The 114,801-nt window shown below is 37.5% G+C and overlaps 2 protein-coding genes across 3 annotated transcripts in view; one reads left to right on the top strand and one right to left on the bottom strand.

Moving 5' to 3' along the window:
* The window catches only part of LOC120516330 (zinc finger CCCH domain-containing protein 6), a 59,619-nt gene extending 48,873 nt beyond the window's left edge, over positions 1-10,746 (bottom strand). The window contains exons 1-3 of one of the 2 annotated variants that reach the window (XM_039737927.1): positions 10,209-10,746; positions 5,512-5,689; positions 152-268 (exon numbers count right to left, since the gene is read on the bottom strand). In XM_039737927.1, the coding sequence (XP_039593861.1) occupies positions 152-268; positions 5,512-5,689; positions 10,209-10,330 (417 nt within the window). In that variant the 5' untranslated portion in view covers positions 10,331-10,746. The remainder of the gene's footprint in view (positions 1-151; positions 269-5,511; positions 5,690-10,208) is intronic. The other variant, XM_039737928.1, reaches the window with a different exon arrangement.
* A 36,017-nt stretch (positions 10,747-46,763) lies between these two features.
* On the top strand, positions 46,764-91,411 carry LOC120516844 (fibulin-7). The gene is made up of 8 exons (XM_039738802.1): positions 46,764-47,079; positions 51,573-51,735; positions 53,743-53,916; positions 66,568-66,693; positions 78,082-78,219; positions 81,471-81,608; positions 83,412-83,550; positions 89,985-91,411. The coding sequence occupies exons 1-8, from the start codon at positions 47,005-47,007 to the stop codon at positions 90,355-90,357; spliced, it is 1,326 nt and encodes a 441-aa protein (XP_039594736.1). The 5' UTR covers positions 46,764-47,004; the 3' UTR covers positions 90,358-91,411.
* The last annotated feature ends 23,390 nt before the right edge of the window (positions 91,412-114,801 follow it).

Here is a 114,801-nt window from a genome sequence, read left to right as displayed (position 1 = left end):
AACACATAATTAAGTATTAGGATTTAAATATCTATTTTATTGATAGTTTTGTAGTGAACTATTTTTTTTAATTGTTAAATACTATAAGCCATCAACATGCCTTACAAATATTCTACACATTGCATTGAAAGTGTAAGGAAACATCATTTACTTGAGGGAATGCAGTGTTAAAATCTCTAAACGATGGTTTTTTATGTGTATGTTCTGAGCTTTCAAAGTCAGACTCAAAGCTGTAGTCAGAATTGTCATCACTTGAAGGAGAGTGATGCTAAAAAAAAGGAAGAAAAAAAGATGTTATTTTAATATCACATTAAATAACTTTTATAAAACTTTAAACACCAAGTTTACAGTTTTTAGGACTTAATTGTTTTATTTTGTACAGTGTTATCAGAAATAGAACAGGGACCTCAGCATAAAACAAATATAAATCACATTATCATGGTGTATGGTAACCCTTAACAGAATTTGTAAAAGTCATATCTAAACCTCTTGATTAGAAAACATTGAAGTGACTCTGGAAATAAACTTTGTATCATAACATTCTTGAACCTGCTTAACCCAATTCAAGGTAGTGGGTTCCAGAGCCTATCCTGGTATCACTAGTTGCAAGGAAAGCCACATCTCCGGAGAGGGTGCCTGCTTATTTTTAAACATGGCCAACATAAGAATTATTAACTGACCTAATACATGACTTTAAAGAAGTAGGAAGACCAGAGTACCCAAAGAATAATATGTGCGAATAAGGAGGAACGGTTAAAACCCTACATGATCAACAACTGGGCACGGTAAACTCAAAATACTAGATAGATACAATTGAAGAACTAATCACTATACTGTCATGCGGACAATGGCATTTACAGGTTTATTTAGCATAAAATATACAGTATATTAATGATGGTGTTGTATGTGTAAAATTACATTAGGCTGGTGTAGACAGCTATGATCAACAAAGATATTACATTCTGTGGTGTCACTTTTAAAGATCAGATAAACAACTGCTTGGTAAACCACTTGGAAATAATAATTTTATCTACATAATAAAAAAAAATCATGCATTACATTGATAAAGCAAATTAGCAGATGTCTTCTTGCTTAATTTTCTTTTCTTCACTTTTAAAAGCATTACATTATTAAACTGCTTTTTTGTGTTTCTTAAGTCAAAAATGATCTCTTTCTAATTACAATATATTTAATCATTGATTAGTCTTACTGTCTTAGGGCATATGAAAGTTTTTTCTTGAGGAAGGCCTACAGCTAAAACGGCTGGATGGAAAAATACCAGACTCGAAACTTAAGTCTCTTATGAGATTACGATGTGCTGATTACAGTGTTCTCCCTAGCGTCTTTTAGACGGACGGCTAATTTAGGTGAGCGCCCGGCTGTCATCTCGCATGACATTGTGAGATAACAGCCGCAAATCTACAGGCACAGGCAGATCTAATGATCTGCAGAGATGGCAAGGGACGAGCAGGCAGGTTGGCAAATATTTTAGAAGCAGGATTGTAAGTGGCGAGGTGTGGGACGGGATGTTGCCGATCACTCAATGCTACAGCTAATAGTGGGGAATGAGCGGAGTTCACAAGCAAAGAGTATGGGGAGGTGGGCTTCGAGAGGGGGGTGTACATGGTAATAGCGGGGAAGGAGCAGCTTAATACAGCAGCAAGGAGTATGGAGAGGTGGGCAGGTGAGAGGGGGCTGTTCATGCTAATAGCGGGAGCGGAGCGGCAGTTCACAAAGTGGCAAAGAAGATGTAGAGATGGGCGGGCGAGAGGAGGACTGATAAAATAAAAAAAGACTGGTGGAACCTGCCTGTCAGATATCAGAAAAAGGGCTTCAGGAAGTGGCGTCTCTGTTCTCTGTGTCAGTCTGTGTAGTGCTGCTAAGTACACAGCTGCTCTCTTCTTGTTCAGTACATAGCAAATCAATATATATGCAGTTGTTTAAGCATTAGGTGTGTTCTGTGTGCAAAATCCTTGCAGCACACACTGTGGTTCCTGTTAAAGTGACCCCATCTTCCGTTTTTATATTTGCTCATATTTGGACCTGTGTCCATATTGCACAAACCTTTGCAGCACACACTATGTCCTGAGCAAAAGTTTTATCACTGAATTGCTGAGGGTTTTGTTAAAGTGACCAATCTGCCATTCCTTTTTTGTTCATATCTTGCTCTGCCATAGTGCAAGTGTGCATTGTATATCCAAAAGACTCTCACTTTCCCACTCAAAAGTCTTACTCATAGGTACTTTTAATTTTTTCCAAACGTTTTACCAATATGAGCAAAAAAAGTGTTCAGAAAACAACACTCCTCGGTTATTTTAGAAAAGAGACGCCACAAACTAATGAAGGTGTGGCGTCAACTCCTGATGTGGCAATTTCAGACAAAGACACTGCAGAGGCTGGTCCATCAGGGGAATTCTCTTCAGCACACACTCTCCCAATTGATAAATCTAAGAACCGCTTATCCGGCATAAACAAAAAATGTTTTAAAGACTTTGATTGGCTAATGGTCAAAGAAAATGGTATGTGTTGCTCATTGTGCATGAAATACTCTAACAAACGCCCCCCCCAGGAGAGAGTTACCTTGGGTAAACGTGCCATGCACAAGAATTCAAAAAGAAAGCTTGCTGGACCACGAATAAAGTAAAACGCACATTGAATCTTCTGCTGACCTTTTAGAAAAGTGTGTACTAGGGCAAACCGCAATTGGTGAAATTGAAAGATCTGTATCTGTGTTAAATAACTTATAGAGAGATGCCTGTGTGGGGGCTTTAAGATCCATGCATTGGTTGGCAAAAAATGAGTTGCCACATACAACGTTGTTTGAAAAGCTGTTGGAACACTGTAAAGAAATTGGTTGTTCCTTTTTACAACATCTCAATGTTGGTAAAAATGCACATTACACCTCTGAAAGAATAATGTGAGAGCTGCTGGATGTCTTAGCATCAGAAATAAAGCCTAACATACTGAAAAATATACACGCTGAAATTTTTTTTAGTATTCAGTGTGATGAAACCACAGACATCTCAGTTGTAAAACAATTATTTACATTAAATGTTTGCCAGGTCACTAAAGAGGTCAGAACTAGTTTTGTATCAACCCACAATATGATTGATGGCAAAGCGCAGACTATAACCAATACACTGAGTGAGACTATGGACAATCTAGACTTGAAAATAGATAATCTGGATGGACTAGGGTCAAATGGAGCAGCTGTTATAATTGGGAAACAGAAAGGTGTGGCAAAACTGCTTAAAGATCAAACATCTGAACCCTTGGTCAACTGCCACTGTGTAAACCACCGACTGGCCCTTGCAAGTGCCCAAGTAGCAGCTGCTGTACCTTATTTAACAAAACTGAACAACATCTTAAGGCAGCTTTTCTATTTCTACCAAAATTCTTCAGATAGAATGGCTGGATTAACGGAAATCCAAAATGTTCAGAACATTCTCCAGATTAAGCTGAAAATGGCCAGTGACACTAGATGGCTGTCTCATGACTCTGCAGTACAGTCACTACGACAGTGTATGATGAGTGTCATAGCTGCGCTGGAAAGAGAGGACACTGAGTGAAATGACATCACAGCTGAAGGATTAAGCAGATGTATTAACACGTACAATTATGTTTCCGCTCTGATGATGCTTTCAGACGTATTACCTTTGTTGTCCAACTTATCTGAGGCTTGGCAAAAGCAAGATGTCAATCTTACCGAAATTGAGCCAATTTTGCTCACCACAAAATTGTCCATCATGGAGTTGAAAGACACTCCTGGGAGATATTTTCAAAGCCTTCATCATTGTCTAGCATAAGAATGGTCAGATCTCCGCACTGTTTATACACAGAGTGATGTAATGTCATTCAAAACTGCAATATATGATAAATGCCTAGAGACAGTTGTCAAGTATCTAAATGCAAGATTCCCTGACATGCCAATTATTTCCAGCTTTTCAAAAGTTTTCAATGCAGAAACTCACGATTCAAGTGAGTCTGCTGAAATTCTTTTTGATCACTACTCCAAAAATGGTAGCCCTTCAATTTTAAAATATGAAAGTAGCAGGCAAGAATGGACAGTTGAGTCAAAAATGATCAGAAGTCAATCATAAAAAGACTTCAGTCCAAAACAGATTTTACTTAAAATGGCAACAACAGAGCTCAAAGAGTCGTTTCTGAATTTCGCCAAACTAGCTCATATTGGGCTAGTGATCCCAGTGAGCACAGCTGAATGTGAAAGGGGGTTTTCTGCCCTTAAAAGGATCAAGACATGTTTGAGAAATCGCATGAATCAAATCACGCTAAATAATCTCATGCTGATCTCCTTGGAGGGCACAGATCCTGGGGACTTTGATTATGGGAAAGCTGCAGAAAACTGAGCCTCTAGGAAGAAAAGAAGAATACATACTTAACTGAAGACATCTTCTGCATATGCAAACTGGCTTTAAGGAATATTTTTAAATTTTTCTTCATTAGGTTTCCAATACATTTTTTCCTTGTTTTCACTTTTTTTCATGACAGTGACAATACTTGTGCCTCTTGGTTTATGTCATAACAATTGTTATTTAAAATTTTTGTGTCAAACCTTAAAAAAGGAAGTCACACTGAACATTGGAAAATAATTATCTTATAAAAATAGTGCACAATTAATTTTCCCCAGCACCAAATTTTCCCCACCCCGCCCCACCTGGCTACATTTTCATGCCGCCCGGCTAGAAAACATTTCTAGGGAGAACACTGTGATTAGTTTTTGAGCCAAATCATGCAAGGAAAAAGAGGCACTTTAGAATAACCCTTAAATAAAGTAATTCTGCAATTAATTATGCATTTTCTTGTCAATTGCTATCATAATGACATATTTTATGATCAGAAAGAAGAGCATCAGAGCGGTAAATATTTAAGCAAATGTTATAGTTCGGGTAACTTGGTTCCTAGGGTGCAAGCTCACATCCAAATTTTCTTCCCCTTTATTTCATTTCACTTACTTTTTAAGATTATTTTCTTCCATTTTGATGTAACCATCTCACAAATAACAATGAGCTGTAAATACCAAGGTAGTGAACAGTGGAGCAGCTAAATCTGATAACATGTGCACCGGCATCTGCTCATCATAAAATAACTTGAAATGCAAAATTTTGAAAAAAATGAGAAAATAATGTTGAAGTTTAAAGTGTAAAAAACACTATCTTCCACTTAACCTTCGATTGATATTTATGAAATGTGAATCTCATACAGCCTAACCAGGAGGAAAAAAAAAAAAAGATTAATAAACCATTTATAAAATGGCTGTTGTGGCACATTTAATCACAAAAACGTCAGAAGAAAAAACTGTACAGAAAGCACGCAGCCATGGCAGCCCTGAAAGCTGGAATAGCAAGTAACTTAATATAATAGAATGTGGTCAGCCAACAATTTCACTTGCTGAGTTCAGCTAATTAAGATTTTCAGTTTCAGAATACCTGAAAATAAAAGGGATAGTCTTTTTGAAACAGTAAACCATCATATAATAAAAGAATCACTCACTTTATGTCTATCCTTCCTCCTTTTTTTAGCTTTTTTTTTCTCTCGTTCCTTACGATGTTTTTTTTTTGAATGTCTGCGAGTTTTTTCTTCTTTAGTTTCTTCTTTGGATTCTTTTCCTTCATCTTCAATGCCAATACCTTCATCATCAATCTCTCCATCTTCAAGTTCTCCATCCTCTCTGTTAAGGAAAGAACTTTCTAAATTTCTATGCAAATCATTTACAAAAAGCAAACCTTAAGCAGTAACAGATAGCTAAGTCAAAAATATAACAATAGGACAAAACAAAATCAAAAAAGATATAAAGGTAATATCCAGAATGTCTTGCTCATTTAGGCACCGTTTACAGTGACATTTCAGACTAGATGTGGTAAAATGTAATCTTTGGTATAACAAGAAGGCAGTGAACATTACTTGTGGCATTGCTAGCAGTGTGCAAAAATGCTTTAATCAGACCGTTTTAACATTATTGAGAGAAAACGTTATTACCTCAAGCTATAGTGGCTTCACCATGTGGCACCATACTTCTTTGTTATTAAATTTTTATCAAGTATTGGTTACATGTCTTTTTGTTTATTTCAATTGGAGCCCAGGCAGGTGAACTGGCTTGCACGTACTCAGGGTTTGAAGTCCAAAACCTTAACCACTACACCACACTGATTGAATTATCATAGCAGTGTATTCATTTTTTTTTAACATTAGCAGCTAAACACCAATGTATAGTATATCCAATAATTTAAGAGGGCACATTAGCCTCCCACCAAGGACACGCTCTCACTACTTACTAATCCTCTATCAATGCCAATTTATAAGTTCAGCTGAACAAGTGCCATTAGAGTCATAGAAGGGAATTCAAATGTTTATTAATGGCTGCTGAACTCATGCTCTGTTATTGCCAGCTGACTGCATACTGTACTTCTACTGGCTCAACTGCAGAAAATCAGGTCTGCTCATTTCAGTCTGCCTTGACATAGGCAACAAAACTATTGTTTTAAAATCCACATGAAATGCTCTAATCATTTGCCCATTTCAAGGCATGCAATGTGATCTCTCAACAAAGATACAAGTACGAAAAACACAAATATATTATAATGACTGTCTCCTAAAATGAAAACTTGAAACATTGTGGACACATACTAAGTGAAAGGGTATTTACTCACAAGTCAAATCATTGCTGGATTAAAAAATATATATAATTGTTTAGGAATATTTTTTTTCTGACATAAGGAGAAATCAATTTAGGAAAAAATTCCTTTGTAATTATTCTGACATTTTTAATGTTTATGTTCAATATACCTGATAACGCTGCTTTTCTTAAGAGATTTTCATTAAAAGACCCCAATTTATTCCCTTTTGAACATATAATAGCAGACGTTGCTAGTCACTGAAAACAATACACAATTATTGGTTGTTATTGAAGATAATTATAATTTTCAAAAGGTAACTAACTAATCCTGGCTCCTTCATTCAAAACATGGATATTTATAATGTAAAAGGGATTACCTAATAATCTGCAAAGTAAATCTTGAAAGGAATGACAAAGCGCATAAATGCACAGCAATTACATACTGCTTTCAATTAAATCCAGAAAAGTAAAACTAACCCAATGGTGACATTAAGATTGTCATTTACTGTTTCTAGTATTTTAGAGTTGAGCATACCAACTATTTTATTTGTCCTTTTCGCGCTAAACTATTATTAAAAAATAATACAGTAATGCTTAATTAGAACATTTTGGTTAAAGTAGTCCTAGAATAATAATTTAAAATGTAAATTGTAAAAGAATTGTAAAGTGTTTAAAAAATCCAGATCAAAAAATGTTTTCTCAAATATACTATGGACACACGTGCTATAGAAAATCATTTGTCTCAAAATTACAACATAAATGGATTTTCCCACAGACTCCCAGTGCGTACTTGTTTTTCCACTTTGTTAAAAAGGAAAAAAAGTATATACAGTATATTTGTCCACATAGAAATGAGCCTTAAAAATGTGCCATTATAAAAATGTGTGCAAAGTTCTATGTACTAACAAATACATTTTTTTTTAAACAGAATATGTCATAATAAAATGTGTGTGTGTGTATATATATATATATATATATATATATATATATATATATATATATATATGGTGGTCCAGATATAATTATGCAATTTTCATTATGCTATAACTTATTAAGTTTATTACATAGAAAATCATCCGAAAAATCCTGGACCATCGAGAAGTGTGATAACTGACGACATGTAGAATCGTCTTTGCACCGAACTGGAATCGTCCCCACATAAATGAAAGCCATCCAGATGATCTGGACCTGCATAATTAGATCTGGACCACCCTGTGTGTGTATATATATAAAACCTAGTGATTAACCATAGTTTCGAGTGTTTGAAAAGAATTAAGGTAAACTCTTGCCAAATTTACCAAATTCAGGTTCTTCATAGTCTTCTCAATTTATTTTATTTCAACCAGAGTTTGACTACTATAACAGATGTGATGTAAACAACTGTGATTAACAAAGTGCAATGGTGATAAATTGAGCTAGTAAGCACATACAACTTGCTGGAACCCTGGAATACTGTATTACGATGATGCGGTTATATTTGTTTCTGGAAGAAAACAACCTGCCACAGATCTTATTTAACATACTAAAAATTTTCAGTCAATTTCTAATAAAACTAAATTAATGCAGGAACTTTCTCCTTTTGCACAAACTAAATTTAAAAGCTATAGTGTATCAATTAAACTATAATATCAAATATACTGAAGCAATAGCACAAGGGGAACAACAATCTATTGCATTCCTAATAATGGGTAATGACTGACTAGAGCAGGTCAAAACTCTTCCACTGCTCTTTTGCGTTGCAAACATAGTCAAATTACACTTTCTTAGAGCAACTGATGATTAACATAGGACGTAATTAATAACTTCTGTCCTTTTTATAAACTTTCTCATGGCTACATTTTTAGCTTCTCAAAGGATTTCTTCATATGTTCTCTACAAAGGACACATTTGTTTGATCAATCTTTGTCACATACAATCTGTGTGACTATGACCAAGTCACTTAAAAGAAAAAGAATCCCATTTAAAAAAAAAAAGACAAATATCTATGTCTTATAATAAGTGATGATAATTAGAGGTTTCATGGAGGACAACAAATGTGTGATTGTTTATATAAGTGAATGTGTATGTGTCAACTGAAGAATTTGTATTTTACATATTAATTTGATGAAGTACCTGATTTTCAACACTTTTTAACATATCCAAAACTTCACATATGCGAGTCTGAAAAATCCCAATTTTGTAGTCAATGAGGAAGGAAATTAATGCATCACAAAGAGTACAGAGGTTTAAAGTTTTCTGCTGTGTTTTGTATCCTTAATCATGACCGAACTTGATTTTTAAGGTATGCTGCCTGTTCTGTCAAAATATACTACTTACAGCATTTAACTGATGTAGATTTTTTCAATGTATAATGCTGCAATATGCATCTTATTCCCAATGTTACTGTAGAATTTTTTTTAACTTTATATTTGTATTAAGATGTCGAAACAATTTTAAAGAGTTACAAGGAGTTTCTCTTTCATTAGGCTCATAGACACCCAACGTATTATACTTGCTTCTGAATGTGGAAGCTTTATTCACCCTCTTAGAATTTTAACGTTTTTACACATTTCAATAATTAATATTACTGCCTGAAACAAAAAATGATGAAACCTCAGATCTTGACAGGGGGTTTGGATTTTTTAACATTTTGATAATTACATGTTTAATACATTTTTGAAATTGAAAGCAGTGTGTGAAAGGGTACAAACACTTCAATAATATTTTTCTTTTTGTAAATGAAACAAACCTTTTGTACTGGAGCTAAAAGTTTGCAAAAATAAAATGCCTACTTGAAATATTTTATTTGGGAATGAACAAAGACAAAGGTATATAAAAGGGTAGAACTAAAATCATCAGAAATAAGCAAAACTCAAAAGTTTTAAAACTTGGTTGATAGTTTTGGAAAAACGTATATAACACAAATTTTTTAAACACTGGTAAAAACTACCATTACTCTGTCAGATAGGAACTAAAAAATAACACAGTTACAAATCCGGTAAAATTTAGAGATACCCATTTCTTAATTCTTTCCAGGTTGCCGTTAAATCTTTACTACTGTTGTCTCCCTGGTTAACTGATAAGAAAATAAAACGGAAAAAAATACTTTTAGAACAAGGGCTGCTGGAAATTGGACTCTTGATCCAAGGCTAGACCAGACGTGACCACGCGTCCTGTCTATTAGTCAGGAGGGTGTCTGACATTCAACTCTGGGACAGGAAAGTAGACGTTTGTGCGCATGAATATTGAGGGCGGCGAACAGACGTCAGGACGTCATCTACACCAAAAATTCTGGCAACAAGAAGGCCAATACATCCAAGAAACAATACGGTTACCATTTAATTCTGGGGAGCTGTTTTAACTGAAGTAAGAAAGGGGCACCTCCAAAATCCAGTATTCGCGTAATCAGAAGTGAAATGACACATAAACAGACCATGACAAGTTACACTACAATAAACGATTTTTTTTTAAATGAAATACATGCAAAATCTGATCTACAAGAACAGTAAGGCCTAAAAAATAACATTAATAGAAACGGACTTAAAAAAAACCAAAAACAAGCATTTAATGTATAACACGAAATTACACTTCTTACAGCAATGTTTTAGATAGAGAAGAATATTTACTCGACCTTTCGTCCCCTGCAAGTTCAGAGTCTGTCATGGTTTTGTCAAGAACGGGGGTTGGGGGGCTGGAGAAAAGGCTTGCAAAAGCCATGATGGTTGGTAAACGAAATTGCACTGTTCCCGAAAACAAGAGTGAGTTGAATTCAGTCACTCAATAGAAAAAAAAGGAAAAAATAAAATAAAAGGAGGCGTTGGACTGTGAGAGATGATGAAGGAGTACAGTATTAGTTTTGAAAAAACTCACGGTTACTTTAGTGAAAGACAGTAAACACTTTCCAGTCTAACAATCACTGAGGTTGTTGTTTTAAAACTGGAAAACAGTTTGACCACCCCCGCTTTGTTTGTGTCCCGCCGGCTGACAGTTTTCTTGGAGGAATTTTGGAGAAGGAGGGTAGAGTAACAAAAAGAAACTTAATTATATTCGGTGAATTCTACTCCTTCATACAAACATGGCGCCCGCAAAACGTTTATAAAATGGCGCTGGCGAACCCCACGACCGCATAACATATCCTTCCACCAATCTCGCCGGCTCCTTCTAACGTCATTGGGCAAGCACCGCCTTTATCAAAACACTATTGGACAGATCTTGACGGAATGAGGCGGGTTGTTCAACGTTCCTTACGTCAAATTGTCTTGTACGCCGTCAGTCAAATTAGGAAGGCGGAGCACGTTCGTCGATCATGCGTCGTGGAGCGCCCAAGACAGTCCCTCCAGTGTCGTGTATATGCGTCATTGGTGGCGGATTGATTTGCTGAAGATACAGGAGAAGGAAACGAACACGGTCAAAATTATGCTAAATAGTTTAATTTATTTGATTACTCGGCTGTTTGGACTATCATAGATATATTTTACTGAGTTGGGTCAACTCTGGAGTGGGTTATATGATTTTCTTGCAATCAACAGCATTCGTGTTTCAACCGTAAACGAATGGGCACACGATGTTAAAACATTTTTAAAGTCTGGTATAAATATGAGAACAATCAGTCTACCTGGCAAGCATTTAAATGTTCAATAAATAAATAAGAACACACTGTACTGTACTTCTTTTGTAAATTCAAGCTAGAATTGTACTATTTGGTGCTGTCACTTGATGGCAGCACATGTTAACTTCGAAGCTGATGCTTCTGCGATCTATATGCACTATTAATCTGATTTGTTTATCTTACTGGTAGTAGTTTTTTGGACGGCCTATTTCATTTTCTGTTAAATTTCTTTAAAAGGTGTTCCAATCACGATGGAATAAAAAAAACCTTTGTAACCAATTTTATCTGTCAAATCGTCTTTAAAGTGTTATCTGCGATAGAAAGGTGATCGACGTATAATTTAACCAGTTCTAATTTTGTCTCCAATCTTAATGCACCATTTTAATGAATGGTTTCTACACGGGGATATATCCTGACTGCCAATGTCCCTTAATAGGACAAATACTGCACATAAAATAGATGGAAGAGGTGTATGGAAAATTGATCATAACGCATAAAAGCATTTGTTTTTCTTATAATATGTGAAATTATTATCAGTTCAATGTTATGCACAATAAAATACAAATGCCAGTAATGGTAAACTGAAATTATTATGAATAATGCTATGAAATTAGATTAGATAAACTTTATTAATCCCAAGGGTGAATTTTATTTCCTAAATTTCCCGTTGGGATTAATAGGGTCTTGTACCATTATGAATGAGCACCTGGATTTGGGCAGTTTATCCCATTTTTCCTGGCAGATTGTCTCAAACGTCTGTTCGATTAGAAGGGAAGTGTCTGTAAATTGCCATCTTCAGGTCTCCCCACAGACGTTCTACGAGTTTAAAATTTGGACTTTGACTGGGCCACTCAAGGAAACTCAGATACTTGTCCCAGTTCCATTCCAGTGTTGTCTTGGCTGTATGTTTCAGGCCATTGTCGTGCCAGCTTCTCCAGGTAGTCATGTCCTTCTCAGACAGGTCTTGATCACCTGCGGAGCTTGTCTCTCTCAGGTTCAGATCCAAGTGCACTAGACTATTATTTCCATGGCACAGCTAGGTAACTCTCATGCCACGCCACAGTGTTGCGGCACACTGGTTGAAAAACACTGTTCTAGAGACATCTCAGGGAGATTTAAAGCAAACAGGATGCCCTCCAGAAGAGCCCTCCAATTAGCTTAGGGAGTCCAAATCAGGAGTGGAGCCACACAACACTCCAGTGAGGGAAGAGGAGGAAGGATGGAAGGAGTAAAGGGAGTGACCGATGGGATTATCTGTGTCTGTGTTGTGTAAGAGACACTATGACACTGAGGGAAGGAAGCCTGTACAAAGTAAATACACATAGAAGACAACCCCAGTGCTCATCAAAGGGTAATTCCACCCTGAATCAATGGCTAGTACTGTGTTTTTATGCCTCTGCTGTTCCTCCATCTACAGGCCAGAAGATTGATGACCCAAAGACAACATTCAGCTTCTGGTCACCTGAGCTCACCTGTTCCTGCCTCCTTGCTTTATAACTACCACCGCTGCCAATTTGCTTTAGTCCAGTTTTGGATTTGCATCTGAAAAGATGTTATTGTGATTGCTGTTAATTCATGTTTGTTATTTTGCCAACAATTACATGGGTTTCTCCATCTGGTACCCCAACTCTTTATAATCTTTGATGTCTTTTTGTTACAATAAATTGTATGCATGTGTATATCTCCGTATTATATAAAAAAAATCCTGGGATGTGTACATATATATAAAACCAAAGGGGGAAAACAAAATGCAACGCTGCACTGACTGAAATTGCAAATGTCTTTGCTGAAACAACAATTGATGAATGCAAATAACTATAACACAACAGGAAATAACAACCAGAAAATGAACAACAGTAGTCTTAAAGTTCTTCAGTCTCTTGTGTGACTGCCACTTGCACCTGAACTACTTGACACCTCTGGCACATAAGCTCAAATGAACCTCTGAATGCGTAGCTGTGGGATGTTATCCCATTCCTGCAGAAAAGCCTGATGAAGCTGCTAGCAGGCAGATGGTCATGTCTCCAGATGATGTAATCCAGTGCATCCTAAAGGTCCTCTATGGGGCCAAGGTCAAAAAAGAAGGCAGGTCAAGGCAACACCTGCACACCAGCAATCATTCCTCAGGACAGCTGTGACCACAGGAATGTAAAGAACACCTTTGAATAGGTAAGTGTTTTGTGAAATCTTGAGAGCTTTAGAAAATACCAGGAGATGGACAGATACAAAGGAAGCAGACAGAACTGCAATCAAAGAAGTTGCCTACATGAAATTACCCAAAGCAAGTCATCTCACCTGAACTAAAACACCAAATCAAAAAGTCAAATAAGCAGTGCAAAAACAGGTTACTTACTCAGTAAAAATATCTCTAACACTAAAAATTAAGGTTTGTTTTGAGAAAGATCCAACACTAGGATATCTGAATCAGTTTGTTGCCATGTTTTATAGCCCACCTAAACGACAACAGATATAGCAAACAAATAGGACCTCAGTTAAGTAAAACGGTCACAAAATGACTGTGATTATGCAAAAGCAGTATACAAAATAGTGTCAAGGTGATGTCACTTCCATAATGGTAAAATGGATAAATTATAAGAAATACATGTGTAAAATTCTAAAAATATAATATAAAGACTCCAGGGAAGCTGCAAAACAGATTTATGACAAGGAGATGTGTGTGGCCTAGCATTGTCCTGCTAAAGTGTCAAGCTTATGTAGAACATGACAGGTCACCTTCTTCTCAAGCCAGCAGCACTGAGCCCACCCTTCTGATGTGGGCATTGTTTCTATCAGGGGTTTCAACAGAATTACTGGTTGCTAAATTAATGAACCAGACTAATATGTTCATCCTGCTGTAGTGTGGTCACTCAAGAACAACCCTCTATCCTGTTGGTCTACTGAAACCTTCTGTGCATTTGAGACATTGTGGAGCGTGCCAGTGGTCTGCGTCATTACTGTTGATGATGTTTAGACTCATTATGGAGTGCACAAAGCACTGACTAAGTGTGGCCTTTGCTTTGTTGTGACTTTAGCTTTGAAGTGAAGTCTTTAAAAGGTAACCAGATGAAGGCTTGAATTCTACCTGGGCCTCACTGAGTAAAATCAAATCTAACTAGCTATTGTGTGTTTGGCACTTTGAAGTGCCTCACTGTACAGTCCACATTGCTTTTAGAGGGGCTAAAACAATTTTTTATGAAAGTACACAAACTACAATTCTTTTTATCATTGTCAAAAATTTTCTGTTCTTTATTTTCTTCAAATTACATAGTGTATGTAAAGATTTATTTTTTAAAATCAATTTTAAACTGCACTAGGTTAGCTGCATTTTAAAAAGTATTGTTCTATAGGCAAATGACTACAATTTCATTTGGATAGAAGATGTCTTGTTAATAATAATGTACTTCAGTGCAGAAAAAATGCCATCTCAGACACAAAGAAGAGAAAGAGAATGGAAAATATTTAGCAATGGAGGATCCAAAGAATTATTATTTTATGCAGATGTTGTCTTATACAGCTTTTCAATTATTACAATTAATTGCTTTAACGACAAATCTCGGTAGAGAATGCTATACTAAAATAATGAGTCTTCATCCTTGATTTTAATGCTGATGTCAGTGGAACTTCTCTGATTTTGGGTGGTAGATATTTCCAGAGTTTAGATACTTAGTAAAGGTTTATTTCTCCAGGGATGCTACTGACTGGAGTTTTTGTGTTCCTCTCCTTGTGTGTCAACTGGCCATAGCTTAATGATAATGTTAATGGACAGAAATTGTTAAGATACATTTATGTTAATCAGTTTGGAATTGCTTTTTTTACTGTGTGTTTAACCTCCTTGACATTAACCCTGAGCAAGACCTGGGTTTAGAATTCTTTATAATTACATTTAAGTCAGAGTTAGACTTTCACTTTACAGTGTAAAGTCTGAATAACTTTTAGGACAGTATTTTGCTGCCATCAAAAGGATAAAGTATCATTATGCTGCTAAAAAATCATGAATATTTCTCTTTATTTTGCCACTCCAAGATAACTCTTCAGTATTTGTGAGTGGGGCATGTCATGAAAAAACCTTCCTCTTTCTTCAAAGAAGGTAGTCATGGAGCCCAGATTAAAAATGTTCTACAAAATGTTCTACATTTCTTTACATGCACAGAGTTATGCATAAATGTCTCAGTCTGTGAAGTGAGCCATTAGTTAAACAATTCATCTTCTTTTGTACTTTTTTATTACCATTACCTCATCTATTACATCATGTAATCTGGTGAACTTTATTACCTTATCCAATCAACAGATGCCACAAGTAATTTCGGACTCATGTTGACTCTGTCATTGATCTGAACACCACTTTGTTAAGAGAGGTGTTTGGGCTTTTCCACCAGTTTATCCTCACTATCTGGAGAGGGGTTTCTTAATTATTTACCTCACTGTAACAATATATATATATTGTGATAGACGGCCAGAAACCCTGCACCGCCGGGACGCCTGGAGGAAGAAGTGACCAGGAGAGCGGCACTTCTCTTCCCTGGGTACCTGGATGGTCCTTGATCCCTGGGGGGCAGTGCTTCAGGGACGCCAGGAAGTGCTGACAAACCAGGGATGGTTTATGCCCGGAGTGCTTCCGGGTACACGGGCAGCACTTCCGCCACACTCCATTCAGGTGCTGCAGTCGGGAGGAAGAGGAAAGAGCTCGGGGGAGAGGAGTGGAGGCAGTGAAGGACCTTTTGAAGGATAGAGGAAAAAGGATGATTGGTGCAGGGGCACCGTGTGCTGTGGACTGTACTGTAAAAAAATGTTTACTTTTGTAAACATGGAGGTGTCTGTCTGTCTGTGTCCAGGGCTGGCTTCCACAATATATACATAGTGAAATGAATAGCCTTGACACATGAAAAAGGTTTGGGCCAACCACCCGTGTACTTATATCCAGGCTGCAAAAAGGAAAGTAATAAGTACAGATGGGTACAGAGTTTAATCCAGAACAGAACTGAGTAAAAGCAGGATATAGTCTGGCTTTTATGGCTGGTTGGAGGAAGTGACGGTATTGAGGCTGGAACCAGAAGTGACATCATCAGGGCTGGAACCAGGCAGAATTTCCTGTGTTTGGTCAGTGAGGTTTAGCGCACCCCGCCACTCTCTGGCCTGGTGTGGAATTATCTTCTATTGGTCCTTTTAGTTGTCTCCCATGCACACATGTGTGACTATATACTGTATATATAATCTACAGAGTTTTTTTGCAGCCTTTGCTGATTTTTGCATAGTATTCAACTCAGTTGATCAAGCTGCCCTGTAGGACATCCTGAGACTTCACAGGATCCCCCTGAAGTTGCTGGATATTGTGGCCGACCTGTACACTGGTACTGTGAGTGCTGTGCAAAGTAAAGGCAGAACCTCTGCATTTTTTCCGGTTGAGTTGTGTTTTAGCTCCAACTCTCTTCAATGCTTCCATGGACTCGGTGTTGGGCAGGGTTGTGGGGTCCAGTGGCTGAGGTGCATCTGTTGCTGAAGAAAGATTCACTGAAGCTGACTTTTCTGACGATGCTACGATCTTTGCAGAGTCAATGGAGGCTCTGATCAGGGCTCTCGAGAGACTGAGTGAGGAGTCTGAGTGTCTTGGCTTGCGAGTGTCCTGGATAAAAACAAGATCCAAGCCTTTAATGACATCTTGGGCACATCTGAATGTTTATTTGAATGTTTGTTACACATAATATTTTTCTTGTTGAAAAAAATGTTTTTGAAGTCTATGGAGACAACAGAAATCTATATCTTAATGTGTGTGCATTATGCAATTAGTAATTAGTAAAGCTTCTAATTACGTCTTACCTGTGAACTTGTTGCAAGGCTCTGAGTCTGTACTAATACAAAAACTAAATTTAATATAAGATTCTGCAGTGAAAGGCATTTAATTTGGCCTCCGAAACTAATTACATGCTAAAAGAGTCACCCTATGATTAATTCAAGGACTTGTGTTTTAAGTTGATAATTTGCTTTGATTAGTGCATAAGTAATATTGCTAGAGCAAAATATATCACTTGCTCTTAATTAAAGGCACTAAATCTTTATCTTTGTCTTTCTCAAAGGTATAGTCGCCTTACAGCAGTATGTGGAATGTTGGGGTTCAGTGTGATTCCTTTGACAGGACAAAGGCTTTTCATTATGTGATTTATTACATATTTCTAAATGTGACTTGCATCTGATTGTTTATATGAGAGACAACACTTTGTAAATATTTTGTACTATTTTGTACTTTTGACTGCCATTGCTGAAATGTATATTTGAATAACTATAGTAGTATATTATAAGTGGGATCTAGGTGGCACATTCTAAAGATGTGGGTATTAGGCTAACTACTGGCTGTAAATTGATGTGGAGGTGGGAGGAGACCCCAGGGAAGACTCAGGGCGTTAGCTGGGAGGATTATATCTCCCAGATGGCCTGGGAACGCCTGGGGATCCCACAGTATGAGTTGGCAAGTGTGGCTGGGGAAAAGAACATTGGGGCCTCACTGACTATTGCCCCCACTACAAGGCCTCGGATAAGCAGTGGAAAATGAATGAATGAATGAAGGTATTTAATTGATTATGCTCTTATATTGAAGGGGAGACCAAAATAAGGTTGGTACCAGTTTTGCACCCTAAGCTGCAGAAATAAGGTCCAATTCCTGATTTGATTAAACTGATATGAAATTATTAGTTACTTCTGTTTGTATGATAATCTACTTTCTCATGGTCTATGCAGGTTTACAATAATTTCTTCAGTGAAAAATCAGGCATTGCTGTTAATAAAATATGATTTGTTTAATTGCCCTTTTTTACTTTCTTGTCCAGAATTTTAGATGTCAAGAGCACTATAGGATTTACTTCTATGGGTATTTCAAAAGTAGTATTTATTTAAGTTATAGACCACCAGAATTAATGTATTTCTCTGCATTCCATATTAGCCTTATTTAGTTCAATTTTATTAGGAATTGTTTGGTTGAAATGTTATTCCCAAAGGCAAAGCTGGTATGGGGGTGACCCTGGAAAAGGTTAGGGGTAAGAAAATCTGCATGCCCTCATCGTACCAGAAGGGCTGTTATAAGGCTAGCAGAATTCCACTGAGCCTGTATGAAACAGTAGTGATATCTGCCTGAACTGATAGACCCTGCTAGCCAATGGGAAGAAAAAGACCTAACAGCCAGTCAGAGCTCTGGAGTGTAATGGTATGTTAGGAACTACCAAAGAGCTCTCCCCAGTTGCTACCACAGTGATCTGGGAACCTTAAGTCTTCACAGACCTGCTCATCCCCTAAAGTGAGTCTGCAAGATGGCATTGTTATAAATTCCTGATTGAGTGTAAAGACTTCTTCACAAAAGTGCATCAAAGAGCTTTAAAGATGAGTCATAATGAAGGTTACATGGCAAGTAGACTAGAAGGAAAGGTTTTTGATGTTATGGCTATCCCACTTAATAGACATAGCAAATACTTGTATAGTAAGGCCAGTCAGGCAACAGGATTGCAATGCCATTCCATTGTTTGTATTTTTAAATGTTGTGTTCTTACTTTAAGTATAATTCCATGTGTAGGTCTTTAGATAGGTCTATGACTTTTTGTAACATCTTTGCCTCTATGGCACGTTTATTTTGGACTGGCACAACCACGAGGCACCTCCGTGTTGCACCTATCTTTTGAAATTATAATGTTTTAATTGTTTCTTTTTTAGCTATTTGATAATGAAGGACAAAGATAGCTCACAGTGGCTCATCTAATTGGGTGAATTTTACATGTGTTCATCATAAAATAGCTGGTTAGGAAAAACAGAAAGAAATGTGAGTGTCTCAGGAGTACATATAGACTTATGAATAGAAGGAGTTAGTTTTGACACCTCCAGTGCCACTTTAATAGCCATTGTAAGAGCCAATCTTAGAAACTTAAAGTTTAATGGTAAATTCATACAAGTTTTTGCATAACTTCTATAGTACATCAGTTTCTTACAGCTTACCTATGCTATAGTCTTTTACCCCCTGCAGGTTAACATAACATAGAATTTCCTTGGCTATATCTGTGGAAGACAGTGTTAATTAACCCAGCGAGGAAACATTCCTACTGTTATCATGGATGGTTAGATATGATTTCAAATAGAACAGAAGTTTTCTGACTGTGTTTAACGTGTCTAATGTGTTAAAATTGCTTAATGTGCCTCAAGCATGACTGTATGACCAAACTTAAACAGTCAAACAAAATATATCAGCCTTAAACAGAACTTTTTTTTTAATACAAATTTTTTCTCTATTTTTGCGTGTACTGTTTTGCCTTGAAATTTTACTAAAACATTTAAAACTAAGATTTTTGGTCTGTGGAATCATTTGAACATACGTCACACTGTGGCTTGAATCATCCTATGAAGCAAACTAATAGCTGCAGAACTTTGGTAAACCTGGAAAAACGCAGCTGCAGTCATCATTACTAGGCATTATTATTTTGCTCATTTCAATATTTCAGAATGGGGATACTAAATGTATTTGTAAAATACTGGTTATTTGCAGTAAATGTACCTCAAAGCGAATTTTTGAGCAGAACCTTTTAAGATTCCAGTGCAGCAGAAAGCATGAGAGAACATGCTACTCAAAATTTGGTTGGAATGAAAAGTCACTCAGTAGCTACAATGATTCTCTAGCCCTCAATCCACAAACTGACAATATGACATTTTGGCCTTTATGGTCATTTGTTTTTATTATAGTTTTTTTTAAAACAACGTTAATGTAGTGTAGTGTGCTGGGCTGGTAACTTTACTTCAAAAGAGGTCCACCAAATTAACAAGCTAAATAAAAAGGAAGGCTCAGTTATGACAGACACTGTTGACCTGCTGGACAAAGTAGCGGAGGATAGAATGAAGGCAAAACTGGTGACTATGATGAACAATGCTGCACATCCTCTCAGTAACACACTAACACTGGGGACTTTGTGCCTAGAAATTCTTCTCTATTACATAAGCCTAAGGGGTACTCAAACGGCGGACCGCGGTCCACAATCCGGACCGCCAAGACGTTTTTGGTGGACCGCGACTGTCTTCTGCGTAAGTCAAAAGTCCGAATATAAAAGCACCAAAATTATTGTTGTTTTATTATTTACTCTGTAGCAGGGTTGCCAACTGTCATTTTTTATGCCAAATAACTGAAATCTGGAATTTTTGAAAGCTGTTTGGCATATAAAATTTGTGTTTGGTCTACTGGCATTTTTTTGGTCTTTTGTACAAGCCGTTTGGTCTATAAAATTGCCAGGAAACGGTAAGCATGGTTAAAAGCGGCAATGTAAAACGACAAGTACTACATTGCGAATTATCCACCAAAGTCAGAGCTCCGTTCACATAAGATCGACACCCTTAAGTCGTCGTTGGTAGCGAGTTCATCGCTGATGACGAAAAGCGACCACCACACAATCAAATGTTACAGAAGCTTCGCTACGCATTGTTTGGGTTCTTGGCAGACATAAGAAAGCATTTACTGATGCAGAGGTTGTTAAAGAATGCATGATGTCTGCTTCTTCGGTTCTGTTTAGCAACAAAAAGTGTGTTGAACAGATTCTGCAGATACCATTATCAGACAGTACTGCCAGTCATCGTGCAGATGTCGGTGGTCAGTTAATATCGGATCTTAAACAGGCTGAATTGTTTGCTCTTGCATGCGTTGAATCCACTGATAAAAACTGACATGTCTCAACTCTGTGTGTCCACAAGATTTTTTGATGGCCATAATTTTGTTGAAGAGTTTCTGACATTACTACCCTTAGTAAAACAGACCCGCGGTGAGGACGTGTTTTCAGCATTATCGCAGTTTATGCACGCAGCTGGATTGGATGTAACAAAAATGGTTTCCCTTACAACAGACGGGGCACCAGCAATGACTGGTAAAGATAAAGGACTTGTCACTCGTATGAAGCCACTTCAGCCCAACCTTGTTGCTTATCACTGCATCATTCATCAGTCGGCCCTCTGTTCAAAACTTTGTGACGAACTGGCGGAAGTGATGCCTACTCTTGTGAGTTTAGTGAATTTTTTACGATGTAATTCCTCTCTGCAGCATCATCTGTTTCGTTCTTTTCTTGAAGAGATGTCTGCAGAATTTGGAGATTTGCTACTTCACAATGACGTCAGATGGTTAAGCAAGGGCCGTGTGTTGGAAAGGTTCTGGAATCTCCGTGAAGATGTAGCTGACTTCCTGCAGTCCTTGAATACAAAGAAAGCTGCAGAATTTTTTACCTTTATTCAAGACAGTGACAAGGTCGCACTGCTGGCATTTCTTGTTGATATTTTAGCGACCTGGGGTCGAGTCTTGAAGTTTTTAAAGCCGATCGCCGCCGTGCACCTTTCCCAAGCTGTCGGCTAGCAGATTGCCAGCGTTAAACACGCAGCTGTACCCAGCTCTTTAAGTAACGAGGACTCGTGTCCCATACACCGCACGACTATGAGTGTCTCGGCAGCATGCAGCTGTACCCAGCTTCTCAAGTAACGAGCACTCGTGTCCCATACACCGCACAACTCCGAGTGTCTCGGCATTAATTGCTTAGATAAAATCTTAGCAATGAATAACAACTCTGTCCTGTTGTATCTCTTTATTCACAGATAGCCAGTAAACAAAGCTCGACATTATTGCACTGCCATGGTCAAGGTCATGCACGAAGACACATTTCACATAACCGGTACTTTTTACAAAATAAATAACCCCGGACGGCGATGACCCAAACCCACCCAACTAATTGAACACAAACACAACAATTATTTACAAGTTAAGACATTAATAAATACAACAGGAAAAACATTATAAAAAGCAGTGAACGTACAACCTTCCCATAATGCATCACTCCGACAGCGCTGACTGCCGGGTCGCTACAATATTATGGGACATATAAATACACTGAATTTGTCACTTCAGGGTGCAGACAAAACCGTTGTCGAATTGCAAGAAAAATGTTTTGCCTTTGAAACAAAACTGAGCATTTTAATCAATGACTTGGAAGGTGGCAAGATGCTGCATTTCCCAAACCTGAAAAGCTGCATGACAGCTGATCAGCAGGCATGTTTTCAGTTGATTTCCACATTTCTACATCATTTGAAAGTTAAGTTTAATGAATATTTTAAGGATTTCAGAAAACTGAAGCCTGTGTTTTTGTTTGTTGCTGATCATTTCATTGTCCAGCCTGACAGTGAATGGACATCTGTGGCTGCCTCAATTTTTCCGAACTCAAACCCGTCACTTTTGCAAATGGAAGCAGCTGATTTGCAAGCTTCTCATGTTTTGAAAGCAAAATTGAACGAAGTCGGCATAACAATTTTTTGGTCAAAGTTTGTTCCAGATTCTCAGTATCCTGCTGCAAAGAAACTGGCGATTTCCGTGCTCACTATGTTTGGCTCAACATATTCTTATGAGTGTGCGTTCTCCTCTATGAACACTATCAAGACGAAACATCGAAGTGTAATTACCGACCAGAACCTCAGGAATGCAATGAGAATTGCACTGACTGGTTACTCACCGAACTATGCTGCCATTATGAAATCGAAACAACGGTTTCACACTTCACACTGAGTGACAATCATTTACGTACCAACTGTTGTAATTGGTGTGTTAATTGCAAGAAGTCATGTGACTTTTTAAAATTGTTTTCCATGTTTTGTGCATGTCTTGGTCTTCTGTAAAAATGTTATCATTTGCATTGAATCTATTACTAGCATCCTACAGACCTACACCTACAGTCCTACAGACCTACATGGTAAACCTGGCTATAGCGGACCCCGATGGTTGGTAGCGAACTGAATGTGGACTGGCATTCAAAAACTTTGAGTACCCCAGCCATAAGGAATACTCTTGCATAATGTGTCACTGGAACAGTGACTGCTCTTTTTATCTTTAGTTAAGTCAGAAGTTTTCTTTCTTTTTAATCATTTCTTGTGTGTATTTGTTTGTTATAATATTTATGTATTGTGGCAGACAGCCTTGACACTTACCTGGACAGAATGACCGTGAGCTGGAATGACCAGGGGATATATATACAGGACAGTATCTCCCCCAGGCCACTTGATGGCAGTTTGTTGCGGCAGCACCACGGTTTCCCACAGGGCTTTGTGGAAATTGGAGTTCTGTGACTTAGCCCAGTTGGCTACCTAATGGGACTCCATCTTTACCCGGAAGTGCTCCTGGGCGAAGCCTTCAGGACGTCAGGAGTCCATCCGGAGGAGCCATCTGCCTTCATTCTGACAGCCAGAGTTGGGAAGAAAGGAGACAAAGCTTACTGGGAGGAGTGGGGGCAGAAGGAGAGATATAAGAAGAAAATAAAGAAGAAAAGTGTGCTTTTATGCTGTTTATTGTGCTTTTGATCTGTGCTGAGCAGGTGGGAAATGAAAAGGAAAGAGTTTCCCACTGGAAAATAAAAAACGTGTGATGCTGAACTTGTATCCTGCGTCCGTCTGTGTCGGGATTGGGGAGTTGAGTGCCCCCTGCAGGCCACAGTATTTATTTATTTACCTTTTTATTGAACTACTGTAAAAAGCCAAACGTACCCCTGACAAATACATTTATATCTAAACAATGTATGTCTAAAAGTATCTTACTTGCTATAAATAATAATTAATTGATAAATCAAAATATTGTAGCACTAACAAACATATCCATCTATTGTGGATCAGGATTACAAGCAATTTAAGGCAATATATTGTGGACTTGGCCCGGACACAGACAGGTGGACATGTTGTTACTCAACCACCACACGTTTATTTACAATATTTACACGGTCACACAGACACAAATAATGGTCACTAAGACCCAAGTTAGTGCACAATACACCCCAATACTCTCAGCCCTGGCCACAATGCCTCTCTTCGGGCCGCCTCCACACCTCCTCTGTGCTTCGTCCTGCCTCCTCCTGACTCCAGCGCTGAATGAATGGAGACGGCCCCTTTTATGCAGTCCCTGGATGAGCCCCTGGTGTTCCCGGCATTGCTCCCTTGGGCACGCCCCAGCGTGGCGGAAGTGCCGGCTGTCCTCTCGGCAGCTCTCCGGGTGCCGTCCTAAATCTTCCTCCCAGCACTTCCTGGTGTGGCGAAAGTGCTGGGGTAACAGGTCCCCAAGGCATTGTGGTGCCTCCTGGTGGTGACCACGGGCCCCTACAGGGAGGAGCTTCCATGCCCTGTACCCGTGGCCCCCAGAGCAACCAGGAAGGCGGCCCCCACGTGATCCAGGGTGGGCTTTGACCCTCTTCCCGTCCCTCACGGCGTCCCAGCCGGGTCGTTGCCCCTGGCATCCCTGACAATATACAGAGGCAGGACACCAAAATGATTCAACAGTAGTTTCAATGACACAAGAAAAAGGAATCATTTAGGGGATTTGCTTGTAGGCAGGATGTTCCCTACTCAGACAGATGGTAAACAGGAAAGTCCAAGACATCGTAAGTGTCCAAAAGCTGTGCGCTATGATGGGCAGTCTACTTCGGGATTGCAGTACAAGGTCCTTTCAAGTGTGTGCAGGGACACTTAGGAATCCTAGGTGAAGTTTAAGAAGGGCTTACCAAGGAGTTCCAGAAGTCATTACTAACCTAGGAAATAGCTGCCAGGCTGTCCTGGTGGGACTTAAAAGGAAGTCTGAGCTGAATTTGGAATCCTGATTTGAGCAGGACAAGGCTTCAACTCAGGGGCAGAGGTAGAGAAAAGAGGTGTGAAGAGCACAAAGTTGTATTTTTAGATAAGTAAATAAATATGGCATCCTATCAAGTTACATCCACACTACAAAAATGATCTCTGTCCTCACTGAAGTTTTTGTACCATTTAAAAAAGGATTCCTGTCCATGCTGAAATGCCCGAAAACACATATAACGTATACCTTTGCCTACACTGTGCATGCGTGTCATGGAAAATCCTTGAAGGGACTGTGTAGTGAAAAATTCAAAGCCCCATGAAAATCAAATTTCCTTGTGCTTTATGAATTTTGAAAACTAAAATATCAGCAAGCGCAAGACTCTGAAAGTACATTCACTGCGTAGAAAAAGAAAAAAAAAATCTTTAAGGAGCCGGAGCAAATTGCCTCCAAGTCAATTTAATGTGCTGATTACAGTTGAAAGTAACAGTCTTCAGAACTGACAGCTTGTCATAGTGTGGCTGAGGATTCAGACTGTCAGGGGTGCAAAACATGTCTCAGTTAGAAGCCAGGATTTTATCCATCTATCCATCCATTATCCAACCCGCTATATCCTAACTATAGGGTCACGGGGGTCTGCTGGAGCCAATCCCAGCCAACACAGGGCATAAGGCAGGAAACAAACCCCGGGCACGGCGCCAGCCCATCGCAGTAGGATTTTATCTATTTATTTATTACATGAAAAACAAAATGTGAATTTAGCCTACATAAAAATACAGTTATGCAGGTGGAATATGTTAGAAGGATTTAGCACACTCCAGCAATTTGAACTGTAAAACTGCCAAACACTAGTCAGGTCCAGGTCACTGGACCATATAGAAGAAACAGCATTATATACTTTGGTAAACCAGAACTCCCAGCTGAATGTAAATGGGCAATGAGATCACTTGTAGAGTTCTTTTCAAATGTAATAGTACTAATGTAAAAGCTTAATAAATACTAATGAGTTATGACATGCAAGAGCTCCACAGGCAAATCCACAGAGACTTTTTCAACTGTGCTGTTATGTCAACCATTATTTTTGTGGAAAGAATGAGATCATCTTAAGTTTTTCCAGTTCAATAAATACCTTCTTCAATGAGTGTGCAAAGCATCGTAGTAATGTTATTTTTTACCAAGAGTGAAATGGTATTTATTTATGAAAGAAAAGAAAAAAAAAATGAATGGAAACTAATTCCAGTGTGTGATTATTAATTTTTACCATTTTCTTTCCTTTTACTTTTGGTGTGCACACAGCTCTTGTCTAGTTCATGTATTAACTTTCTTATGTGTTTTCACTTCCAAATTAAATATATGATTGTTCATTACATTTTATCACATACAGTAGCTTAACAATATTAGAACCTTGAGGTTACTGGTAATTATGTATCTGAATTACAACAAGTATCCCTTTAGAGTAATAACTGATGAGGTGACAATATGTATAGTTGTGTAGTACACACAAACATATTGAACAGCAGGGCAACTAAGAGCAGGTTCCTTTACGTTAAAAACTTGTTATTTTAAATGGACTGACCAGTGAATGGTGTGGATCTGCTCTTGCAAGGTTTGCAGATGTTTTGGTTTATAGTTTCAGAGGCATTAAAAATTAAAAGCATTAAACATTGGCCTTTAAAGCAGACTTTAGGTTATAAGGTATTAAATCTGATTACCAGAAGCATTGTCTCTTTTATATTTCTGAATATTAAATGTAAACATTTTGAAGTCCACATTAATTTAAGCAATTTGGTTGCTTTCTATTTTTGTGTTTGGTTTCTCTTTTATTAAGCTCTGACCTTTTCATTTTGCTTAATTTAGCTACTTTTTCTGTCCCCAGTTCTGCCAAACATAACTACAGATGCCGGGTTTACTTTATTGTTTCTCGGGCTGTGATGTGAGGTTCAAGGAGTACAAAATTTCTTTTCTACTAAATTTTCAATTTAATTTCTTCAACACAATGTGTCACTGACTCTTCTGTGACAGAGCAAACAAAGCATTCATTTATGATCAGGACATGGAATACTATTACAAAATTAGTTAAAATTAACTCCAACAGTTGCCATCTTTCCTATGAACTAGATACACCCGATGAGCTATATTTTATAAAACATATTGTAAGGGGAAATTTGCAAAGACGAATCTACCAGACTCAGTCAGGTAACTTTCAACTACAATATTCAAAGCTGCTGCCACTCTTGTCACATCATTTTCGGCAATTCAACCTCTGGCCTTCTAAATGTCTCTGCAACAGCAGCCACTACCCATGTTGAGCAGGTTATCCACCTCAGGCAATATGGTGCCTGGCAGACTAAAACCTGAGGAACACCTGATATAGTTTGTGTCCATACCGATTTAAAACAGTGTGACTAATCAAAGGATTCATCAGAAATCAATGTAAAATATAATTTAAATTAAGTGTGACTTTTTAATGTTTAAAATCATTTTGGTTTAGTGTAGCAAGTCTTTAAAAAAGTGTGATTAGTTTACACTTTCTTCTTTGAATTTTACACATTGATATTTTTTTATTCACATCAATATTACATTAATAGGTTCTTTATAGTCAAAATGGGCTTGTAAAATAATGTAAAAATGTTTTGTTAATATACACAGTAACCATATGATATAAATAAGCACAATGTATGGCACAGACATTCTGTGATTAACAATAAACAAATCAAGTACAATTAAACAATTCATGTTAAACAGCAATATAGCAACAGAATCACCTCAGGTGTACAAAGTGAAATCAATACCAGCAAAACCATCTGATTACAAATTTAAAGCTATAGATACAGAACATGAAAAAAAATTCAGTAGGCTGAGCCAGCTCCCATTCAATTAGTGGAAATCAAGCAAAAAAAAAAATATTGTGGGGACAGATGGGCTGGCCAATAGCATGATCTCTTACCAAGTTCAAAGGTACCAAGGGATGGAGGAGCAGAAGCCAGAGGCCACGAGTAGATCCATTCCCCATACGTTAAGTGGCAGTGGTCTGCTGGAAGCATCCCAGTTTGGACATCTGCAGGGGTTCATGGGAACTACAGTCTAGAAGTGCAACTCTGTTAGTGTCCCTGTATACTACAAGGAGTTGGGCAAGGCAAAACAAGAAAAAGACTTAATTATTCCCTAAGAGTAATAGGAATAACAGGTGAAAAGAATGAAAGGACAAAAACAAAAAAGTAGTCAAATAACTGAAAAGGTTCTGTGAACAGAAAGAAAAAAGGTACAAGGATCCAAAGAAAAATGCCAATCAAAAGCTATAATCAAAATATAACAAGGCAAGAATAGAAAAAAACTTGATTTGAAAACGTTCTCAAAGCTAGGATCTCATGCAGAATTTCATGGATCTACAGTAGTTACTGTTCAAAGGCTTGGAACCATGCTGCCACATTTCATACTCACCCAAAAACCCTTTCTCTCAATCATTCTTTTGTTCAGTCCCTTTTTTTTCTAAATGTTTGGTCTGGTCTTGACAGGTATTTTTGACTTTGATTTTTAACTTGTGAATTGGATTTGGTAATGGAGTGACTGTACTGCCATGCTTTCGATCCTTTTTGGATTTTACTACGTCTTTTCTTCCCCTTGCTTTTCAAATAGCTCTTGCTAGTTTCACTAGCAGAACAATAACATAACCAGAAAAAAGATAAAAAAGAAGCAATCAGAATAAATATTAACAATGCATCAATGCAAAAAAACAAATGTCAAAATGTAATCAATGTTGCATTCCTGCCAAAGTCTCTATAATTGTTTTGAATACTGATCCAAGCATGGAATATGGAGACTTGCTCTTGGAGTCCTCAACTAGAGGATACTGTGATTCTGTTAACGAATACATTTTTTGAGTGTTGAGGTCCTGCCCATTGAGTGGCTTGGCACTGTGGAGCATTGCTACAATGTAGGGCATCCCTTACTGCAAATGAGAATGAATAACAATGACCAGGAGAGGAAATGATAAACAAACCAGAAAGTCAAAGCCTAATGTCAATCCTGTTGTTCTTCTAATCTAAATTGTAAGCCAAGGAGTTGTAAAAAGTACACGGAAATCAAAATTCAGCAACTAGGAAATCTTAAAAACACTACTACATATGTGCACAAACAGTTTTTGATTAGAATATATAAAAACCTGCATGCTGGCATGCCAAACTCACTGATGCTCACAGTCATGTTTGAGAATGTCAGTTGTGGGATTGTGCTCCATTGCAAAGGTTGTCGGTGGCACTGTAGGGAAAACAAAATAGCAACGAGAATAATACAAAATACTTTTTACTAACTGAACACAACGTACATACTGTATCTCTCTATTATATAAAAAAAATCTTGGGACGAGACGAGACCTGTTCAGAGAGACGAGACGTGATTTTCTCAGAAAGACACTTTCACGTTCTGCGAGACTAGACTTTATGCCAAGAGATTTAACCATGCCCGGGGCTGGAAAAAGACAAAGAGTAGATGGCAAAGTAGAACATCATAAAGAATTCAAAAACATTGGCGCGATACACATGCAGAGCAGATTAGAGATAATGGAAGTAGGAAAAATCAAAAGTCTCAAAAAAATTATAGTAAAGAAGGCATTAGCGCAAACAAACAGAAATAACAATACTCAGTGAAATAAATGAACAGTGAAAAGAGATGAAATAGTGTTTCTTCCCAATGAAGAGGCGTATCCGCGAGACTTAAAAGATTTGTTGTTTGGTGAAAGTGAAATCCACATACGCTGTCACACTTGGGTCATGGAGACAAAACATTGAGACACAAGGACAGCTGCTGTACAGGCTTTTGAACATTTGAAGCTCCACAGAAGATCCAGATCACGCGGCACGGCAGCAGCAGCAAGCCAGCAGCTGATCGAGCAAAGAAGAGATAAAAAAAAAACTACACTTGTTTCCCATTGTATTAACGTTTAAGTGGGGGTTTCAGTGGAGTGTCCGCGTCTCCTTAGTATCCATTCATCCCCCCTTTTCACAACGATGCTAAGCGCATCCTGGGGGTGGAATTTGGTAAGAAAAGCAAGTAGGGGGAGTTATAAATAAATTAAAAAATATACACCTCTGCCACCAAAAAAACATAATATGTATTCAAAATTACAAAGAATCAGTATAGCTTTTAATAAAGACTGTTAATAAAGAATAGGGGTGTTTGTAATGGAGATCTGAAGTACGGCATAGAGTGTCATTAATATAAAGGATATAAAAAATTAATCTTTCAAGTAAACTTATGAGTAAACAGGACGAGTAAAGTCTAAGCTCCATAATTTCTTAAACAGATCAGATTTCTTTCCAAGTTTCTAGAGTCTTTTCTTTTTATTAATAGCCCAGAGCAGAGATATATTTCTCTTCCATCCTTACATGACACCAGTGGACACATCAATTTCTGATGCATACACAACAACTTCTGAATATCGCAGAACACCCACGTCCAAGCAAATATTAATTAAATCCACATTTTCTTAAGAAATAATAATCATAAAATATATAAACCTTGTCAGGTGCTGTTTAATTTTCAGCTGACAACATGGTACAAGGCTTTTCCTTTGGAAAATGTAGCAAATAGGTTTTACTTTATGACATGTTTTACTAACTCCACAGCTGTTTCCTGAAGAATAAAATTTAGCTGAACTGATTTGTCCTCTACTTGTATTAACATTGAGTTTTTTATTTTTATTGGCAGACAAAAAAAGACTATGATTTTTGGTTCATTTTTGGATTTTGAAAAGTGCAATGACAAACGTCTGATGAAGATAGTTTTACTTTTGTTGTCAATGTTAGCAGTAATTTATTTAACATGAATCTTTAATGGAACTGAAAGGAATGGAACTTTTATCCATCCCATTGGTTGTTTGAAAACAGTGAAACAAGGACAAAAATAGGTATAAACACCAGGAGCATCAATACAAACACCTATGATTTGAAAATAAGGTTGATAATTCAATGCTGAGAACTTCCAGATCTACTGCTTAAAACAGCTGTTTATGTTTCACTCATAAATCTTGGTTATTTACGACTCCCACAGCAGTCTTGTTAACTACTCATACTCATCCAGCTGAGAGTTTGAATGTGCAATTTATTTATTAGGTGCCTTTTAAGAGCTCAAACAGAGCATGGGTTGGAAACTCAAGATCTCAGAGGGAGTGCCTTAAAGCTTGTGCCAAAAAATTATACCATTCTTTACAGCTAGTTACCAGTGTATTTGAGGCATTACAACAGTTGTCAGGGTTATCCACATTCAGCCAAAATAATGATATGCATTTACAAATCTATGACACAATCCCTTGCTTCACTCCAAATGTCTAACTCTTTTAAAAGGGTAATTTTTTTCTTTTACAGAAAAATTATATTCCTGAGTAGTGAGGTTAAACATTCTTTATAAAGGCACAACCATTACAATTTACTTTCCTAGCCAGCAACACTAAAATATCAACACATAAGGGCAACTACTATCCGACTATGAAGAACAAAAGTGTAAATTGTTTATTTTTAAAAATAAACTATATGTACTAAGGTAATGCATTATGGAAACCAATGGCAAATGTTTACCTTATCCAAGAGATCTATGAAATATTTTTAGTTATTTTTATATGTGTCCATCTGATGAATGACACAAATAGATTAAATCAACAATGAATACATATGAATATAAGACTTAAATAAAGAATATAAAGATATTAAAAGTATTTCATTTAAATTTTGACAAGTGTATGTAAAACAGTTGTAGTATATTGTAATTTATTTTTAATAAAAATAATTGTAAATTATTTTACCTGAAATATTTTACTGCCCATAGCATTTCTGAAAAGGTCAAAACTATTAACAATGATCTACCTATTTTTTTAATAGCCTTTGATTTTTTTATTATTCCATTCATCCATTGCAAGCAGGAACAAATTACAGGAGAATCTGGTTTAAGGTAGGTCCAATAATGGCAGGGCTGGATTAACTATTAAGCAAAATAAGCACATGCTAAGGGCATCAAGGGAAGGTGGACACCACAGAAATTTTCCATTGCCAGATTTATCATGGACCATTCAGTGCAAAACTGTAAATGGTGCAGCTAAACCAGATTATACAAAAAGGGGCTCCCACATTAAATGAAAAAATTACATTCATCTATATACAATAATAAAAATAATAATAATTTATTAATAACAGAGGTTTGTGATATATATTCATCTTGGAAATAAAACAAATTAGAATCTGGTAACTGCCACATGGACTATGGTGATCGTTCTTGTCTTGGTCGTGTTGTCTGTCCTGTTCAGTCATCCACTGAGAGCGAGTGCAGCTCATATACACGAGGACACCAAATCTTTTAAGCACTTAGGGTCTCTAAGGGTCTTAATTTGGCCCTGAACCCTGGACAGAGAGATTTTCCATTGCAAGTCATACTCATTAACAAATGTTCATAGTGGGCCAATTGAAAATCACCTGTCAACACGACATGCATGTCTTTGAGACGAAGAAAAGAAACCACAATGTCCCGAGAAAATTCAGACAGAACATGCAGTCTCCACACAGAGACCAAGTTAATTGTTATCATTTATCAATAAAATGAACTTGGAGATGGGCAGTATGAATATTTTATAGCTCCAGGAAAATAATATTGGTTTCTAGACAGATCATTGTCTGAATAAAGTTGATTTTTATCTAGACAAACTGCTTTCACTGCACACTCCAAACACATACATGTCAAGTTAAAGAGCATTTCTGCATTGTGCACATGCTAATACAGTATGCATGCGAATGCCCTATGATTGGCTGATGTCCAACGTAAGGTTTGTTTCCTGCCTTGTAACAAATGCTGCTCAGAACAAGCTTTGTGTTTAAGATACTCAACACATAATAGACAGTGCAGACTGGAAATATGGATGTTTGGGTGGAACCTTTTGCATTCATGGTTTAAATTGTCTTTTTTCATTCTTAACGTGTTGGCTCTGTACCTTGATAGTGTGAGAAAGGGCAACAAAAGAGGTATAACCAAGGTGAAGATCTTAGAAGAGCTTATTTTGAAAAAAAAAAAAGCTCCTGATTTTTGAATTTTAAAAAACCTTGCACAAATTAATGTGGGTACACAGATTTTTCTGGGTGATAAATGTTTTTTGTAACATCTAAAGCCTTAAATGGCCAAGGTCCGGCTTGCTTATCTGAACTTATTACTTACAAACCAGAACGCACATTAAGATCTTGGGATGGCGGTCTGCTTATGATTCCAAGGATTACTAAAATAGGAGTGGAAGGCTGATCTTTTAGTTACAGGGTCCCAAAGCTGTGGAATGGTCTGCCTTCTACTATAAGATATGTCCTTTACTCTCATTTTTTACATCTCAGCAGAAGACTCAGTTCAGTTACTTTAGTTTAGTATACCCTGACTTGAGCTGCTGATTAACCGCGCATGGTGCATCTTGGTTGCCAGTCATTAGCACTAAAACATAAAAAATGTGATAGTTTTAATTTGTTACTAACCCTCACTTATTCTGTTTCTTTTCTTGGAACTCATATGTGGAACTTGGTGTCACTGCACTAATGCCAAGTTATTTGCCTGCCTAAGCCTGAAATCATTGGGTCCTTTCATCAGACTGGCTGGCCAAGCATTGACTCTGTTTGGGAATGGTCAGTAGTGGGGAAGCAGCTTGATGGCCGAGGTCTCCAGGACTCTGAATATATCGGAATCCTATTATGTGATATCATCTACTCTTGTATTTTGTTCTGTTCTTGTACTATTACAATTGTACTGTTGTATTGTATTGCATTGAGGATTATTAGTGTTCTTTTCTGTGTATTGTATTGACCCCATTTTTTGACACCCACTGCATACCCAGCCTACCTGGAAAGGGGTTTCTCTATGAATCGCCTTTCCCCTTCTTCCATTTTTTCCCTACAAGATTTTTTTTGGGGAGTTTTTTCTTGTCTTCTTGGAGAATCAAGGCTGGGGGGCTGTCAAAAAATAAGGCCTGCCAATGTCCATTGTGGCACTCCTTGTGTGATTTTGGGCTATACAAAAATAAATTGTATTGTATTGTACTGTAAACTTAAAAGTGACTCTAAATGGGATTCATATAAAGTTAAGTCAATCAAAAAGGGAGTGGATGGACTGAAAGGTCTCAAGCTAAAGTATGTCTACTGACTGGATTATACCAGGAACTTTCCTTGTTGTGAAAAGAGACAAGCACTACAACAACACAAGCCCTTTTACTGCAATACATGATGTGGAAATTAAGTCCAAATGAGATGTCCCTTGAATCTTTCCAGATATTGGAAGTAATCTTGTGGACAGCCCCTGTAAAAACCTGGGGTGAAGTTTGAATTGGTATGTCCTGATAAGAAGGATAAAAGCACAAATGGCAGGAACATGATGCGGTGAGAATATTTACACTGACAAAATGGAAATGGAAGGTAAGTGTGAAATAGTTTGTTGTAGAATCTAAAGGAGGATTATGTTTCTAATTTGTTACTTTGGTTATTCCATTTAATCATTCTGCCTTTTGTTTTTTTATTCAATGGAAGCTTTTCTTTCTTTTAAGTTTCATGGATTTAACTAATAACTATGGGTCTCTGTAACTCAGAGCTTTAGTAAAGATCTGTATATGGCAAAAGCTGCTAGAATCTGTTAAGTCTTCATTAGTGTATGCAGTATTGCCAATTAAAGTATAGCTTTTGCAAGGTTTTACATAAATTGTAAGTGAAACATTACCAATGGGCTGAAAAATATAATTAACTAAGTATTCCCCATGCAGTATACATTGAAACATTAACAACAGCCAAATCCCAATCATTCAAATTATTCAAAACATATTACACTGGAACAACATGAGCTCACTCATTTTTATATAGTTGCAATCATTGTTATATAGGTTAATCTTAAACCGTATAAAACTGCCCTTGCATATCTGAATACTAAAAATGTAATGAAAGGTGACATGCAATAAAAATCTAATCCTAGTAACACATAGTACATTATTATTATAAATTATTTTTAAAATATCACACAAAACCAGGATAAGATGATTAACCTGGTTAAGTTAGACATCTGGTTTCTTAAAAACCAGTGCTAACATGTGTGAGTCTACCTATGGTGTTACCCTTTGGCAAAATGCTTATTACTTACAAAAAAAAAAATAAATATGTTATATAGTTACTAATTACAAGACATATTGTGTTAAAAACAGTACATTACTTTTGCATTACTTTTTATTCTTTCGTATGAAACATTGCACATTTGATTGACCAGCATTTGTTACTAAATCTTAAGCCTATACAGTATATGAACCATCATGAAGCGGACCAGAAGCAGAACCAAACATGGTAATTTCTCATTTTTTACGAGGGATGTTCGAAAAATTTCCTCACTTTTTTTTAACTCAATTTATTAAGAATTTCAAAAACAAATGACATCACTTTTCCACATAGTCTCCTTCGTTTGCGATTCAATTTTCCCAACATCATACCAACTTTTTAATGCCCAATTACTACTCCTCCAGCCTTCACCACAAAGTGCGGAGACTTTCTGAACGTCCCTCATATAAATATGTATAGTCCTGCACATGCTGTGAAGTAAATAATATCCATCTTTTTATGTCATCAAACCAAATCTCAGAAGATTTGTGGTATGAACACAAGACACTGCGCCACCCAATCACACTGTTTCAACATACTGTATCTATAGCAAACAACTGGATGAAAACTAAACAGACACTTTATTAACATGTCTCCATTGTCAGATTGTATGCAGCACATTCTTCCATTACCTTGTTACCCCAACTAAATATACCAATATATATATATACACAGGGGACCCTCGGGTTACAACACAGTTCCTTTCCTACAACAGTAATGTAACCCGAATTTTGGTGTAAGTCGAAACACACCCTAGCCTAAGTCACTTACCTATCCTAACACATTTACAAAATCATAATCTATAACATAAAAACACAACTAAGCCACAGAAAAAGAAAAAGGACATAAATATACTGTACTGTACACTGTACTATGGTAACAGAAAAAATGAGTGTAAAAAAAATCCTTACCTTTATTCCTTCTCACGTCTCAATTTTTTAAAGTTTTTTAAAGTTCTTATGGGAGTGAGCGTTGTTATATATATATATATATATATATATATATATATATATATATATATATATATATATATATATATATATATATATATATAACTTGTTTCTTTGGCATTAAAATGATTGCCCTCCCTCCAGGAAGTGGGTATGAGACTTTTAAGTTAGCTAGACATCTATTGTAAAAATGGATATAATTATGAGTTCTCAATGTTTAAAAGTATTTCAATTAAAACTAAGGCAAAAGATGTATGTTTTATAAGCTGCAATAATTGGATACTAATTAAGAAGTAGTTGAAACAAAAATGTGCAGCCACTGCAGCCCTTCGGAATCTGAGCTTGACAACCTCGCTGTAGAGAAACAGTAATGTAGAGTACTAGGATTACATAGTTAATATGTTTCTGTCTGGCAGCATGAATCAATTTCTAGATCAATAAAGCACAATAAATACTTAGAGCTAAGACTAGGCAAAACAAACAGCACACTTTCTACAGTAATTGGACCAAAATGTTTCCAAACTTAACTCTACTGTATGCATAAAAAAACACAATGATAAAACTGTAAGCTAATTTATGACAAGTACAGTGAGGCTTTGAAATGTTTACAATTCAAGTCAGGGAACGTGTGAAGAAAAAACTGCACATTATTGATATAAGGCACAGGAAAAAGCATGTTCAAAAATAAAGAATCGATCTGAAAACTGTATGGTGTAATGCTTAAATGATATACAGTACATATTAGAATAAGTATTATGGTGAAACACACATATGGAGACTCTAATAAAATATTGATTAATTGCTATATAGACTTTATTTTTCTTTGTTAAAATTGAAATCAATAAAATATGCCCTTTCTCCAATGCATTGATTCATAGCAATCAAAGTCTTCTGATAAAACCAATTACTGATTGCTTTATTATTTCACTATGCATTGCTAAACAAACAAACAACTGACTAGAATTATCTACCTATGATATGAGAGAGAAAATGCATGTTACATAAGTCATTTATACATATTTTGAAGAAAAAAGAAAACATTTTTAGGTAAAAATAGTATCTTCCATTGCTTTCTGTATAATGACCTGATTAAATCTGGGCAAATGGAGAAAACTCTCACTTCAATTAAATGAATAAAGACAGCAGCTTTAATGATTCAAATTATAACCTCAAACATACCAGAAAGTAGTTATTAAAGTAAATGATTTTATATTTATAGCAAATATGTATGCACAAGCATCAGATTTAAATTTAGTAGAATTTGGCAGAAACTTTTATTTTGGGTGAAGGGAAGAAAAAAGGATGGAATCTGATGTCTTTAACTAACAACCAAGGGAGAGGCTGCTACAGAATTTGTTAAGGAATTAAAAATGGATGTGTATAAAAAAAAAGAAAATGATGCGAGAGAAGAAGTTTAACTTGACTTAAACCGCTGGAATCTAATTGAAAAATTTATTAAAATAGTTCTGCATTCCTCTTAGACATTCTTTAAAAAAGGAAAAATCCTAGTATCCTTAAGCTAGAATTTGTAATAAAAGACTAAAAATACATCTTTTATTTTGTACCAGTAGGGGGCATTGCTTACACTAGGTTTTGCTAGCTTGACATTTTAATGTAAAGACTAAGCAGGAATCTCTTCATTCAGCAACACAGTACTGTAATGGTAAAAGAGACTGTACTTCAGTAATATATCAGTCATGCCACATAAAGTTTTTTGTAATGTGTACATAGTAGAAAGAAAAGTATAGCTGCATATCTCCTCAAAATAATTCACAAAATCCACCCATTATCCAATCCGCTATATCCTAACTACAGGGTCACGGGAGACAATCCCAGGCAACACAGAGCGCAAGGTAGGAAACAAACCCCAGGCAGGGCGCCAGCCCACCGCAGGGCACACACACACACACCCGGGACAATTTAGGATCACCAATGCACCTAACCTGTATGTCTTTGGCCTGTGGGAGGAAACTGGAGCACCCAGAGGAAACCCACGCAGACATGGGGAGAACATGCAAACTCCACACAGGGATGATGTGGGAAGTGAACCCAGGTCTCCTAACTGCGAGGCAGCAGCGCTGCCACTGCACCTCCGTGCCGCCCTAATATATATACACTCACACGCACAGATATACACACAAAATGGGTGATGTACCGTTTCCTGTGTAGGATGGCAGAGGTTTACTTCTCTTAGCCTTTCTAGGGTCATGAGTGTTGAACAGAAGGCAGCTAGGTGCAGCCTTATATAGTTAACTAGTGTAGTGTGAATGATATGCAGACATATACAGATATGGACCTTTAAAATATTGTTATTATGGAGGAAGTATTCACTAACAGTGAAAAAAGCAACTCCTCCTCATTACTACATAGGTAAGGTGTACAAATGAATAGGCTTCATTAATTCAGCTAAGATTTTCCATTACTAGGGCCACAAATATAATGTATGCAGGTATAATAAGTAACCAGAGTGTAATAATTTGCACTTAACCAAATGATGCTCTACGCTTGAGATGCTTGCATAGGTTATACACGTTTTCCAAGTTTATCTGAGTCATAATGACAACGAGCCATATCCTATTGTAACAACTGCCAACTCTGTTCGCCTGTCTGGAAATTGTTAGAGATAGTAACCACAATATTCTTTGGTGTTTATTAACTCAGTGCAACTTGAACTTCTGTAGCCATCTAATAAAGTACCATTGCTCCTTCTATCCACTGTGGCTTACATTTCCTGGACAAAGGAATTTTGATGACACATGAATGCAAGTGTATATCCTATACCACTAGACATCTCATCGCCACCCCAGGTATGAACAATTTCCATTTTTAGCAAGCATTTTTAGCTCAAGCACTGGTTACCAAAGATGGCTTATTCATATTCTGAACTTACCTTAGCTTGTCATTAGTTTGGTGGTTCACTTCCTTGACTGCAATATCTTTTTGCCCACTAAAACATGTTATGATAGGACTATTATCTCATATAAACTATGAAACTGCCCCCATCATGGTGTATTTATCAAACATATAAATCATTAGGCGAGGAGGGTTGCACAGATGTCCACTCTTTCTGAACTACACGTACACACATTCTTTGAAAGTCTGTGAAGGAAATTGGGAGCAATTAAGAGGTAATCTGCTACACACAATTTATTGCTAAACACACCAATATGAAACATTTTAGTATATAAAACACAAAAACATGTTTTCTTATATTAACATAAATTACTGACATCTTATTAGTATACCAGTTAATCTCTTACAATAATGATGTCAATGATAAATCACTGATTTTTTAAAATATTTTATATAGTATATTAATGGAATTTAAGTATATACAGTACTTATCTACACAGTGAAGTCTCTACAGTCCATACATTTATTATTCTCCCCTCTTACTCCAATTTATTGTTACACAGGTCTATTCCAGCAGCATGGCAGAAACCAGCACCAGTGGATGTCAGTCCATTGTAGTTAGAATTATTATGTCTCTAATTTGAAAAGAAGAAATAGTAATGCTGAAAGTACAATCTGGCATAAAAAGCCATGCTATATATCTAATATATCATAGCACAAAATGTTAGAGAAGGCAGATTTCAAGATGATAGGCAGAGTTGCATCTTAATTTATAGAATGTAGGATCTTTAAGAGAAGAAACCTCCAAAAAACTAAAGTCCTGCTTGGGACCAGAAGTGCAGTTATAAATAGCTGGTGTCATATGCAGAAAATAACCCAGCCACAGGGGATGCACATACCAGTGTGTTTCTTCGTGCCTGTACCAAGCCCGGCTAAATGGGGAGGGTTACATTAGTAAAATTTTGCCAAATCAATATGCAGACAACAATACAATTTCCAGTATGCAGAGATTATAAATAATAATTTGTACATCACTGTGACTTGTTTGAAATGGTTATGTAGACATATACAATGGCATGAAAAGTATTCAATCCCCTTGAAAAACATCATAATTTTCTGCAAGTCAAAAGCTTTGTTCACATATATATATATCCACTCAGTATTTTGATTGTGGACTCTTGTGCAAGTCAAAAAAAAACATTTTCTGTAGCTATTTAACTGAAGAAGAAAAACTCAAAAGTTAGTGTTTGCGTAAGTATTTAAAGCTCTGTGCTTTGGGAGCTCTAGGTTTACATAAATGTCAAATGAAGCACAAACAACACAAAGGTGACAGTCATAATTAAATATACTGTATTGAGGTACTACCAATGAGTCCTTTAAATCTATCTGGATATAAAAACGCCCCCTTTGTAAGGGCCATAGTCTTTGTTGGACAATCACTACAAAACCAAAGACAAAGGAGCATTCTGCTGATGTGAGAAGCAAAGTCACTGACATGCACATGACAGGAAATGGCTACAAAAAATATCTAAAAGTTTGAATGTCCTGTTAAGCATGGTTGGATCCTTCATCAGAACTTGGAGGGTTCATCACAGCACCTAGACTCTGACTAGAACAGGCCGTCCCTCAAAACTAAATATCAGAGCAAAATATCGACTGGAGAGAGGCAACTAAAAATCCAACCGTCAATCTCAGAAGTCTGCAATGCTCTTTGGCTGAAACTGGAGTGAAGATGCAGAGGTCCACAGTTTCAAGAGCTCCCCATAAAACAGGCCTCTGTGGGAGGGTAGCCAGAAAGAAGCCATTCTTTAAGAAGTTCCACATAAAATCATGTATTGTATTTGCTAGAAAGCATGAGAAAGACCCAATTAAGATGTGGTAAAAGGTTTTTTGGTCAGATGAGACCAAAATAGAACTTTTTGGTTAGACTTCAAACAGGAATGTGGAGCATAAAACTTACACTTCCCATGCCTCAAGAAACACCATACCTACAGTGAAATATGGTGGCAACAGCATCATGCTATGGGGATGTTTTTTATGTGCTGGGACTGGGTATCTTGGCAGAGGTGAAGGGACAATGGATGGACACAAATACCACACAATATTGCAGGAGCACTTGTTAGAGTCTGCTATAAACCTATGGCTCGGGAGAAGATTCATCTTTCAACATGACAATGACCCTAAGCATAAGGCCAAAGCAACACTTGAAGGTCTCAAAAACAGAACGGTGAATATTTTGGAATGGCCAAGTTAAAGCCCTGATCTTAATCCTATTGAGAATCTGTGGCCCTATTTGAAAACTGCTGTCCAGAAGCACCATCACACAAACCTAGAGGATCTGTATCAGTTCTGCCAAGAAGAATGGAGAAGAATCACTCCTGAAAAATGTGCAGAACTGGGAGACACTTACCCCAAAAGAATTAAGACTGTTATACTGAACAGATAAATATGTATATAAATCTTTGGCCATAGAGAAAATTATGATAACTTTCAAGAGGATTTAATACTTTTGCACACCACAGAGTTTTTGATATTTTTCCATATGTATAAATAAAAACATCCAGAGGTAAACTAAAAAAAAAAAACTTTTCATATTACCAAGAACTTTTTAGAATATTCTGGTTACAGAAAGACAAAGAGAAAAGTAAAAGGGCATACATTAAATTATATAATGTATTGGGTTTTCTCTGTAAATAACATTCAAATAAGATGGTAAGAAAGCTTGCAGCTTCCTGCCCATTGGCTCCCAGACTGCCTGTCCATTGCAGTGTTGTAGCATTTGAGTGCTGACTTGTTAGAAGACATCAAGCCACCTAGCCTTTGGTCATTTTTTTCTAAACTAAACTAACTGAACACAGATGGAGAGAAAAGGTCCTGGGCACAGGCAAGAAACTTGACCATGATTGTATTGTACCAGAGACTCTTGCCTTCACAGCTATTTATTTCAAGAAATGTATTCACTTTAAACTATTTTTCTCTAAAGTTCAAGTGTTTTTGATTTGATTTGATATATTTTTTTAATTCCCGGGGGGAAATTGTCTTTATGCAAGGTGTGTGTGTTTTTGGATTACCATTATGGTGAAAGATAAAATAATTTATTTTTATGGTAACATGTGCCTTCTGAAAATCTAGTTAATAAAGCAGCTTTTCAGATGGCTTTGAACTGGTTAAGTTTTAGTTCATCTGTGAATGTCAGTACGCAAATAAAAAAACTGTTGCATCTTTCACTGTTAGTCAATACTCTCTCCATAATAATGATATCTTAAATGAGCATATACTGTATGTCTACATAGCCATTCAGAACATAAGTCACAGTGACATACTAATGTCCAGCAGCAATACCACATGCACTTCAGAACAGGCCATCCACCTTAAGCTGAGCGTATTTGGGCCTGGCCAGTACTTGGATGGGCAACCAACCAGGAAAAGGTTTGGGTTGCTGCTGGAAGAGGTGTTGGCAAGGCCATCAAGGACCGCTTATCCTGTAGTCTGAAGATGGATCTCAGTGCTCCAGTGCAGTGACGGGGACACTGTGCTGTAAAAATGGTGATGTCCTTCGGATGAGACATAAGATCAAGGTCCTGACTCTCTGTGGTAATAAAAGATCCCTGGGCATCCTTTGTAAAGAGTGGGGTGTTTTCCGATGTCCTAGCTAAAATACCCACCACGGCCTAGTCATTCTGGGCCCCTAATCATCCCTTGTCTCTAATTGGATATCTCTCTTTCACCACTTCCCCATATAACAGCTAACGTGTGTTGAGCTTACTGCTGCAAAATGGCTGCAGGTGGATGCTACACATTGGTGGTGGTTGAAGTGGCTCCTCACTCACTATAGCTACATAAATATAAATAATTATTATGTGAAACTGACACAAAAATTTGTTCTGCAGGAACTTTCACAATTGCAAAATGTAAAACTAAGTAAAAAGATATCTGGGAGATTTTAAAGTTTTTTGGGGGGTTGAAAACAAAGATAAATACTCCCACTTCTTTGTTTACCTGTGCTGTGCAATGCATGCTGTCTGTTGCACTCCTGTCAAATCAATACTACTTATGCCTCTTGTGGCAAGTGGCTGGGGCTGTTACCCAGCCGGGACGCCCAAGAGGACCGGAGGAGGGCTTGCACCTCCTCCAGACCACGAGGGGGCGACCGCCCTGGTGGTTTGGGGACTCTCAACCTTATAGGGGCTCGTGGTCACTGCAAGGAGCTCTGGCCCTCAGCACTTCCGCCACACCCGGAAGTGCTGGGGGGAAGAAGACCAAGGAGAACCCAGAGTGCTTCCGGGTGCACAGCCAGTACTTCCACCACATTGGGGAGTGTCGGCGGAAACTAATTGGGAGGCACCTGGAGCACGTCCGGGTGGAGATAAAAGGGGCCACCTTTCTTTATTCAATGGCTGGAGTCGGGAATGTAGATGGACAGTGCTCAGGAAGAGAGGAACAGAGGTGGCCTGAAGAAGAAAAAAGCATTGTGAGGCCTGGACTTTGGGGGAGTTTTGGGGGTTTGTGTGCACATCTGTATATAGTTGACTTTAAATAAATATGTGGTGGTGCTTAAAACGATGTCTGCCTATCTGTGTCTGGGCTGTCTTCCACACTCTCAATCGCATCACTGCAGAGATGCAGTGCATTTTTTTCAGCGCAACATGCTACATCTTTTCCACATGAACATTAAAACACCCCACTGTGCACATTGTTGTTTCTTATTCACGGTACTTAGGAATCCCAAACTTCCCCTCCACCTGTTGTTGCCTAGCAACAGTCACTTCCCTGTACTTGATTCCTGCACAAGAGGTTGATGATACTGTGCACGATGATACCTGCACTGTGGAGCTTTGAGTTTCTTTTCAGTCTCTGATGCAAAGTGGGCATTGTACTACTAGAACACATCTGGCAATTCAACATAATGTCTACATATGACAAAAATGAGTCCTTTGATTTTTTTTTACTACAGATCTTCATTTAAATACTAAATGACAGATGTATAAGAAATTGATGCATGTAAAGGCTTTCAGTGAGTAACTAAAAGCCTTTCTATACTTGTGTCAATGGCATAGATTTCCCTGGGAGCGAAACACGATTTAGATTGTGAATTTTTCTGGGGAAACAAAACACCAGATTTTGCTGTGAATTTAGCTTTGTGCAAATCGTTTCGTCCATTACTACTGACACACATCCATAACAACACACAATCACAGCCTAAAGGCTAATGAAAAACAGAGTTTTTAATAGTAAAGAAAACTATGTATCACCTTGCCTTCAAAGCCATAACAGAACTATTGAACACTTTTTGTGGTTTAAAGAAGAAACTGCACATAAAGGAAAACAAATCAAATTTACAAAGTGAAATTTAGCTTTGGTACTGCAAGGGGGAAATGCAGCTCAATATGTTTTTATAATACAAGCAGACATATTTTTAAAATCTAAAATATATTATTTGGGTGAAGACATAAAAATTTGGCTATGGTATTTCACTGTTTCACTGATTAATAATGTCTATTGCCACCGAGGCTGTAAAATTATTTCAGATATGAACATAAAATACCTCTGTTAAAAAGGAAACTAATATTACATCAACTTCAAAGGCTAAAGTAAATCCTTGAGTACTACAGTACACTTTATATTCCATCGCTCAATGTAATGACTTATCACCCATGGCACATATCTGTCATTACCTCCTTTTAGATGCCTGATGCACTGTGGAATCTAGTCTTTCAAAGCTTTGAGTGATGATTATTACTGAATCCTTGATATTTCAGAAGACATTCATGTTTGAAAGAGGTGTTACAACTTCAGAAAATAAAATAAAAACTAAATTAACTAGAAAACTACTTAATCCAATTTGGGGTCACAGGGGTCTGAGCCTATCCTTGTGGCATTAGGCACAAACCAGAAATCAAGCCTGGACAGGTAGGAGGTCAGTACATTGTAGGGTACACTCGCTTACACACACATATGCACTATCATGCTAGGATCAATATAGTGTCACCAGTTAACTTAATATGTACATCTTTTGGGATATGGGAGAAAAACGTATTAACACACCAGAAGAACATGCAAACTCTAAATGAACAACAACCAATTACAGGATTCAGATCTATCTGTAAAGCAGCAGCACTAACCACTGTGCTACCCTAAAAGCTAAAAAAAATAATAGTCCAATACAGTATGAGACTGCATGGTGGTAGAGTATTTATTTTCTGAAGTGCTTTCTATAAAGATACTGCATGGTCTTTCTCTTGACATAAGTGATTCTTGCCTTTTTTGAATATTTCAAAGAATTGTTTGCAAGGCTTTTTTTCCAGAGCTGTTTTAAGTGTGGCTCTCAATGTTGCTAAAACAGGTTTTGGATTTCTACTGACTTAAACTGAAATAAGAAGATTTGGATGAATGGATGCTGCTCTCTGTTAATGAAAGAAAAGAAAATTGCCATTTCCTTTTAAAAATTGATATCTATTATGTATATAGTACCGGCACCTCATAGCATTTTAAGCCTGGTTCAATTTTTGGCTAGGATTGCTTCCGTATGGACCTTTCATGGTTTTTTTTTTGTGTTTTTATTGGTTTTCTACAGGGAATCTGGTTTCCTGCCACAGTCCAAACACATGCTGTTAGACTGATTGCAAATTGTAAATTAACCCGCCATGAGTGAATACACTTTGTGATGGACCGGTATCTCATTTGGGATCAGCTCTTTTCTTGTAAACCATTGTTGCTAAGAAATATTTTAGCTCTCCAAGACTAGGAAATAGACAAAGGAGGGTAAAGAAAATGGAAAGTGGGTGGATGGTAAAATGTTTAAAATGAATCCAAACCACATGATTGTGATTGATTTGGATGGGAAGATGATTGCTTTTTCTGGAGATGCCAAGTGGGCATTTGTTTCCTTTTTTGGTTTATGTGGACCTTATACAGTATAATCTAAGACTGAATGTTGGCATTCATGTGTAGCAAAAATGGATTCACATTTTTGAGTTGTTTTAAAGAATATTGACCAGATATTAACGTTTATTAATTAACATGTTGTATATACTTCAGGTTTCACATTTTGCTGGAGAACATCTACAAAATATTTTGCTGTTAATGGTTGTCAGGTGTTTATGTACTGTTTTATTAAGTATCAGACACAAAAAACCTTCCTCATATTGTTTTGTATACGACTGTGTTTGACATAATTAGCTTACATTTTTGATAACAGTAATTGGCATTTTATTGCTTGCATTATAAAGTAAAACACACCGCTTAATCCAGGGGTTCTTAACCTGAGGTCCGTGAACCCATGAAGGGTTTCAAGGGTTCCGTGAGGGTTAGATAAAAATTAACATTTACATTCACTATACAGCCCGGTACTGTTCATTTACCGTAGATATAGTAGTATTAGTAATGATTGCAGAAAACATAGTAGTAGTAGATCTGTTTTCCTTTCCACAAGAGGATTGTATTTCATAATTAGAATGAGTGTCCGTTATTTTTTGTTGCATAAAAAGGAGTGCTTTTAGATTGTTTACTTTAAAGTTTTATAATACTTGGTGTATGTCATATATGTATGAGACAATCAAATCTCCATAAAGTACATTATATTCATTGCATGAAAAGTCAAGTAGGTTTATGTAAATATTTCTGGGGAAGGGGTCCATAGCTTTCATCAGATTCTTAAAGGGGTCCGTGACTCGAAAAAGGTTAATCCAATTCTGTGTCGCTGAGCACTTAACATTTTTGTTATCGATAACCGTAGATATTCAGAAATACTTACAATTTACGACATAGATTTTTTTTTTAACTTTAACTTCTACACTGCAAAGCCGAAGTTTGATCCTTTCATCTATACACCACTAAATGAAAATGTGGTTGTAACTAAATATCAGGACGAGATTTTTCACACATCGCAAATCGAGCCGCCCGGCCAGCGCACGCTGTCACCGTGCAATTGAGTTACACAGACAGAGAAAACTATTCGGAATTGACCACTACACTCACTAATATTCTGTGGGAGGGACTACACCACTCGTTCTCCCAGTTCCCCAAAGTTTTCGGTAACAATTCAGAAGACGGCGGAGCTAAGCGAGAGCGGAGTGGGACGAAGTAGAAGTCGACGAGCATCGCGATTTTGATGTACCGCGTTTGAGAGCCGCCGTGACCAAGCGCGCACTGCGCGGCCGACAGACACGCATCGGGCACGTTGACTGAACATTGGCGCTCGTTTCATCCAGGTCCTCTATCATCGATTCGCGTGGTTTACAAACATGACCGCAGGATTTCATCGCCTCTACCTACCGCTGGTACTGTGTGTGCTGGTCATCCACGTTGGCGGAACGCAGGTACGTGTATTCCTTGTCCTCTTACCTGCAGTTTATTGTATTCTCTCCACGAACAAGTGCCACACCGGACTGCGAAGCCTTTCACTTGACCGTCAAAGGTAGCCGGATAATAGCTGAACACGGCAGAGGGTCCAATTTGAAAGCCAGATTTGCCAAATATCCAGTCTGCTGCTAATTTTATCTTCTTTAATACGTTTACACAAAGGATCTGGCGGTACGTGCACACCAGTAGTAACCGCCAGGTTTGTTGTAACTCATTATGTGCGGAAAACAGTAGAGCGCATTCTGAGCTGCTGAACAACACTGGCGACGTATTGTAAGTACTGATGAAGTTGAATATTACTAGGGCTGGATACACGCATCAGATGTCAACACGCAACCGTAGATTCAAGTATATCTTGGTTTCGTTAAGACTTCTTTTACGTTTTGCAACACTGTTCTAATCGATTTATCGTCATTTGGCTCAACCAACACTCATGTCACGTTTCATATAAAAAGATGGATCAGCAAATGCGTGGAAAGATGCTATAAAATACTGACTCACCAGTAATGCACAGTCAGGTGTAAAGTATATGTTAAACTGTACTTGGAATACAAACAATAATGCCAAGTCCTGAAATATGCTAACAATGGTACTTGGTATAGCCGTTTCAATGGCATCTAGTGTATCTTAAAATCATGTAGATAGATAGATAGATAGATAGATACTAGGTTATGCTGTTAAGGTTTCTTTAAGTTCAGGCAGTTTTTCTTCACTGTGTTTTAATCGATTTATCAACATTTGGCTTAACCAACACTCGTGTCACGTTTCATATTAAAAAGCTGGATCAGAAAATGCGTCTAAAGATACTATAAAATACTGATTCGCCAATGATGCACACTCAATTGTAAAGTGTATGTTAAACTGTACTTGGAATACTTAAAATAATGCCAAGTCCTGAAATATGATAGCAATGGTGCTTGGTATAGCCATTCATGGATTCTCTACCCACCTTGTCCAGTTAATGGTTGCAGAGAATCAGAGCCTAGCGGGTGCAGCAGGACGCGGACCGTTGCAGGGCACACATTCGCCCACACTCACACACTCATTCTGGGGCAGTTAGCCTGGCATGCGCTTCCTTGGGATGGCAGCAGAAAAAAGCTTCACACAGACAGCTCTCAGGCATAGGAATATCTGAGGTAATATTTTTTGTATTGTTTTTAAAGTTGTAATTTGTTTCTAAAGTTTGCATACAAGTCGCTTGTTTAACTGAATAGATCTGTTTTTGGAGAAGACAATTTTAAGTTATTTAACTCTTAAGTAACAAAAAGTGATTTTATTTGGTAAAAATTAGTCTCTCATTGCAGTAAATAAGAGGAAGCAGAAAATAATAATCATGCTTGCTGGCTGTGTAAGGGTAATGGAAGGTACTGCTGGCAACAATAGTAAAAATGTAATTGTTCATGTGTCAGGCATATGCAATCCAAAGTTAGTTCCTAAAACTCATTGATTTTAGCAGTCAGAAAAAATAAACTACGGTTAAAGTTAAATCATAACATCCACAAATCATCTTTAGATTCAGGATCACTAGCTTTAACATATGCCAAAAGTACTGGCCATAAAGCAGCAGCAAATCATGTGGGGAACATTCGACTATTGTAGGGCACACACACGGATACACCCAAACCCATACTCACATGGGACCAGCTGTGGAGCTGCCAATTAATCCAGTAAATATATCTTTGGAATGTTGGTACAAATCTAAAGTATCCAGAGAAACTCCTTCCAAACAGATTGTGATCAGCCATTGAATACATAGTATTGCTGGATATATAAGGCAGCAGTGCTAACTCATGTGCCACTATGTCACTGAGGCAGTTGAGTAAATGAATCGGGTTCTTTTTTCTCTTTTTGTAGGTACTTTTCCAGTTCCAGTGCAATAGAGCACTGTGCAGGAAACAGTCTTGCACTGTTTGTACAAGTGGTGTATATTTTCAGTCTGATAGTTTTTGAATGAACATTGTAGAAATATGCATTAATAACAATTTTGATGTACAATGTTAGCTATACTTTATTTCCTATGTAAGTTGACTTTGCATGTGACCAGGAAGAAATTAGTTCTCAATTTATCATTGTGCTTATTCTTTGTTTTAACTTTCAAAAGAATGTATTACTTTAGATGAATAATGCCTGATTAAAATATACTATTAAAATAAATATTTACTGTTTCATAATGATGTTGTCAGAGTTGTGGGTGTTCAAATGAAGTGATTGTAAGAGCCTTATTCATTTGTAAATTATGTTGAAGTACTAAAGCTTAGATATTAATCTCTTATTAATGAACATATCTACTTTACAGATAAACCCTAACATCTGGTAAAACATATAATCAGGTTTATTATACTCTAAGGCAGCTAAAATACCTGCTTTTAATATTTATTGTGAAATCACTGAGATCTTGTAAATTAAGAGTACACCAAAGGCAGGTATTTACTGTAGGGTTTTCTTCTAGGCTAGCTGTATAACGTTAATTGGTGTTCTTGTAACCTTGGTAAGAACAATTCAGGCTGATTCTCCAGGTGAACAGATGAAATTGCTGGTGAATAGGTAAAAGCATACATTAAAAAAAAAACTTTTTTATTACAGTAAATTGAAAATTCATGACTAAGCCTCAAATATCATTAAGATGTTTTAGGATATTGTACTTTTTCTTTTGGAATCTTAATTTATTAAGTAACAGACCTTAGGTGTATTTGTTATTCAATTTTGAATAGACTTTAGTTTGAGTGAAATAATTCTTTTGAGTGAAATAATTCTTTGTTTATTTAATAATTCCCTTATGTAGTTTTCATTCATATTCTAAGTATTTATAAGGTATAAAAACACTTTACATTGTGTGTGTACCATTTACATATTTTTTGCACATTTTTTTTAAAGACTTTACAAAATTTGTTTAGAATTTAAGAATGAAAAGATGTTTTTTACTGCTTATGTAGACAATTTACATGTATGGCTAATGATATATATCGATAAAACTAAAGGACATTAATGTTTCAGTAAGTGACTTGTGCTGGGTCCCAGACTGAACCAGGGATGCTATTTCAATCTGCGACTATAGTTTTAATTTAACTCCCTTCGACATATTCAACAACAATATAGTGATTACAAAGAAAGTTCAAAGCAATTTGCTCTTGTATTTGGTAAAACAAATTCCTATGACAAATATACAATGGATTAAAATGTAAGCAAAACCATTTTTTGTTTTTGTGGATGCACTGTTTCCATTTACTTGATAGTATTCATTATTAATATTAATATCATTCACCCAACCAATTTATAAACCTACTTAATACAGCTCCTATGTCGGGGATACCAAGATCTATTGTTGCATTCTAGGTGCAAGATATTGACTTACCCTGTACCAAGGGCAAAACATAAGACTTACACAGTCTATGTCATTTACACTGGACTAAGACAGCAGTTAACCTGCCCTACAAGTGTTTGGAATGCTGTTGGGCAATTGGAGTGATGCTAGTATTTAGAAAGATATAATTACTTTCTTAAAGCAAAGAGTATCATCATACACTTAAAAGTAGTTCTAGTCATTATAAAAGCTATTTATTTTATTTAATAATGCATATTCCCCTTTCTTTAATATTGAAGCCATTATTAAATAATGTAATTACCGATAATGTTTTGGCAAATTTTTCCTTTTGACAGTAACTTTATTATTAAGTAGTGTTAGCTACTAACAGGCAATTTCAGTGACTAGTGGTTTTATAAAACATGATCCTTTTTATAACAACATATATAGCAGCAGCTTTTGATTTCAGAGTTTATTTAAGGATTTAGAACATGAATAATACATTAGATGCATGGCATTCGTAGCTTCATATTATCATCAATGGTTGACAGATGTTCAGTCTATAAGCTTTGAAAATGTAGTTTTAAACAGTTTGATGCTGTCATTTTTATGCACAGTAACACAATATATTTGTAGGGGTATACTTCATCCAACACTTTTATTATTACAATATCTCAGCTAAGTAAAAAGGATGCTTTAAAGATAACTTTTAATGGGGATTCTGCACTGGTGCCTTCCAATATATACAAAATGCCTTTGGATGGTTATCTGGTAGCATCTGTTTAACAGCTTTACAGCAGCTGCAGTATGCAGTCTCTTTTATTATATCCCACAAGCTCATTTGTATTCCATCAAGGATGGCTTGGAGGAAGACAATTGAATATTTTTATAGTTGTTGTAGCAGTTTGTGGAAGTTTGAGACAGTTTAGAAAGAGTTTGCAGCACCACTAAGTAATAGATACGACCATTATCAATACAATTATTCTATGTAGATAATTAGCTGAGAAAAGATTTTCAGAAGAAGAAGTAGATAGGATTTCGAAGATTCCATAAAGATTCCATAAAACGAGCAAACCATCCAAAGAGCTGTTTTGGCTGAAAGGGCTAAAGAAAAACTGTAATAAAATCCCCAATGTTGTTTTTGGACAGAGTTGCTTGGACAGACAACATATTATGACTGTGCTCCGCCAAATGGAAAAACTGTTGAAAGGGCAGGAAACTAGATTTACAGAGGGACTTCGTATTATGAAATCCAAGCTGACAGCCCTTCAGAATTCAGTGTCCAAATCATCATCTGGAGATGTAAATACAGGTGAGAGATTTTATATATGTAATCTATACAAAATATATATATATATATATGCTAATGTGTATGGGTCAAAGGTCTATAATAAAATTCGTCACAAAGTTTTAAAATCACAGCTTTTCAAAAGTAAACCTTACATTTTTACATGTGTAATTTAACATCAATTTTAGATACACCTATTAACCAGAGATTGACATGTCTTTTTAAAGTTTTCATAATCAGTTGAATATCTTGTGGAAAGCTGTAAATTGAGAAGAAAGGTAAACTAAGTGTGACGTGAGCTATTTTATAAGCCCCACTAAATGAATGCTCAAAGAAGGTGTCAACATTCATTAAAGGTGAATGCTATCCTAAAAATGCTCATTTGCTGTTTATACAAATGCAGTGTCATTAACATGATAATGTCTGTAGCAAAGATATATTTTTTAATTGTTTACTAAGTTAACAGATTAGGTTTTCTGTTAAACATATTCCTACATACATAAATCCATCCATTTTCTAAACCTGTGTATTACAATACTGGGTCCCAGAATGTTGGAAACTTTCTCAGCTATGTTAAAGATCACTAATTATTTAGTTTAGGTACTGCAAAAATGCATATATTAGTCATATACTGTTATGTAGCAAAGCCCTTAAAAAGGCTGCTTTTGGTCTTAATAATATTTTGAAAGCATCAATGAAGTGGTCATTTGTTTCCTGCCTATTTCACACTATTTTATATTCATATTCACATTCATTGCATGGATGTTATAAAAACCGATTGATTGAAAACATCCATTACAGGTGTATAGTTTTATACTGCCCTAATTTAAGATTGCTTGTGGAAGAACAGACAGGATCAAATCATCATTGCATAACAGGAATGTCTAATATAGCCACAATTACAAGTTAATTAAAACTGTGGAGATGAAAAAAGGTAATATATGTAGTCTTTCAATGGTAATGGAGACATTGAAGTTGAAAATGCACACAGGTGAACTAACACTTATTTGAAATGCACTGATCATGAATATCAACAGGTTTGAAGGCTAATCTTAGAAAGACTGTGCTTGGTTTTTGCTTCTTGCACTTGTTGAATACATTTAGGCTGCTTATGAAACAAAACAACAAAAAAAAAATACATTGAGCACAACTATATTAAGTATGCATGCTCATATTTCATAATGACCACTAAATGGAACAATCCTTAAAGGTCTGTCTAGATCCAAAATATTCAAAGTCACAAAGGAATATTTGTTAGATAAAAAATGTCTGTTGACAACAAATGGGAAACATGCAGTGTACATTTTATTTATTGTTCAGTTTGAAAACATGCCAGTCCTTCTTGAATTTCCATCTAATCCTGTGCTATGTCTAAGGAGCAGTTCAAAGTAGCATATAGTAAATTATGGGCGGCACGGTGGTGCAGTTAGGAGACCTGGGTTTGCTTCCCAGGTCCTCCCTGCATGGAGTTTGTCTGTGTGTGTTTCCTCCGGGTGCTCCGGTTTCCTCCCACAGTCCAAAGACATGCAGGTTAGGTGCATTGGCGATCCTAAAATTGTCCGTAGTGTGTGCTTGGTGTGTGGGTGTTTGTGTGTGTGTGTGCCCTGCGGTGGGCTGGCGCCCTGCCCAGGGTTTGTTTCCTGCCTGGCGCCCTATGTTGGCTGGGATTGGCTCCAGCAGACCCCCGTGACCCTGTAGTTAGGATATAGCAGGTTGGAGAATGGATGGATGGATATAGTAAATTATTTTATGTAATTTTTTTTTGCAATCAGAAAGTTAATATTTATACATCATTTTCCTCCACTGCATTCTGTTTTCCTAAATGGTTCAAATATATAAATTCAATACATGCTACAAATATATATTCCTTTAGTACAAACAGTGAACATCCTATTGTGGTCATTTTACTGTCATCTAGATGTGATACATGTCTTCTTGAATGAACTCTTTTGGGTAGAACTATTCTCTAAAGTGTAGTGAATGCAACTTCTATACACATTTTGATATTCTCTCTGTATTTTCTGTTTACAGTAGTTACATGCCCCTCACTGGAAGCTCCACAGAATGGAGTGAAATATGGGTCAAAGAACTTTGTTGACCATGAAATACACTTTTTCTGCAATCAAGGTTACAAGTTAATTGGCCCAAGTACCAGAGTATGTCAAGAAAATGGCAGCTGGACTGGAGTTAATCCAATATGCAAAGGTACCCAACACACATGTATGATAACAAACCTGTTAGCATTACTGCCTCATGTCTTTATAATACACAGTTTGAATCCTGAATCACATGCAGTCTGTGTCAATTTTGTACATGATTCCTAAGTCTACATGTGGTTTTCTCCAGGTGTGCTCTTTTTACTTTTACAATCTTCCAATGCAGCCCTCAGTTGGGTTAAAGAGGTTTAATAAAGAATGACGTGGCAGAAGGATGTCAGGTATAGCCTGCATTCCCAGGAAATAAGCATGGCAACATTAAACTAAGACCTCTGTCAAATCAGTATGAATCTAAAGATTAAATCTAAAGGTAAGTTTTTGCAAATATAGTATATGACAAAGTTGCTACTTAGATTAATACCAAAAAACACAAATATTAAAAAATATTAAAGATATTGAGAACAGTAAAGTGTGTAATGAGTGAGGCAGCAATCCATCTGATGAGGAATTATCACTCACTCTGAATACATTTATTACATTTTTTGCCATGTAGAATTTAAAAAAATTACAGTTTATTTGCTTCTGGTTTTGAATCCCATACCTGTCAGTTATTATGGATTTCCTCTGACATCCCATAAACCAGGGGTCTCCATCTCCAATCCTGGAGTGCCATTGTGGCTGCATGTTTTTAATCTAACCCTTTGAGTTAGAGTGACCAGTTTTTGTTACAATTTAACTTCTTTTGCCTTAAATTTAATTGGCATTCTATTTATGACTCAGCTCCCTTAATTATTTCCCTTGTTCTTAATTATTGAACTAAACAATAACAAGATCAAAAACAAGATGACACATGACCATCATTCAATATCTAAAAATAAAGAATAGCGAAGTTCTCAGTAATGTTCATCTGCTCAGGTCCACAAAACATTTGACGGTGTTCTTAGAAAAAAGAAAATCAACAGTTATGGAAATATCTGCTGTCACAGAATGATAGCACAAGTAAGTCTTGGAATTAAAAAGTTAATTAACAAAAAGATTTGGCTTCTAATTAAGAATTTGGTTGGAGTGAAATTGGTTGGAGTTTGAGGTGCCGACTTACCTGGTCATCTGTTCACTTGCTTCATATTTCTTTTCTGTTGGGGTGCCGTTTAATGAAGAAGTGAAGTCATTCAGAAGTCTGAATCTTAAAATACAAGTCAATTAAAATGAATGGAAAAAAGTTGATCAGCAGCAAAAACTGATCAATAATTAAGAAAAGGGTTAAAATAAAAACAAGCAGCCACTGTATTGCTCCAGGACCAGAGCTGGAAACTGTAAGCACATCTTAATAAAACCATTTCAGTAGACTGCCAAAAACATTCACTTCTTAAGGAGTATACCCTGCTTATTACAGAAAAATAATTGCCTATTTCTGTGTAATGTTGTTATGTCTTATTATTTAATTGTTAAAGTCCTCATGTAAAGGTCCAGTTTTATACATTAAGTGTTTTTTTTCTATAAAACTTGATAAGAAATTGTTTTGATCTGATTAAAAGTACAACTGTAGGGAGTTCTACTTGTCAAGAAAACTGTTTTACCATTAATTAAAAAGCATTCAAACAGCACCATGATTCTTAAAAATTGTTTTACATTGGTTAACTTTTTGTCATCTTCTAATAGTATTGTGATTAGATGACGATGTTAGCCTTTCCAGTATGTACAGTGTGGCTCCAAGTTAAATATTATTTTTCAAACCTAATGGAAATACATTTTTTATAAACAGTGTCATTTGACAGAAATTTAGTAGACAGTGTATAAAAAATGGGAATAGCATGTACCTTTAATAAAAAAAATGACTGCAGGAAAGGAAGAACACAGAGATGAAGACAAAGTATAGAATAAAGAAGATGTAATCTATCAGCTGCCCCACTGGGTTAAACATATAGGTCTTGCATGTTGTGTGCCTGGTGGGGTGGCTCACAACTTTATCAACATAATAACAAATGTAGCACTCTCTTTAACTATCATCCCTGTCTTTCACCTTCTAGACCCTGGCCTGTCTGCCAATTGAGTGTTAATCTCTCTTTCCTCCTTATTTTTATTCAGTTATCCTCTTACATAGAGAAGCAGCTTTAAGCCCCCTCATGGGGTCACTTTAGCCAAGATTTGACCTTCCATTTACTCCTGGGGCACCAAGATAGAACTCTCTGTTGCACCTTCAAGTATCTCTGTACTTGTGGAAGTTCAGTTGCCCTATTGGGGAGTGTTCTTATCAATTAATCTTTATGTACAATTTTGCTGCTTCTGTATGACTTAGTCTTTACTAACAGATGCATTTTTCTTTTTAATGTGTCCGACATTAAACCTTTGAACAAACAAGCATTTTTATCAAAATGTGAACAATCCGTAACAAAAATGTAGAATGCATGATAATATTCCCTTAAGATTTTCCTATACTTTACAGAATACTGTCCAGCATATTACAAAAGGAAGAACAATTCTTATTTAAAAAAGTATTAAAAACCCAGTAAACCTGGCCCTTTTGGTTAGTTTGATTTGCTATATCAGCTTTTATAAAATAAAAAGTGAAATAAAAGGTTTTGCGCAAAAATTTTTGTTTCATTTAAGATTCAAGAATGAGCAGTGAGTTTGTAAAAACAGATGGAGAGAAATATGATTTAAATGAAAATCTTTTACAGGATCCTGAAAAGCATCCATGGAGCTTGACCTGTCAAATATTTCGGATTATCCAACACGCATAGACAAGATTTGAAACTAAGAAATTTGTTAAAAATGGAAACAAAAAGCTATTGGTTATTAAAAGTAAAGGAGCAAGTAGTGAGATGTATCATTCCATTCCTAATGCTCAGAAAGTGAGTGACTGCTAAGACCAAACATCAGTTAATTTAATAAATATTTAAAATGTATTGAGCTATACAGTAATATGCTCACATGATTCAATTTTAGAATTCAGTTTCGCATCTAAAATATGGTGGGAACCAATTGTATATTAAAGTAAACTGCCACCCATATTCACATATATTTTCACTGACATCAGACCAGTTTAGGACCACTTGAAAAAAAAAAACATAATGAAACAGAAAAATGGTATATCCCCCATACAGAAAGTTTGGGGTTTTGTACCTAGCCTGCATGAGCTGTGAGGCAGTAGCACTAAGTCTAGTGTCTGAAGTCTTACCTTTATCACATTTTATCAGTTTAATATTAAAAAAAATGTAATCTTTGTATTGAACAATCCTTTCCATCTATTGTACTGTTAGACAGTCTTGGCCCAGTTTTCTATGAATATTATACGCAGTTCACCATGAGTCTCACTGTACTTCTAATAAATATTTTGGGCATTACTGGAGTAATTCTTTATAACCTCACAGGCCAAACCCTTTTTTAGAGAGGCCACCTCATTAAAAAACTTAATGTTCTTTTATTGATAAAAATAATGTACAACTGTTAGTACAGTTTTCTTTTTTTCTGGAAAACCCTGGATATATGCTCAACGCAATGGTATGGTCACTGCATTCCATTTACCATTTTTACTAAACTGTGTAATAACTTCCTTTATTATTTCCAGAACTAAACAGATTGCATCTACCGTTAAATATAGCAATCACATTTTCTCCACACTGTGCAGAGAGTCTTAATTTCAGCTCCTTCTTCTCGCCCTAGCAGGTGCTTGACAGTTTTTTCCTGAGTTAATACCTAAGCTAATTTTAAAATTAAAAGACTACTTGCTTCCTTCACCCTGCATCTATTATTTTATTCAAGTCATCATCTTGCCCTTGTGTTTTGTTTTTGGCCAAATTGTTCTATGCCACCATTCAGTTTTAGTCCCCTGTGACTTAAAAAGTACAGTTACTCCACTCATCAGTGAATATTTTTTTACTTAGTTTGAGCTGAATTCTTTGATTTATAATCAATGTGAATTGATATAAATTGAATTTATAAATATAATGTAAAAGCATTTTTTATACAGGTGATTATGTAAATTACTTGTACAACTGGAGAAGGGAGACAAAGTGAATTGAGGTAGTTACAGGCCAATAAGCATTACTTCTGTGCAATGCAAAATTATGGAAACTTTAATAAGAAATAAATTAGAAAAATACTTATATGTAAATAACATACAAAGAAACAGCCAGCATGGATTTTTTGAGAGGAAGCTCTTGCCAAACCAATCGTTTTGATTTTTTTTAATAGGCAACTGCACTAGTTGACAAAAGCAAAGCATACAACATAATTTACTTAACTTTCAAAAAGACTTTGACACAGTCTCACGCTGAAGATTCGTTTTAGAACTAGAAGCTGTAAACATCAGCAGTAACCTACAAAACAGGATCTCCATAACCGGCAAGGAACAAAGATACAGATTAGAGGAGAATGGAGTGAAGTCATCAGTGGAGTCCCTCAGGGGTCTGTCTATTGATCATTATTTTTTCTGATTTATATTAATAACATTGCTTTCATTATATTAAGTAAAAATGTGAATTTGCAGATGATACTAAAATAGGAGAAATGGCATAAACCAAGGAAGCAGCAAAAGCAATTCAAAAAGACTTTGACAAGCTTCAGAAGTAGGCAAACACTTGGGAAGTGTAGTTTGATATACAAAAGTGCAAAGTGTTACACATATGAAAAAGTAATGTCAGTTGTATATACAAGAAGGGAGACACTATCCTACAGGAACAACCTCTGAAAAGATTTAGGAGTTAATGTTGTTACAATATTTTCATCAATGTACAGAAGAAGCTTTGCTGAGGAAAGCAACCAAGTGCATCCCAGGACTTAAAGACACATACTCTGAGAGATGTGTAAAATTAAATGAGTTTAGTCTTGAGCAGAACAGACTGTGTGAGGACAAAATCCAAGTTGACAGAATTCTGAAAGGCATTGATAAAGTAGATACAGCAGAATTCTTTCAGCTTACTGGTGAATCACATATTCAAGGACACCAGTGGAAATTAAGGGGAAGTGCATTTAGCACTCAAGCCAGAAAGCACTTCTTTATACAAAGAGCTATAAGAATCTGAAATTTTGAGATATGTATTTGAAAAAGAAACCTTGACAATCATTAAGAAGTATATGGTTGAGATATTGGGACAGCATAGCTATTAGCTAAACAAACAAACTTGATGGACTTTGTCAAATTTATGTTCTTACGTACAACTAACGTTATTGTAGTACACTCAAAGTTGCTTGTTGTTATGCAAAGTGTTATTGCTATATGATGATTGACCTGAAAACTTTTACATAAGTAAATAAATAAGTTTAAAACATATTAGTGATATATTTCAGCCTACTGTGATGGAATATTTTACCAACACTCAAAGGAAGATTTTAACAATATTCCCAAAAATATAAGGAATAACTACTCATTCCCAGACATGTGCTGTTACTGGTTTCTAGAATTCTAATGGCAGTCAGAATTCAGGTTGCCTTCCATATTAACATAACAAAAAGTAATGCTCAACAAATCATTGTAGTATTTTTTAAATACAGTATAGATAAATTAGAAAATTTAGAGCATAGCAAGCTACTGCATTCTAAATGGAGCCTGTTATTTTCTCTAGTTTACGCAATCAATCTGATTAAAGACATGTACAAGAGATGATCACTTCTCCTTTCAAACACAGGGAAAAAACACTCAGGCTACTTAAAAGTAATGATTTGGCCTAAGCTATAACCAAGTTTTTCCAAGAAAAACTCCCAAATTATATTGAAACCAGAAAAACAAATTTTAAAAAACTTAGAGGAATTATTAAGAAATAAACTAATGTATTCTAACAGTAATTATGTCTGCCTATAAGCAGCAGGAATATTAGTAATACGTTTTTTTTTTCTTTTTTATCTTACGAGTGTTCAATATTATAAATACTGTATACAGTAGTTTTTTTATTGTAATGAAATTGTGCCTCAGTTTGTACAGAATTTTATTGTAATGCAATTCTGTTTAAATAGCTGAGTAATTAACATATCTTTCCTTTGTTTTAAACAATTTTAGTATGGCATATCATGCACTTAATTTAACTGAACAGTGTTATTCTCAAAGGGAAAAGCTAATTTTTCTTTTTCTGTCAGGAACTCAAAAATGTTGCAGTGAAAGATTAATTTAGTTATCTTGTTTATGAGAACCTGTGTTAAGCTTTTTATAACACATTTTGATACAGAAAAAAATGTTTCTAACTTTTTATATATTGTTGTTTATCTAAAAGCTGCAATTTATGCCCACATGTTTCCTAGCTCATAGTACAAGATGCCTACAACAAGTTTATGGATGTATGGGTTAATTCCAGGAACTAAATTTCATTAAATAGGTTCATGGTCTAATAATCTTAAAATATGCAAAGCATGCTATTGATGGCTTCTGTGTCTACATTTCTGGAAAAAGCTAAGAAATTCCAAGGGATATGCTGCTCAATGGATAACATTCCTGTTCGAAAAGGGGGAGACTATTCTACTTAGAAGAGAATGCAGCATTCTGTCTATGATGTTTAAGATCAGAGCATAAAACAAGTGCATTCAGAGAGCTGCTCAAAGGACCCATTGATGTAAGCTCACTGTTTCAAATGTAAAAGTAAACTTAAAAATATGTTTCTGTAGATTAAACACACTTTGAATGTGCTGTTTTTTAAGTGATGCAGATTTTTCATACAATTATAACAGTATTTTACTGCTTACTTCTGCAAGTCTATTTTATGAAAAAAAAAAAACCTGTATATCAATCGTCATGAAATCAAATTGGTCCAATATGACTGTTTTGGTATGTGTTATGTTTATGAGCAATCTAATAATGTAGGAGCACTTTACGGTAGAATAAGTAACATGAATAAATTACCAACATCTCTTTACATATATGCATTGTGCACTCATCCATTAATTTTTCTTAAACGTGAGTGAAAGATCAAATAATCATTGAGAATACTTACACAAACGTGGGTGGAATATACAAGCATAGACAATATCTGATTACTTAAGATCTATATTTATGAACATTTTAAATCGTGACAAAAATAATGAAAAGTTTAAACACCATAGGCCTAGTAATTTCTTTCCCACTGAAGAAACCCATATTCCTCATTGAAACTGAACTAGTAAAGCCCTTAAAGAGCTACAAAAAATTCAAACATGTGTTTCCTGATGAAAAAGATTAATTACACTTCATAGTTTTCAGAGTATGCTTTAATGAAACCTGGCTTGAATAATTTTGTTCTAAAATGGTCTGTGAACATTAATGAAGTTGTTTTTTAATCTTTAAATTGGAAACTGAGATGAGTCATAATTGTATTTGGCATGCAGAACTTGGCTTTGGTGTATATAAACATAGCTTTTTTGTAATGGCAGCATTCCTGGCAACAGCTTATTTCATGTGAATTTTAAATCTCATGTTTTCTCAGTGAAGGGTGGCATGGTGATGCAGGGGTTAGCGCTGCAGTCTCATGGAGCAAACACCATGGCTTTGAATTCCATTCCTAGTCTGTGTGGAGTTGGCGTTTCTCCTGTGTATTCTGGTATTGTTTCCATATCCTCTGAGATGTGTAGGCTAGGTTTATGGGTGATTTTACATTTTCCACTGTGTGTGCAAGTTTGTATGTGTTTGTGTGTTTGTGTGTGTACGCATATGGGCTCTGCATTGGACTGCCACCCAGTTCGGGACTGTTTCGTGCCTTGTACCCAGTGCTGTGGGGATAGGCGGTGGCCTCCCACAAACGTGAATTAAATGTTGTTTTTTTTCAATGAGGCATCTTGGTTAACAAGAAGTTGAAGGTGGAATACGAACAACGGTGTCAGGTTTCAGAAAAGCAGTTTTTTTTGTTTTGGTGTACAACATTTTTGTATTTTCCTTTGTAAGGAATGGTTTTCATGATTTAATGTGTACAGTATTCTGCAAAATAAAAATGTTAATGCCACTGTAAAACACTGTTTAACTGTTTTTCCATTTATAGATGCAGCATAAATGTAAGGGCAAATTGAGGTTTATTATTTTCATATGTCACAGCTTTAGCCATATAGGTATGCAAGTAGCAATGTTTAATAACTTTAACCTGAGTGCATATGTTATTTTCACAAAATATGTAGCTTACTTTTTGCAGAAGATGTTAAACCATGTGCTTCCGTTTATAAAACAATTATACTGTATACTCAAAGTTGTTCAAGCACAGAATGTATGATTAATTATGTACACATTTTCAAGGTTATCAGTATTTGTGTAATTGTAATTGTGTGGTAAAACTAAATAATAATAATAATTAACCCTCTTTTAATTTACCTTTTTACTAACCTTGTCACTAAACTTGGGCTCTGCTACCAATCTATAATCCTGTAGCACCAGTGGTTAGCTATAAAAATATAATACATAAAATGAAGACATAACATGCATGTTTTTTTGCAATTGATGAACCATATAGGATGCCAAATGTGAAGTCTGAAAATTAACTGACTACTTATTTGTTATTTAAACCTGTTTTCTCTCCATGTTGACCATGATGATACTGTACAGACGGGAAAAAACACGTTCTGTACGTCAGGGTTCAAGAAATGATTTTATATTTTGTGTTATTTTTTATTTTACCATTTATTTTACCATTTTACCATGTAATTAGTTACACCTCGATCACTGCTACTCTGTTGGGGTTATGACACTAAATGCTGATAGGCACATTAACCACTTGCTGTATGATATCCCACATCATGAGTGGCCAGCTATTAAAGATCAGGCCATATCTTTATTGTTGTCCAAACACTGTGAAAATAAAGAAAAGTGTTAGGATTTCAATAGTGTCTAGCCCAATCTTCATATTCTTTGGTATTTGTTTTTTTTTTTTTGTTTTTCCCCAGTTCCTCCCTTTGTTTAATTCCCTAATTTTGGTCATGTTTATAAGGAGCAGGCTATATATTATACTGGTACTTTCAGGTGCTTTGTTGATTAATGTCTCCATGATATAATAGAGAGAATATAATTAACAAGTTAAAGAAACATGTTGGAAAAGCAACCAAAAAAAAGAAGAAAAATAAGGTTTATAGTGGAATTCCAGCTGAATCATGTCAGTTGTTGGGTTTCAAGATTAACCATGTAGATGTTTTCATGTTTGATTTTTTAGTTTTTGATAGTTATTCAGTCATTATCTAACAGACTTAGTCCTGAACAGGGTTGTGGGGGGCACCGGGAGCCCTCCCAGCTAGCACAGGGCACAAGGCAGGAACAAACCCTGGACAGGGCACCAGTCCATCACAGGGCGAACACACACACACACCAAATCCTCACACTATAGCCAGTTTAGCTACTGTTTGAGAGAAAACCCATGCAGACATAAGAAAACATGGAAACTCTACATACGGAGAACTCAGGATGCTAACCCTAGTCTCCTCACTGCAAGGCAGCAGCACTACCACTGCACCACTCGTTTTTGATAGTATAATTAAAAAAATAAAAGCTTGACTTTCAGGGTAGTTATTTAGATAATTAGCATTTCTTACCAATGCAATGTGCAGTATTGTGTTAATGTGCAATTCTGATTACTTGCTCTTGCTAATATACAATATGTACAATACAGAAGTGTTAAAACCCTTTATTGTTCTTTGTTTTGAATATACCTCTGAGAAGGATTGTATTTTTTTTGTCTTCTTTTTTATTTTAATGCCAGTTATATAAATTATGTTTCAAAATAAGAATCTATATATATAATTCACTAAGGCAAGACACCCATGGAAAGCACGCCGGAAGGGACGTGGATTCACTAAGCCACCGACAAGTAAGATACCTATGGCACACACAGGGAAGAGCCACGCCCACCAACTCCAAGACCATTGGATACGACGACAACTCGCAGAGCCACGCCCACCAACTCGGGTGCGACAACACAGAAAGAACAGCGCCATTTATATTCGTCTGTCGTAGAGGCCTCATGTACCTCCGAGCCACCTTGACTGTTATTAGAGGCATGTTTCTCGCGGAGGTGAGTCGCCATATGCAGCGTGTAAAACAGTTTGTGAGGGGTATCCCATGGGATCCTTAAAACAATCCTTTACAACTGAGGTTAAAACACAATGAAGTAAGCAGTCTTTAAAATACGAGTTTACGGTTACGACGCACGACCGCGTGCACCATAGCAAACTGTTTTACACACTACATACAGCAATTCGCATCCGCGACAAACATGCGTCTTCTTAACTCACGGACAATTATATGTTGCTCTCTCCAGAGTTCCATCTTTTCATTCACTTTCTGTTGTATCCTCAAACCCTCCCTTTTTAGACAACTGTGTCTTTCCAGAAGTGTTCAACCATCAATAAATAATTATGCAGCGTTTGTTATGCCGCGGGTTCACTATTGTGTTGTATTTTGCTCTCTCCAGAGTTCCATCTTTTCATTCACTTACCGTGTCTTTCCAGAAGTGTTTTGCATTTAATAAATAATTATGCATGAGACTGAGCGTGTGTCCACCCGGATCAGAGAGGTGTGGGTAAGCCGTTGAACCCCATTCGGGCTGCAAACCGTGGAATTCCCACTAAGTGCGACTCATACGCTCCCACTGGTTGCGTCCCTACCCTTTGTGCACACCCCCCTCCCACCTCGCTACTACTGTGGTTGGGTGTCTTGGTGGATTATATATAGAAAAGCAGCCAACGACTCAAGTGACGAGTTGGAGGTGGGCACATGAGCGGGCAGTACATACTGAACGAGAATTCAGCAGACTAGCATGACGGAGGGAGCTGAATGGACGTCCTTCTCCTCTCCTCCCGTTCCACACTCCGCGCCGTGTACCCCCATCCCTCCGTCTGGCAAGAGAAGGCGCGATTGCGGTCCGCCAGTTTTCAGTCACGGACGATTGTGTGTTGGTTCATTCCGTGCATTGTTACAATGTTGCTTTTCTTGGTGATTTATTACATTACTGATTTTTCAAATGTTAATTTTCTCCCTGTGCATAAAAATCATTAAAAAACCGGCCTGATTATGCAGCGTATGGTACGGCGCGGGTTGGCTAGTTACAGTATAATTGATAAAGTGTATCAATTTATTGTGATTATTTATTCAAGCTAACACACTTTTATCTGTTGTAACAGGTGCAGGAATGACAGATTATGGAAAAGATGAATAGTTGGGACACCAACTGGTTTGTCCCATTTCACTGAATGAAGTCTAACAAAAACACGCCTCTTGGCATCTGTACTAACAGCCCCTTGGGCAAATAATAACAAAAGTATTTGGGTCTTTGCCATACAATTGGGTGCAATTAACTGGAGCTCTGTCTGTCGGGACACTGTTTGCAACAGAGGCCCTCTCCTTGGCAGCCAGGCTTCTTATATTTCACAAACTGGAAGGGGCAGGGCTAAGTGCCCTCATTGGGCAGTTTCGGGGAGGTGTTTGGAGAGAAGGAGAAGAGAATGTCAGCAACAGCGCCCCTTCTTGCTTCAACAAGTTATCACATACCTCATCGAGCCCCTGAGGAGATCATCAGACGTGCATGCGTGACACTGTGTATTACAACATTCCACAAACACATGAATATTATCATTTGAAATTTACAAGTAAAGAAACTTGAATTACAAAATTACACTGCTCTGGTCAGTTTACAAAATGCTCTTTAGATTTGTTGTTCAAGTAGCTATCACTGTTGTGTTACAAAGTTAAGCTATTCAAACTAGAAGCATTCTTTTGGTTAATGTTCACTCCTGGAATAATGCAATAAGGGAGGGATACAGAGGGAGAGCACAAAATGTAAGACAGAAACAAAAGGTTTTGCTGTATTGCTGGACTTTCCATAACAGGTAGTTGTTCTGTTTGTTGGGTGTAATGGCCTACTCACTTGCCCACATCCTATGTGCCACCAAAGCTCTCCTTTCTCACCTGCTGTTTTACTCCCTGCCTCTCATGATCTCAATCCCGTCTGCCGTTCAGCCTCATTCCATACACTCTACTCCCTAGTGCAAATTCAATTGACCCTCTGGCCCCTACTGGGGTCACTTCTGGCTAAGCCCTGGAATTACTGCCATTATTAGAAGATATCTCTGTATGGATACAGGGACACCAGGGTATTATTTCCTCTTTTGACTCCTGAGGTATTTGAATGCCTTAGACCTTAAATTTAAAAGCCTTCGAGGCACCTACAAAGTATTTTTCAGGATTGGGAGTTTCTCACACACATTTTAGGATTAGAATATTGGTCTCATACCAGTCCATACCATTTCTATCTTAAATGGGCAGCTTGACCCCACATTATACAGTTATGGGCTTCATATTATCATCTTGGCTATCATTTTCCTTTCACTGTTATTAGCATTGATACTCTTGCCCATTTCATTTCCAGGCCACTAAAACTCACTTGTCAACCAGGCACTCCTGTATAGGCTATAAAAGATCATTATTTAAAGTAAAGGAAAATGTGAAGTGAATATTAGTAGAGTTTCTAGGTTAAATCTGTTTGTGGGATTTGGCATGAGTTTTGTCTTGGAAACCATAAAGTATATGTAGCTTTTACTTGCATTCTTTCCCATGTTTCACAATATTCATCACACTGTATCGTTTGTGTTTTCTAATTTTTATAAGAAAGTTATTGTGCCTTACTTACCTTATGTATAATTACACCTTCCCATTTAATTTAGTTTATTACATTGATCTTTGTCCTCCATTAATATATATATATAATTTGTACTTTGCAAAACTGGCTTGTTTTTTTTAAAAGTATCTTCATTTTTCTGATTTTTGCAGATATCAGTGCTTGTTCCAGTAATCCATGCCAAAACGGTGGAACATGTGTTGAAGGTTTTAGCTACTACAAATGTATGTGTTTACAAAACTGGAGTGGAACTAACTGTGAGCAGCAGACCCAGACAGGTCTGTAACCTTCATTTTTTTCATTTTGTTCACAAAGTATTTCATGGTAAATGTACTGTAAACAGTGTACTCCAAATGCTCTGTAAAGTAATTGTGTTTATTTGTAATTAACTATATTACATAAAAGCCTGATGGAGAAAATAATTTGTATTGGCAATAAGTGGGTATAACACTTTAGTTTAGGTACTGAAAAATGCATCTGTTACTCATTTACTCTTATGCAACCTTAACAAAGACTTCTTTGAATTTTTAAAACACCTATAATACATCAGTAGATCGGTTATTCATCTCTCTTGACATGACGGTAAAAGGACTTTTTAATATGCAGGATTCACAGATCAAGAGAAATGAGTCTCAATTAAGCCACCTCAGACCACTTTAAAGTGACATTTTATTAGTAGGTCACATTACAGAGATGAATAAACACTTAACTGATGCTTTGTAAATGTTACAAATAAGTGATTGTTAAGGCTTTGTTACATAACAGTAAATGAGTAATAGTTGCATTCTTGCAGTAGATAGATAGATAGATAGATAGATAGATAGATAGATAGATAGATAGATAGATAGATAGATAGATAGATAGATAGATAGATAGATACTTTATTACCTAAACTAAAGTGTTACCAATAATTGAGTTATAAAATGGAAGGATTGAAAGATGTATTGAGGGATTGATTGATATCTCTCTATTCAGTTTTATAAATAAATATACTGAATCTGATCTTACTAGCAACAAAAACAAGAAAGGAAGTTAGCCAGAAAATGGACACACTTGAATTACAGGATGCATGCAAATAGTGACACGTCCACAATTATGGAGATTTAATGTTGCCAATCAACAGCTTACATGTACATTTTAAAAAAGAATTCAGCTTCTCTAAAAATAAAACTCTGTAATCACAATCTACTTTTCTGGACTTACATTTGCTCACCATATGAAGTTTTGTTAATTTTTTACTCCCAATTTTGAATTTTGATTTTTTTTTATCTTTGCTTGTTGTCTTCAGCATGCCATTATTTTGAGCTTGTTTTCCATTACTGCGGCCATATTGTTACTATTCACATAGCCACTTATAAGAAGTACCAATCCAATGACCTTTTGTATAACATACTTCCTTGCTTTACAAGCAATTAGAGAAAGTTAAGACTTTCCTAACACTAAAGTCCACCAAAAAGACTTTAGTGTTATGATTTTGTTTTCTTTCTTCTGACTTTGTCTGTGCTTTGTGTATAAGATTTTGGTAATTGGTTTCTTAGTCTGGGATGGTGCAGTGGTAGTTCTGCAGCTTTACACTAAAGGAGACCAGGATTCATAGCCTGGGTCTTCCCTGTGTAGACTTTGCATGTTTTCCCATTGGGTGCTCCAATTTCCTCCTACAGTACAAAGACACATGGATTCAGCCCTTGTGTGTGTGTTCACCCATGTGGTGGACTGGCTCCATGTTTAGGGAAAGTTCCTGCTTTGCGCCCTATGCTTATGGGGATTGACTCCAGGTTCCCCATGATTCGGCTCAGCATGAAGGGGGTTTGGGAATTGGATGAATGGGTTTTTTATTCTGTTTCTTCATGTTGGAACGCACACAGGGATGGTGAGGATTGGAGTCCAGAAGTGCAGCCCTGTCAGAGTCCCTGGGTTAAAGGGCACAGTTGGGGGAGGACCTCCCTACTTTCTTTATGGTCCGGAAGTGCTTCCCATAAGACATGGTGTGGTATCGGAAGCATTCTTGAGCCCGACGTAAAAGGTGTTGCTCAGCAGAGGAGAGAAGGAAGAAGAATTGTATTATTTATTGTATTTTGTGGGTTATATCTGGCGAGTTCATCACTGGAAAGTTCTTTGTTGAATAAAACCTCTAAAACCCATTTTTTTTATTAGTTTAACATATGATGCTTTACTGATTCCCTGGATTGGGTTTTCTATGGCACCCCCTGGTGGTCACAGGAAGTAGCCGTAAAGTTGCAACAAATTAAAAAAGGAGGGTGAGATTTCGAGCTATAAAGTATCAGGAGTGAGTGACAGTTGGCTATTTGAGTTAATTTGATTTTTCTATTAAATATTACTCTTCAGTAATTCTTATTATCCAGCTAATGTTTGTGTGTCTGTAAATGTGTGTAAGACATTTGTGTATATGTATGTGTGTATGAAGGGGAGTCTTTGTTACGGCAGAGTTGTGTAAATATTTGGCCCCAGGTCAAATCTGTTGCTGTTGTGTATACCATCTATATATATAATTCACTAAGGGCACGCAAGACAGAGAGCCATGCCCGCCAAACCGCAGAGCCCCGCCCACCAACTCTATGACCATGGGATATGCACGACAAAGCCCCACCCGCCAACTTTAACCCTCCTCCCTCATCATGGAATACGCACGACAGAGCCCCACCTGCCAACTCTAACTCTTCTGCTGCGTCCATTCTTGCTCTTGAGGCATGCGTACTGCCTGCTCATGTGCCCGCACGCAACACCTCAACAAACACAGCCTCAGTCGCTTTCGTCTCTGCTACAGTCCATATGAACCTCAGAGCCAGGTTGACTTCTCATTGTTCTTTTTAATACCGGCTGCTTTTCTATATCAACCAAGTCGCCCGATCATGGGGTACGCACAACAGAGCTCTGCCCGCCCACTCTAACCCTCCTCTCGCGTCATGGGGAACGCACGACAGAGCCACGCAAGCCATCTCTAATCCTCCTTCCACGTCCACCGTCGCTCTCGAGGCTAAAGAGAAGGCTAAATCAAACAGCAATAATTAGCAAACAAACAAAGATAACTGGCAGTAACAGTGCAAAATTCGCAATTGGTATGCCAGTTTGAAAAGATAAGTTTTGAGGACAGTTTTAAAATGTGTTATTGAATCGAGCTGATGTATATGAGAGAGAAGAGAATTCCCGAGTTGTGGAGCACTATGAGAGACGCTCAAGCTCCCATAGCACAGAGTTTGATGTGTGGTACAGAAAGTACAGCTACAGATGAGAATCTGAGTAAGAGAGAGGAGTGTCATTCTGTAGGAGATCAGTGAGGTTGTGGAGAGCTTTAAATGTTAAGAGCGGTATTTTGTATTGTATTCTGTAGTTAACAGGGAGCCAGTGAAGTTGACAGAGAATAGGTGTAGTATGTTTAGTGGATTTAGAACAGCAGGTTATTATCCTGGCAGCAGAATTTTGAATAAATTGTGTTTATGGATACGTTTTTGTAGGATGACAGATAGAATAGCATTACAGTAATTTATACATGAGGTGACTCGGGCATTAACCAATATTTTAGTACTGTGTTGCGTAAGAACAGGACGAAGTCTAGAAATGTTTCGGAGATGGAAGAAAGCAGTCTGAGAAATGTTACTTATACAGGAGGAATTATTTAATAATAATAATAATTATTTAATAATTGCCATTATTAGTGTATAAATGGATATAAATAATTGCATGTAAACGATTTGCCAAAATCTGTTGTATGTAAACGATACTGTTTAAAACGTTATTGTTTTTTCATCAGAAAACCCAGTTTCCACGTTTACCTGTATTAGTTTAAATGGCACTTTTACCACTCGCAATAGTGCGGACGCGCTGACTTATCGTGTCGACTGGGCAACAAAGTGAATCCGGCATCTATCTATATATGTCTATGTTTTCCGTAGCCTGCTACAGGAAGGTACTCTCTCGACCATTGGCACTGGTTTCGCTCCTTGCTATTTTCGTTATACTGCAACAGTGGTTTCCTAAGCCTTTGTTATACTGAATTCCTTTCTTACTGTTTTCCGTTCTTATTCTTACACCGCCGTATGCTACGGTGGGCTTCGGCTAGTACTACTTAAATGACTGGGTGAAGCTAAGTTGCAAACATATTACATTCAATGTGTTCGTTCCCAGTAACAACATCAGAAACATTAACAAAAAATATGTTGCTAAAGAAAGGATATATGTCACTTCATTTTAAAATGCAGGCTTAACTTCCACGTACAAACAGCTGAAGGAAGCCCACCAAACAGTGCAGTTGTGTTATAATTCTTCACATGGGACTTTCAATGATCACATTTCTAATTTCTTAGGCACAGGCAGAAAGGGGTAGTATCTTCTGTATGTCCGTTTACCTAGGCTCAGCCTCATTAAGCTGTGGCAGTCATTTAAACCTTATGAAAGCTCCTTTGTTCTGTGGTCTCATCAGAACACAGAATCTTTTTTTCGTTTGATCCCAGAGGGCCCATCATGCCTTCTTCTTACCTTTAGCTGAAATGTAATATTAGACTTTTTCAACGGTTACTTTCTCTTTAGCATTCTTCCATGAAGCTGTGACTGGTGAGGCACCCAGGCAAAAGCTGTTGTATACACAGTTTCTGCCATTTTAGCCACATAAACGTGTAACTCCTTCAGAGCTGTTGTACATCTCATAGTGGCCTCTCTTACTAGCACCCTCTTCAAATGCTTTCTCGGTTTTTAAAGATGGCCTGCTCTAGGCAGACTTAGAGCTGTGCCATATTATTTGCAGTTTTAAATAACTGACTTGCAATTTTTTTTTTTTTGCATTCATGCCCAGGCTGGGACTTTTCAGTAACTTTTAATGGAGTTGTTGGGGGTGTTTCTTAATCATTCTGCTCTAGTTTTTGCCTGCAAACCAACTCACTAGAAGTTGGCACTCCCAGATAAAACTGGCTTTATACTACAACCACTTGGAACACCTTGACTGCAAACAGGTGGTCTCAATTTGCTGTAACCATTTGCTTCACCAGTGATTATTTCTGAGTGTCACAGTTAAGGAGTGAATACTAAGGCAATCAATGATTTTGTGCTTAATAATTGTAGTGAATTTATATCGGTTTGTGGATATTTGTTTTCACTTTGACATTGGCGTTTTTTTCTGATTATCAATATCAAAAACAACTAATTAAATACACTGTGATTCAGTTTTATAAAATAAAAGTCCAAGAGTAGTGAATACTTTTTATATGGTCTGTGAGTGTAAGCCAGGTGTATTAAAAGCAACCTAGCACACAAAGCACAGTGTGTCATTCCCAATTAGTTGTTTTCTAACTCTGTCTACATTAAGACAATGGCTTAACTTTTTGGCTGTGGTAATCAGTTTAATAAATAGGGCAGAATACTTGCTATTATCTTGACATTAATGAAATGAACCATAGTAGAAAGTACAAAATTAAAAACCTTCACTCCTGTTTGCTGCAGATTCCGTGTCATCTAAACTAATTTAGCAGTTTAACTCTAAATTATGACAAGTTAAATTACTTACTGTGTTTCTGCCTCTGGGTTTCTAGTGATTTACCCAAAGGTCTGCTATATTTAATTAGAAGCTTTAATTAACTGTACACCAGACATCTAGCACTTTTCAAGCAAATAATATGAATTATTATCAATGATCAAATATAAGAATCTACATTACATAATATATCCATATAATCCAGCCAAAATAATTTTACTAGTTGATATGAGAGTTGATATGATCAAAAGTTTTACTTGCTTAAAAGAAGAAACCTGAACTGTAAGGATTCTTGAGTATTCCAGGTTTTGATTAAACACGGTGAGCATTCAAATCATCTCTTCAATCCTCTCTTCCTTGCTGATGTGTGTACTTTGCCTTGAGTATGTTAGTATGTTTTTCTACATTCTTTCTTTAATTGTTTGGAATCCTGTAGCATGTAAACAATTAAGTGACCAATTTTATTTTTGCTGTAGGTGTTGCATGCAGAGTTTAGTCTCCCATTATAAAAAAGCCCAATCTAATGCAAATTCACAGCTCTGGGCTCTCACATCCTTTGGCTGAATGTATATAAAGCCGCAAGAACACTTGGACAAACTTTTGATCTCCTATACCAAGCGAATTATGTATTTTACCCTATAGAGTCACTATTTATTGCTTCTTTACTATATCAGGCATACTGTACACAGTAATAAAGCAAATTAGCTTGTCTCATGCACTATCAAATGATGTTCTACTTACAGTATACTATTAATGACAATCATACTATATCAATAAAATACAATGTTTTATTAAAATATATAACATTTCAGGAGTGACCTTACATTAAATGCACACACTGATTTGGCGTTACTGAAAGAAGTGTGTAAAAGTAGGACTTGGTCACATTTGAATATCTTTGTTCATAAACTCAACTTTGAGTTCATTTTAAGTACAGAAACTTTTCTTAGCAAAGTTACATTCATAATGATTACCTTATGATCGCACTGTGTATTGTGGTTTTCCAGTCATTGTTAAATTAGGACATTTGAAAGGATAAAACAGTTCAAAGATGTTTTCTTTTGTGTTGAAAGATCTAACCCAAGTGACTATCTTAAATGAAATTTAGGATGCAGAGGAAATGTGTTAAATTACAACCAGACCTTAAGGCGAATGCAATAGGAAACTGAGTAGAATTTTACAATGAAGTATGTGAAACAGATACCAATGTCCAGAAGGTAAAAGTGCAAAATATGACCACCTGTTACCAACTAGTTTACAGACTAGTTTAAATTATTTATTTATTTATCATAACAGAGTAGAGGAATCCATCGGATTACAAGGTATGACTGCAGGTAAGGATGAAAATGTAAACTGTTAAATCATCTACAAACCTAGCTGCCACATCACCCCCACAGTAAGGTATAGCATCCATAAATATTACTCCTGCTGCACTGATTAATTGGTTAAATTTACATTCATCTTTAACCCAACTCTTGAACAACGCCTTGAAGTACTTGATGCACTTGGCGCACCTGCCCACCCCTTAAAGGGAACAATCCACAATTTTGTGGTGAATGACCATGACCTCATTGCAACTGCATCACTGTTACAGCATGCATCCAAGATCACAATCCAATAAGGCCAAGAGGAAAACATCATCTGCATAGAGCAGAGATATCACCTTTGGGTTGTCATACTAGATACCCTTGTAGCAGAAACAGGCTTTACTGTTAGTTAAGGTGAGAGAATGCCAAGCCTCTTTGTTAAAAATAAGAAAAAGAGCCACAGGGGAAATCAAACACTATGAATTTGTAAATCCCATTTCAAGAATGTCTTGCAATGCTTTTTATAACAAGTTGGTTGTCAATGTCAATTTATTTATATAGCACATTTAAAACAACATAGTAATGCTGCGGCCAAAGTGCTTTACAATAATAATTCACAACATGACCTGCACATAGACTCTTGAGAAAGAACGGCGATATTACAATTTGATCCTTTTTTAAAACATGCCCCATATTTGTAAGGGGTGAGTTTGTCTACAAGCTTACAGGGTGTGTATTTGAAAAAGGCAGTTAAATAATTTGATCAGTAAAACCTGATAATATAAAAATTTGACCAAAGAAAAAATACACACTGTAAAATATTTTTACCTTGTGCAAAGCCTAAAGGTTCAATAAAGTATGACATATTTACTTCACACCCTCCAAACCTTGGCAAAATTGTGACTAGGAGAAGAGATAAAATGTGTGCTTCGCAGTGTGCAATGCTCATTGATTCTTCTGAACACTCTGCCACTGCTCTCCCATGCCACTGATGTGCTTTTTAATAATCACAGTGACCTCAATCACGGAGATGGACACTGCTCCAACCAATGCTTCTTGTGTTGTCTTCTGTGAGGAGGGCATGTTTACCGTGTTTTGGAATTTCTCAAAGTTTCTATCTCTTAATGATATCCCCAGTTAAGATCGATTCACTCTTCTGAGAACAACCTGGGTAATGTCCTGCCTTCCCTTTTTGACTCATTGAATGGTGTGTCAGAACCTCTTTGAGACTGCATTCTCCATTGAGTCCCCACCCTTCACCCACACAAAGGGCTTTGTTACAGCTGCAATATATTTGTTCTGCTAGTACTTCTCAGCCATATTACTAGACCCTTTACTTAACATTTCACAGAAGTCATCTTCCTTAAAAGTAACAATTTTGGGTCCTAAGTTAGCCACAGTAATTGGCACCAACAACCTTTCAATCACAGTTCCTTGTAAGCGACTTCATTATTTAGATCTTGAACCATATAAATTAGACATTATTTTAGAGTATTTTCATTGTGGAAAATGTATATTTGGGGATTTCTAATAAGATTTATTTGTAGCTGTTATTTTGTTTATGTGTCAAGTGACTGTAAATGTCATATGTTAAATAAGCAGAAGTTATAAATATGGCAGCAGGTCCAGGGTGAGTTATCCCTCAGCTAGATAAACTTCAAAAGACTTTACTGTAGCTAGCTTTCTTTCAAGCAGGTCAAGTGCTAGGTTTTGCTCCAGCTTTGATCTCTTTTCTGCTCTTGAAATCTGAATCTGGTTTGCCCCTTCAGTTTGTTTTGTCTGAGTACCTCTTTTGAAATTTTAATTTGGCCTGGCCTGGCCCTCACTACAGTTTGTGTCTCATGTTGTTATCTCCTGGCCTGATTTTTATCTCACAGTAATCCCAGAAAACCTAGTTTCATTACATGAACAAATGCTTGTGTCCCTGACCTCTCCCAATAGATACAGAAGAAGTTCATCTGGAGGTGGAAGTTAAAGTCATTCTGAAAAGAGGCTTCTGCTAGTACACTCTCACTACCTGTTCGGGGGTTTTGCAGGTTTGTCCATCAGGTGTTCTATCCATCTGATCCAGTTTACCATGAAAGTTTGATCAGCTGACAGCTTAACGCCTGTTTTTCCTAATGTCCAGTTAATGTGACTTCAGAAAAGATCATACTATTACAAAGTCCATTATTGACCTTTGACCCAAGGCACTTTGGTACTTTATACATTTATGAGCAACCTTGTATTCAAATGTAGTGTTCATGATGGACATTTTATGACTAGTATAGAAATCCAGTTACATTTTACCTCTAGAATCGGGTAGGGTAGACCATTCTTCCCTATCATGTTCCACCAGGTATCTCTATTCTTCACCATGTAAACAATGAAATATACTAGTATGGCTAAGAGTCAGGCAATGGTGAATTTTTAAGTCTGTAAAAAAGAACAAATACTCTGAAAAGCTGTTCAGTGCATACATATTAAAAAAATAAAACAATGACTATTTTCCCCTTAGCAAGTTGAAGATGTTTTGAAGTGACCCTTAAATTCTTCAGCCCAAATTCCAAATGTACAGCACCCAGCAGGGAGCTCTGAGTATTCCTACACCTGTTCAGGGTTTCTTCCATGTAGCAACACCAGAGTAGGAGTGATACCACCACTGATCAAGAAGTGGTATGATCTGAGACTGACTATATCTTATCTTGTATTTTTCAACCTGCTTCATGCATTCCAGTTTCTTACATAACGGAGAAGTTGCATTCCACGTGCTAAGAGTCTGGTAGCTAGTATGCCATGGTGCATCCTACTACTTCCTGTCACCCAAATGACATTGCACCTAATCACACCCTTCCACCACTAGTGGTGAATCCATATGGTGGCTTGTCACAGCTAGTCACCAGCTCCCAATTTATTTTGCTTATCTTTCTCTGTAATTGGGGATTCTCAACTTTTAGTTTTTATCAAGATAACTGAAATAAATTTGCTGTAGTGCAGAGTAATGCAATTTATTGATATACAGAAAGAATATAGAAAAAAGGAAAACTGTTTACATATGACAATATAAAAGATGGGATGCAAGCCAAAAAAACATAGCATAGAAGATAATGCTCTTTGTTTGTTTAGAGTTTTGTGGAGTCTCTTGATTTTGGTAGCTTTTTTTGTTAGGTGTTTCACTTTTGGAACGTTTGCCTGATGTCACAGTTGGTTTGCTGATGCTATAATGTGCAGCTGTCAGTAAAAGACAGCTAAACTATTAGGTAGTAACTTGAGACTGTTTTGTTTCCAAAATTAGTCAAAAGCTTGCACATGGTAGAAGTTTACATAACTAAGTTAATATAGTGATTGTTACACCGTTACTATTAGAAATAAAAAAGCAGCTCTTCAGCTGGCTGTTTACTAGCTACTTAGAGTTCTAATTTATCTTGGCACAGGTATAGCAGTTTTATGATGTCAAGTCTTTAAGGATGTTGTCCTTCATCCGTGTGATGGCATAGTCTCTGTCAGCTCAGATTGGATTATAGACCCTTTGCCATGTATTCTGCAGTTTCATAGGGAAAAGTGTACCTCGTTTTGGCTAAAGAATTTAGTCTCTGTGATTCCCTTATTGAAGTAATGCTTCTTCTACCAGACTGGGCACAGTCATCGGCAAAATTCTTGGCTTGGGAGAGTCATGGCATCTCACAAAGTGAGTAAATGGAGGTACCAGTGCCATATGGGGTTCTGAAATTCAGGGCTGTTACATCTTTATAATACTTCATAATAATTTTATGACTCAGAGAAAAGGATTTATTCTTTATCTCCACTGTCAGTTTCAGATTATTATCAGTTGCATCAAAATGTAAAATGAATGAAAGAGGTCTATTATATTTCTAATATTTACTTTAAAACCAGTTGCACAAACTCCAGAACATGTTTTTTTCACACATTTGTAGATTTCATCCAAAAAATAAAAAACAAAACTAATTTAAAAATGTCATTAATTTAATCTGTCTATGTATTTCCACTAAACAATGAATTGCATGGGTTGCTTTCAGTATCATATAAAGAATAACAGATAGCAGGAGAGGAAAATTAATTAAATGTTATACTGTAATCCATAATCCAAATTAATTTGGTTTTTTTAATTTCAAGTTTGGTTAGAACAAACATCAACAGCTACTGCAACTATTACCTAGCAGAGGTAACACTTCTGATGCAGTATAAATAATAAAGTTTCCCCTAAACATAAGAACATAAGAAATTTGACAAAAGAGAGAAAACCATTCAGTCATCAGCAAAGAGCTAAACTACCCCAATATCTCATACATATTATTCTTAAAAGTTTTTGAGGTTTCTACTTCAACTACATGTCTCGGTAATTTGCTCAGATTCCCACAACTCTTTGCGTATAGAAGTGCTTCCTTGCTTCAGTTTTAAATGCACTTCCCTTTAATTTCATTGATGTCCTTGAGTAAGTACACTTTAGCCATGGTAAGGTTACAGCAGTTTGAAATACTTTGTGTAGATATGTGATGTAACAGGCCTTCCTGGTAACTCAAAAATTGAACTAAATTTCACTCTTGCCTAATAAATTTGGGGAATTTACTTAGATGATGTCTTAAAATCCCCTTTGCATAGATCCACATAGTCAAACTATTAAATTATTTACTTGTCACTAATTAAAAGTTATGTGCAGCTCTAATCCATTGTTACTTTTTCAATACCAATTTTTTTTTAGAGTTGTAGTTGAAGTGAAGCTTTCATATAGCTCCATCCAAATCAAAACATTTTGTTGATACATTTTCAGCAAGAGAACAAGATGAAAGTCATGTATGGTATTACATAATAAATTGACTTTTTGCTGTATAATTCCAAATTGTATGGATGAGGAAATCTTTTTGTCTTTTTTTTTAAAGCACCCACAGAATGGAGCATCATGAATGATCCTGCCTTTAGTCGAAAGCCTCGTTGTGCTAAGATTGCTCGAACTCAGCACTGCAGCTGTGATGTTGGTTTCCACATGAGCGGTACCTCAGATAACAGTGTCTGTCAAGGTAAAAAACTTCCTAAACTGGATACAAAAGTCAATGAAAAATAATCTATATTCAAAGCAAAGGCAATACTTTTCAAAAATAGGTTACTTAACTCAACAATGAATACTGTCTCCATTGAAATTGCAAGCTCAAAAATGGTTAGTTATGTGCTGTGTATGAATAAGTCCATGACAAAGCTTCTGAGTTTATATTTTTCCCATAGCTTCATCATATATACTCACCTAAAGGATTATTAGGAACACCTGTTCAATTTCTCATTAATGCAATTATCTAATCAACCAATCACATGGCAGTTGCTTCAATGCATTTAGGGGTGTGGTCCTGGTCAAGACAATCTCCTGAACTCCAAACTGAATGTCAGAATGGGAAAGAAAGGTGATTTAAGCAATTTTGACCGTGGCATGGTTGTTGGTGCCAGACGGGCCGGTCTGAGTATTTCACAATCTGCTCAGTTACTGGGATTTTCACGCACAACCATTTCTAGGGTTTACAAAGAATGGTGTGAAAAGGGAAAAACATCCAGCATGCGGCAGTCCTGTGGGCGAAAATGCCTTGTTGATGCTAGAGGTCAGAGGAGAATGGGCCAACTGATTCAAGCTGATAGAAGAGCAACTTTGACTGAAATAACCACTCATTACAACCGAGGTATGCAGCAAAGCATTTGTGAAGCCACAACACGCACAACCTTGAGGCGGATGGGCTACAACAGCAGAAGACCCCACCGGGTACCACTCATCCTTACTACAAATAGGAAAAAGAGGCTACAATTTGCACAAGCTCACCAAAATTGACAGTTGAAGACTGGAAAAATGTTGCCTGGTCTGATGAGTTTCGATTTCTGTTGAGACATTCAAATGGTAGAGTCAGAATTTGGCGTAAACAGAATGAGAACATGGATCCATCATGCCTTGTTACCACTGTGCAGGCTGCTGGTGGTGGTGTAATGGTGTGGGGGATGTTTTCTTGGCACACTTTAGGCCCCTTAGTGCCAATTGGGCATCGTTTAAATGCCACGGGCTACCTGAGCATTGTTTCTGACCATGTCCATCCCTTCATGACCACCATGTACCCATCCCCTGATGGCTACTTCCAGCAGGATAATGCACCATGTCACAAAGCTCGAATCATTTCAAATTGGTTTCTTGAACATGACAATGAGTTCACTGTACTAAAATGGCCCCCACAGTCACCAGATCTCAACCCAATAGAGCATCTTTGGGATGTGGCAGAACGGGAGCTTCGTGCCCCTGGATGTGCATCCCACAAATCTCCATCAACTGCAAGATGCTATCCTATCAGTATGGGCCATCATTTCTAAAGAGGTTTCAGCACCTTGTTGAATCAATGCCACGTAGAATTAAGGCAGTTCTGAAGGCGAAAGGGTGTCAATTAGTATGGTGTTCCTAATAATCCTTTAGGTGAGTGTATACTTACATTTTACTGAGATCAAGCAAAATATGTATCTTAATTATATGTAATAACATTCATTATCAAATATCAAAATTAGTATCTTTTGAAGTTTAATGTTAATGAATGTCTATTATTATTCTTATATGAAGGAATTGCAAGGCAAGTCAGTTTAACAAAATAATTGGATTTTAAAACTTTTATCATTTCGTAACTTGGCACATACTAATAGGCAAAGTTTCCACACAACTAAGCTGTTAAATGAAACATTACTTTCTTTTAATTCGATGTGACTTTATGGGCAAAGAACATGTAGTTAATAAAAAGTTAAACTGGAATTAACAGCAAGATTGATGTTAACTTTATCATGCACCCAATATTTATATTATTTTATGAATGGTACTAAAATATTTTATTGTTATTTCTGAGAACATTTTCACACAAATCTAATTCACGCCCTAATTATTTAACAGTAAATATTTATTTTGGACAGAATTGAGGAAATTGTGAAAAAGATTTGTTATTGTTGTAAACAAACACTGAAACAAATTGTTAATAACGCTATACTAATACTGGGTAGGGTCTCCTTCTGCTATCAAAACGGCCTCAGTTCTTCATGGCATGAATTCCACAAGATAGTGGAAACATTCCTTTGAGATTCTGCTCCATGTTGACATGATTGAACCACACAGTTTCTGTAGATTTGTCAGCTGCACATTTACGCTGTGAATCTTCTGTTTTATCACTCCCCAAAGATATTGTACTGGATTCAGATCTGGTGACTGGGAAGGCCGCTGAAGAATGCTGAACTCATTGTTGTGTTCATGAAACCGGTTTGAGATGATTTATGCTGTGTGACATGGTTCATTATCATGCTGGAGGCAGCCATTAAAAGATGAGTAAATTGTGGCCACAAAGGGATGCACATGGTCAGCAACAATAATCAAATGGGCTGTAGCATTCAAGTGATGATTAACTGGTTTTAACAGGCCCAAAGTGTGCCAAGAAAGTTTTCCTCGGACCATTACACCACCAGCACCTGCCTGGACTGTTGACACAGGGAAGGTTTGGTGCATGGCTTCATGTTATTAGCATCAAATTTTCACCTTACCATTTGTGTGCTTCAACAGAAATTGAGATTCATCAGACCAGGCTACATTTCCCAGTCTTCAGCTGTCCAGGTTTGGTGAGCCTGTGCCCACTGCAGCCTCAGTTTTCTGTTCTTGGCTGACAGGAGTAGAACCTGACATGATGTTCTGCTGTTGTATTCCATCCACCTCAAATTTCAACGTGTTGTGCATTCTGAGATGCTTTTCTGCTCACCTCAGTTGTACAGAGTGGTTATCTGAGTTACTGTATCTTGGTGTTTGGCTTGTTAACTGAAGCTCCTGACCTGCATCTACATAATTTTTGTATTGTGCTGCTGCCATAAGATTGTCTTACTAGATAATTACATGGATAAGCAGGTGTACAGCTGTTCCTAATAATTTGTTCACTAAATGTATGTTCCTCAGTAATCATTGAGAAAAGGAATGAATACAACATGTATTTAGATAGAACAGTTAGGTACTAAGTAAGAAGTAAATGCAAGAATGTGTGTAAACTACACAGAACAAAGGACAGAAGTAATAAAAAAAAAACTGTTAGCAACTTTTAATGAGAACGTATGTTCACCAAGTCCAGTAAACTGTTTTAGGTGCAGCTTCAGTGACCACAGGCTTGAATGCAGACAAAAAGTCAAGTTTTGCTTGCAAGGAAGCCATTTTTCTTTGTCTGATTTCTTGTCCTGAGTTTATTATTTGAGAAGGGTAGCATACAATAAAACTTTGCTGGTTTATATGCAGATGTGAACGAATGTGAGGTGTACAGGTTGAATGGAGCTCCACGACTCTGTATGCACTCCTGCATCAATATTCCTGGATCATACCGCTGTTCCTGCCCTTCAGGTTACAAACTCCTTGGAGACGGTAGAAGTTGTGAGGGTAAGTTTTATATATGCCAAGACTTTATTCAGGATTCTTCAATGATTTAAAAAAAGCCTTACTCACGGCTTAATGCATTTTAGTATGGGTAGCTGACAATTTATTTACAATAGTTCTAGCAAGGCCGTCCAAGTTATTGCTCCAAGTGTAAAGAAGGATTAGGAAACAGAAGCTGAGTGTCTCTGCTTAGCCAGAGTAAAGAGACAGCTGTGTTAGAAATGAAAACTGGCAGATATACTTAGAGTGAGAATTAAGTATTTATTATTTCATGTGTAAAGTTTTGTTACTCTTTTGTTTCTCTTTTCACATACTTCCAGGCTCAGAGCTTTGAAAAACTAATAACACATCTGCCAGAAATCTGCCAAAGAATTGTACATAGCAGTTTCATTCCTTTTGGGTGACAATTGTTTTATTTGTCTTTTCATTCTTCCTAATTTTTCCTTTTAATTAAATTTTTAAACAAAGGCCTAGCAAATTTTATTTCAAATAATATGTACTTTTCTGCTGGGTGTTTTGAGTTATCATTTAATTGAAATCCACATGTCACACTCATTATAGTACATCGGAAACGCTTAATGTGTTTTCTCAGATCATTGCAGACAAACAGGTTTGTTTTTATGCTTACTGGAGTTAAATATTTCATTGTCATAATTTTTGATCTATTTTGCTGGTGAAGGTCGCAGTAGCAATAAAAAGAGCTTGCCTGGCAAGTCCTCTGTAATCCTGAAACTTTCTACAGCCCTTCGACCCTAAATGGTTCCAGGACAGTCAAAAAATGTAATCCTTACAGTATATGCTGGGTTTGTCCCTTGATCTTCTTCTACAGGGTTGTGCCTTGTAAGCTATCAGAGGTGTTCAGAGGTCAAGTTAATTATATGTCTAAATAACCTTAACTGTCTCCTGTTGAAGAGAAAAAAAGTGAGGTCTGAGGTCTTCTAATACTGCCAAACCACTCATCCAGACCTAACGCACTGACCCTGCCTTTCACACAACTCTGAAGAGTCATGTAAGCCAAAACTCCCCCACAGTATCCAGGGTTTTTGACCTGGATTCAGATCTCATCCATCTCTGTGACCTTGGTACTGTAGCACTGTACCCATAGCTATCCAGTCCTCCTGGCACTGCTGTCACTGAGGAGGGCATTTCCACTGGATTTAGGAGGGCCTCCAAATGCCCTTTCCACCTCTCAGCAATCGTTAGTTTGGTTCCGTAGCCAATACTGTGCATAGAGGTGAGTCCGACTATGTCTATCCAGTATTTTTCAGACAAATACACCAGTTTTAGCTTTTCCCCTGCCTGAATAGTTACACTTTAAACTACAGAGCCAGTTTGCATTGCCAAGATCTATCATGTTTATGATTGTCCTTGTCTGGTGTGTTACCCAACTTGCATTGCACCAGATCCTCATTCTTTACTTTGTGTTGGGTAAGCTTTTTCTGTCAGATCCTAACTGGGTTACGTGGGTCACTGGGCCACCAGGAACTTTCTTGCTAACACCATTCTCAGGCATTTCTCCAGAAATTATAAATATGAAATTCTTCTTTTGCTAGCACTATTGGTGTATATTCTAAAATTAAACTGAAACATACACTATTATTTGAAATGTGGTGGCGCAGTACATAAATGCAGCCATTTATTTGGAATGACACGTAGATTGTCAAATTTAGATTTTTCTAAAAACTTGTTATGTAAGTTTTATTAAATGTTAATGCCACTCACATTGCTTTTCTTGTGTCAACAGACTGGAATGCTATTCGTTTCTGCTTTTTCCTATTAATTTAATCATTTTGACTTATTTTTCAGATATAGACGAATGCCTTCTACAGCAGCATAACTGCACAAGAGGAACCACCTGCATTAATACTTTCGGGAGTTTTCAGTGTGTGAACCCAGAGTGTCCAAAAGCTGATGAGAATATTAGTTATGTGAAAACATCATCATTGTAAGAATATTCTCTTTACTTCATTGAATGCTACAATTGTTCTTTTAGAAGTGTATTTAAAATTAATTTTGAAGAACAGCCAGTTCATGAGGACAAAGACTTACATTGAAGTAGAGTTTTCAGTTTATTTCCTGGTTACATAAACTTCAGTGATAGTGTTTTGGTTTAGTTAAATGTTGTTTTTCAAATTTACAGTGTTTGCATTGGTGTCTTCCTTCGATTTTGTTTCAGTGTCTATAGTATAAAAATCCACAAGCTCATTTTTATTTATTACCACTTCGTTCCGAACAAGGTTATAACTTGCCAAATGCAATACACATAGCAAAATTACTCTCTGGACAATTATGTGGTTATACAGAGATGGCATTTTTCTCATAACCAGCATGCCCTAAATAACACACAGTTTCCTGCAGTTTTAAAAATGTTTATTTTTACCAGAACACCATTAATGATTTTCACAGTTTATGCATTCCACCTCTATGTTGAATTTCAGGTGATTCTAGTATTAGTCTAACATAGTATGAGGACCAACAGTTCAAATGATCAATGATAAAAACAAATATTCTTAATGACACATATTGCAGCTTGTGTGATCATTTAAGCATTGTCAAACAGGTAGGAGAAATATGTCCATCCACGTCAAAATGTCCTGCTGGCATTTGGTTCCTGTCAAGATGAGTCAGAACAGAAAAATGTTCAGATAAAATTGTTGTTCAACAAAACCAAAAATGTGTAATATTGAAGTGTCAGATTGAATAACACATAATAATACTGCAGCATTGCTGAATAATTCTAGTTATGTTTTCCATAATGTTAAATTTGCCTTTTATCTTTCAAAACTCAGCTTCACATAATTCCCAAGGTACTTTTAAGTTTGATACACAGCTCTCATACATTCATATATGCTGTAAGAATTTATGGTATCCAAAGATATTCTGATAGAATGATTTGTAATTTTGAACTGACACCCTTTACAGGAAGTGTGACAATGTTTGCTTCACATATTCACACATTCTTGATTTTATAGCCTCTGACTATAGATTGATGTTTGTACTCACTTGGAATAAAGGTATTTATAGAATTAGTCAGTTAATGATTAAGGGTAAATGAGTCAACTGTTATTTTTAACCAACTTTATGGTTGCAGCCTTTTGTGTTTTATTTTCACTTAAATAATTAAATATCATTGTGGATGAAAAATGTCTTACAACATATAAATGATGGCATCAACTTTAAAATATGTAAATTGCTTTAATTAGTAATTAAATTTAGTAAATAAATTAGTAATTTAGTGCCATGTAAATTACGTTAATGAACATATTACACATGCATAGCCTCAGGTCAGAATTTACCTGTTCTCTTCAGCATCATACATAAAGTAATACGATTCCGATTTAAATTAATACTTTTTACTGCTAAGATGTACAGCACTTCTGTTTTATTTTGTCATGCTTAGTAATGAATTTTTAAAACTTAACATCTACCACATAGGTAAGTCTATCAAACTGTTTCAAAAGGCCTATCAAATGGTAGCTTATGTGTTGAACTACGAACAAACACAAATCCTGTTAAGGCTTTGGCATGCAAGCATGCCATTTAGAGTAGACTATACATTCTTTATCCTGACAACAAATTCCATTTCTTTCTGGGGAATTTCCTGCTTGCTATTCATATAATCCTTCAAGCATGATCAGGATCAGTCTTCTGTTCTCCCTCCAATCGGACATGTGTAGTACTGCAGCCCACAAGTTGAGCTCCTCATAAGATAAGAACATAGAAAGCACTGCAGAAAAATAAATTAGCTACCTGCCCTTGTGAACTCATGACTTCATTCATTCACCTTATGGCAATATATGAAGGCAGATGAACTAATTTTGTAGTTAAGTAGACTATAGGTGATACGTCATAACACTCACATAACAATCACATTCACAGAGAGTCAATTTAGAATGAACAAGTAACCTAATCATCACATCTTTGAGTATGTTGGAGGATTAACCAAAGGAAAACCCATGTGGGCACAAGTACACCATACAGGTTTCACAGGATCTGTGAGGTGACATCACAATCCATAGTGCCACCATGCTTCTCTTTACATATTGTCAAACTCTCCAAATACCAAAGTTAATACAATGCTGCAAAATTATTGGAATTGCTGTTCAGGTTCTGATAACATAGTCTAATTTAGAGACAATGAAATGCCAATAAAATGGGATAGCGTCCTGGCCACACAGGGAATAATGGCATAAAATTCAAACAGGGAGAATGTGGCCTACTGTGATAACCACCAAATCACAAAGCATTATTCTAGGGTGTGACTTACAGACATGCCTAGAGATTACTGAGTAAAGAATGATCCTGATTTATGAATCATTCTGCAAGTGAATTCTTTATAAAATAACAAAGGACAGTCACATTTATGATGCACTTTTTTCCTGGAGTGCAAACATAATCACAAAGTTAAAACAATTTTGATGCCCTTGCACAGAAAAGTGGGTGTGCCTAATTTATGTTATTCTGTTATTAATAAGAGGCATGTCCATTTCATGGAAATGAACAGCAAGAAAATCAGAAGTAGTGTAATTTTTGGAAATAAATTTTCACATTGCGTACCAGTAAACTTCTTTCTCTGATTTTTACTATGCATTTCTTTAAAATTATTATCTAATTAGACTTTTCTTTAATTTTATTTGATGACTACTAAGATGCACAACTGTTAGTGGTCAAAGTTTTAAATACTATATTTTGAAACTCCATTTTTAAAATTCTGGTTTTACTTTGAAGTTATTCCTTTTTTTACTGTTATATCACAAATTGCCCAGTAAGCCATTCAAAATATAAATTAGCATATATCCAGTGAGAGCTACCCTTTAGAAAAGCATAACTAGACAACAGGGAGGTTCAAATATATTAGGGCACTGTGTTTACAAAATATGGAAAACTGTCCCATCTCTATGGTACTATTCATCAACAGGGGTACGTGGCTCACTTATCACTAATGCTAAATAGAAACATCAGTTTTTCCAAAGAAACTGAATGAAGAATCAGCTTAACAGACTCTTAACCAAAGTAATTAAACTTTGAGCAGCAGTCTGCGTAGGTGAGGCTTTCAGATTGATTACCAGAATGCTGAATTGTTTGAATGGTAGATGAAATCACACATAACTACCTAAAACACAGGAAACAGAGGGTTATGGTGTGAGGAACTTTATCAGAATTGGGTGGTGTTAAGAGTGGTGTCCCTCATAGATCAGTGCTTGAGACTGCTGTTGTTTTAAAAATATATATATATAAATGCTCTGATTAAGAATATACACAACAACCTGGTTAGTTTTGCCGATGATATCAAACTAGGTGGATTTGCAGATGATCTAAAATCTGCCGAGTCATTACAGAGGAACTGGACAGCACACAGGCATGGGCAGATTTCTGGCAGCTGACATTTAATGTAAGTAAATGTAAAGTATTACACATACAAAGTAAAACTGTTAGATTATAATACACAATGGGAGGTCTGAAACTTGAAAGTACCCCTTTTATGGGAAAGACCTGGGAGTTATATTGGACTTCACTATTAACTTCCAGACATTGTTTAAAAAGTATTAAGAAAGCTAACATGAATATTAAGTTATACAGCACAATGTGTAGAGTATAAGTCTAAGGAGATTATGCTTAAGCTTTATAACATACTAGCGAGGCCCCACCTGGAGTACTGTGTATAATTTTGGTCTCAGGGCTACAACAAAAAAAAAAAGCACAAGAAGAAGTTCAGAGAAGAGCGATAGACAGATTCCAGTATTGCAGGGCATGAGCTATGAGGAAAGATTGAAGGAGCGGAACATTTACTGATTAAGCAAAAAGAGATAAAAAGGTGACAAGATTGAAGTGTTTGCTGTAAAATTATTAAAGGAGTTGGTACAGTGGATCAAGACAGTTACTTTAAAATGAGTTCAACAAGAACACAGGGGGCACAGTTGGAAACTTGTTAATGGTAAATTTTACACAAAGTTTTTTTTTTCCACACAGATAACCATAGAAACATGGAATAAGTTACCAAGTAATGTGGTTGACAGTAGAATCCTAGGGACTTTCAAAGCTCTTCTTGTTATTTTGGAAGAATTAGGTGAATAGAATTGGTGAGCTTTGTTGGGCTGAATCTCTTCAAAAATTTTCTAATGTTTTAAATGGCTAACAAAGGTTATTGAACAGAGGTAGACAAAGCTTGCTGTAAAATCTACATTGAGACATTCCATGAAGGGTTGTGACAGATTACATCCTTTTTATTCCCTGAGTTTTCTTTGGCTTCTACCTATTCTACTCATCTGCTTGCTTTACTGATAGAGTGAAATTCCCACTGCATTAAATGTCTCCTAGGACTTAACGCATGTTATGCAGGTAGTATACCTTGACAATTCCTGAGAAGAATTAAAAAGAAAGTTAGAGAATAAAGCACAATCAGTAAATGGGATCAGAAATATCAACACAAACAGAACAACAAAAATTTATTCCAAACTTAGCTCAAGCTGAAATTTCAGTTTCTGATTATGCAGTTCATTTTATGAAGTACTGACATAAACAAGGGATTGCAGTGTGAAAGCACAGGTGGTAGAACAGCTGCAGTTGGGCAGTGCTTGAGATGACCAGGAAAGGTTTAGCCTAACATCACAGCCACTTGAGTAAATTAAAAGTTGCAGATGTTAGTAGTCACTAGCCAGTCATATCCACTAATTTATTATTACTTGTAGACGAAATCCTAAGGTACTGTATGTCTCCACTGAGATTAGCATTACTGCCCATACCAAGTAAAAGCACTTTCCTCTTTTCTTTGAAAAAGCCATTGCCACAAACTTGAAAGTGGTGATTATTAATCCATCTGCTTAATCCAGCTACTGCCAAACCGACCGTGATAAAACTTTACACTTTTTAAAGTCTTGAGGGTTTTAATAATGTAATGTTTATTTTGATTCTTTGAACTTCATAAAGATCCTTTATAATACCTGTTGGATATTTTCAGGGGTATGACTTGTTTTCAATGTTAGCCTTCATTTTCATAAAATACATATCAAGTGGAATTGAAGAATATATTGTGTCCTCATGTCACTGTGCATCAATGAACAAAGTTTAGTTTTAAAATACAATGTGTATCTTCATATACACTGTTCAGCCACAACATTAAGACCACATGCTTGATATTGTGTAGGTCTCCATTGTGCCACCAAAACAGCTCTGACCTGTCAGTGCATGGACTCCAAAAGACCTCTGAAAGTGTCCTACGGTATTCACACAAAGACATTAGCAGCAGAACCTTTAAGTCCTATAAGTTGTGAGTTGGGGCCTCCATGGATCACACAGCACATCCTACTGATACTCAAATGAATTAAGATATGGAGAATTTAGAGGCCAAGTCAACACCTTTTCATGTTTCTTATACTGTTTCTGAAAATTTTTTGCAGTATGGCAGGCCACATTATCCTGCTGCAAATGGCCACTGCAATCAGGGAATACTGTTGCCATGAAGAGGTGTACATGATCTACAACAATCTTTAGGCAGGAGGTGCATGTCAAAGTAACATCCACATAAATTCCAGTACACACAATTTCCAAGCAGAACACTGAACAGAGCATCACTCTTCCTCCACTGGCTTGCCTTCTTCCCAAAGGGCATCCTGCTACACACATGAATGATGCAGTGCATCTTTTTTCTACATGATCTAAAAGAAAACGTGATTCATCAAATTAGGCCACCTTCTTCCGTTGCGCCATGGTCCAGTTCTGTCGCTCACATGTCAGTTGTAGGTACTTTCACCGGTACACAGGGGTCAGCAAGACCACTCTGACTGGATGCACTGTAAGCTCTGATGCCTTTCCCTCATAACTAACATTAATTTTTTTCAGTAGTTTGTGCTATAGTAGCTCTTTTGTGGAAGCAACCAGGCTGTCCTTCCTTTGCTCAGCAAGTGCATCAGTGAGCCTTAAGTGTCCATTGCACTGTTGCTGGTTTACTGATTCTCCTTCTTTGGACCACCTATGGTAGGTACTTACCACTGCATACCAGAAACACCCCATAAGAGCAGCTGTTTTAGAGATGCTCTGACCCAGTCATCTAGCCATCACAATTTTCCCCTCATCAAAGTCACTCTGATCCTTACTATCACCCATTTTTCCTGCTTTCAACATACCACCTTCAAGAACTGATTATTCACTTGCTTGCCTAATATATCCCACCCCTCGACAGGTGCCACTGTAACGAGATAATCAATATGATTAAGTTCACATGTCAGTGGTTTTACTGTTGTGGTTGATCAGTGTATTAAGTCTAGAAATGTACTCACACACTTTATTAATACCGTTTTTATATTTGTGATCATTTAATAACATCTTGATTATTTAACAAAAATCTAACTTATAAATATGTCCATATATCTTTTTCTTTAGCCAATGTGAACGGAATCCTTGCCCAATGGACAGCAGATCCTGCCACCTGGCACCTAAAACAGTGTCTTTTCACTACCTTTCTTTGCCTTCCAATCTGAAAACGCCAGTCACTTTATTTCGTATGGCCACAGCTTCAGCTCCAGGCAGGCCAGGTCCTGACAGCCTGCGTTTTGGAATTGTGGGTGGAAATGGCAAGGGCCACTTTGTAATGCAACGCTCTGACCGGCAGACTGGAGAACTCATCCTTGTACAAAGTCTTCAAGGCCCCCAGAGCCTAGAAGTCGATGTAGACATGTCAGAATATCTGGAGCGTACATTCCAAGCAAAGCATGTCTCAAAGGTCACTGTCTTTGTTTCTCCCAATGTATTTTAGAGAACTGAACATCCTGACCTTTAGCCATGGTCCTTTAGCAGCAAGATGAAAAAATCCCCAGTTTGCTGAAATTCTTTTTAATGTCTTCCAAAGTGGGATGTCTGTACTGTATACTGTATATAACTTTGCACACCAGTAGTTTACTAGATTGTGGTCAGAAACTACTAAGGTAAAACCTGAGGAAAATGTAAACATTCAGGAATTGAACTGAAAAAAAATCAGCCTATTATTTTGATATTACTGCATGTATTATAAAGGGAAACACATCAAGATTTTCCAAACTATTTTTCTAAGTCCACTGATTTCTTTGCATATTGCATCAGAAGCACTTTTAAGAAAGTGACCTCCTGTTTATTTAAAGTTTGGTTGGACTTATTGCCCACCTTGTTTTCAATTTTTTATGTGTTAAGCAATTTAAGTAATCAAAAATGTGTTCTAACACTTTTATATCTGAATGTAAAATAGGGAAGAGTTTGCTAATCATGTTCCTCCATGAGCATGCTGCTTTTCCCTCCAAATGTTAAAGGACATGATGGCCACTCAACGATCGGAGATGTCTTTTAACATTCAGATAACGTAAGTACTACCTATATCTGCTGCAATCTTACATTTAAAAATACCTTTAAATGGAACCATTTCTGGTTATTGAGTTATGTGCACTATGTTATGAAAGCATCCTTGAAAATGTCACATTTTTGTTCTTGCTTGTACACAGTGCTTTTAAACACCTATCTTTATTGCTTATTTTTACTTTATCTCTCTGTAATTCAATTACAAACATATTGTGGCTGCGTGGTTATGGGTAATATATGCTTTTCATTAAGATCATGCCTTTATCTTTTCATTATTAATATTATTTTTGGTAACATTTCCTGTAAATATTCCATCAACTAGATGTTATTTATTGCAATGTATTATTACAATAGGCACAGCAATAAATAACAACTGCAGCTGTCTGATGTAATTATACCACTTACATTTGAGTCCTTTGTTTTTACCAGTGTCTCTTTGTTATGCACATAAAACCTGTTATTAAAGAAATCTGTTTCTAAAATGCACATGTTAATCATTATTTTCAAGCGTTTAATGGCTCTGTTCACATGGATTTGGATTTCGTTTACAGTCACATTGAGTGTACAGTTTGGTCCAGAGATGATGCTATGTCAGGCCACCGAGACAATACAACAGGGAGCTTCACCCAGTCTTGTTTAAGTCTAGGACATTACAGAGTTCATTTATTGAAAGCCATTTAAAAATAAAAGTTTCATATCTGTTTCTTTCACACATTCATGTCATGGCTCAGTTCTACTAATATTGCTAACATATTTCAAAGCTCACCTGCTCTGTACATTTTTATAAGAAATACGTTTTTAAAGAGAAGACATAATTAGAAAAAACACAAGACTAAAATCACTGATGATATAAAGTATTTCATACGAATTGTACCATTAAACAGAAGGCAATAAAAATATACTTTGGTGGGTGTTGTGTTTTTGAATTGGAAATGCTAAGGCAGTGTGTAATTTAAACCACATGTGTCCATTGTCTCTGCCCAGTTATCTCAATCGCTTTAATGAGATGAAAGGAAAGCTGCTTTTAGTGTACAAGAAAATACACATTCACAAAAGGGTAGCTTTAAATGATAAGTTTGGTATTTTGTAAGTCGAAGTTATTTCTTCAAAATTGGGGTATATATTAATCTACCACATATAAATGTGTTCTAAAATTAAGCATTTTTGCTAAATTAAAAAAAAAAATACAAAGCCTGTTTTTTTTGTTTTAAAATGAGGATAACAGGGCCAGGAGTCCAAATGTGAAAACAAAAGCCCTAAAACGTATCAAATATGTCGACTCTGAAGCAACAAAAGTTCAACTTTTTCAACAAAATGTACCTTCTGTGTTTCATGGGGCATGCAGGTGATAATAAAAGTAAACTGAAAGTGCTATATTTTATCACAGATTCTTGGATTCCTTTTTTTTGTTTGTTTCTCAGCTCTCAAAGGCCATCGTGGGTGGAGGGGCACCCCCAATTCAGCAAATTTCCATAGCTTCTGGCTGCATATTATCCGACCTTTTTCTCTGTGATTCTGTTTCTCCACTGGTTATATTCTGCCATGGCTTGTAACAGATGATGCTCTGCACAAAAGCAAGCCCAGTGTCTGATATACTGTAGCTGCAGATCTGTCAGTATGTTCTGAAATCATCTGATTTCAGTATATATCTCCCTTGATTTGCTGTGTCCACCAGCACCAGCAGCACATGCATACTCAAATCATATTATTTTTTCATGTCATATACAGTATACTCCGGTCATATGGGAATGTAGGCAATACTGGCACACACACTGAATCACATACAGACACAGTAGATTATTGACAGATGCCTACTCAAATCAGTTATTTTTCTAAATAGTGCCTGCTTTTCACCTATTACATTCTTTGTTATTTTATATACAGTAGGCCATTATACTGTTCGGAAGATCATCTACAGGTGGGGAAGAATTCAAACAACTGCCAACCTGTCCATGCTAGGCCACCCCGGCAAGTTTACCCCAAGAGCGGAACACAAGATGCTGAAAGAGGTCTCTAAGAACCTCAGAATTCATCAGCCTACATGTAGCTCTTGGCACTGTTGATTTCAAAGTGTGCAATTCTATCAGTAGTTTAAAATACACTGCATAAGTTAGATCTGTATAGGAGATGTGTCTGAGGGAAACCTTCGTTGTCCAGAAAGAACATCAGTGCAAGACTAAATTTTCACCATGAACACCTAGGCAATGACCAGGACATTTGGAATGATGTGCTCCCGAATCAGTCTTTTTTCCTAAATGCTGTTTGCCTATTACATTCTGTTATTATTTTATATATAAATGGAGCGCCAATTAGTATTTAGCATTACAGATAGATAGATAGATAGATAGATAGATAGATAGATAGATACTTTATTAATCCCAAGGGGGAAATTACACACTTTCTATGGCATATCATGTGTATGCACATTAAAAAAAATCCTGAAATATGCAGATTATGCTTTACAGCCAAACCACACTAAAAAAGATTGAAGCGTTACAAATACAACAACAACAACAACATTTATTTATATAGCACATTTTCATACAAACAGTAGCTCAAAGTGCTTTACATATTAAAGAATAGAAAAATGAAAGACACAATTATAAAACAAAATAAATCAACATTAACATCGAATATGAGTAAGGTTCAATGGCCAGGGGGGACAGAAAAAACAAAAAAACTCCAGACGGCTGGAGAAAAATAAAATCTGTAGGGATTCCAGACCATGAGACCGCCCAGTCCCTCTGGGCATTCTACCTAACATAAATGAAACAGTCCTCTTTGGATTTAGGATTCTCACGGAAGGGCTTGATGATGATGATGGTCACGTAGACTTCTGCCTTTTAATCCGTCCATCATTGTTGGAGCATCATGAAGCTTTGAGTAGGTGGTGGTGGCGCAGGCCACCACCACAAAGAAACCGGAAAAAGAAACAGAAAAGAGAGTAGGGGTCAGTACGGATTTTAGAGCCACCATGAATAGTTATTTTGAGGAAATTGAACATATAGAGTATCAGGATTAAGTTAAATTAAGATTAAAATGAAGTTATAAAAAGGCCATGTTAAAGTAATGTGTTTTCAGCAGTGTTTTAAAGTGCTCTACTGTATCAGCCTGGCGAGTTCCTATTGGCAGGCTATTCCAGATTTTAGGTGCATAGCAGCAGAAGGCCGCCCGCCTCACCACTTCTTTTAAGTTTTGCTTTTGGAATTCTAAGGAGACACTCATTTGAAGATCTAAGGTTACAATTTGGAATATAGGGTGTCAGACATTCCGATATATAAGATGGAGCGAGATTATTTAAGGCTTTGTAAACTATAAGCAGAATTTTAAAGTCAATTCTGAAAGACACAGGTAACCAGTGTAGTGACATTAAAACTGGAGAAATGTGTTCGGATTTTCTTTTCCTAGTTAGGATTCTAGCAGCTGCATTCTGTACTCGTTGCAAACGATTTATATCTTTTTTGGGTAGTCCTGAGAGGAGTGCGTTACAGTAATCTAGTCGACTGAAAACAAACACGTGAACTAATTTCTCAGCATCTTTCAGTGATATAAGAGGTCTAACTTTACTTATGTTTCTTAAGTGAAAAAATTCTGTCCTAATGATCTGATTAATATGTGATTTAAAATTCAGATTACAGTCAACAATCACCCCTAAACTTTTTACCTCCGTCTTGATTTTTAATCCTAATGTATCCAGTTTATTTCTAATAGCCTCATTGTATCCATTATTGCTGATCACTAAAATTTCAGTTTTCTCTTTATTTAACTTGAGAAAATTACTATTCATCCATTCTGAGATACTAGTCAGACATTCTGTTAGTGAATCAATAGAATCAGGGTCATCAGGTCATAAATTATCAAATTTATGTTGCACACTTTTGCTGAATATATTTTAATAAAAGAACCAAAAAGAATCATCCACCATGCTGTCAATTATAACATACATTTTTTTCATTTCTTATGATGCTTTGCGAGGTCACATCAGAGAGCTGTTGCAGCCAATGTTTGATGGGACAGCCCTCCCTGAGTATATAATGCGGATCCTGATAGTGGACTGTATGCTGGATCAACTGGTATATTGGATACAGTTCTTCTTCTGGTATGGATTTAATAAGAACTGTTTTACTCTGAACTAAGAATTAATGTAAATCCTGTGATCACAAAATGCACATTCAGAAGGCCCTGGGAATGTGTTGATGTATTTGTGTCTTAAAAGTAATTTCTTTTTGTGCTGACTTGTATGTGACCAGTATGTAACACAGTATGTCAGCCTACTCCTTTAATAGTATTACCCAGAGTCCTGTGCAGTTGATGCAAACAGGAAGTAGTGAAGAATCTACATGCTTTAATGTTGTGCTTATTTGGTAGCAGCGGCAGTGAATGAGCAAAAGCATCATGAATATAAAAAAAAGTTAACTGAACTTTCGTATTGAAAGAGTTGAATACCAGTTATCCATTATGTTGGGGGCAAACTGTAGTGAATTTATGGCTCCTGTTGCCACTGTCTGAAAGAAATGTTACTGTTCTGATATTTAATTGTATGCATTTTATTTCAGTTGGGCATATTGGCACAGTGGTTAGCACTACTGCCTCATAGTTAAAAGTCACATTTTTGGCCACAATAGTTGGACCAACATAGATGGCAGATTCTTCCTTAGACCTCAGGACACTTAAAAGACCAAATATTTGAGGTTGTTTCTACCAAAAGGGGCAATGCCAGCTACTAGAGGTGTGCTTACTTTTTCCACCGACAGAAATGGATTATCTGTTCATTTCCCGTTGAATAAATTATTGCAACGTCAATGTTTAATTTTTTTCCCAATTATATCTTCTAAATGAAGATCACATATCTTTATATACCCATCCATCCAGCCATTATGCAACCCGCTATATCCTAACTACAGAGTCACAGGGGTCTGCTGGAGCCAATCCCAGCCAACACAGGGCACAAGGCAGGAAACAAACCACGGGCAGGTCACCAGCCCAGCGCAGGGCACACACACCAGGGACAATTTATAATCACCAATGCACCTAACCTGCATGCCTCTGGAATGTGGGAGGAAACCCACACAGACACGGGGAGAACATGCAAACTCCATGCAGGGAGGACCCGGGAAGAAAACCTGGGTCTCCTAACTGCGAGGCAGCAGCGCTACCCACTGCGTCACTATGCCACCCTTCATATATCCACATATATTAAAAAGAAAAAAAGAACATTTAATGGGGTGTACGTTTTCACATGGTTATATAAGAGATGTATTGATTGATCAATTGCGAGAGTGTGATAGGTTGCCTGGAGCACTGCTGTGTTAGCCTTTTTACATTTAAACAAAGACATTCTTCAAGTAAAGCTAAAGCTGGAGTTGCCAAAAACATTTCAACTGAACCTTAAAGAATTTGGCTGCATACGGCAGAAGCAATTTTAAAAGTCGAACAATCCATCCATTGTCAGTCCTGCACAGTTCAGTTCAGGAAAGCAAGGCAGGAATCAGCTTAGCCTGTAAAGGTAAATTCTAAATGCCAGTTCACAGAACTCAGTGTCCTTCTGCCCTGGTGAGGAGAAGGACATCTTAATCTCAGTGTGTTTATGACTCTTCTTCTTCTGTCACCTGAAGGTAAAGACAGATGCTTTTTATGAATGAAAAACTGAAAGATGAAACGCATTCAAAAAGCCGGCCTACATGCGATACCAAAAAATTAATAAACCGTGACGTCTAACCCAAACAATAAAGTAAAGTTCTTGTGCATGTGTAGAGGATTGTTAACCAGAAGAACATTTTTGCTTTAATTCCTACCCTTCCGGCTATGACCTTGGCTTGTTATTTCAGTCATGACCCATTTTCTGATTCCATCTTACTTCAGACTGAAGCTGCCCTGTGCAGGCAGTACAGAGATCATATCAGCTGTGTGGGGCGTCTGAAGATGAGCAGCCCATGTATGTGCATACATGTGACTCATGGCGGCAGTCTTTAGTAGACTGCGGTGCAGTTCATGTGGCACCTGGGATGGTTTCCCAAGGAATGAAACCCATCATCACAAAAAGGGTGAGCTTCCTGAACCTTTGTATTTGTTTTCGTATATTCTTTTAGATTTTATCCTCTTTTGCGTTATTTTTTATTACAGTTTCTGCTTACACCTTTTGCCTCCAGTCACTTCAGTCGTTTTCTAGATTAGACTTTTTCTTGTCTTCTTAGTGAGTCAAAGCTCAGGGGCTGTCAAAGAACAGGGCCTTTTACTGTAAAGCCCCTTTGAGGACCGATGCTCTGTAACCCTCGGTAGGAATAAGAGGGTCCAGATAAGTGCATGGAGTGGACAGCTACAGAATCAATCGTGTTGGAGTCGTGCTGCGTGTTCTTTCAGTGTCACAACATGTAGACCAGGCAGTGAGCCCAGTGACTTTGGGGCTATACAAGAAATAAATGGTTGTTGTTGTTGTTGTTTAGTGAAGTTAATGTTTGCTGACCTGACTTTTTTTGTCGGATTGCCACTTGAAATCTTTCAAATACAGTTAATGATTGTTTGCATGAACATAAATATCATGTGTGTTGATATTTGTCCCAATAATTAAACTACTCCTAGACATCTATTTGAAAAATATTACTAAAATTACAGATAAGAGTCTGAATTAGTGTAAGCTGCCCTAATTCAGAGTGTTCATAAGAAATGTAATGATTCACTTCATGAGGCAGAAGTACATAATAAGAAAGAATAATAGCATCAAATATTTTAGATATTTAAATATTTAAATCTAAATATTTTCGATTGTGATAGAAATTTCTCATTTTTTTACATTCTCATAAAGGACCTTAGAGGGCTTGGTCCCTAGTAAAGGATCTAAAATCAAAAATAACATCATATTCATAATCACTGAACTTGAAATTCAATTCAAGTGTCCGAGCTTGGTCCACATTGCCGGCAGTAAGTCGAGCCCGTTTCCAGTGAGAGTTGGACTCCGCCAGGGCTGCCCTTTGTCACCGATTCTGTTCATAACTTTTATGGACAGAATTTCTAGGCGCAGCCAGGGTGTTGAAGGGGTCCAGTTTGGTGGACTCTGGATTGGGTCACTGCTTTTTGCAGATGATGTTGTCCTGTTTGCTTCATCAGGCCGTGATCTTCAGCTCTCTCTGGATCGGTTCGGAGCTGAGTGTGAAGCGGCTGGGATGAGAATCAGCACCTCCAAATCCGAGATCATGGTCCTCAGCCAGAAAAGGATGGAGTGCCCTCTCAGGGTTGGAGGAGAGATCCTGCCCCAAGTGGAGGAGTTCAAGTATCTCGGGGTCTTGTTCACGAGTGAGGGAAGAATGGAGCGTGAGATCGACAGGCGGATCGGTGCGGCATCCGCAGTGATGCGGGCTCTGCATCGGTCTGTCATGGTGAAAAAGGAGCTGAGCCGTAAGGCAAAGCTCTCAATTTACCAGTCGATCTACGCTCCTACCCTCACCTATGGTCATGAGCTATGGGTAGTGACCGAAAGAACGAGATTGCGAATACAAGCGGCTGAAATGAGTGTCTGGGCTTTCCCTTAAAGATAGGGTGAGAAGCTCAGTCATCCGGGTGGGGCTCAGAGTAGAGCCGCTGCTCCTCCGCATTGAGAGGAGTCAGATGAGGTGGCTCGGGCATCTGATCAGGATGCCTCCTGGACGCCTCCCTGGTGAGGTGTTCCGGGCACGTCCAACCGGGAGGAGGTCCCGGGGAAGACCCAGGACATGCTGGAGAGACTATGTCTCCCGGCTGGCCTGGGAAAGCCTCGGGATTCCCCTGGAAGAAGTAGCCAGGGAGAGGGAAGTCTGGGCCTCTCTGCTCAAGCTGCTGCCCCCGCGACCCGACCCCGGATAAGCGGAAGAGGATGGATGGATGGATGGATGGATGAACTTGAAATAGTTTAAAAAATATCTCACATAGTATCTTTAAAATCTGTCATCTTTAACCTTCTAGGAGTGTCTCTTAGAGGGGCCAGAAACAGCAGTAAAGAATCATACATCAAAAATATTATATTTGTGATCAGCAACCTTGAAATAGCATAAAACAACATGTCACATGCCTATATTAATGAGTCCCATTGTTTCAAAGTTTTGTGATTTGGAGTAACTTTGACCCTTCGTATTCCAATAGGAGGTGAACCCCTGGGGTCGGGTGATGCTCAACTTCATGTCCTTCCGATGATTTTTGCCAAAGACACCAATTTGTGTACTGTTTATCATAAGAGTGTATTTTCCTGCACAAAGTATTATTCAAAGATGGCCTGAAAAAAAAGTTCTTTTGGGTCTCAACCTCTTGCATAACTAGATGTCAAGATGAGTCGAATGGTATGTCAAATGTGGGGGTTTCTCATACTGATGAGTCTGGAGACACCAGATGTAAAAAAACTGAAGTGATTTCAAAGCATTCATTAATAATTCTTATAAACACAAAAATGCATCTTCATACATATTTATAAGGAAAAGAAATGAATGATCAAACAGATATGATTTGATATCAGACAACAATTTACAACATCAGTAGAAGCTGTATTTATTTTTTATAGTCTTAATGGTTGTACAGCATTTAGAGCTGCTACTGCTCTGTTTCATTTCTAGTCTTAGTTGCTGATTGTGTTGCTGTGATGCACCGCCCTCTGTCGGGACATCTTGTACTCATGAACAAGGAGAAAGACAAGACTTCATGGTCAAAAATGTACAGACGTTTATTAAATGATTAAGGACTGAAGTGTAAATGCTACTGCATTCCTAAATCTCTCTATTATGAAAAAAAAAACTTAGGACGAGATGTAATCTTTTGAAGATAGATACTTTCACATCCCACGAGACAGGCAAGTCACGTCATACGTACAACCGGTACAAATGCAGAGCAGGTCAAAGATAATGGAAGTAGGAAAATTTGAAAGTCTCAAAAAAATGAGAATAAAGATCAAATTAACCCAAACAAACAAAATATTACTCTGTGAAATAACGGAACAGCAAAAAGAGATTGAATAGTATTTGTGGATGTCTGGAGGAGAAGAGAGACAACGCAGTGACAAAATGCAGATCACGTGGCACGGGAGCAGCAGCAAGCCAGCAGCTGATCGAGCGAAGAAGAGGTAAAAAAACAAATGTTATTTGATTCCCATTGTATTACCATTAAAGAGGAGTTTCGGAGGAGTGGCCGCATCTCCTTGGGGTGCGTTTAGATAGATAGATAGATAGATAGATAGATAGATAGATAGATAGATAGATAGATACTTTATTAATTCCAAGGGGAAACTCACATACTCCAGCAGCAGCATACTGATAAAGAACAATATTAAATTAAAGAGTGATAACAATGCAGGTAAAACAGACAATAACTTTGTATAATGTTAACGTTTACCCCCCCGGGTGGAATTGAAGAGTCGCATAGTGTGGGGGAGGAACGATCTCCTCAGTCTGTCAGTAGAGCAGGACGGTGACAGCAGTCTGTCACTGAAGCTGCTCCTCTGTCTGGAGATGATCCTGTTCAGTGGATGCAGTGGATTCTCCATGACTGACAAGAGCCTGCTCAGCGCCCGTTGCTCTGCCATGGATGTCAAACTGTCCAGCTCCGTGCCTACAATAGAGCCTGCCTTCCTGACTTGTTTGTCCAGGCGTGAGGCGTCCTTCTTCTTTATGCTGCCTCCCCAGCTCACCACCGTGTAGAAGAGGGCACTCGCCACAATCGTCTGGTAGAAAATCTGCAGCATCTTATTGCAGATGTTGAAGGACTCCAGCCTTCTAATGAAGTATAGTCAGCTCTGTCCTCTTTTGCACAGAGCATCAGTATTGGCAGTCCAGTTCAATTCATCATCCAGCTTAGCCCCCCTCTTCACAATGGAATGTAGTGCGTAGCTCCCTAGTATTCAATAAATAAAACTTCCTAAAACAAATAATATCCATAAAAACTTTGGGTGCAAAAAGTTCCTATAAATTAATACTTCAAAAATCCAGCCATAGTCCATAAAGATGTGGATATGTGTTCCCTTTTTCTCCCACTGACAAAACATCATCAAGAATCCAAGGGGCTAAAGTCTGCCACATTCAGATCTGCCTCCTCAAGGGGTGTCCTAAAGACCCGAACTGCCACCTCAATCAGTAGCTGCAGCTTACCATGGCGCCTTGCCCTCAGTAATGGATTGCCACTACACTATGGATCCTCCTGTATCCTATGAGTTCCTCTAGTCTCTCTGTCTCACCTCTCGCTTGTCATAGCTCAGTAGCCACAATACTGACCCTCTGTATCAGCCCCCCAGTCCTGCTCTTTTAGGTAAATCAACATCAACAAATTAAATGTTGTGCTCCAGCAGCACTGAAATGGAAAAACGTTTGAAAATCACTCAAAACTAGAGGAGGAGGAAACCATCAAACCTCAACTAGTCATGAAAGGGTAAACAAACAATCTTTATAAATAAAATATTTATTAATCAAAAATGCTCTTCTTAACAAAAAAACTCCAAAGAGCACTAAAGACACAGAAGGAGTCGCCTAAAATAGGCAATTGAATAGTAAGGAAGTCCCAATACAAAATCCAAAAGGATGTTAAAAAACAAAGCGAAAAAATCACAAACTCCAGGAATGCTCAAAAGCACCATAATAAACAGAAGAGCTCACCAACACCACTAAGTGCATTCAGTGAACTGCAAAAGATTTGCTTCTTTCCTCAGCCTTTATAGGGTTGGGGGCAGTCCCTTGAATGAGATGGATAGGTGGCCCCGCCTCTTGGGGAACCACCCACAAAACACATGGAACATAGCAGAACTACGTAGGCACATAGAAATTAAATCTAATAAAACACAGAATAATGCAAAAAATTAGCAAAGGTAACAATATTAACATAGAAAAAAGATTCAAAAATGAACAAAAAAGACATAAACCAGAAATGTAACCCCAGAAACATAACAAGCTGATGCTGTCTTTCTCTCCACATTGTTTCTTAACTCCTGTTCTCGAGCTTCCTCAACACTTGATTTCAAAATTCTTCCCACTAGCACTAATCCACTCACTTTTATGTTGATTAACTCCACGTGGTGCCCGCTAATTACCACACCACAGCTTAACCAGTAATTACTGCATCAAGCAATGACTTCTCAAGCGCATCTCCCCCAGAGTGAATCAAGACATAAAGCCACGCTTAAACATAATTAATAAGTAAAACATCTGAAACATCCCTTGACTTGACTTATCACAGTTGCATTTTTGTGAACATCTGAATGTCATTCTCCACTTGTCTGGTTTCCAACAGACGTGACACTAATCTTACTTTCATCAGACTAGAGGATCTTGCTTCTCACAGTCTGAGAGTCCTTTAGGTAACCTTTTGAAAACTCTGAGTGAGCTTTCATGTATCTTTTACTGCGGAGATGCTTCTGTCTGATGATTCAGCCATACAGCCTAAGATTGGTGGAGTGCTGCAGTGATGGTTGTCCTTGTTTCTCCCATCTCAACACATGTTCTTCTGTGTACAGAGTGACCATCCCATTCTTGGTCACATCTCTTACTTTGGCCCTTCTTCCATGATTGCTTAAGTCGATCAGATGGCCCTCTCTAGGAGAAGTCATAGTTGTTCCAGTTTTTTTCCTTTTAACAATTATGGAGACAACTTGTGCTCTTGAAACCTTCAATGCTACATTAAATTATATGGTAGCCTTCCCCAGACCTGTGCCTTGACATAATTTCATCTCTAACCACTGCAGGCAATTCCTTCAACCTCATGGCTTGGTTTTTGTTCTGATGCACATTGCCAGCTGTTGGACCCTCTGTGTGCCTTTCCTAATCAGTCCGATCCATTGAATTGAGCACAGGTGGACTCGAAACTAATTGTAGAAACATCTCAATGTTGGTCAATAGAATGGGATGCACCTAAGCCAGATTTTAAGTGACATAGCAAAAGGTCTGCATATTTGCATTAATGTCATATTTCAGTTATTTTATTTTTAATAAACATATAAAAAAGACTAAAATTCCGTTTTCACTTGGTCATTCCTGGGTATTGAAGGTTGCTTGATGTTAGATGTTGATTTTAGCACAAGGCTGCAACATAACAAAATGTGACAAAAGTGAAGGGGTCTGAACACTTTGTGAATCCACTGTAAGTGTACAATAGACTAAATGAAGGAGACTGTTCTTACTTAAAAACATTAATTGAAGAATTTTGGTATAGGACTTTTATATGCTGGCGCCCTGCCTGGGGTTTGATTCCTGCCTTGTGCCCTGTGTTGGCTCGGATTACAGTAACCCTGTAGTTAGGATATAGCGGGTTGGATAATGGATGGATGGACTTTTATACGTTGGTCATTCCTCATATTTATGGTCCCAAATTGCCACCCTTTATGTTGAACCCGGTGAACAGCGGCCCACTGGCCTGAATATCCAGCCATATGAGAAAACTTTAGGCACAAATTCCAGGAGGCAAAGAGGTCAGCAACTCTTTGGCTGGCAGCTGGAGAGGGTTAAAGACTAACCTTTTCATGCTGTGATAAAACAAATAAAATATTTTACAAATGTTGATTTTCTTACATTAGATTGTACCATGCCTCTATTTCACATATACAACTGTAGGCTGAAATGTCAGATGTAATCCTTAATACAATGGCAAATCAGAAAAAGTTGGGATGGTATGAAAAATGCAAAAACATAAAAAACCTAAATTTACTTTGACTATTATTTTATTGCAGACAGGATGAACCCAAGATACTTCATGTTTTGTCTGGTCAGCTTCATTTCATTTGCTAATATTCATCCATTCCTGCATTTCAGGCCTGCAACACATTCCAAAACAAGTTGGGTCAGTAAAGCATTCACCACTTTGCAATGTCACCATTCCTTCTCATGACACACTTCAAAGACGTTTTGGCACTGAGGATGCCAAGCGATGAAGTGTTTCAGATGTTATTTTGTCCCATTCTTCCTACAAACACAACTTAAGGTGTGCAACAGAACAGAGTCATCGTCGTCATCACATTATTTGTATTCTCCATACATTCTCCACAGGTGAGGACTAAAACCTGGCCAGTCCAGTACCCGGGTCCTCTTCTTCCACAGCCACGCCTCTTTCATGTGTGTAGAATGTAGTTTTGCATAGTCTTGTTGAAAAATGCACAGACATCCCTGGAAAAGATGTCACCTTGAAGGCAGCGTATGTTGGTCTAAAGTCTCAATGTACATTTCTGCATTAATGCTGCCATTACAGAAGTATAAATGATGTTTGCCAAGGGCACCGACACCCGACACCATGACAGACCCTGTAGGCTTTTGGACTTGTTGCTGATAACACTCTGGAATGGTCCTTTTCATCTTTGGTCCAAAGCATATGGTGTCCATTTCTTCCAAAAAGAATCTGTACCTCGAGAGGAGTTGTATGAGGAAGTCGGGAGTGGCAGAGAAGTATGTAAAAGTGGTACATGATATGTACGAAGGAAGTGTAACAGTGGTGAGGTCTGCGGTAGGAGTGGCAGATGCATTCAAAGTGGAGGTGGGATTACATCAGGGATTGGCTCCGAGTCCTTTCTTATTTGCAATGCTGATGGACATATTGACGGACAAGATTAGACAGGAGTCCCCGTGGACTATGATGTTTGCTGATGACACTGTGATCTGTAGAGAGAGTAGGGAGCTGGTTGAGAAGACCCTGGAGAGGTGGAGATACGCTCTAGAGAGGAGAGGAATGAAGGTCAGTAGGAATAAGACAGAATACATGTGTGTAAATGAGAGGGAGGTCAGAGGAATGGTGAGGATGCGGGGAGTAGAGTTGGCGAAGGTGGATGAGTTTAAATACTTGGGATCAACAGTACAGAGTAATGGGGATTGTGGAAGAGAAGTGAAGAAGAGAATGCAGGCAGGGTCGAATGAGAGGAGAAGAGTGTCAGGGATGATTGGTGACAGAGTGAAAGGGAAGGTCTACAGGACGGTAGTGAGACCAGCTATGTTATATCGGTTGGAGACGGTGGCACTGACCAGAAACCAGGAGAGAGAGCTGGAGGTGGCAGAGTTAAAGATGCTAAGATTGGCATTGGGTGAGACAAGGATGGATAGAATTACAAATGAGTACATTAGAGGGTCAGCTCATGTTGGATGGCTTGGAGACAGAGTCAGAGAGGTGAGATTGTGTTGGTTTGGACATGGGGAGAGAGCCTTTCAAGACTGTATGCTCCCCACTATATTAGCCTACCTGCCAATTAAGGGTATGGTGGTTCAGTCCGGCTGGGATGCCAGTCTACCCCTGCTGTGTGCCATGCTATTTATTATAATAAAGCAAAAAAATAAAAACTCATAAAAGGTCTGGGGCACCTGAAGGCAAACCCATATATTGTGAAGAGTGCAAAAGGCGCCAAAGAAAAAGCGTAATATAAAAGGTCTGACAAGTCCCATTGTTCAGGTTGTCGGCCCCAAGATGGCGGTGGTTTCATTTATGGTGAATTCTGGGAGGAAGAGGAAGACAAAGATGGGCTGGTCCCAGAAGTGATGTCATACATGGTGGCAAAGAAGAAGAGACACCATTATTGCTTAGCGCCCTCGGTTGGTCCGGGGTAACATTGTCATCATCTAAGCCCATAAGTTGTTCCCCAAGTGCACACGTGTGACACTGTCTACAGTATTCATGTACCTATATAACATATTGTTCCTTTTAATCTATCTATCTATCTATCTATCTATCTATCTATCTATCTATCTATTTATAAATATCTATAATGGCTTTTGTATATAAAAGAAAAATACAGGACATTTTCAGTTGACGTTCAATGCATGAATAAACACATAACAAAATACACTTAATGATGAAATATATTGTACAGGATATGCAATTAATGATGGTCATCATTCAATATTCATTTTATGTTTTAAAGAAAACATCATGAAGGTGTTGTCCATTTCTCCAGACACATTCTGACAGCCTGTTGTGGAAATTCTGCATTGCTCAATGCAACATGTCAAGGGGAATGCCAGCAATTTCCTCTTCAGTCCTCCTTTTTAGTTCAGCAATGGTTGCAGGACATGTGTGATACACTTGGCTTTTAAGATGTCTCCACAGAAAAAAAATCACAAACAGTGAGATCTGGGGATCTCGGCGCCCATGGAATGTCACAGTTGCGTAAAATGATGTGCTTTCCAAACAATCGTCAAATAGCTGCCATCGATTGTCGGGCAGAATGTGAAGTGGCTCCACCTGAGGACTTGTTTTTTTAAGGCTGAACCCGTTTCTTCAAAATTACACACCCATTTTGTAATCGCATGAGCAGACGGGACACGATCATGGTGTCCTAACTGGTAATGACGCAGAAATTTCCTTTGTGCGACGATCGCACTATCACCATTCTTATTAAAGGCTTTCACAGTGAACACTTGTTGCACACCACTCCTCTGCTCCGTTATAGCTAATGGCAAGGGGTACTAAACGAGGTGGCATTGGGCCCAAACAACTGCCAATGCCCCAGGGTCACCAAAATCTAGTTCCAAAATTTCCCATTTCCCTGCGCCACCCTGTACTTCTTAAATATTGCCTTATCTCTCTCTTATGTAGTACCTTTCTAATCTATCTGTCATGATGCCTTTTGTATCTATACATTTCTTATATAGTGTCCTGTTTCTCTCTTATATAGTGCCTTTCTTATCTATCTATCTATCTATCTATCTATCTATCTATCTATCTATCTATCTATCTATCTATCTATCTATCTATCTATCTATCTATCTATCTATCTATCCATCCATCTATCTATCTATCTATCTATCTATCTGTCTATCTCTGTTATCCTGCCTCCTTCCATCCATTACCCAACCTGCTATATCCTAACTACAGGGTCATGGGGGTCTGCTGGAGCCAATCCCAGCCAACACAGGGCGCAAGGCAGGAAACAAACCCCAGGCAGGGCACCAGCCCACCATAGTGTTATCCTGCCTACTATACTAAAATACATCTATCTATCTAAAAATGCCTTTTTTATATATCAATATCTTATATAGTGCATTTCCTATCTATCTATCTATCTATCTATCTATCTATCTATCTATCTACTGTATCTATCTATCTGTCTATCTATCTATCTGTCCCACAATGCCTTTAGTATCTATTTCTTAGATAGTGCTCTCTCTCTAACTGTCTCATTCAGTGCCTTTCTCATCTATCTATCATATGTGTGAATGTGTCCTCAAATGAAGTGGCACCTCTTCTGAGCCATGTTCTTGCCTTATGCCCTAATACAGGGGGTCCTCGGGTTACAACACAGTTCCGTTCCTACAACAGTGATGTAACCCGAATTTTGGTGTAAGTCGAAACACACTCTAGCCTAAGTCACTAACCTATCTTAACACATTTGCAAAATCATAATCTAGAACATAAAAACACAAAATCTAAGCCTGAGAAAAAAGAAAAGGACATAAATATACTGTACTGTACACTGTACTGTAGTAACAGAAAAAATGAGTGTAAAAAAATCCTTACCTTTTATTCCTTCTCATGTCTCAATTTTTTTAATGGGAGTGAGCGTTGTAAACTCGAAACGTTGTATGTCGAAACGTTGTAACCCGAGGACCCCCTGTACTGCATTGAGGACCAGCACCCCCATTACTCACAAGTTTATTTAATGGAAGATCAATAATTGGATAAACACAAATGAGAATTCTTGCTTAAAACTAAACATTTGGGGAACTTTGTTCAAAATTACTTACAAAAAATGTATATAAATACATTCAAATGTCAAAAAGAAGACTGGGATGTTAACCTCTTGGTTAATAGGGGGTGCAGGTTTTGCTCTGAAGGAGTGGTCCCAGTGTGCTGGAATGTAGGCAACCAAACCTCTTCTATTCTAGACTGAGGGACAGCTGACTTCTGATATCCAGAAACTTGAACTAAAGTTTATTTTTCAAAAAAAAAATTACCAGTTATCAAGCATATTTTACATTCCTTCTAAACTGCTTGTCTAAATTTTTATCTTGGGAACTCAACTTAGAAAAATAACATGATCACTCGAAAGACCCCATGGCCCCTACCCTAGCAGCCATCACGAAAGAATAAATAAATGAAGCATTACACAGTCAGATGTGATTTCACACAGTCGTGACAAGTGATGTACTTACCCGCTACCCCCCTTTTCCTGTCATGGTATGCACATGGGTTTTATGGAGGCACGGTGGCTCAACACTTAGCTGTCCTACTTTTCAGCTCCAGAGTTTGATACCTGGCCCAGTCAATGTCTGCATTGTTTCTGTGTGTTTTTCTTGTGTCAACATGTTTTTTACTCACATTCTAAAGACAAGTTTTTCTTGCTATGAGTGAATGTGCCCTTTGATGTCCTTATGGCCTTTTTTCTGGGTACTCTGGCTTACCTCCAATGTGCTGAGCTGATTGACCCTTCTAAATTGTTCTGGTGTGTTCTTGTTTGTGCTGGTGTGCTGCAGGAGGCTTTAAGGCCAGTGTGCCTAGGACAGGGTCAAGCGTCCTGCCAGCCTAAATTGAAATTTAAACTCATCTCCAGTCGCCAATTTAGTAAGTCCTGTATGCATATAAAGAAGCCACACAGTTGTCTCTCCAGACACACTGGAGACCAGCTCGACTATAAGCAGGTTAAGGGTGGAGTGACGTCATGTTAGTATAGTGACAAACAGGTGTCTTTGAGGTTCTCCTTCACTGGAGTCATTTAAAGGTGTCATTAAACTATCTGTAACATTTAGGCTGTGCACACATAAATAATATTTTGCCAGTGTATGATATTTTCTGCATTTGGTTAGTCCTTCAGAGCGGAGATTTTCATCACTTCATTATGCCCTTTTCCTCACCGGCATTTATTCCAAGAGACAACGCAAGACATTTTGGACCTTCCTACAGTCAGCACTGTGCTGCTGCTTCACTTCCCTTCTAGGAGTTGGCAGGTAGCTTGTGTCAAGAAGCCTGCAATTGCCTCCTACTGCTGCTGAATTTTCACAAGACCACCAACACACACACACACACAATTTTCATAATGTTTCCTTATTGGTGACCTGCTATCAACTACCTCAGACTCCTCACCATATTCCTGATGCACTGTGCACATGGGCACTACCAGAAGGCACGTGGCAGTAACTGAGCACACAGTGGCCTTGGCCTTTGAAGAAGGTCTGCCTGAATTTCCCTTTTCTCAGCATTACGTTTGTAAACCACCACTTTGCCTCAACCCAACTCTTTTTTTTTATTTCTCTGTGGGTTGACTCTAAGCCCCGGTTTTTCAACCACCCATCATGTTTCAGTTTAATTTCATGAGCACAGCGCATATCCACCTTCACTGATCTCAGAAATGCAACATAAATGGTGGCAACGTGAGAATTGTATTTACGGTTTGTGCAGATCTAGTTAAGTTAAGTTAACGTAACATAACTTAACATAGTTAAGACGGAAGTAAAAAATTTAGGGGTAACCGTTGACTGTAATCTGAATTTTAAATCGCATATTCATCAGACCACTAGGACAGCATTTTTTCACTTAAGAAACATAGCTAAAGTTAGACCTCTTATATCATTGAAAGATGCTGAGAAATTAATTCACGCTTTTGTTTTCAGTAGACTAGATTACTGTAACGCACTCCTCTCAGGACTACCAAAAAAAGACATAAATCACTTGCAACGAGTGCAGAATGCGGCTGCTAGAATCCTAACTGGGAAAAGAAAATCCGAACACATTTCTCCAGTTTTGATGTCACTACACTGGTTGCCTGTATCATTCAGGATTGACTTTAAAATACTGCTTATGGTTTATAAAGCCTTAAATAATCTCGCTCCATCTTATATATTGGAATGCCTGACGCGTTATATTCCAAATCGTAACCTTAGATCTTCAAATGAGTGTCTCCTTATAATTCCAAAAGCTAAACTTAAAAGAAGTGGTGAGGCGGCCTTCTGCTGTTATGCACCCAAAATCTGGAATAGCCTGCCAATAGGAATTCGCCAGGCAAATACAGTAGAGCACTTTAAAACACTGCTGAAAACACATGACTTTAACATGGCCTTTCTATAACTTCAATTTAACTTAATACTGATACTCTGTATGTTCAATTCATCATAATAACTATTCATGGTGGCTCTAAAATCCATACTGACCCCTACTCTCTCTCTGTTTCTTTTTCCGGTTTCTTTGTGGTGGCGGCCTGCGCCACCACCACCTACTCAAAGCATCAGGATGCACCAACATTGATGGACTGAAAGCCAGAAGTCTACGTGACCATCATCATCAGGTCCTTCCATGAAAACCCTAAATACAAAGAGGACTGTTTGACTTATGTTAGGTAGAATGTCCAGAGGGGACTGGGCGGTCTCTTGGTCTGGAACCCCTACAGATTTTATTTTTTTCTCCAGCCTTTGGAGTTTTTTGTTTTTCTGTCCACCCTGGCCATCGGACCTTACTCTTATTCTATGTTAATTAATGTTGACTTATGTTTATCTTTTATTGTGTCTTCTATTTCTCTATTCATTTTGTAAAGCACTTTGAGCTACATTTTTTTGTATGAATATGTGCTATATAAATAAATGTTGATTGATTGATTTATATCTGACATTGCACCTACATCAAGCTTTGTCTTTAAGTGAGCTCCAATGACATCTTCCATTTCTTCTTTGTGACTTTCGGTCAGTGTGCTGGTATCACAAATATTTAATAACCTCTGCCTTTCACTCTACGCTGTCTCATTTGCAAACCTCAAGTATGGCAGAAACACCAAACTGGACTCAACAGAAAGGCTACCTACATAAAGAACGTCTTACGAGTCTGTGCTGGACTCATACAAGTAAGGAATTAAGTGTGACACTGCTGCTAACCTTTGTACCATCTGTCTCCTTAGAATGGAGGCGGAGAAAAACCCAGAGGGCCACTGATGTCACTTCCTTGTCGGCCAAAACCACACCCCTTCTTGTGTTAGCAGCATATAACTGAGAGTCGCACCTGAGATCGGCCTTCGTTCAAGGACCAACTTTGGAGGAACACAGAGCTCGGAGTTTTATGTTTCAGCGTGAGTTCTCATTTCTTTTTTTTTATTTTTATGTCAGCATTGTTGATCATTTAATTTCTTTAAGTATATACAGTCGAACCTCGGTTTGCGAGCATAATTCGTTCCGGAAACGTGCTCGCAATCCAAAGCACTCGTATATCAAAGCGAATTTCCCCATAAGAAATAATGGAAACTCAGGTGATTCGTTCCACAACCCAAAACTATTCATATCCATCCATTTTCTAACCCGCTGAATCCGAATACAGGGTCACGGGGGTCTGCTGGAGCCAATCCCAGCCAACACAGGGCACAAGGCAGGAACAAATCCCGGGCAGGGTGCCAACCTACCGCAGGACACACACAAACACACACCCACACACCAAGCACACACTAGGGCCAATTTAGAATTGCCAATCCACCTAACCTGCATGTCTTTGGATTGTGGGAGGAAACCGAGCGCCCGGAGGAAACCCACGCAGACACGGGAGAACATGCAAACTCCACGCAGGGAGGACCCGGGAAGCGAACCCGGGTCTCCTAACTGCGAGGCAGCAGCGCTACCACTGCGCCACCGTGTCGCCCTAACTATTCATATAAAATGATTAATACAAAATATAAAGCAAAATACATAATACAAATTAACCTGCACTTTACCTTTAAAAAGAATCATGGCTGGTGTGAGTTTCTAAACTCATGTGGGATTCCACCCAACGGGACGACACGCGGAAGAGCGTCCCAAAGCAATCGTAGTCTCCCAGCGCTGTAGCAGTTTGCCGTATAAGTGCATCCAAAAAGATTGCAGACATGCTATAAGCGCCTGTCGTCAATGGGCCATACAAGGAACATTATAAAGATCCCGCTGCAATAAATAACAACGCTGTTGCTGTTTCAAGCTGAATAAAGCTGGTGTTAAAGTACTGAGACTCAGCTTCATGTTTTGGGGAGCAAGATGAGGACTCGCACTTCACAGCACACACACACACACAGTCACAATGCTGTAGTAAACAGTATACGCTCGTACGGATATTGACTATATGAGTGAGGCAAGCAGACTCAGACAGAGAATAGGAGACGATTGCCAGAGAAAGAGAGACGCGCTGGGCGAGCGAGATAAGGAGAGAGAGAGACGAGGAGAGAGAGAGAGAGACGCACTGGGCGAGCAAGCAAGTGAGATAAGGAGAGAGAGACGCAGACGTGCTGGGCGAGCGAGCGAGATAAGAAGAGAGAAAGAAGAACCATCAGCTCAGTTGTGATCACATGACGCTCAGCAGACAAAGTGTATCCATACTACTTGTATTGCAAGACATCGCTCGTTTATCAAGTCAAAATTTATTAAAAATTTTTGCTCGTCTTGCAAAACACTCGTAAACCAAGGTTCCACTGTATATATATTTATACAGTGGAACCTCGGGTCACGACCATAATTTGTTCCAAAACTCTGGTCGCAACCTGATTTGGTTGTGACCCGTAGTAATTTCCCCCATAGGATTGTATGTAAATACAATTAATCCGTTCCTGAATGTATGAACTGTATGTAAATATATTTTTTTAAAGATTTTTAAGCACAAAAATAATTAATTATACCATAGAATGCACATCGTAATAGTAAACTAAATGTAAAACCATTGAATAACACTGAGAAAACATTGAACAGAGAAAACTAACTTTGCAGGAGCCTTATGATCCGCTCGCTGTAAACACTTTTTTTTATGAGTTTTAAGCACAGGGAAAAAAATGAACATTTGAAAAATCCTTAATTTATACAAAAACTAGTCATAAACAACCTAGAAAACTAACCTTGCATGAGTCACATTCTGGCATGAAAGAAGTGAGGAGGAACTGCGTGGAGAGGAGATTACAGTTTGGAGGTAAAGTCTGTGACGATGCGGGTTCGCTGCATGCTCCCATCTCACCCTTAAACCCGTCACCATTGGTAATGTTACTGATGAGCACGACAGTGAGGCACTACAATGGAGCGATCGGATGGTGCAAAAAGTGCCGAGTGCTTTTATTAAAATCAACAAAACAACAAACAGAAACAAAGTCCAAATTAAATAAAGTGCAGTGTTTTCAGAATCCTTCAATAAATAAATAACCCCATAAAAACAGAAGTGAAGTGGAGGTTAAAACCCAATAGAAAAAAGTCTTCATTAAATACAACGAGGTTAAAACAATGCTGGAAGCAGTCTCTTTAAAAACAAGCCCGGTGCGTTCTTGAATTGCCTTCTCGGCCTTAGGCGGCCAGCCGTCCTTCTTCTGGTCACTCCAGCTCCTTGATCGCTCAGCTGGAGCGACTGCTTCTTTCTGCCCCACCGAGTGTCGGCCAAACATTGCTCACTGTCCAGCTGCCTGCCTGCGAGCACGCGTTCGCTCACACCAGTTCTTTCCACACTGCTTCCTGCTTACTTCCTCACTTCACAACCTTTGTCTTTCTGTTCTTTTTCCTCCCTTTAGCCGCCTTGCACTTCTATTTATGAAGAGGATGTGGCAGCTGTAGCAATCAACCACCACGTCCCCTCGCTAAGCTGCAAGCGTGGCAATTATTTATTTAAAACTGGCCTCTTGAGGTGAGCTGTGGACCCGCTATACCACAAAGTCCCTCTGCGCGATGCACGTCTGACTGAGAACAATGTACTGTACAAGAAGAGACTGAACACGTACGTAAATCACTGGCGCGTACGAACTGGAAGGGAAACGAAATAGAGCACAAAGAATTTACAGAGAACGCACAGGGAGAGACTGAACACGTGCGGAAATCATTTGCGAGTACGGCCCGGAAGAGAATCTGGCTTGTTCGTCACCCAAGTGTGTGGTCATGAACAGATACAAAAGTTTGGCAAACTTTTTGGTCATAACCCGATTTGTACGTGGTCCGAGATGTTCGTGACCCGAGGTTCCACTGTATCTTTTTCTAGGTGCTGTGTGTTTTGTGTTTTGGTTCCCCAAGAGATAGCCCTCTGCCCTATAAAGGCTCAGGAAAGACCACAATCCCTTGCAATTCATCAAATGCGCTGCTTGGTGAGTATTGTGGTGTTTATTATTTCTTTCTTTATCATCAATTTTCTAGATTCCTGACCTGTGTGCTCTGTCTTTGAACCATTCTGTGTATCATGGATTGGAACTTTGTTTGCCCTTTTAGGCAACTCCTTTTGTGCTCTTCAGAGCTTTGTTGTGCTACAGTGCATGTTTTGCTTTTATTTAGAAAGCTCTTATGTTTGCCCTCTCATTACTAACTGGGGTTTGAGGGTTTTACCCCCTCTAGTGGGCATTTTTGAGACTTATTGAGTTTAGGAACCCCAAGTTCCCGACATTGAGCCTCTACAGGGGTGTTGAACTCTGGTCCTGGAGGGCCACAGTGGCCACAGGTTTTCATTTGAACCATCTTCTTAATTAGTGACCTGTTTTTGCTGCTAATTAATTTCTTTTGCTTAGTTTTAATTAACTCGACTCAGAACACTTGATTCTTTTTTTTTTCCTTAATTAGCAGCCAAACAATAAAGAGATACAAAACAAAGCTGCCACATGACCAACTCACATCATTATCTAAAATAAACAAAGGTGAAGGTCTCGGTAAAGCTGATCTCTCAGGTCATCAAAACATTTTAACGGTGTTCTTAGAAAAAACAGAAAAACAACAGTTTTGTAAATGTGTGCTGTGGCAGAATGAGAGCAGCAAAAAGCCATGGAATTAAATAACAGGTTTAATAACAGCAAGAATCAGCTCTTCATTAAGAAACTGGTTGGAGTGAAATTGGTTGGAGTTTGAAGCCCCAATTTAGTTGGTCATCTGTTGGCTCGTTACAAGTCTCATTTCTGTTTGACTGCCATTAAATGAAGAAAAGAATTAATTCAGAGGACTGAATCCTTTAAAACAGGGCCATTAAAATGAAGGGAAAAGAACTTAATTATTTGTGAAAACTGGTTACTGATTAG

The sequence above is a fragment of the Polypterus senegalus genome, chromosome 16, assembly GCF_016835505.1.
Source record: "Polypterus senegalus isolate Bchr_013 chromosome 16, ASM1683550v1, whole genome shotgun sequence".
In the NCBI taxonomy this organism is placed as follows: domain Eukaryota; kingdom Metazoa; phylum Chordata; class Cladistia; order Polypteriformes; family Polypteridae; genus Polypterus; species Polypterus senegalus.
The sequence above is the reverse complement of the archived record's forward strand: the minus strand, read 5'-3'. Positions and strand labels throughout refer to the sequence as shown.

Coding starts and splice junctions, on each gene's coding strand:
- LOC120516844 (XM_039738802.1), top strand. CDS start 47,005: ATGACCGCAGGATTTCATCGCCTCTACCTACCGCTGGTACTGTGTGTG. Junction 47,080..51,572: donor TCCACGTTGGCGGAACGCAG/GTACGTGTATTC, acceptor GTTTTTGGACAG/AGTTGCTTGGACAGACAACA. Junction 78,220..81,470: donor AGATAACAGTGTCTGTCAAG/GTAAAAAACTTC, acceptor GTTTATATGCAG/ATGTGAACGAATGTGAGGTG.